The sequence below is a fragment of the Acinonyx jubatus genome, chromosome B1 (genome assembly GCF_027475565.1).
Source record: "Acinonyx jubatus isolate Ajub_Pintada_27869175 chromosome B1, VMU_Ajub_asm_v1.0, whole genome shotgun sequence".
Taxonomy (NCBI): Eukaryota; Metazoa; Chordata; class Mammalia; order Carnivora; family Felidae; genus Acinonyx; species Acinonyx jubatus.
The window spans coordinates 126420790-126564968 of NC_069382.1; the positions used below are offsets into that span (position 1 = coordinate 126420790).

Below are 144179 nucleotides of genomic sequence, written 5' to 3' on the forward strand. Positions count from 1 at the left end.
CAATTTCATCGAGGAATTTCTTAGTATAACAGAATACTCAAAAGACAAATTAAGATTCTAAATTCAGAGTAGTTATGTCAATAAAAATTATACAATTTAAATGTACTGGTTCATTTCTCCAAGTGAAAGATACAAAACAATGTTCTAAGATCGGGCCTAGGATGAAAGTTATACTGTTTCATGCGCTGGAAGAAAGAATAAAAAATAATAGTTAAGGAACAATACCTCCCAATATGTATTTCACAGAGTTAATAACTGAAGTATATCATAAAAACACTCTATGGTCAAATAAATTTGCACAATGTTGAGTTAAATTGAATAGTTGGTTTTGCAATATGACCTCTCAAAGCTGTTAATATGTTAATACATATTTCAGTATAAAAGAGTGTTATAAATAGTAAGCAGAACTTTAGAAATACATCTGGTCAAGAAATTATTGTTTTAGATGCAAATCTATAATACTAGTGAATTAAATAAAAAGGGCCTTTAATTTCCTTCTTCTGAAACTTAAACCTTGATCACTAGTTAGATGTCATTATGCTGTCTAGTTGATGTAGGATAAGTCTATGCGTCCATAACAGAGATTTAACATGACATTTCAGTCATTTCTGGGACTTTGCACTAGGATTTCCTGACTGTGAACACTATCCTGAGAGTGTAAATGTATAATTCCCTCCATTTATTCATGACTAAGCTACTCTACAAGTCACACTTTGAAATTAAAAGGTTTGACTCTGCTCACACTAATTATATTAGGAATATATTTTTATTTTTAATTCACATCTGTAAGCTATTGAAAATATTCCATTCATCTTGATAATTTTAGAAAAATACATCTGAAAAATATTTACTGAAAATCTTAAATGGAAAAAAAAAGAACTTGTCTCTAAAGAACTTTACCCTATGATATCCACTAGACTTGTGCTAAATAATTTATCTATTTTTGGAACATGTTCAATAGTTCCTATTAGATGGCTACCAATCAGAAGACAAATCATACTGTTTTTCTAGTTTCTTTATGAAGTTGTACCTATATGTGACAGGAGTTTGAAATCTTATTAAAGGCAGGTACATGTGAATCTCAAAAATTATCCTCGTCCAATAAAAAAGAAAAATTCTTCTGACAAAATCCATTCCTCTAAAAGCTATGTTACACTATAGTTTCCTCACTTTTTGATTTCCAAGGTCCTGTTAAGTTTCCATGTAGGAAAGCGAGACAATTAGGAAATGAATATACTTTTCCACTTTATAAAAGATACTATAGGACACCTCCAGTTTCTGGTTCAACATGTTAAAAACTTAGAAGTCATCTCTCCTGTTCTCACAACAAGCAACAACTGAACAAACTGAAAATCAACAACTCTTCCTAGATCCATCAGAAAATTGAAGACACAGGAAAGACCACAACCCTGAATAGTGAAGAGAAAGACAAACACAGAGAATCACAGCTTGTTGGGAGCAGAAGACACTGCTAGAGCCTTATAGGAACAAATAAAGGGTAATTGACCAATTGCTGGATACTGAGGTGGGACCAGTGTGAGAGATTAAAATTACTGGAGTCCCCTCTCTTTCATGAGTTTCACTTTTGGAAGTCCCATCCCATTCTCAGAGGAAAGATAGAATAAAGATTCCCTCATGCTTCCAACAAAGGATAGGGAAAAATATCCATTTCAAATACATCAAAAGTATTTTGTTTACTTAGCAAATGCTTCCTCTGAAGTGAATCTTTTTTTTTTTATTTTGTGTGTGTGTGTGTGTGTGTGTGTGTGTGTGTGAGAGAGAGAAAGAGAGTGAGAGAGAGAGAGAGAAAGATTGAGAGAGAGAGATTGAGAGGTAGTGCTAGTGGGGGAGGGGCAGAGAGAGAGAGAGAGAGAGAGAGAGAGAGAGAGAGAGAGAGAATCCCACAGAGGCTCCACTCTGTCAGCACAGAGCCCAATGTGAGGCTTGATCCCATGAACTGTGAGATCATGACCTGAGCTAAAATCAAGAGTTGGACACTAAATGGACTGAGTCACCCAGGTGCCCCAGATTAATCTATTTTAAAAGAGCCTACCAAACTGGGGAAAGGAAAATACCCAATTCCAGCCCCCAACTCCCTTGCCCCAGGCTTCCAGTCTCACCTAAAGAAGGGGGAAAAGGAAGCTGACAAGAACTTGTGAAGGCCACAGCACAGGGATAGGACACAGGCTTACAAAAATTTGAGATCATCATTATATAATGTTTCTCCTTTCTTCAAACCTTATCACCAAGATTAATAGAGCTCTTATAGATTAATAGGGGGCACTGGCTGAAAGAACTACAAACCTCAGACCTTATTTGAAAGGGCTCTAGAAAATCTCAAAGACACACAGAGGAGACAAAAACAGGTCACTAGAGGACATTTTAGCTTCTGAGACTACCGATAGAGCACAGAGTAAACAACCTAATACCAACCAGATAAACATAAAACCTCACACTAAAGGCTTATTCAGTTCCTTTTATCCAATACGTCATGTCTGGCTTTGAACAAAAAGCAAAGTGTACCAAAAGGCCAAAACACAGTCTGAAAAGGCAAAGTAAGCATCAGAACCAGTCTTATATGATAGGCAATTTGAAAATTTCAGATCAGGTATTTAAAATAGCTATAACTAAAAAAATTAAAAAAAAAAAAACTATTTTGCTGAGGGCCTTAATGGAAAACAGTGGACAGCATGCTAGAACAGATGGGTAATGTAAGCAGAATATGGAAACTCTAAAAAAAGCAAAAGGAAATGCTAGAATAAAAAAATACTGTAACAAACATAAAGAATGTTTTCAATGGATTCTATAGTAGAGAGGCACGGCCAAGTTAAAAATCAGTGAACTTGAAGATAGGTCATTAGAGACTTCACAATCTGAAAAGCAAATTGGAAAAATAATGGGGAAAAAAAAGCCCTCAAAAGAGTATTTGAGAACCATGAGTCACTTACAATAGGTATAACATAAGTGTGATAGGAATGCTGTTAAAATAGAGGAAGGAACAGAAGAAATCACTGAAGTATATTTCATTGTTTTCTTGTTCCTTTGTTTGTTTTCTTTGTTTCTGTTTTTGCTTATGTTGTTTTCTTTTTTCTTTCTTTTATTTCTCTTTCTCGGATACAGAAAGAGCAAATTTTATTTATTTTTCTTTTTAAGTTCTATTTTATTTTCTTTATTTTATCTAGTTTATTATTTAAAAATATTTTTTAATGTTTAAATTTTAATTAAAATTTTTTTTCTCCTTTTTTCCCTTTGTCTTTTTCTATTTTTCTATCAAGCTTCTCTCAACAAGCAGATTGAAACACATGTAGGATCTAGCTTCCTTTATTTGATTTTGTTTTGTTTTAATTTTTATTTTATTATATTTTTTCTTTCTGCAAAATGACAAGATGGAGGAATTAACCCCAAAAGAAAGAATAGGAAGAAATGACAGCCAGGGATTTAATCCCCACAGATATAAGTAAGATGTTGGCTAAGACTTTTAATGATAGACATCAAACCAAAGGTATGGGAAGCAAGATAAATACCAAAAGATCAAAACCTAGGCATATCATATCCAAACTGCAGAAAAACAAAGACTAAGACAAAAATCTTAAAAAATGCTAGAAAATGGAGGAAACCTTACCTTAGAGAGGCAAAGATAAGAATTTTATCCAATTTCTCTTTAGAAACTATGCAAGCAAGAAGAGAATAGAATGAAATAATTAAAATGTTAAAAGGAAAAACCACCAGCCTAGAATTCTGTATAAAGTGAAATTATACATCCAAAGTGAGGAAGAAAAAAAATGACTTTCAGAAAATGGAGGGAATTTGTTGCCAGTAAGCATGCCTTCCAAAAAATGTTGAAAGAAGTTCTTCAAACAGAAAGAAAATGACATAGTTCAGAAACTCAAATTGAAGTGAAGAAAGAAAGAACATTAGAGAAGGAACAAATGAAAGTAAAAATGCTTTAAGATACTTCAAGTCTAAAATAGAATTCTACATACATTTATGTCTCCCATATTTCAAGTCCTTACTTAAAATGTAAGAGAAAGACAGAAATGAAAGCTAGATATAGAGCAAAGGGGAACATGGGCCCTGTCAGAAAAAGATTTTAATAAATATTTGGAGAACAGAGAGCAGATGGAAGGTTTTCTGTTATTGTGTAAATTCTGTAGTCAGATGAACAATTTCCTGCAGCAAGTTAGAAGAGGCTAGAATCTGGGATGTTCAGGGAAGAAGCTATAGCTGAGAAGTTGCAATTTTCCCTCACTAGACTCTCAGAGAAGCCAGGCTCTAGGAAAATCCAAAGGAGGACAGGATGAGCTGATTGGTTTATTCAGAGTCTATATGAGAAGAAATGATTTCTCAAACACTATTTTCACATCAGCATGAGCAGTACAGCTGGGAGATAGCATCTAAACCCCAGGCTAAAAAATGTCTCTAAAGAAATTGGATGAATACCTTGAGAAAATAGGCCACTTTGTGCACTTTTTAACCCCTTAATGCAAAGCCTCCACATTTACACATCAGAGATCTCCCTACAGAGTGATCACCTAGGCTTATCATCCATGACCCACCATAGTTGTGAGGACTACTAATTGATAAAACTCTTTTCAAGTTACAGCTCCTAGAGAGAGAAAAATAACACCTATATACAACATGAATGGGGTGCTGTGAAAATGGATCTTTTGGAGAACAAGTGCTTTCAGAGAATATACATACATGTGGATATGCATATAAATGTGTGTGTACATACATATGCATGAAATACACATACTGTGTATATATGTGTTTGTGTGTGTATACACACAGGAAATAAAGTTAAGGGACTCTGAAAAAGTAAAATAAAAAACAAAAAAATAAGAAATAGAATGAGAGGAAATCAGTCTAAAAGTGTAGATATCCTATTAATAGTAGTTTAATTAAAAAGTGGCAGAACAAGGACTCCTGGATGACTCAGTTGGTTGAATGTCTGACTCTTGATTTTGGCTCAGGTCATGATCCCAGGGTTGTGGGATTGAGCACCACATCAGGCTCTGTGCTGAGTGTGGAGCCTGCCTGAGATTCTCTCTCTCAGCTCCTCCCTCTTCCCTGCTTGCATGTGCTCTCTCCTTCTTTCTCTAAAATAAAAAAAAAAATAACAAATAAATAAATAAAATAAAAAATAAAAAAAACAGAAAAAAAATGGGGAGGACATTACAAAACATGTAATAAAAGATTATTTAACAGGAAAGAGTTGCACAAATATTAAAGACAAAATGATCATTGATATACAACTTAGCTAATAAAAATAATACATGTAAGATACAGAACTGTGACAACTTACAATACCAAAAATATAAAGATGACCCTAATCCTTCTCAAGATTTTCAACAAGATCACTTATGAAAGCCTGAGAACTACCCAGCATCAGAATTTTCATCAGCAAACTAGAGGATAGACATCATTGGACAAACAAATCCTTATGCAATTCTGAGGAATAATATTGACTTTTTGTGATGAGAAGCAAAAGTCTAAACCCTAGTTGTTTAAGGCTGTGCTCCACAAAAATAAATTACTTGATCAAGAAATGGTTACAACCAACAGTTATGGTTGGATAGTTGCTGGGACTGGGTTCCTTTAAAGGTTTTTACACTCAGGTCAGAGACCTGAGCTGGGTTGTCTAGAACAGCAAGGAAATGGTCAGGAATTTCTATTTCTTCATCTTAACATGACTGGTTTGGGCTTCCTTGAAGTATGGTGTTCTCAGGATAGTACAACATTTTCAGAGGCCCATAGAAAAGCAGCTCAGACTTCTTATGGCTCAGACTTGGAGGTCTTTTAAGTCACAGATGCCTGTTTTATTGGTCAAGGAAGTCAGTAAGACCTTCCCAGAAAGGGGGATAAGTCAGACTTTCCTACACAATGACAGAGTGCGTGTCATAGCCTAGCGTGCTACCCATATCTTTTTGTTCTCATCCTATTCCCTCTGCATAAGTAATCCAAGATTAAAATTTTAGTAAGTAAAATTGTTCACCAAGGCCAATATTTAATTGGAATATAGGATTGTTGCTAAAATTTGAAATGTTTCATAGTGATTGGTAAAATAGATGACATCATGAGACCCAGTCCTCCTATTGCCTTAGTCACCCAAATCTGACATCACCCTGAATAGTCCCAGGATCGAGCAACTCAGGTATTAATGTTTGGCTCATTACAGAGTACCTGAACATGTCCAGTTATGGGCAACTTTTACTATATTTCATGGCCCATACCAATAGTCTCGAAAGGCATATACCAAGGGCATTGTGGTTGTCTTTCTATAGAGACCTCAGAAGTTTGGACCATGCCCCACTTAGATTTTAGTCTGGCTGTAAGTCCCAGGAAAGCACCAAGAATTTGGCCTGGTGAAACTCAGGCCCCAGGCTTTCCAACCAGTTCATGTCCATGACAGCTCCCATATCCAGGCCAATAAAACTCAGCCCTTAACAGGATAGTTTAAATCTACTTTTCTTGTCTCAAGTTTTTATTTAAATTAGTTAACATGGAGTGTAATATTGATTTTAGGAAGAGTTTAGTGATTCATCACTTAACAATAACACTCTGCTCATCATAACAAATGTTCTCCTTAATACCCGTCATTCATTTAGCCCATCCACTACCCACCTCTTCTCCATCAACCCACAGTTTGTTGTGTACAGTTAGGAGTCTCTTATGGTTTGTCTCCCTCTTTTTTTCTCCCAATTTCTGTATGCTCATCTGTTTTGTTTCTTAAATTCCACACATGAATGAAATCATATGGTATTTGTCTTTCTCTGACTTATTTTGCTTGGCATTCTACACTCTAGCTCCATCTATATCATTGCAATTGGCAAGATTTCATCCTTTTTGAAAGGCTGAGTAATATTCCATTTGTGTGTGTGTGTGTGTATGTGTGTGTATACATACCACATCTTCTTTATACATTAATTAGTCAATAGATATTTGGGCTTTTCCATAATTTAGCAAATATTGATAATGCTGCCATAAACATTAAGGTGCATGCATGTATCTCTTCAAGTTAGTATTGTTGTATACTTGGTAAGACCTTGGGGTGCAATTTGCTGGATCATAGGGTATTTCTATTTTTGCTTTTTGAGGAACCTCATACTGTTTTCTAGAGTGCACCAGTTTGCATTCCCAGCAACAGTGTAAGCCGGTTCCCCTTTCTCTGCATCCTCACCAACATCTCTAGTTTTTCTGTGTTGTTAATTTTAGCCATTCTGAAAAGTATAAGGTGGTATCTCATTATGGTTTTGATTTATATTTCCCTGATGATGAGTAATATTGGGCATCTTTCCATGTGTCTGTTACACATCTGTGTCTTTGGGGAAATGTATATTCCTGTATTCTGCCAATTTCTTAACTGGTTATGTGATTTTTGGGTGTTGAATTTGATAAGTTCTTTATATGGTTTGGATACTAACCCTTTATCCAACGTCATTTGCAAATATCTTCTCCCATTCCTTAGGTTGCTTTTTAGTATTGTTTATTGTTGCCTTATCTGTGCAGAAGATTTTTACCTTGATGAAGTCACAGTAGTTTACTTTTGCTTTTGTTTCCCTTGTTCCAGAGACATGTGTAGTAAGAATTTTCTATGGCCAAGGTCAAAGAGGTTGCTGCCTGTGTTCTCCTCTAGGATTTTGGTGGTTTCCTGTCTCACATTTAGGCTTTTCATCCATTTTGAATTTACTTCTGTGTGTGGTGTAAGAAAGTGGGGCAGTTTCATTCTTTTGCATATTGCTGTAGTTTTCCCAATACCATTTGTTGAAGAGACTGTCTTTTTTCCACCGTATATTCTTTCCTGTATTGTCGAAGATTGGTTGGTTGACCATATAGTTGTGGGGCCATTTCTGGGTTTTCTATTCTGTTCCATTGATTTTGTGTCTGTTTTTGTGCCAGTATCATACTATCTTGATGACTAGCTTTGTAATATAGCTCGAAGTCTGGAAATGTGATGCTTCCAATTTCGCTTTTCTTTTTCAAGTTTGTTTTGGCTCTTTGGGATCTTTTGTGGTTCCATACAAATTTTAGGATGGTTTGTTCTAGCCCCTGTGAAAAATGCTGTTGGTATTTTGATAAGGATTGTATTAAATGTGTAGCTTGCTTTAGGTAGTATAGATAGTTTAAAAATATTTTTTCTTCCAATCAATGAACATGGAATGTTTTTCCACTTCTTTGTGTTATTTTCATTTATCTTTCATAAATGTTCTATAGTTTTCAAAGTGCAGATATTTTACCTCTTTGGTTTGGTTTATTCCTAGGTATTTTATGGTTTTTGTTGCAATTGTAAATGTGATCTACTCTTTTATTTCTCTTTGTGATGTTTCATTATTGGTGTCTAGACATGCAACAGATTTCTGTATGTTGATTTTACATCCTGTAACTTTGCTTAATTTATGTATCAGTTCCTGCAATATTTTTTTTTTTGGTGGAGTGTTTCAGGTTTTCTACATAGAGTATCATGTCATCTGCAAATAGTGTAAATTTGACTTCTTCGTTGTCAGTTTGGATGCCTTTAATTTCTTTTTGTTTTCTGATTGTTGAGGCTAAGACTTTGGTGAGTGTGGATATCCTTTTCTTGTTTCTGACTGTATTGGAAAAGCTCTCAGTTTTTCCCCATTGAGGATGATACTTGCTGTGGGTCTTTTTTATATGGCCTTTATGATGTTGAGGTATGTTCCCTCTATCCCTACTTTGTTGAGGGTTTTTATCAAGAACGATTCTGTATTTTGTAAAAACCTTTTTCTTTTATTTATTGAAAGGATCATATGGTTCTAATCCTTTCTTTCATTAATGTGTTGTATCACATTGATTTGCAAATATTGAACCAACCATGCAATCCAGAAATAAATCCCACTTGATGATGGTGAATAATCCTTTAGTGTACTGTTGGATTTGATTTGCTGTTATCTTGTTGAGAATATTTGCATCCATGTTCATCAGGAATAGTGACTTGTAAGTGGGGGTCTTTGTTGGTTTTAAAGTCAAGGTAATACTGGTCTCGCAGATTGAATTTAGGAGTTTTCCTTCCATTTCTATTTTTTGGAACAGTTTGAGAAGAATAGGTATTAACTCTTCTTTAAGTCTTTGGTAGAATTCCCCTGGGAGGTAATCTGGTCCTGAACTTTTGTTTGTGGGAGACTTTTGATTACTGATTTAATTTATTTGGTGGTTATGGGTCTGTTCAAATTTCCTATTTCTTCCTGTTTCAGGTTTGCTAGGTTGTATATTTCTAGGAATTTATCTATTTCTTCCAGATTGCCCACTTTGTTGGCATATAATATTTCATAATAATTTCTTATAATTGTTTGTATATCTGTGGTGTTCGTTTTAATCTCTCCTCTTTCATTTGTCATTTTATTTATTTGAGGCCTTTCTCTCTCTCTCTCTCTCTTTCTCTCTCTCTGGTAAATATGGCTAGGGGTTTATCAATTTTATTAATTCTTTAAAAGAAACAGCTCCTGGTTTCACTGATCTCTTCTACTGTTTTTTTTTTTTTGCTTATTTATTTGTTTGTTTGCTTCTGTATTATTTATTTCTGCTCTAATATTTATTATTTCACATTTTCTGCTGGCTTCAGGCTTTATTTGCTGTTCTTTTTCTAGCCCCTTTATGTGTAAGGTTAGTTTCTAGTTTTGATATTTGTCTTGCTTGTTGAGGTAGGTCTTTTTTGCCATATACTTCCCCCCTTATGACCGCTTTTGCTACATCCCAAAGGTTTTGGACTGTAGTGATTTCATTTTCATTTGCTTCCATGGATTTTTAAAAATGTCTTCTTTAATTTTCTGGTTAGCGCCCTTCATTCTTTAGTAGGATGTTCTTTAACCTCAATGTATTTGTGGTCTTTCCACAATTTTTAGTTGTCTTTGGCTTCAAGTTTATTAGCATTATGGTGTGAAAATATGCATGGGATAATTTCAGTCTTTTGTACTAGGTAAGGCCCAATTTGTGACCCAGTATGTGATCTGTTTTGGAGAATGTTTCATGTGCACTTGAAAAGAATGTGTATTCTGCTGCTTTAGGGTGAAGTGTTCTGAAAATATCTGTTAAGTCCATCTGGTCCAGTGTATCATTAAAAGCCATTGTTTCCTCATTTGTTTTCAGCTTAGATGATTATCTGTCCATTGTTATAGGTTGAGTGTTAAATTACCCTACTATTATTGTATTTTTATCAATGAGTATTTTAATGTTTGTGATTAATCGATTTAATATATTTGGGTGTTTTCATGTTGGGGGCATAAATATTTACAATTGTTAGATCTTGTTGGATAGAACCTTTTATTATGATATAGTGCCTTTCTTCATCTCTTGTTACAGTCTTTGGTTGGTTAATTAATTAATTACTTAATTAAAGTAGGCCCTATGCCCAGAGTGGAGTCCAATGTGAGGCTTGAACTCATCACATTGAGATCAAGACCTGACCTGAGATCAAGAGTTAGATGATTAACCGACTGAGCCACCCAGGTACCTTACAGTCTTTGGTTTAAAATGTAGTTTGTCTGGGTTTACCTGGGGACTCAGTTGGTCAATCATCCCACTATTTTTTAGCTTAGGTCATGATCTCATGGTTCATGGGTTCAAGCCCTGAGTCAGGCTCTGTGCCGTCAGTACAGAACCTGCTTGGGATTTTTTCTCTCTTCCTCTTTATGCCCCTCCCCTGCTCATGTTCTATCTCTCCAAAATAAATAAATAATCTTAAAAAATTATAATCTATTTCATCTGATATAAGAATTGCTAGCCCAGCTTTCTTTTGATGTCCATTGGCGTGATAAATGTTTCTCCATTCCCTCACTTTCAATATGCAGGTGTCTTTAGGTCTAAAGTGAGTCTCTTGTAGGCAGTGCATAGATGATTCTTGTTTTTTTAAATCCATTCTGATACCCTATGTGTTTGGATTGGAGCATATGGTCCATTTACATTCAGAATGATTATTGACAGATATGAGTTTAGTGCCATTGTATTACTTGTAGAGTTGGTGTTTCTGGAGATTTTCTCTCTTCCTTTCTAGTCATTGTTGCTTTTGGTCTTTCTTTCCCCTCACAGTTCCTTTCATATTTCTTGCAGTGCTGGTTTAGTGGTCATAAACTCCTTCAGTTTTTGTTTGTCTGGAAAACTCTATCTCTCCTATTCTAAATGACAGCCTTGATGGATTAAGTATTCTGAGCTGTTTATTTTTCCCATTCAACATGTTGATTATATCATTCCACTCCCTTCTGGCCTGCCAAGTTTCTGTGGAGAGATCTGCTGTTATCCTTATTTGTCTTCCCTTGTTGGTTAGGGGTTTCTTTTCCCTTGCTGCTCTCAGGATTCTTACTTATCTTTGTATTTTACAAATTTTACTATAATATATGTTGGTGTTGACCTGTATTTATTGATTTTAATGTGAGTTCTCTCTGCCTCTTGTATTTTGATATCTGTTTCTCTCCCCAGATTATGGAAGTTTTCAGCTATAATTTACTTAAATAAACCATCTTCCCCTTTTTCTTTCTCTTCATTTTCTCAGACACCTATGATACAAATGTTATAATGCTTTATGGAGTCGAGGAGTCCTCTCAGTCTACATTCGTGATCTAATATTTTCCTTTCCTTCTTCTTTTCAGATTCATTATATTCTATAATTTTATCTTCTATATAATTTATTCATTCCTCTGCTTTTTCCATCCTTTTGGTCATTACATCCAGTTGGCTTTGCATCTCAGTTATAGTACTTTTTTTTTTCAACCTGACTAGTTTCATGTCTTTTATCTCTGTGAAAAGGGACTCCCTGGTGTCCTCTATGCTTTTCTCCAGCCCAGCTATATCCTTATGGTTGTTGTTTTAAATTCTGGTTCAGACATATTACTTATATCTACTTTGATTAGTCCCTGACTATGACCTCTTCTTATTCCATTTTGTCTAGATCCCTGTCTTCTGTGTGTTAGGAAAGCCTGTTGTGCAAATAATGGCTATATTAAGAAGAGATCATATACTGTCCAGGGTCTGGCACTTCAGGAAGTGTTTCTGGTGTATGCTGTGTGCACTCTGCTATTGCATTTTGGCTGCTCTTTTTCTTAGGTTTGTCCTCTGAAGAATTTCTCCTTCCTGTTGTGGGAATTGTTTGTAGCTTGTCCACTGTGAAGCACAATTCAACAAGGTGTGTTTTGGTCTGCTTGTAAAAGAGGCTAGATCCTATTTCCCCTAGAGGTGAAGCTTTTCAGCACTCTATGGTCAGTAGAATTTGGACCACTGCTGCTCTTCCTCTCAGGCACAGTTGCCCTAGTGTGAAAAAGCACCTGCAGAATGCAGTGGGTAGGGCTTGGTGTAAGAACTTCAAGTCTCAACTATGGGGACTGTATTGTTAACTCTAGTCCATTGTGATGCTGGGCAGAGGACAATGGCATCAGCCAGCCCTCTCATCCCCAGACAGGAGAGTTTGTGCCTGCTGCTGTCCAGGAATCTCACAAAGAAGAGTGAACAATCTCTCCTTGTGTGTTCCAGTCATCCCTCAGATTCCTATCTTCACCCTGTCTGTCATTCTTACCTTCAATCTGTCTGCCCACCCACCAGTGCATTGCTCCTGTGTTTTATCTCAGATGCACAGGGTGGGGTCCAAACCTCCAAATTTTAGGGACCTGGTGTGGCACAGACCCACACTGATCCACTGGGAGATGACCTCACTGTGCTTTGGCTGGTACTAGTTTGTCCCAGAAGCGAAGTTGCACAAATGTGCAGGTGCTTGGAGTTTAAGGTAAAGCACAGCAAAAAGTTGGTGTTTACATTAGCTAACCTTAGGAGCTTCCTCTGCTGCTATGCTAATGAACTAATTAACTGGGGGGGGGGGGGCGCTGCGGGGAGCTCAATGGCTCCCACCATGTCTTTTGTCCCTGGACAAGCAGTGCCAAGTCTCCTAACTGCACTCCAAGAAGGGGACCTGTCTTTCCCCATGTGACCCATGGGATCCTGAGACAACACTGTTCACTTCCTGACTTCTGCCCTCCTTCTCTATAGGATCACCTCTTTGCCCACCAGGCTCCAACCTGGTGATGGTGCAGACTTCTAAAACTTTAGACTTTGAGCTCTGCTGCTTATAAAAACTTGCAATTATCTGCCCCTTTGTTTTCCCTGTCAATGGTTGGGGAGGTGTTTTTCTTGTGGTATGCCTTGCACCCTGCCTTCTCTCTCTCTCTCTCTCTCTCTCTCTCTCTCTCTCTCTCTCTCTCTTTCTCTCCACTCCCCCTAATCAGGGTTCTCTCCCCTCTGAAGCACTGTTGATTCTTTCTTTTCTCTCTCAAATCATCTTAACCCCACCTACCTTCCACAATGTGGGCTCTTTTCTCCCTCTAGTTGTGCAGTTTGTTTTCTCAGTCCTCAGATTAATTTCCTGGGTGTTCAGAATGATTTGACATTTATCTAGCTGTGTTCATGGGGTGAAACAAGCATAAGGTCCTCCTACTATGCCACTATCTTAACTCAGGAATGAGAATAGTTTACATCTTTATAGAAGTTCTGACATCTAGGAAACAGATGGTTCGTATGCCTCAAGCCCTCATACAGTATGACTGCCACTGGTAACTATTGCTCCCCTGGGGTTAGTCCTACATAACTCATTGACAAAATTGAGAGATCCTATGAGAGGTAGGGAGAAGAAGTGAAAAGGCAGCACCAAGGACCACTGCAGGCCCTTCTTCCTATGGATCCTCCAGAAGAGTGGCATTTCTGTTGCAAAAGAGAGGACTTAAGGGAAAAGCCTGTTCCCAACTGTGCATCTGGGTTTCAGAAGAATCTCAGAATGTAGTTTCTCCTTTTCATCATTCCTATAGGATTTTGTTCCTCTTCAATATATTTGGTAAAACCATCAAAATTCCCATCCTTAATAGACATTACCAAAGTTTAATTTTACCAGTAAAAGGAATAACTAATTTTTCCAAAGCATTTACTCTATGCAGGACACTGTTATAAATTTACATTAAATGATAAGAATACTATAATTTTATCTTATCATTTACAGTTGAGGTAATTGAGGCACAAAGATATGACTTAAAAGATAAATGTCAGAGTTGGGATTCAATATAAGCAGCCTGATAACAAAGTCTAGCCTCTTAAATGCCATGTTATGCTGCTTTTTCAGGGTTATATTTTATTAAATTAAATATGGCACTGTAATAAACTACCTTTATGACTTTTTCAATAATAGAGATATTGAACACTGAAAAAAATCGCAGACTGGGTTGAACATTTTGAATATAATTGCTGTGAAATTAAGTAGAGGGGAAAGATGATTCAGCACCATGCACACTATCATTGATGTTAAGAAAAATTCTGTACCTTTTGAGACCATGAGTAATCTAATAATTTTCAATTTAATGAGGAAGTTATTGGGAGAGTTTCATATGGTGCTTTATGTCAAATAATTGCACAAGGCACCATTAGTAGCTACTCTTAGGTCTGTCTCATATATACGTACATAGAATTCAAATAAACTTACAACATCAATGTATACAATATCAGTTTTACTAAAAACTTGTTCTATATTTTTGTTATTTAGAAAATACCCACAATTCATTATGTAAGTAAATAAGTTGATTATATAAAATATATATTTATCACATATAATTTAAAATTTAAAATTCTTATTTGTAAATTTTGATGTATATTGGTTTGTATGCTTATTAATATTACCATAGTGTTTATTAAATACTCTCTTACCCTTTTTATTAAGAAAAATATTAATGGGTGGGAGTTGATATCTGATACTGAGCACTTTATTACTTCATCTGAAAATGTGGAGACAGAACTAAAAGTGATGAAACATTTAAGAAAAAAAAATAGAATCGCCAATCTGATAAAACAGGACAAAATTAAACTCCAAGAGATTCAGGAAATATAATAGAGTTATTACAGGAACCGTTTATGAATACATTAGATTCATAAAGGAAGAACATATTATAATTTAGCAATGAAAAAGAAACAGAGTTATCTACAATTATAAATAAGACAGCTATAATAAACAAATGAATAAACAAAATTTTAGTATTGTTAAATAATAAATTACTGAGCTAGAGTATCAAAGATCCTCTTCCGATGCTGTGTGGACAAGCAAAAAAGCTAAAAGTTAATGAGTAAAAAGTTAGGTGCATTGAAAATAGAATGTGGTGACAATATTCCTGTTATAGAATTTCTAAAAACTAATAACAGATCACAGAGGGAAGAAATAATAAAAGCAATGAGAGAAAAAAATTATATTCAAGTTTTTAGATTGAAATACTGTTCAACAGAAGTAAATATGTAAAAACTATATCCAGAAACATCTGTTAAAATGTTAGAATTCCTGGAGCAAAAGAAAAAAAAGAAAGGTTTCAGAGGAAAACAAAAAGACTACCAACAATGAAAAAAAGTGTTAGTTTCTTTTCAAATACTGGGTCAGGAATGTCCTAAAAGTTCCAAAAAAATGTTCTTTTTGCACCTGTAATTTTATGTCTAACAAAATGAACATCAAAGAGTGAAAAGACAAAATAAAATTATTTAAGAAATTCAAGAACTGAGGATGTTTAGCATTCAAGAACAAATTCTATATTTTAAAAGAATAATTTATAGATATAGTTATAATCACACACACACACACACACACACACACACACACACACACACACACACACACCCAGTATGAGAAAAGACATCAGCAAAGCATATAATCGGTCCTGATTATTGAAATAGTTGTGAAGCTTAATATAATTAAGGATTTATTTCTAGGAAAAAGGTATAATAGCAAATAAAATTGATGAAAACTAGGAATTTAAACTGTAGATAAAAGGAACAAGATATTCTGATGTGCTATAAGTCCTGTCTCATTTAGGATGAAGATGATATTGATACTGTAATAAACAAGCAGTCTTAATATAGCTACTGCACATTTCAGGTTGTCTACTAAATAAAAGTAATAGGAATAGCTTTCAAAATGCTAAAATTAAAAAAAAAGTAAAGATGAGAGAAGAAAGATACAAGAAAAAGGTAATACAGAATAAATGACAACAACAAAAACCCAACATGATAGTGTTATTAGAAAAAAAATAGTATTTATTAAATTAAAATGGGATACATTTCCCTTATAAGGTAGTTATTTTGGGTAAACAAAGTTAAATGTAAAATATACCAAATGGGGAGTAATGTCAGTAAGGTGGCCAGAGAAGACATGTCTCACATTTATCCCCGTTCAGGAAAAATCTGATATATATCCATGGACAAAGTGCCTTTGTGGCCACTTTGGGATCTAGGTAGGAGCTTATAAAACTCCAGTGGAGTCTAAGACCAAGGAGAGTCATTTTGAGAAAGCAGGTTCACACCCTGGCAGCTGACTCACCTACCCTGGTCTTGCTACATACCTTAAAATAGCTCTATACCCCTAAAAACATGTCTTTGGCATTGGGTGCTTCACCAGCATCATACATCAATGGACTTGGGAGGAGTCATTGACGAACAGGCATATAGAATTTGATCTTGGCTGTGGACCCTGAAGTTCCCTATGAATTCGCTCCAGCCCACTTTGCTGAGGAACCCCTGGAGGTAAGCCTACCAAACTTAGTTAGACTATAAATTTTGAAAGGCCTCTATAACTGAGCTCCAGCTCATGCTACCACTGCCAGTGAAGAGTCCTACTGGAACAGAGACCCAGCAGGAGACAGTTTTGTCTTTGCCTACCAGTGATCCTGAAAAGGCTCTATATTTGGCTCTGGTTCCTCCAGCCATAGTCAGGGAGCAGTCTAGCCCACCAGGGACCTGGTGGGAGACACGCCCATTTGTATTTCCAGAGTCAGATCGGCAGACCTCAGTCTTGGCTATGGAGCCTGAAACAGCCCTGGAATTCAGTTCTACCATCTCTCAGCCACAATCTAGGATCAATCTTGCCCACCTAGGAAATAAGCGACAAGGCAGGAGACTTCTCAGGGACCTGACGGGAGCTAAACCTGTCCATGAATGTGGAACTAGGCAGGCTGACTAAAAATCCAACTATGGACTGTGCTTCTCTACTGAACAAGGTACTAGAGCTATTCCTATTCACCAGGGATCAGAGAGGATGCACATCTACCAGTGCCTATGGTTAGCAAGCGTACCAGCTGTGGACCCACTGCAGACCCAGTGATAGCTTCAATGAATGTGTAAGAAAGATGTGCTATGTATGTACAACAGTATATTACTCAGGAATAAAAAAGAATGAAGTCTTGCCCTTTGTAACAACATGGGTGGAGCTAGAGAGTATTTTGATAAGTGAAATAAGGTAGTAAGTGAAAGACAAATACCATATGATTTCACTTATGTGTGGAATTTAAGAAACAAAACAAATGAGCAAAGGGGAAAAAAGAGAGGGATGAAAATCAGGAAACAGATTCTTGACTATATAGAATAAACTGATGGTGACCATAGAGGAGGTGAGTGGGGGGTAGGAGTAAAATAGGTGCTGGGGATTGAGGAGTGCACTTGCTGTGACAAGCACTGGATGTTGTATGGAAATGCTGAATCACTACATTACATACATGACTCTTATATTGTACTTTATGTTAACTAACTGGAATTTAAATGAAAACTTAAAAAGAAATGGAAAGATAAAAGACATTTCCAGAAAACAAAACTTACGGGAGTTTTATCACCAGTAGACATGCCTTACAAAAATGCTAAAAGGAGATCTTTAATGTGAAATGAAAACAAACAACCAAAAAAACCTAACAATATGAAACCTAACAATATGAAAACTCAGTGCCAAAAGTGAATATATAGTTAAATTAAGAATATACTGATACTGTAATTATGATGTATAAATGACTTTAATCTCAAGTATAAAAGTTAATATTAAAAGCAACAACTATAGCTACAATAACTTGTTAATTGATGCACAGTTTAAAATTATAAAGAATGACATCGACCACAAAAAGTGTGAGGAGAGAAGTAGAACTGTACAATGATAAAGGAGTCAATTCATCAAGAGGCTATAATGATTGCAAATATACACACATCTAATATTGGAGCACCTAGATATTTAAAGCATATATTAACAGAACTGAAGAGAGACATAGTATATGATAATAAAAGGTGACTTCAATATCCCATTTTCAACATTACCTAAGTTGCTCACATAGAAAATCAATAAGGAAACATTGGGCTTAAACTAGACTTCAGACTAAATGGACTTAACAGGCATATGCAGAATATTCCATCCAACAGTATCAGAAATACACATTCTTCTCAGGCATATGCAGACTATTTTCTAGGATAGATCATATGTGAACCACAAAGGAAGTCTTAATAAATATAAAGGGATTGAAATCATTCCAAATATCTTTCACAATCATTATAGTATGAAATTAGAAATAAATAGAAGAAGAAAGATAGAAAAAATTCACAAATGCATGAAATTAAACAACACTTTAATGAACACAATAGGTTAAAGAAAAAATGAAAAGAGAAATCAGCCACAATCCTGAGACAAATGAGAACAAAACACAACATACTAAAACCTATGGGATGCAATAAAAGTATTTCTAAGAGGGAAATATGTAGAATTAAATGGCTACATTAAGAGAAAGATCTCAAACAACTAACTTTACACTTGAAGGAATTAGAAAAGAACGATTAAAAAACCAAAGTTAGCAGGAGAGGAATAATAAAGATTAGAAGAGAAATAAATAAAACTAGAAAAAACAATAGAAAAAATAAATGAAGCAGAGTTGCTTTTTTGAAAAGATAACAACATTGATAAACTTTTAGAAAGAGATTACACAATCAACATTACAAAGGAAAGGGGAAACACTGTAATTGACAACACAGAAAACAAAGGGTCCTAAGAGGCTACTCTGAACAATTATACACCAACAAATTGGACAACCTAGAAAAAATTGATAAATTTTAGAAATATATAATCATGGCAAGTGATAAAATCTGAATGAGCCAATAATGAGTATGGAGATGGAATCATTAATCAAAAACCTCCCAAAGAAGAAATGCTTAGGCCCAGATGGTTTCATTGGTGAATTCTACCAAATAGTTAAAGAATGAACTATTAAGCCATTCCTCCACAAAAATTTATTAAAATCCATAAAAATCCATAAAAAATTATTTATTATTTAATTTATTAAGCTTATTAAGTTCATCCACGAAAATATGTGGATGAACTATAAATGTACATTAAGTGAAAGAAGGCAGCTTAAAAGGCCCACACATTATCATTTCAAGTGTTTGACAATATGCTAAAAACAAAATTATAAAGGTTATATAACTATCAGTGTTTAGAGAGAGTGGTGAAAGCACAAAGAAAATTATATGGTAAGGAAACTAATGTGTATGATGTTGTAATGGTGAATACATGACATCATGTATTAGTCAAAATCCACAGAACTTGAGAGTTTGAAAACAAACCTAAGCGTATGTAAATTAAAAGAATATGCTTATGTCTAGAAGATCGAGGGATTCCAAAATAGAATGCAGTATATTACAAAATGACTTAACTGTGTTATAAATGTATGAAACAACCTCACTCAAAGGAGAATGGGGGAAAATGATGCTAACCTAAGTAATTTTGGAGATGAATGTAGTCTGTAAAGAGTAAAGGCAAAAAAACCTGTGCACAAAAATTGTAATCTTTTTGATAGCTCCCATGGGGAGTGGCTTACAACTTTGATAGTACTATATTTATATATTAGATCTAACAATTAAGTATATGGAATGACAGATGATGGAAACCAGATTTCCCACTGTTGAAGTAGAGGATAACAGATAAGCAAGCAGAACAGCCTAGAATGATTCATGTAGTAATAATGTATAGTAGTTATAGACATTAGTATGAATTCTACATCAGCTTAATAGAGCCACAATATATATATACAAATATTTCTAGATGTGTGTATATATATGCCTGGCTTAGTATGCATGCATATATTTATTTCCTCTGTTAATCAAGAGGGCCTAGAAACAATGAAATCCTAGTAGTTACAAGCACACCTAGCACTCAGATCTTGCTTTTCTTGGGGTGAGGGTGGGGGAGGGGAAACTTCCTTAATTTATGGGACTATAAATTACTCCAGGCATACATTTATAATTCCTTTCTGAATACTAGAATTGTCTCTTTTGCCCAGGTTCTTTTTAATGGAGAAGGATTTTAGAAACCAAGAAAACCACAATGATGGTGGTATGACAAAGATATACATGAGCCAATTCAAAGAGCCCTCAATTATCAAAACTGGAATATCTGAGCAACAATGTCAATAAAATATCACATTTTAACCCAAAATATAAATTATCTATCAGTTCATGCTAATAAAAATAAATAGGGAAGAAGAGACAGATCTTCCATTTCCAAATAATTTGTATTGAAAATTCTGTTCTCAAGTTGGTGGCAGGTAACTAAACACTCCTTAAGTGTGGACTGTACATACTGCCTTCCTCCAAAGGGGTAAAATTGGTACTTTTACATTGAAGAAAATTAAACGCTACATCAGCATGATAATCAAGGTTTACATGAACAATAAGTCACATTGACACACATGATATGTAATGATGGAGATAGCACTTTCTTCAGTCATCCTCTTAATAATGTATAACCTCATTCTAATCATGAGAGAAACATCAGACAAATCTCAATTAAGAGACCTACAAAATATGTGATCAATATTTCTTAAAACTGTCAAAGTCGTTAAAATCTCACAAAGTCTAAAAAACTGGCAGAGTCAAGAGGAGCTTAAGAAAACATGACTACCATACGTCCAGTGGTATCCTAGATGGGATCCTGAAGAAAACAAACAAAAAGACGTTTGATAAACTAAGGACATTTGAATAAAGTTTGGACTTTAATAATAATTTATCAATATTTTCATTAATTGTAAGAAATATACTATTGAGGCTAATAATGGGGGAAGTTGGGTGTGGTACATAGGAACACTGTGCTGTCTTCAGAATTTTTCTGTAAATCTAAAATTGTTTCTATAAATCTAAAATTTTCTGTAAATCTAATAATCTATAAAATAAAAAGAAAATAAAATAAAAGCACTTCTTTTGATATACCTGTGGGAACAATCATCAAAAAAAAATCCTTAAATAAGTTGATGTGAAACAGAAAATATTGGATATATATAATCTAAACATTTAATTGGAGAAGCTAGTATAATAACAACTAGTATAATTTCTACTGTAGGAAGTAGAAATTAATAAAGATGAAAGCTTAAATTAATTTACAATTAAACCAAGAAAAATAGATTTTGTAAGTAGGTCTAAAAGTTTTTTTTTGTTTTGTTTTGTTTTGTTTTCTTTCAGGGCTGCCTCGGTGGCTTAGTTGTTAAGCATCTGACTTTTGATTTTGGCTCAGATCATGATCTCACAATTGTGAGATTGAGCCCAGTGTCAGGCTCTGCCCTGGGATTCTCTCCCTCCTCTCTCTACCTATCCCCTTCTCACACTCTCTTGATCTCTCTCAAAATAAATAAACATTAAAAAAATAGAAGTTTTATTTAAATAAATAGTGAAAGAGTAAGAAAAAATGGCAATTCTTCATAAAGGAAAAATGAACATAAACATAATTAAAAGTATATATGGAAATAAGAATGCAACAATATATGGAAAAAAATTCTACATGTTTTAAGAAAGCTTGAGATCATATAGAAAATTTGTATCAACCTATATAACAAAACCATAAAAACATAAAGATGGGCAAGATCACCCTCCCCCAAAATGCCAACTATAATTTTTCTGTATTAACTCCACATAATATTTAATAGCTCAATATAATATTATTCTGTTTAAAATATGAGTGATCAATTAATAAAATGAAATATTTTGTGATTCATCATAGCAAAAAAAACCCAGCAGCCTAACATGTATAAGCTAACTTTATACATGAACATAGATACTATTTTAGTTTCCTGTGGCTACTGTAACCAATTAAACAAATTTGTTCTTGCCGCATTCAGCCCCTGGGGGCTACAGGCATGGTGCATGTCCCCCTTCCATCTTCAAAGCCAAACATGACCAGTCATGTCTCACATTGCATCACTCTGACTCTAACTCTTCTGTCTTCCTCTTGCACATTTCAAGGATTACATCGCCCTTCCACCATAAAAGACAATCTCCTTATATTAACTAATATCAACTGATAGCAACCTTAACTCCATCTGTAACCTTCATTCCCTCTTGCTATGTAACCTAACATTCTCATAGGGTCTGGGAATAGAATGTGGACACTTTGGTGGGGAGGGGGAATATATGCCTACCACGTATAGCAATAGCAATGGAGACATATTAAATTTGGTGACTGTTCTAAATCCTTTACACAGTGCATTGAATCAGAGTGGGAATTCTGAAGTGAGAGTTTGTGGAAGCCCAGCCACCTACTGTGGCCATAGCTCTGAAACCTCAGGTGAATTTGGGATTTGCGATTCAGTTTGTGAAACAAGAATAACGAGTGTCTAATGCGTACAAATGTTGAAGAGATTAAATGACTAATGTATGGAAATAAACAAAAGCCTGTCAAATTGTACTCCTAAAGCATTCCTCAGAAATGTCAGATCCTTAATTTTTCTCAGTGTTATTTTGTTCATAGATACCCAGATAGCTCACATATCATTAAGTTATATATCTTCTCCTGATCACCATATTAAAATTCCAAACCTCATGTTCCCAGCATTCTAGTCATATGCTGGAGCCAACTTATTACAGGCTTATGATAGTTGATCGTTAATATTTTCGAAATTTTCCGGGTTGGTTGATATCACACTGGTAGCTTAAAATTGGTGGGAACATTTACTCCATGGAAATTAGAAAGTACTACAAAGTAGGATTTTTTTTTCCAGTGGTGGTTTTTAAACATTTGCCAGCACACGACTACCAATTCCTTTTATTTCTCTATTTTTTCACGGTATTTATGAGCTTCTAAAATACATGTTGATATTCTTATTTTTGTGTTTATTATTTATTGTCTGTCTTCCCTATTATAATCTAAACAATCTAAATCTAAATCTAGACATTTTTACTTTGTTCACTAGTGTTATCTCTCTTCTGCATCTGTACTTAGAAAACTGCTGATACCTAGAAGTCACTCAATAATACAGGTGGAATAAATGAGTCGTAAACAATATAAACTGTTTCATTGCAGAAACAAACAAGTGTCCCCAAAACAAAGACTGTATTTCTCAGATTCCTTTGAAGTTAATCATGATCCATCTTCTCATTATTTAATCATCTTCTGGCCAATAGGAGGTAACCAGAAGGTGTTCCACTCGTTCACTATGACCTTGATAGTGAAGGGATGAACCTACAAACAACTTAGAATACAACAATAATCTTGTGGCATCAGACCATTCGTTTGGGGCAGCACTGTACAAATGTCAGTGTGAAACATATAATGGGGACCAGATCCCTGATACAGAGATACTTCAATAAGAGTCCTGGACTGATCCTGAGTTGATTGTTTAAGATGTAAATAAAACTCCCTCTTGTTTAAGCCAGTGCTTCATACTATTTTTGACATATGGCAGAGTTAGAAAATACTATCTGTACAATTTTTCTGGTTAAATAGATGAAGTAATAGGCCCGGTGGTTCCTACTACCAGTGGCATACAAGTGCCCCATGGCACAACTATTACAATGCTCCGCTTTCTGTCAGTGTTACTTGATCTTTGTTACAGTAGCTAGTCTGTATTTTAATTAATATAGAAAATCATCTACTTTGTTGGTTAGTTTATTTGATCAAATTAAATGAATTGCAACTACTCCCTTTGTTATTTTATAATAATATTGGATTATAAATTAGAGGATTTAGATGCCTGTCCGTACTAGCTTTCTTCTATGTTAGGCTATTTGTACTTGCTGATTCTTCTTTCTGTAATATGATCATAGTACTCTCTTTCCCGGTAAATTTCTTCAAAGAGGTTTAAGTTCAAATATAATTTACTTAAGAAAGCCTTCCCCAAACTCTCAGGCGAGATAATTTTCTCCCAATTTTATACATGTGCGCTTGTGCTCTTGTGTGCTTGTGTGTGTGTGCGCGCGCGTGCGCGCACACACACACACACACACACACACACACACACACACACTTTAGTGCTATTTTTTGCCAGCTTATTTAAAATAACTTTGTGTCATTGATTAGTGTGTTTCTATTTAAAGGCTAAAAATTAGCATGTCTGTTTTTCTATTTCCTGGTACCTGATAAGCATTCAAATAATATTATTTAAAAAATGAATCAGCAAAATATTATGTCTGAAACTATTTTTTAAATTACAAAATGGGACAATAAGATAATATCTGCCATGGTAAGTTTGAAGTGTTTTTATGAGCATGAACTCAGTTGAAAGATTTTATGGAACTTTGATAATAATATAGTACTAATAAATATGTATAATTAAATGAATTATGAACTTTGTTTCATGTGATACATTACTAGGTAACATAAGCCTTGTATGTTTTAATTTCATTAAATGATTTAATTTTGCTTACTCGTATGCCCATTGGAAATGTTTAACAATAAAGTAGATAATTTTGTTTTTCTTTATTTCTAATTTTTTAAAAATATGCGGTTATATTTTTCATTTATATATAATTTTGTTATTTGTAGTCAAAACAAGGTTTTGAGTGTGACACAATACTAAATGAAGATAAGGTGGAGCTATTGGCCTTTTATAAGTTTCCAATGACAACTTTTAATTTTTGGTAAACAAGATAAACAATTTTAAGAATTAGTGAAAAGCTTTGGAATGTAATAATTCCCCATAAACCAGCATTTTGGAGCTAAGTATGTGTAGATCTCATTCCAGATGGTGACCTTTAATTTAAAACTTTCTGGGTTTATGCAATTTGAGCTCCTGAGAATTGCTGTCTACCAGCTGGTAGCAAGGCACCATTACAGAGTTAAAGGCAATCTAACTTCATGTATTACAGTTCCTAGAACTCATTTACACACACTTTTATTCATCTTGCCAGTTGCCAGGTATTTCATTAATGTTTACTTTGTTCTAAATACTGGATACATAGCAGTGAATTACACAGTGTCTGGGTTGTCAGAGTGCTTAAACTCTAGTGTGGAAGACTCACAATAAACACATGAAATGAATATATAACATAAACATAATAACTCAAGAAGTAGTTCTATGAACAAAATTAAATAGGAAAGAGAGGGATATTGGAGTAATATTTCTGCAAATATTCAAATGCAGCAGCTGCATGAAGTTCTAGGTAAATGCATTTTAGTATATATTAAATAGCCATTAAATAATTGCTAAAGGAGAGTATGCACATAAACTTCATAGAGCAATGATTGTGCAAAGATATGGATAGATAGGAAGGAGCAAGTTATGTTCACTAGGGGATATTGTGATTTTTGGAGTCCAATAGAAGTGATTCAAATAACACTGTAATCTCAATTTCTTCTGTAAAATAAGAATAAGAGCAATATTCATACTATTATTGTGAGCCTTTAAGCGTTTTATGTATATAAACAGAATAACTTGCATATGCTAGGAACTGTTTATGAATATTATCTCTCTTGCCTTTTCTTTGGGGCTTACTGTAGTAAAATATCTCACATGGTACAAATATTGAATTTTTTCTCAAGGGAAAATATGAAAAACATAAATTAATTTCTGATGCCTGATTTTTAATACCTTAAACATGATAAATTACAAGGAATTTTTTTCTCAAACTGTATAAAAAGTATTTTTTGAGGTGGTGCTTGTTTTTTGGTTTTTCAATCCTCCTATGTTTTCCCTCTGGGTTCCAAATTTTTGAGTAGTACACTTAAACTTAAAATAAGGAAATCATACACTGCTTTATTCAATCCATGAGAACAGGGCTGTATGGTTTTAAATTGGTCCCACTGGAACTAATAATACAGTCATTGGGGAGTGTGCTACCAAAAACAAGAAAAGTTATTCTTTGGTCATAGCTATGATTCTAGGCAACCTGTTTATGTCTAGCGTGCTTAGTAAGAATATTGCAGCTATATATGGATAGATAGATATAGATATAGATATATAGATATAGATATACCTGTAAAATAATGGTTGTTAAATAATGATTAATAATACCTATGGATAAACTTAGAATATAATTAAATGTCTCCTAGTTTATATTTAGTAATTTAATTACATACATAGAAAGGAATACTGGAAGTGTGTGTGTGTGTGTGTGTGTGTGTGTGTGTATACATAAAAATATGGAGATAGAGATGTAGGGTAAAGATAAGTATATGTAAGACCATACATTTGCACACAAATGTAACATAAACACACCAATGCTAGTAGTTTAGACATATGAATGCATTTGCTGTTTTAGCAGAATGTTAGTCAATATTCTGTTAGTTTTCAGTGTAGGTAAAATATGAGAATTTTAGCCTTGTACAATGATTCTCTGGATGGTATAACCTACAAATAAACTGGTACATATGAAGACATTTTAGAAAAAGCTGGAAGAGCAAAACCAAATATAACTATTCTAATAGTGTAGGCATCTACATTCATATTGAGATTTGTGGTCAATACTTTAAAAATTCACAATGTGTAATCATGCTTTTCTAATAGTAATAGCTTTTTCTTTCCTCTTCAGAGAAAGTAATGATTTTTCAAAATTAGAATGGAAGGAAACCTAAAAAACAAAAACTTTCAGATTTAGTACTGCAACAATGGCTTACTTTGCTAGATGTTTCCTGGATAAGGGCTAAAGCAATCAAATACGCAGTTTAGGAGACTGATGCCTCCCTGTAGAAATGCCATTGTATCCCACATAGAAAAATGTCTTGTCTGTTTCTATGATCAAAGCTCCTGATCATGGTTGATATCTGATTATAGAGAGATATGTATCACACAAACTAAACTATAATGAGAATTAAGTATAGTAAAGAAATTGACATATTATTTATAAAGGAAAGTAATCTACGATGAAGGTGCAATCAGTACTTTTTCAACTGTGATATGACATATGCTTATCACAGCTCAGGGTTAAAAAGGCACACTTTATTAGAAACTGACAGGCATGAAAGGATGCACTATTAGTACACCAGAGTCATGCAGAGTTGATGTCCTTGTTGTGAAGAAACTTTGTCCATCAGACATTTGATATCTGATATCTACAGTGAATTAAGGATAAATTTAATTTTTTCAAAATTAGTGCTACTTAAATTTTTAAATGGAAAATTTGTAAATTGACACACAATTTTTTTAGGCTTAATTTTTGCCACATGTGAATTCATGAAAGAGCATCAGTTTTAATGCCCACACACAAAGATATAGAAACATATTTTTTGCTTTTTTTAAGGAACAAAACTCAAATCCTCATTAGAAATGAAAGAGATTTTTTAATAAAATCCAAGAGAGGCGCTTCATCTACCATAGTATTGTGTACTCGTGTTGAATTTAAATCAGCTGTTCAAATATAAATTGAATGATTTAATAAAAACCATTAAGAATATGAGATAAAAATGAATTATAAGAAAACTGGAAAAAATAATGTGTTAATGATAAAATTTCCATATTCACATTATGTTGTTAATGTCAGTAGTGATTGCCTTCACTGTTCTTTTTACATCACTCTTTGCTATTCTCCTTCATATCATAGTTGCAACACTGTACATTATAACTTTTAACCAAAGTAACTAACTTGTCTTTCAAAAAATAACCTGTCAGCTAGTTATTTGAGAGCTAGCTGTCATACATAAACATTTTAGCAGAACTGCAAAGATCATAAGCCCACAAAATAAAGCCCTCCACAGCCACATACTTCCTTTTACACTTTCTCAAATGGTAAAAATGAATAATTACAATACTAATCGTTTTTAACATAACCCAGATGTATAATTACAATTTTAAATAGAAGCAAACATATAGTATGACTATCTTGATGCCTGTGTTTCGCTGCGCTGTGCTAAAGATTTGTGAACTACAACCCCCTCCTTCTAATACTCACACACACACACACACTCAAAAAAAATAATGAGGTATTAAAAATAATGAGGGACATCCACAAAAACAAACTTGTGGATATTCCTATGACTATTATTGTGCTTCACTCCATGTCCTAAAAGGCACATTCATAATCTTTTCTGAGCAGACTTCTCTCTACTTAGGTGTGTCAAGCTATTATCATTGAACAATTTGGTTATAATTGACAGGTCTTTTTGTCTAGTTGAGAATGTCTATGTTGAAAGTGTCTTAGATCTTTCAGACATTTTAATAAAAGTTAAGTGTCTGAATTTCTGTTTCATTTATTTATTTCTGCATGACAAATCACCCAAAACTTAATGCTTTAACATAAAAATCATTTATCATTTCTCACAATTCTCTGCTTTGGTTGGGCTTGTGTGCTTGTTCTTCTGCATCATTTGGCTTATCTGGGGTCACTCATTGGGCTATAACTAGCTTGGGCCTGAATACACAAAATGGGTTTACTTGCATGTTTCATGTCTAAGATGGGATGGCTGCAACAGTTGTGGCTTAGTATCTCTCTAACAGAATAATTTGACTCCTTAGATGTTGACCTACAGTATCAAGACAGCAAAAGTAGAAGTTGTCAAACACCACATGGTCTTGGCCTGGAACTGGTGCATTATTACTTTCCTACATGCTATTGCTGAAATTAAGTCATAAGGCCAGCCCAGATTCAAGAGGAAAAAGGATACACCTCTTAAAGGAATGATATGAGAATATAGGAATGGGAGAATTGTTGGTGACCATCTCTGGATGTAATCTGTTACACTGATAAGCAGACCACACACACACACACACAATTAACAAAACAAGGGTGCCTGGGTGGCTCAGTCGGTTAAGTGTCTGACTTTGGCTCAGGTCATGATCTCGTGGTTTATGAGTTTGAGCCCGACATTGGGCTCTGTGCTGACAGCTTGGAGCCTGGAGCCTGCTTCGGATTCTGTGTCTGCTTCTCCTCCTCTCCCCAACTTGTGCTCTGTCTCTCTGTCTCTCAAAAAATAAATAAACATAAAAAAAATTAAAAAAATTAAAAAAACAGACTTTCAGTAGTATATCGTGTGACAACAAATAGGTCCCTGAAACTCAGTAGAAATCACTAAATGTTCAGAATATACAATACAATTCCCAAAACTACTACCACCAATGGGGAAGCCATGTTAAAACTAGAATCCAAACTAAACTTGGCCAAAATAATAAAAAATAAATAAAAACAGAGAAACAGAAACAAAACAAAAACAAAAACAAACAAAACAGAATCAGAGAGGCAGCAGAGGTAAAATTCTCTTTCTGTTTGTGATTTACTCTAGAAATCAAGCAAAGACATGCCTGGACTTAAGAAGTCCATGAGGTATACATTTTTGGGCTACACAGTTTAATTGACTCTACAAGATGAGTCCACTTGGACATCTTACTGCCAAAGCACAATTTTTTAAAAGTTAAAAACTCTTACACAAATAGAATTATCATGTGTCAAAGATTTATTTAATTCATAAATGAGGATAACAATAAAATGGAAAGACTTCTTTTGTTCTTATAGTTTTTTCTTTATATAAATGAAGACACTATCTTAGGAAAGTTATTTGCTGAAAATCACATGGGCAGTAAGTGTTAGACGAGGGAATAAGATCTAGGACAAAGTCTCATTTTACTACACAGTCCCCCAAGTGAGATAATTCCATTCTTTAAAAACTTATTAAATAGTCTGCATGGTATTTAGCTGAGATCATCAGGTCTATAACTTTTAATTTTTGATCCTAAATAGCTTGGTAATATTATTATGCCTTCCTTGTGTATCATGTTTTATTAACATATGTTATGTGTTCACTAAACTTTCTGTAAGATACATCATATTTTTTATTTGCATTAATTTTTGTATCAGCTATAATCATTAGATCTTATTATTTATAAGGTACTATGTTAAAGTTACACTGACTTTTTTATGGCAGCAAAGTTTATGTATATGAATAGTGTTATTATTTTTCAAATAATGTGTGTCAGTCAGAATTTTTGATTGCAAACAAAAATTGGCTCTGTATAATTCAAGAATAAAAGAGAATTATTGAAGGATTATTTGATAATTCAAATAATTCATGGAAAGCCATATGGGAGCAGGAGCAACACGTAAGACCCGGCCACAGAAATACCTTGGTCAGAATGGGAATTAGCTGTTGTTGTTAACAGTAAATATTCTGGTACTGTATACACTGATGCTAGGGAATATATTAAAATTTTAAATGAATATCCATTTGTTCATATAGGATTTCATAACTTGTTCAAGATTCACAATGCTGAGTTGAAGCAACTACTGTCAAGCTCTATCAGATGTTTACTCCCTAAGTGCCAGGAGATATATAACACATTCAACTTTTGTAATGGGAGGCAGAAGTCTCAATAGATCTTTTCCCCCTCTATAGAAAGGGAGAGTAAATGACTTTTAGACAAAAAAATGTCCACCTTTCTGGGGGGCTAACATTTATTCATATATATTCTCTTTCACAATTACATCTTAAACTAACAACAAAAATACAACAAAACACAAAGTTCCCGTAAAACACAATGCAAACATCCCTTCCAAAGAGAACTAAAGAAGTGAATTCCCCTGTCCAGCTACAAGTCTAGGTGTAGCTGGACATCTCCTCTAGTTAAAGTTGAAATCATTTCTACATGCTATATAATTTACGGACTAACTTGTAAAGGAAACTACCATTAAATATTATTTTTGTGTAATATTGACAGAAAAATTTGTAAAAATATAGACATAATTATGACACAGTAACATGGAATACTGATGAAAGAGTTTTCTTGTTTTTGCTTCTAGTCACAAGGCAAAAGCTCTAATTTATTTCCCTTCATCATTGCCCATTGTATGTACTCTTTACTGGTTAGTAGTATCTTGTTGGCCAACATTCTTTTTCTGGTAACACGAGCCCAACCTTAATTCTGAGGGATGAGAACCATAAAAGTTTATAGTAAACTATGTAAATTTATAGTGCACTTCAAATAAAACTTACCACTCTATATAGAAATAAAACATTGTCTCCTGGGTAGATCTAAATATATGTTCACCGGATAGGATATCACATAGTTTTCTATCCAAACCACTATTTTTACAAGTCAGAAGACATTTTTGATGATTATATTCAAACAACATCTGTAGACGGAGAGTCTCCTGAGCAATCTAGAATGCATTTGTATCCAGTAAATAAGTCACTCCACTATTATATACTGCCTATCTGTAAGATACACGGTGTATTAGAAGACCTGAAACTCCTAAGGTATCAGACTCTGATCTACTGTTTTCTAGAAAATGAGAAATGTTTTGTCAGTCCTAACTTGGGGATGAAAATCAAGAGCAAAACTCATTTAGGAAATACAGTCTCATATTTCTTTCTAAACCTTGTCACTAAATGGCCAATCTTGTTCTTTCCATATCCCTGATTATCTGGGTCTTCTTGTCAAAATTTAGGCAACAAGTATAAACCAGAATGTATCCTTACACTAAGCTATCAATCTTTCTGGTATAAGTGGATAAATTGGCCCAGTGGAAGATTGGCTGTCTCTACTGCTCTTAAGAGACATTCCTAAACAGGAAAGGCATATACCCTACATGATGATGGAGGCCTGTTTGGCAAGCCCAACCTTCTGGCAGACAAGGTGTATTAGATACTTCTTATTCAAGGGAAGAAGCACACATATGGCCATCTGTTGTGCCACTCTTTATTGGGACCCTGTAAGCCAGTCAAAAATTATTTCTCAAACACAGACTTCTAAACCTATCCTTTTCTTTATCTCACCAGCCAATCTAGTGAAAAAATATTTTGCTATAGGAATGACCATTTTTGCATCTTTCAATGCTTGTATAGTGATAGTAATCTTATATTTTCCTACGATTGTGGTATTGCTTTTAGTTTACTATTTTTTAATATGAAATTTATTGTAAAATTGTTTACTTTTTTTGTACAGATAGGGAGTTCTAAATGCCTTCATGTGTCTTTTTCTCTCATAATTCATAGATTAATTAACTAAATATATATTGAGTTCCCACTAGATGACAGGCATTGATTTGATATTGGGTGAGCATTATAGAAAAAGACCAAAAAAAGAGCCTCTCTTCTCATAGAGCTTCCATTCTAGGGAGGGTAACATGTAATAAACTCACACACACGCATGCACACACACACACACACACACGTGCACACATATACACAGAAAATTTTCAAATAACCTTCAGTAAAATTATTAAAAATAAAATGGCTTGGTACAATAGGGGAGGTAGGAAGAGAAAGACACACATCAGGAAAGGCCTTTGGTGGTGTGGCCTTTATTTTCCAAACCTGCAAGTTTGCATTTTTGCTGAAGTCTTAGAAGAGTCTACATGTGGGAAAATTAACCAGTTGTGCTGGTTGTTTTTGCATTCTAGCTACTGAGAAGGCCCTGAAGTTTCCATAGGGGTAGGTAGGACTCGATGGAGGTCAGCAGATTGTAGGGTTCCAGAAAATGAGCAGGGTGTAGACTCTTGCTTTGAAGAAAATAGCAAATATAGATATTTAGCTTTCCTCATTTGTGATTTCTGGATAACAGTTTGAAATGAAAATTAAGTCAGATGACACAATTAAGATCTTGGCCTAATTCAGGGTAAGTGGTAATATTAAATAAATGTAGGCTGTAAATAATATAAGAATAATGGATGATTCTCTTGAGAAGTGCTCTATTACTAGTCACGAAAGATAAATTTCAATTGTTTTATTCATGTTTATTTTCATCTTGGTTGAACATTATCCATCCCAGATGGAACACTATATTTTCTCTGGCATATAGTTTGTGCACAATAAAAAATACAATACATAAATATAAATGTAAATGAATAGAATAAATGATAATTCATAAAACAGCAGAAAGATATGAGTGACCTAATTCTTTCTATGTCCTCATACACATTTTACCACTGACTCCAAATAAGCAGACTAACTTGTTCTTTATGCTTTTCCTTTTAATCGTTTCCTATTTTTCTGTATTTGTGTTTTGTTTTACCTTTAGTCTTCTGACATTATTAGATACTGTTTAATATTTTAAAATTTGCCCTTTCTTGTGCTTCCCTCCTCCTACACTTTGCCCAAGCCATTTTTATAACCGAACTCTGCAAAGAACTTACTGTATCATCACGTTCATTTCTTTAGATGACTCACTGTTTTGGCTCTCATAGGTATTTTGTGATAATACTATCAAAATTTTGTATGACGTTTCCCCTGAGTCAATTTCTAGCCTCATGTTTCTGCCCATGGAGTTATATTTATTTTTCTATGGATTTAATGAAACTTACAAAATTCAAAGGGGATTTTCTTGACAAAGCTTAGGAATTCCTTTCTTTGCAGGAAGGACATCATTCTGGTACATGGGTTGGGGATTCTCACCATTGTAGCAAACTACCCATGTCACACATCTTTTTCAGAATAATTAATTTTTAGTGGGAGAGGAGACAAAAACACTCCTGTGCTTTTAATTTCCTAAAACTGAATTTTAAATTCACTATTTCATTCCAGGGTCTTTCTGGTAGAGTTGGAGAGTACATTTACTGTCAATCAATAAATTTTGCATGAAAAGTATTTTGGATCTTTACATAAGTATAGCATACATACTGAATCACCTCAAATGTGAAGAACCGCAGAGTTTAGCACTTGTACTTTCTGCTCAAGAGACCACAGGGGGGTTGGTGATATAAAAAGAAAAAGTAGAATTATTCAACAGGATACAGAGCTCAATATTACCTATTTTTAAGGCACATATTGTGTAGTAAAACTGCTGGTTTCCCTATTGTGTGAAATGACAAACAAAACCTGTTTACAATTTGCTTGCCTTGGCTAATGCTGTAGAGTGTAAAAGTGTCTATATTATTGAAAGGAGGAATTTGGAAATTTGGTAAGGTTTGTAGCATCTTTTCTGCTACAAAGAGTCTTCCCCATTGATGTTCAATGTGGTGAAATATTTTGAACCCCTTGGAGACTCATTGATGTTCCTGAAGTCTGAGGCATCAGCAGTAACCATGAATGTCTCTGTTCATTTGTAAAGTGCTCTAGCCAGAAAATTAAGCTGCAAGATGAAGATCTTGCTTCAGTGATCCATACTCTTGACATATTCAGCCTTTCAACCTGGTATATTTCAAACCTCTTTATTTGAATCTCTCCAGGGAAGCCAGTCAAAGAATAAAAATGGCCCATAAAATAGCAGACTGCTTTTTGAATTGAACAAACAGCATTCTGCAGTGATTTTCTTTAGCCTTTGCTCATTGCCAGGACACTTCCAAGTATAAGAAAGTCTTTTCTTCTCATTTTCAAAGCATTACACAAGATGAACCCCAGCTTCTTCAAACAGCATCAAACTTCACACCACTCTATCTGAATCCAGAATAGCATTGAACCAAAATGATACAAAATTCCTAGAGTCCCAGGTATTGGGACTTTCTATTAAAAGGACATGGAAAAAAAGAGATAGCCTATAATTCCTCACACACTAAAACAAGTACCGCAAAATATAGTTAGTTTAGACTACTGAGGTACTAAATATAAATTACATATTTTAGAAATAATTTTAAGGTTAGAAATTTCTATATTTATAAAATTTTAACCACAGTAAATATGTGCACGTCACAAGTTTTATATCAGGGTACAAAGCATCACTCAATTTGAAGATACTGCTGCAAATTACACGGCAAATTAGAAAATGTTTTATTACATTATATATATTTCATATGATAGGTTAAATTGTATCATATCTGTGCATATTTGGTTGCCTATTATCTGTGAAATGATGAAGAAATGGATGCTCTTCTTTTATCTCGGAATATCAGCAGCCAATATTGGAGCATTTCTGAAAATATTCTATATGTCAAAACTATGCTTGGCACAGTGAAGTTGTATTAATACAAAGGGTTGAGTTGTCAAGATGATTTATGCAACTCATGCATTTTACTAAACATCAAACTTTACTAATGATTTCAAGTATCCAAGATAGAATCATGTACAGTTGTAGCATTTTCTTCTGGAAGAGTCCCATCAAGCACAGCTTCCAAAAATGTACATTTCTCCCATATTAAAGACTGTTTTTGAATTCATATAGACAAGTTTTGAATAGTGTATATAGGAACATTGTTTGCAAAGTAAGTCATTTTGTCTTGGTTACTCCTAGGTCGCTAATTTATTAGTTATACATATTGAAGAATATATTGTATTTCCTATTTTCCCGTCGTCCATGTGACATAAATCCATAATATAGGTTTCTTTATAATATATCTTATAGACACACCAGATGTATTATGCTGAAAAGCATTTTTAGATAGGGGCTTCCATATCCTTTTGCTCACAAATGATATCGGCATGTTTACAAGGGAGTCTGGTCAATATCATCCAGATGTCTGTCATGTACAAAAGGAGTGGGTAGTGGGTCACAAGGTGAAGTTAAGCCTTTTATTTCTGGAGGTAAAAAAATCATATAAGAGGTAACATAGATAAAGGTATTGAAAGTTACAATACTCATGTTTTAAAATTATGTACATCTAAGTGTGTAGACATTAGATATCTATAAAAATTCCAATTAAATGGCTAATATAGGTTTTATGTATCATTTTTATCCTATAAGAATGAAGTACTAAATGTTGTATATATGCAATTAGAGAACAAAATAGTAAATGTTAAAATGCTCCGTATAAGAAAGACAATTTTTAAAAATTGGAAGAGAGAAATTTAATTTCTCCACTAACAAATTCATTGTTGATTGAAAAACCAGTATGACCAAGCAATATCAGTTAATGGCTTATTCACAAACTGCGTGAAGGTTGAATATGATGTAGGCTTTGAAGGACACAAGTGACTCAGGCAGAGCATAAACACACAGATGCAAAAAAATATCTACACTGTGAATGCATAGTGATAATGTATGGTAGAGAAAGTATAATGAGGATCTCCACTTATTGGGTTAAGGTAATTGTTATTAGAAGTAGAATATTATTATCTAAAATAACTTGGCATTAGATCATGAAAGACCTTGAAGAGGAACCTGAAGAATTTAGTTTTTATATATTCAAAGTTGGAGAGCAGTGTGTACATTCTTCACCAGGACTTAACATGACAGCTTGGTGTTTTATCCATGTTAATAGGCAATATTTGTAATAGGAATTGATAAGATGGCCCTGTAGACAGAAAAAAAAAGCTGCTGATTGTAATAGGTGTTAGGTAAGAAGAGTAATTTAGGGAGTAAATGCAGAGATATTGAGAAGGAAAATAAATTTTAGGTTTTGGCTTAACACAGAGCAGAAGGAAAGCTAGAAACAATGATGGCTTCAAGTTTTTAGACTATAGTGCTGTGAATAAAAAGGTAGAGGTTAAGCAAGATCTCTGGATTCACTAGTGAAGCTAAGATGTATAAATTAAAGAATTGTCCATTTGTGACAATATATGGAAAATAGGGTACCAGATAAATTAGAAGAGATACTTTTCAAAGCTGTGCATGAGAATATTGAGGCAAAATTACATCATGAGGTACCAGAACACATGTAGAGTTCTCCAATGAAAGGAAGAGTTAAGGTTGCAACGAACAGTTAGGACAGTAAACAAAAAGCAGCCAAAAGGGTGGTATAAGTCATGAGATGTAAAAAGATGGTGATTCAGGAAATTAGGTTTAAATAGAGAGGCCAAATTGGGGGCAACCTTTTAATGAAGGAGCCTAGACTGAGCCAGTGAAGTGGAGATGACTCCTGGGAATGTCATCATGAAATTAGTATTTAGGATTCTAGATGTGCTAGTTAATGACAAAGAAGTGGCAGCTGAAGTCATATTAGAGGACATATTTTTCAAAGCAACAAGAATGAAGTTTAATGAGTGGAGAATAAAGCCCATACCTGAGAAGTTTCCATAGTTGCAGATTCTAAAAAAGGAGGAGCCAGGAAAACATAAAAGAAACTGTTAAGTCCAGTTCTCTACACAATGTGAATATATTTTTGTTAACGTTTATCATAAAACTGTATCTTATAAGAAATACTTGCTCATTCTCATTCCCTGTTAACATGTCTTGGGGAGGGATGGAAGGTACAAGAAAAACCATCATTGATGCTTTATGTTTATATTAACCTACTGAATGAGGATATACAGCATAGAAGTAACCAGAACAAGAACCATGGCTTTTAAATGTAGGCAACTATTCCGATGATATGTTTTGTTTTTGTAGATCCATTTTTTGTATGAGTCATTTTCCTTTTGCCCAAAGAAATTCATGTACTGTGTGTAGCAATGATTTTTTTCAGCTTTTGTATGTCTTTTAAAAATCTGTATTTTGACATTATTTCAAAAAACTATTGCTGGGCATAGAATTCTAGGCTGATAGCTTCTATTAATACATTAAAGATGTGGCATTACTTTCTTCTCATTTGTATTGTTTCCAACAAGTGTGCAGCCATCCTTAACTTCATCCGTTTGTTCATAATGGCTTTTTGTTCTATACACTCCTTATAAGATTTTTGTCTTTAGTATTGGTTTAGAGGAATTTGAATACTATGCATCTTTAGCACAGTTTCCCTCATGCTTTTTGTGCTTGGAGTACATTGAGTTTGTTGCATCTGGAGGCTTACAGGTTTCTTCATGTATATAACATGTTTGGTCATAATTGCTTCAAATCCTTTCCTGATTCTTTTGTCTCTCCTTTGGGAATTCCAAATTCAAATATATTAGAATGCTTAAAGTTTTCCCACTGATTCACACTGAATGATTCACTGTTTATTATTTTTTATCTTTATTTTTACCCTCATTTTCTGATAGGTAATGACTATTTTAAAGTACCATCTTTTTTCTTTTTTTTTATTTTTAAGTAATCTCCACACCCAACATGGGGCTCAGATTTATTACCCAGAGATTAAGTTGCATGCTCTACTGACTGAGCCAGTCAAGCATTCCTCATTTTTGTTTTCTAATTATGACACTTGTATGACTTCTGGCTTGGTTTCAATTGATTGATTTTTCTGCTAATTCTATATCATATTTCTTGCACTTTTACATGGCTGGTATTTTTTGTTAGATGTCGGACATTCTATATTTTACTTTGTTGGGTGTTGGGTATATTTGTATTCCTGTAAATACTCTTGAGTTTTGTTTTGAGATGCAGTTAAGTTGCTTAGAAATAGTCTGATCGTTTCCAGTTTTGTTTCTCAGGTATATGAAGTGGGACAGGAGCAGTGTTCAATCTAGGACTAATTATCTCCATTGTAGAGATAGGAAACTTCTGTATCATCTCCCCAATTATGAAGCTTTTCAGCACTGTGTGAGCACCAGACGCTACTCATTTTTGCTTGTTTGTTTTCATTCCTGGTTTTGATTACTTTCCTCAAATCCACATTCTGAGCGCCACTCAGGAAAATATGTAACAGGGAGGCTCTGCAAATCTCGAGTTTGTAGTTCTCTCCTCTCTAGTTATCTCTTCTGAACTCTAGTTGCTTTGTTCACTCCGGACCATCATCTCTCTCTCCAAAATTTATGGAGTCTCTTTTCAGTCTCCACCTGGTTTTCCTTTTCTGAAATGTGGTCTGGAAACTCTCATGGCAATAATCTGGGATGAAGATAGGGTTTATCACATTTATTTTACAACTTGAAATGCTATTCAAGGCACTTACTAGGGTCTGGTTGAAACTGCTGCTCCATTACTTCTTTTTCTTTTCTTTTTTTATTCTTTATTTTTTTATTACTGTCTCATATAAGAGGATAAGCCTGGTTCCTATTACTTCGAAGAGGGGCATCCACTTGGAGAAAAGAAAATTTGTTTTAATGTTCACATGTATTTTGATCTTATTTAAAATTCACAGCTTAGAATGAAAACACTTATAGATCACATATCCAACAAATAACTGATATCCAAAACATATTTAAACAACTCTCTATATGCAACAGTAAGCAATTAAATTAAAAAGTGGACAAAAGGCTTAAACAGGTAATTCATTAGAGAAGATGTACTAATGGAAAATAAGCACAGGGAAAGATACTCAACATTATTAACAATTAGAAAAATGCTAGTTAACACAATAGATACTACTACCCACCTGCAAGAATATCTAAAATTAAGAGTTTGAATATATCAAATATTGGAAAAGATATGGGAGGACTGAAATTCTTATACATTGTTAGTGGAAATACAAAATGGCATAGCTGCTTTGGAAAACAGTTTGACAGTTTCTTAAAAAGTTAAACATATGCCTACACATGACTCTGACATTTCCCTCAAGTTAGTTATCCAAGAGAAAGAAAGCACGTGTCTACACCAACACTTGCATATGAATGTACATAGAAGCTGCATTTGTAATAAGTCAGGAAACAGCCTAAATCCATCATGGGAGAATGGATAAACAATTGTGGCATATTTAGAAATAGAATCATATTCTATTATTAAAAGGAATGAACTAGCTCAAAATAATTATGCTAAATATAGTAAAGTAGACATAAAGTGCCTATGCTATGCGATTGTATTTATTAAAATTCTAGAAAATTCAAGTTAATCTGCATTGAAAGAACATTAGATCTGTGGCTGCTGGGAATTGAGATGGTCTGGGTGAGGCTGAGAAGGAAAGATTACAAAGAAAACTTTTCGAGTGATAGATATGTTCATTATCTTAATTGCAATGATTTCATGAGATTATACACACATCAAAATTTGTCAAATTTAAAATTTTAAATATGCACAGCTTGGAGTGCCTGGGTGGCTCACGTGGTTGAGTGTCTGACTCAACCCTTGATTTCAGCTTGGGTCATGATATCAGGGTTGTGAGATTGGACCCCATATTGGGCTCCACATTGGTAATGGAGCCTCCTTAGGATTCTCTGTCTCCACTCTACCACTCATGTTCTCTGTCTCTTAAATACTTTTTTAAATTAAACAGTAAATATATACAGCTTATTTTATGTCAATTATATCCCAACAAAACTTTTTTAAATTTCATATTTAAGTCATTAAAAACAGGAACCACATCTTACCTTTACTTCTTCACATCTCATCCATTCTATGTTATACAGTAGCCACTCAACAAATACTTTGTGATTTAATTCGTTAGTGTTCCATGAATGAGAAAAGGTAGCATTCTGGTTCCCAGAAAAGTTCCTTAATGATATTGAAGACATATACAGATAAAAATTCCAATGGAATATGATAAATTATGACTTATATGTATCTAAGATGAAGTGGGAAAGCATCTTGACTAATTTATATTTGTAGATCAGGAAATAATTGTTTTATTTAAATGTTTATGTATTTTTGAGAGAGGGAGAGAGAGGAAGGCAGAGAATCTCAAGCAGGTTCCACACTGTCAGCACAGAGCCTGATGGGGGGCTTGAACTCATGAACAGTGAGATCATGACCTGAGCTGAAACCAAGAGTCAGATGCTTAGCCAACTGAGCCACCCAGGTGCCCCAGGAAGTGATTGTTGAAGGGGCATTAAGCTGAGCCTTAAATGACAGGCAACATTAGAGAAAAATGATAGGAAGAGAATTTTTATAAAGAGTGACTAATATGTTCAGAATCATATGGGTGAAAAATACAAGTGGCATTATAAAATCTGATATGGTTGGAGTTTGAACTTCATTTGGTAAAATGGCAAGTTAAGAAGGCCTAGAAGTAGCAATAGCAAGATAAAAAACTGTGTGCTAACTTATTGGTCTATACTTTATGCTAAAAGCTATAGGGAGACAGGAACAACTTGAATTAGAAGGGTACTATAATGAAATTTGTATTTCATAAAATTATTCTGGCATTGAAGAGACTTAAGACCCCCATTTGGGGACTGAGTAGACTTTTGCAATAATGTAGCCATGAGGTTCGAACCTATAGCAGAAGCATTGAAAGTAAAAAGAAGGGAATGGATTTCAGATGTATTAACAATTGAAATAGATAGAACTTGGTGACCAACTGAATTTGGGTACTACAGCAGAGGAAGAAATGACTCAGGAAACTGAAGAGAGGAGGATATCCTTCAAGGGAAACAGTCGATAAAGGAAAGGAGTAGGTGTGGTATAGAAGAAAGGTAATTCTGACCTGGTCAGTGGATTTGGAGATACTTGTATAGAACTCCTAAGTCCTTCTCACTTTCTTTCCTGGAGAAATGCAGTAGCTTTCCAAATGTTTCCCTGCGTGCCCTGGCATTTCACTCCCCTCTAGCAAATGGGAGTTGCAGGGTTTCACAGGCAAAGAGATGAAGCTGACCCCAACTTCTGCCTTTGCAACAAGCCCTGTCAACATGCATCTTAGATCTTTAACTTATGAGAGGTAAGCCTGACGTGCTGAATGCTTTGAGATGGCAGAACGTAAAGAAGGAAGAGCTCAGGTTTCTGATAACATGTTTTAGGTACTTCGTCAACATCGACTTTGTTCTGGCTTTGAGCTTCTTTATCTGTGAGGTAATACTTATCTACTCTTATTTAAGTCACTTTTAATGTGGTATTTTGTTTCTTTGCAACACTCTAATACAGAGAAACCCACTGAATGTAGAGGCAAAGATGAGGAGCTTGAGAAAACAAAGTAGATGAGAAAACACGTTTGAGACATATCAGAATCTAAGTGATAAAGTCATTATTATGTATAATTCATTTTTAGTAACACTGATTGTATGTCTTATGTTATCCACTCACCTTCCGTTCCACCCGTTTCTAGTTCGCCTTTGTGTAATGGAGAGGCTGGAGAAATAAAAACTACATTTTCCAAACTTATTTGGATTCAGGTTTCTAGATGTGATTTAGATTTGGCCGATCACATGCATACATAAGACATTGGAAGACAGAAGTGAAATGGAGGCCATATGGCAGCTTCTTCTGCTATTTCACCTGGCAAACATGTATATTAAGGCAATTTGCTGTTTTACACAACACATCAACAGTTGTACCATAGTTCAGTAACAGGCTATGTGAAAGCAGAAAGGCAGGGACAAACACCAATTTTGCTGGTGCAGGTTGCAGGAGGTATGGTTCTGGGAACAAGAGCAAAAACTATATACATATATATATAGTAATATATATCTATATAGTACTATATATATATAGTACTATATATATATATCTATATAGTACTATATATATATAGTAATATATATATCTATATAAAGTACTATATATATATATAGTAATATATATAGTATATATATATCGATATATATATATCGATATATATATAGTAGGTGTATGAGTGTGTGATTTCCTAATCATGGTGGATTTCGATTTTGGTAGTTCCTGGTTGCGACAGTGTAAATGTGGTTCTGGGTTTATAAGTTTATGATCTTAAAAGAAATTTCCTTGGCATTGTGTTTCCTGGAGTGATTTGAATAGTTGTTCTTGAAATTCAACCTGCATTTCCTTCTTCAGCCCTCACTCCGATTTCTTAAGCCTTTTAGTATGTTATAATAATATCTAATTAATATCTTTTAATATCCTTCAATAAATTCCCTCTTTCTTAAACTACCTAGATTAGAATTTTGTTTTACTTAATCCTGAAAAATACCAAAACTATAATTAATTTATCATTATTACGTACATTTATGCATTAATTATATGTTTTATTGCAACAGTCTTTTTTTCTCTAGTATCTAACAAAGTGCTAGCCATATGGCAATTCATAGTTTATACAGATATATAAATAAAGATAAAATTGTATATAATCTAGTATCATATTTGTGTCAATAATTTTATTTCAAAATATTCCCTTCTGTTAGAGTATAAAAGTAGTGACAAAGAAGTATGTTAAACATTCATTGTGAAAGTTTTATCGGGAAATATGAAAGGTGAACTCCTGGCATTTAAAGTGCCAAATGTATTCAGACATTCCTTTGAAGAAGGTAAGTGCTACACAGGATATACATTGTTTAATGACAGGTTTACATGATGTCACAATACCCTTCTGGTGGTGAATAAATTGATGAATACAGGCATAAGTGCCTGAGCTGATCTCACTCTGTTTATCTACTGTTTCTAAATAATTTTCTTATAAGCTTGCAAAGAATTTCTAGCCCTAAGCTTTTTTATTGACCATTTCTGGTTTAGTTTGAAAGGTATCCTTCAACTTAATGTGGACAATTGTTGGAAGGAAAAGAAGAACCCATAAAGACAAAATTTGAAATGTTATCCACAGATAGTCATTATTAAACTTCTGCTTAACATCTATCAGTCCATTAGCTGTCAGGAAGCAGGACTGTCCTTATACTTAAGCAGAGTAAGTAGCATTCATCCTAATTTTATTTGAGGAATTATGCATGGTGTTTAAGCCCTTTATCTTTGTGTTCTGACTACATTGGTTCAAATCCTAAATCTATTACTTACTAGCCAAATGACCCTGAGTAACTTAAGTAACTTCTTGGAGGCTGAATTTCTGTACCTATTAATTACCTATCCATTATTCTTCATCTATTTATATTTTTAAAATAGTTTTAGGATGATATGCCCCATAGGAGTTACATAAAGATTAATTTTTGTTTCTCCTAAAGCATGTGGTTTAGTGCTTATCACAAATTAAAGGCCAGCTTTTAAAATTACTGAGGCATCTCTTATTTCAAACATATTCCCACAGTCTTGTTAGTTGTTCTAATCAACAATTTTAACATTCATCTATAAAGGTTATCTCAAGGAGATGTGCACTTAAATTTCATTTAGGCATTAAGTTATAACAAATGCATCCGTTAAACTTCTATAAGTGTCAAAGGATGTGATATCCACTTTATAGAAAACTACAACCATGCAGGCATGTATATTTTGAATGGAACAAAAAAGAGTGAGAACATATAATGAGAGAGAGGATTACAGAAAAGGCAGAAATGTTAGGTCACTGTAAAAGAATTCCACTTAATTCAAACTTTTTAACAACAACAGTGATATTAATAGAATTTTTGAGTGCCTAAACAAAGTTAACTGAGGAATATATCAAGGAATATGATTTCAGGTACTCAGAAAACTAGATTAGGCATAACAACTAGCAGTGATGTCTTATTTGATATTTCAAATATAAACGTTAGGAATCATTGATCTGATAATTAATCAAATTTACAAGATGTTCTTCTTATCCAATAATATATATATATTTACATAAAAAGGTTACAGTGATTTCTTTTAGTCCTCTGGTTGACTTTTTTTGAGTTACTTTGGCAAGACTTAATTAGTTTTCAATGAACTTCCCAGGAGCACTTGTTAAAGTATTATAGGTATTACAGAGGCACTGAATATATTAATTTCTTATGACTTGAGCTGTTAATATACTGTTCTAGCAAGGTTTTTAGACAGTTAATTAAAAATGCTTAACAAGGCAACATAGTGCAAAATACTTAAGGTAATCACTAAAGTAAGACACATTAACAAAAAACACAAAAGAAGAAAGAAAACATACCTTGATCATGGCAACAAAACAAATACCTTTGTTACGCCAAATAAATGTTCAGTAAAAAATCATTTCTGTTTCTAATATTGTTGGGCACTATCAGTCACAGTGTGGATTTCATCATAAACAGTGCAATGGTATTGCTGTAAATGTGTTATGTTCTGATAATACAGTTGGTAACTAATGTTGCCCCATGAACGGAATGTGTTAGAGATATGACTTAATTGCTTTGCTCCTCTATTTACACTTTCACAATATGTTTAATCATAATTTTCAAATATCAGTCTCAATATCATATTAATTTATATCTTGAAACAAAATATTTGTAATCTTTCTGTCTTCTGAGAGTCCATATCATTAATATACTTGGAAGCTGGGACTATGTTCTGAAGAGAGAAATTGCTATAAATAAATGCTTACAGAAATTTATATTATTTTAGGTTGATTTAGAGCATATTTATTATGGCTAATATCAAAGAGTGTGATTTAGTTCTTTATAGAAAGTTATAATTTAGAGTTAGAAAACATCTTGAAAATTTGTACTTATAAATATTTATTGTGTGGGCAAAAAGGCTTTCATTTTTACAGAGGGAATATACAGTGGCTTTTCGGTTTCTTGTGAGTGTGTGTGTGTGTGTGTGTGTGTGTGTGTGTGTGTGTGTGTGTGTTTCGAGTTTTTTGGTATACCAATTTACCCCAATAAAGATTAAAATAAATTTTGTTTCATGTTTATTTATTTTTGAGAGAGAGGGCAGGGGAGAGAGAGAGAGACAGAGAGAAGGAGAGAGAGAGAGTGAGCAAGAGAGAGAATGACACAGAATCTCAATCAGGCTGCAGGTTCTGAGCTGTCAGCACAGAGCCCAACCCAGGGCTTGAATCCACGAACTGTGAGAACATGACCTGAGCCAAAGTCAGATGCTTAACTGATTGAGCCATCCAAGCGTCCCAAGATTTTTTTAAAGAGTTAGTCCAAGGTAAAAGAAAAAAAACAGACTAATTTAGGGACATGGTAACATTAATACAAAGGTCTTCTCATTCATTACACATATCTTTTTAGTAAAATTTGTAATGTTTTTAAAATTTTTTAAAGTTTTTATTTAAATTCTGGTTGAGTTACATACAATGGAATATTAGTTTCAGGTGTACAATATAGTGATTCAACACTTCCATACAGTACCCAGTGCTCTTCACAAGTGCACTCCTTAATCCTATCACCTGTTTAACCCATCCCCACATCCATTTCCCCTCTGGTATCCATGAGTTCATTCTCTATAGTTAAGAGTCTCTTTCTTGGTTTGTCTCTCTCTCTTTTTTAGCCCCCTTTGCTTGATTGTTTTGTTTCTTAAACTCCACATATGAGTTAAGTCATATGTATTTGTCTTTCTCTGACTTATTTCACTTAGCATAATACTCTCTAGCTCCATCCATGTAGTTGCAAATGACAATATTTCATTCTTTTCTATGGCTGAGTAACAGTCCATAGTTTGTATATGTATACGTGTGTGTGTGTGTGTGTGTGTGTGTGTGTGTGGTGTGTAGGACATCTTCCTTATCCGCTCACCAATCAATGGACACACTTGGGCTATTTGGACAATTTGGCTATTATAGATACTGCTGCTATAAACATTGGAGTGCATGTAACCCTTCAAATTAGTATTTTTTTATTCTTTGGGTAAATACCCAGTGTTCAATTGCTGGATCATAGAGTAGTTCTATTTTGAAAAAATTTTTAAATATGTTTTATTTTTGAGGGAGAGTGAGAGAGAAAGCACTGAGCAGGGAAGGGGCAGAGGAGTTCTGAAGCGGGCTCTGTGCTGACAGCAGAGAGCCCAATGCAGGGCTCAAACTCATGCAAACCGTGAGATCATGACCTGGGCTGAAGCTGGAGGCTTAACCCACTGAGCCACCCAGGCTCCCTGAGTAGTTCTGTTTTTAACTTTTTTAGGAATGTCAATACTGTTTTCCAAAGTAGCTGCACCAGCAACAGTGCAAGAGGGTTTCTCTTTCTCCACATCCCTACCAACAAGTGTTATTTCTTGTGTTGTTAATTTAAGCCATTCTGACAGGTGTGAAGTGATATCTCATTGTGGTTTTGATTTGCATTTCCCTGATGATGAGTGATGTTGAGCATCTTTTCATGTGTTTGTTTGCCATCTGTATGTCTTCTTTGGAAAAATGCCTGTTCATGTCTTTTGCCCATGTTTTAATTGGATTATTCATTTTTTGGATGTAGAGTTTTATAAGCTATTTATGTATTTTGGATACTAACACTTTATCAGATATGTCATTTTCAAATATCTTTTCATATTCTGTAGGTTGCCTTTTAGTATTGTTTCCTTGCCTGTGCAGATTTTATTTTGATGAAGCCTCAACAGTTTATATTTGCCTAGTGTCCCTTGCCTCAGAAGACATATCTAGAAAGAAGATGCTATGACCATTGTCAAAGAGGTTACAGCCCGTGTTCTCCTCTAGGATTTTTATGCTTTAAGGTTTCACATTTAGATGTTTAATCCATTTGAATTTATTTTTTATGAAACATCAGGAAGAAAAATTAAGGAATTGATCCCATTTACAACTGCACCAAAAACGATAAGATACTTAGGAATAAACTTAACCAAAGAGGTAAAAGACCTGTACTCTGAAAACTATAAAACACTGATAAAAGAAATTGAAGTTGACACAAAGAATGGAAAGACAAACCATGCTCATGGATTGGAAGAACTAATATTATAAAATGTCTATACTACCCAAAGCAATCTACACATTTAATGCAACCCCTATCAAAATGCCAATGGCATTTTTCACAGAACTAGAAAAAATAATCCTAAAATTTGTATGGAACCACAAAAGACCCTGAATAGCCAAAGCAACCTTGAAAAAGAAAAGCAAAGCTGGAAGTATCACAATTCTAGACTTCAAGTTATATTACAAAGCTGTAATGGTCAAAATAGTATGGTATTGGCACAAAAATAGACATATAGATCAATGGAACAGAATAGAAAACCCAGAAATGTATGTATGGGGTCAATTAATCTTTCACAAATCACAGTAAAATATCCAATGGGGGAAAAGACAGTCTTTTCAACAAATAGTGTCTGGAAATCTGGACAGCACCATGCAAGAAATAAAACTGGACCACTTTCTTACATCACACACACAAATTAAAAATGGATTAATTATAGTTTTAAATTAGATAGTTCACATTATTAGTAACAGAAGATGATAAAGCTTATATATGTTCAAAATACAAGTTTGAATTCCTTTATAAGAGAAATTAAGGAGATAATATTACTATCTGTCCATTAAAAATAATTTGATAAGCTTCTAGATTCCTGGAATTATTCAATGATTCAAGGAGCAATTACAAAGATGTTTGTAGAAGCAAATTGGATTCTATTAAAAATTGCACTAATAATGGTATTCTCTCTAAATATAGATATGTAGAATAACATATGTGCAAAAATAATTAATTTGATCATTGTAATAGAAAAATTCATGTTGTATAAAAACTAAAAGCCTTTTATAAAGGAGATTTAAGTGAGTCATGGAGCATTGATACTATGGAAAGCTGTAATCCTCAAAACTAAATGAGGCAGTTCTATTTGCATTAATAGGAACTAATTTACCAGATATGTAAATAAGTGTGATGCAGAAAAATTGTAATACAGAATAGAAAATAAATATGTATTTATTTTTTTATTTGAGTTTAGTTGACACACAATGTTACACTGATTTCAGATGTACCATATAGTGATTCAGCAAGTTTATACATTATGCAGTGCTCACCACAGGTGGAGCTGCCATCTGTCACCACCCAACCCTATTGCAACGTGATTGACTAAATTCCTTAGGCTGTGTATTTTATTCTCATGACTTATCCATTCCACAACTGTAAGCCTGTATCACCCACTCCCCTTCACCTATTTTCCCCATCCCCCATTCCCCTCCTCTCTGATTACCATCAGTTTGGTCTTTGTACTTATAGATCTGATTCTGCTTTTGTTTGTTTATTCATTTGTTTTTTTCCACATGTAAGTGAAATCATATTGTGTTTTTCTTTCTCTGTCTCATTTAGGTCACTTAGTATAATTCCCTGTAGGTCCATCCATGCTGTCACAAATGGCATGATTTCATCCTTTTTCATGGCTGCATATTATTCTAGGTGTGTGTGTGTGTGTGTGTGTGTGTGTGTGTGTGTGTGTGTGTACCACATTTTCCTTATCCATTTATCTATGGATGGACACTTGGGTTGCTTCCATATCTTGACTATTTATTATTACAAATAATGTTGCAATAAACATAGGATTGCATATATATTTTTGAATTCGTATTTTCATTTTCTTGGATCTAAAATATGGTCATTTAAGTGTAGTTTTAAAATAGAGGTAATTATTTTTAAAAATGCCTATACACACAAAACCTATTCCAACTTAGAATATTTCTAGAAACATGTATAAGAAACCGGTTGCAGTGGCTGTAGGAGGGCAGGGGGTAGAGCTGTAAGCAAGGCACAGGGGATATTTGTAGATCCATGGCCTGTCCTCAAGTTCCTGTAACCCTTTATTGGAGTATGACTATTATGGGCCATTGACCTGATTATTTTGTACTGGTGTCCACTTATCTACAAGTTATTTTGGAATAATAGTTACACCTGATACTGATATTCATAGGCCCTGATTAGCCTCTAGCATCTTTAGCCTCCGTTTTCTTTTCCCAAGCCTCTTCCATACCTATTCTTTCTATTGGGGAAGCATCTCCCCCTCCCCACCAGACATTGCTAATATATTTCCCAACATCATATTGGACAGAGCACCATGCATACAGTTTCTTCTCCTATGACCTAGAAAGCAGATTTCCCCAAATACAATAAGATAATTCTACAACTCTTATTTTCTGGAGTTTGAATCAGCTGTGGGGGAATACATGCTATCAGGATCTCATCTTTTTGGAAGACTGAAAAGCAGGTGATTCCTGTTAGATATTGAAACTTGGATATGGCAGAGACATTTATTTTGTGATCCTTATAAGCAGAACTGTCTAGGAACTGATAGCCCAGAGCCAAGCTTCAGTCTTCTCTGAAAAGTAAACAATGAATCTTTTTGAAGCATTTTGACAGGAAAACAATTGGTTCCAGCTGAAAGGACATAAGTATAAGATGTGTACATTATAGTGTACATGTCAAAATTCAGAAACTATAGAGGCTTTCTCTCTAACCTAGGTGGTCCTGCACTGATAGTCGAGGGCATTTTAACTGACATTGACATCAGAGTACACTGTCTCCTTTACTTTTGAGGGAAGACTTGTTGCCATTACAAGTCTTTTGGCTCAGCGTCTTCTGAAGGAAGAAGCACTCTGAAAGATTTATTGAGATACAACTCATTATGTAATATTTAGACTTTCAACTTCACATTTCCCACTAAATGTAAATTATTTTTCCAATAAGCAGTTGACTTTCAAAAACATCATAGAATGTTTGTATAATCAGAACCTGATGTAGTGCTTTACCCACAGTAGGTCCTTTATAAATGCTCACTGAACTGAACTGATTTACCTGTTTTATTAACAGTAAATTAGATTATCCTGATTATAAATTTCAAAAGGGATATTAAATTTATGTGATCAAATATAAGCTAGGAACAAAGATTAGAGATGTGATATTTTGCATGGTCTTTATTCATGCTAGTATGTAAAACTGGGAAAGGAAATGTAAAGAGGTTCTAAATGTTTTTCCTAGGACAGGAATAAATCACAAAGTAAAGGGAAGCACTATGTATAGATTTGGGGAAGTAATTACCAATTAAGGGTCATCACCAACTACATAAATAAAAACAAATAGTAAACAACAAAAAAACCTAGGTCACAAAATTTTCTTGGCCCAACTATGTCTCATTTGTTTTTTATTTTTTAGCATTGAAGATGTCCTTTCCATTAATAGTACCTTAAATCTTTTGGCTTAGTGCATATAAACTGAGTAATTCTATAGACAGCCATTGACCATTTTTTTTTCATTAAATTGCATATTACTTGGCACAAATAAAGCGTCATCCAAATTATTCACAAAGATTCAGGAACGTAGCATAGCAAGAATGTGTTTATTTTGGATGGCTAAGGCATTAATTTTCATAAAAAATAACTTACCAATAAGGTACATGAACTCACGTGTACCTGAAATGTGGCCTTATATGTTTTCAGATTTGATAGCTTGTCCATAAGCACACATCTGTGAATTTTAATTAATGCTTATAAACTCAGGTCAATGACTATTTCATGAAAATTCACTAATGATTTATGAGAATTTCACTTGGGTTAGTATCAACTTTTGAGAACTTTATGTTGGAAATATTTTAGAATCAATGTAGTGATATTACAGTTATTTAGATGAAGTCTCCATTCTAATTGCATTCTATTAGCCTGTCTAAAATATTGTTTTCTTTCATCAACTGTTTTTATAATTTTAGTTAACAGAGTCAAACACTATGAAAGCCTGTTTATCTTACTGTATGGACCATGCAGTTGATAGATTCATAAAATCCAAAACTTTAGATTTTCTCCCCCTACATATTATATGGTGATATCCTGGTGCTATTACATAATTCTGTCTTTGGATTGTCTTTCTATTTCTTTTATTGTCATCTACTTCTTTGTTTTTTAATCTCTTTCTGGTCTTTCTTATTAGATTCCTACCTTCCTCCTTAAACAGAGTAGTTTAAGTGGAGACTCTCAGATAGAGATGGGAAATGTGTTATGGAATTAAGATGGAAATATAGTGGAATATTTCTTTAAAAAATGCGAACGTTGACAAGGGGATGTTAGTTCACTGAGCAGTCATTTTTAAAGCATCAACTGATTATGAGTTCCTAGGCCAGATACTAGGGATAAGAAGATAAACCAGAAACAAGTATGATCTTCAAAAGGTCACAGTCAGAGAAAAGGTAAATATTAAATTATTGCATTATTATGCCAAAGTATATAATAGATATAATTACCAGACACTGTGAGAGTTTAAAAGGAGGAATTAATCACAAGAAATTTTAAGACAAGTAATAGAATATTGGATTACATGGATTATGACATTTCTAAATATTAATTTTCCATACACATTATATACTTTGCTCATATATATTTGTATCTGTACCATCAGTGACAAACTTAAATGTTAGATCTATTTCATTTCTTATCTCAACACTTTTGTAAACGATACGCATTTCTGACTTTAAGTGAGATATTCTAACAATTTAAAACTAGTCTTAAGTTTATTATAAATTATTGGATGATTGATTATTACATGAATTTGTTGAAAAATATTTGCCTTCCAAAGGCTCACATAATTGTCTTGTAGGCATATGTACATGATATAAAAAGACTTGGTTTCTAAATTCATTATTTTTCCCCTAGAACCACTTTCCAAGTCGTCACAGTGGGGTAATTGGGAAAGTTTTCAGTTAGCAATAATCACGCTTCAGATAAACCTCATTGTCTATGATACTGCCATTGCATAAAGCTAGAGCCACTTTCAGACCTGCTTTGGATTCTGTGTCTCCCCCTCTCTCTCTGCCCCTACCCTACTCACACTCTGTCTCTCTCTCTCTCTCTATCTCAAAAATGAATAAACTTAAAAAAATTTTTAAAAAGAACATAATCTCAAAAATATATGAAGGAAGAGTTGGGAAAATGTGCACGTTTGTCTATAGAGTTTTTTCTTTAAAAAAAGTAAACAGCTTTGTTGAGATACACTTGAGTCACAAAAACTGCACATATTTAATGTACACATTTTGATGAGTTTGGACTTATATAAACAGGATTTCTCCTTGAAATCCTCCTGATTTCAATTATTTTGGACATTTATCCAGAGGTGGTATTCATTTGTGGGTCATATGGTAGCTGTATTTTTAATTTTTTGAGAAACCTCCATGCTGTTTTCCATAGTGGCTGTACCATTTTACCTTCCCACCAGCAGTATAGACCTGTTCCAATTTCTCCATATCCTTGGCAACACTTTTTCTTTCTTTTCTTTCTTTTCTTTTCTTTTCTTGTCTTGTCTTGTCTTGTCTTGTCTTGTCTTGTCTTTTTTTGTATCAAACTGTAGGATTTTCTTATATATTTTGGATATTAACCCCTTATCAAATATATAATTTGCAAATACTTTCATTCTGAGAGTTGTCTTTTTAAAATATATGGAAAGTGGAGAAAAATGGAGATGGCAATTTGATGGTGGTCAAAATACCCTGATTATAGTTTCAACTTTAATATAATTCACAGATTAAAATTGTTTTAGCCAAGTCAGTTTATCACTTTTTTTTTGGTCTTCTGGCATAAGTTCCTATGTTTATTACCTACTTGCCTACAAAGTGAACGACAAGTTGAAGTTTACATGAACACATCATAATAATTATATAAAAAACTTTACCCTTGTGAGGTCTTACGAGGGCTTAATAACTTTATGTGTATATTTGATACATGTTCTTAGGATGTATGCTTGGCCGAAAAGCCTATTTACATTACAACTTTCATCCCTTCCATTAGCGTATTTGACTTATTAAATCTTCCAATAGACTTTTTATTTTTTAAATTCGGGAAATTTCCTATTAATATATAATAACATTGTTTGTGTTTACCAGTAGTGTTTTATATTTATAAACTATCTTATATCATCACATAATACCTATACTTGTCATAAAATATCATTGAAATCTACAAATGTTCAGTAAAATCTTCAAATGTAATTATGTACTCATCATTAAGTATAGCTTGGTCTTTTTCTTGCTATTAGAAAATAAACTGATAAATTTATCACAAAAAGTAAATAAAACTATAAAGCAAATTCCAAACAATACACCACATGGAACTTTTCCGGTGAATATCTTTCCCCTCTCCCCTCAGACCCAGGGAAATTTGTAATGGAAAACTGTAATGGAAAATTTACTAATAGCTACCTATGATCCACCTAATAAAGGGAAATATGCTGTTTCTTTTTTTACCTAATGTAACTTTTAGTAGCATTGTATATTAAATGAAATGGTCAGATGTAGAAGTGGAAGAAAGATTTTAAATCGCTGAAAAATTTCAGCAAAACTAAAAATTACTTAATATCTAAAGAAATACAAAAATGCATCTAAACAAACACATATGATGTGAATATAAGCATCATTAGTGTATTGCAAGTATTTAACGATACTGGCCATTGATATCCATTAAAAGCAAGATTTCAGAATGATCTCCTGGCTACCATAATTCTGAGCAAAAGACTCTACATAGAGTTCCAATGTATTTCCTTGTAAAAAGAAAAAAAAAAGCCTGGATGTCACTATTTAAAACATTTTTTAATGAATATTTGCTTTGGGACTTTGGAAACAGGCCCAATGAGTGAAACTTTTTCATGACTGACCATACAAACTATATTGTAACAATTAACTTTAGCTGCAAAATCAATCACTCCAAAATCTAGTTTCTTAAACAACCATCATTATATTATTTCCTATGAATCTCTGTGTTGATTGGACAGCCTTCTGCCTCAACATTCATGTCAGCTGGCAGATCATCTAGAACTGGTTGATCTAGGATAGCCTCAAACTTATCCATTAGCCAAAGTAATTTGCATGGCAATGCTCAGAATCATTATGAGAGGCAACTATCTGAGGGCAGAGATATTGGGACACATGAATAAATGTAACAATCTATGAGAAATTTTACACCTTTCAGTAGTTTTGATTTTTCCCACAAAGATACATTACGTGAAAGTTTATTTTGCCAAAGACTGGGCTGGGATGGAAAGGGAGTCCTTATGAGGATTTGGCTTCAACAACGGAGAGAGTGAAACTAATAATAAAAAATGAAGCCAACATTACTGGGTATTGTCCATGGCTGGTATACAAACTGATATTTTCCTTCAAAAATTGTTTGCTTCTCTATTTTGGTCCCAGTATAAACATTTATAAGCTATTAAGTGCCTGAGTGGTTTGAAATATAAACTGATCCAAATTATCAGTGCCAACAGGCTAGAAAATAATAGCCAGCTGACCAAATAGGGTATGCAGATAGAAATAAATTATGATTTCTGAAACTCCTGCAAACTTTCTGGAAATTAATTTCAGAATGAAATGCATCTGTCCAGATGGCATTTAGACAATTAATAATGTCATAAATCATTACCTTTTTTTTTTTTTTTTGTGAGGAAAGTTTTAGTCTACTCCACCATCATTACCCAGGAAACAGTGAAACTTTAGAAGGGTAAACCATCCACCACACACTACAGTCATTCATTTTTGTTTTATTATTCATACTTTTTTCCATTTATTTATATGATTTAATTTACATGATTCAATGCATCATTTGCATAATGGAAATATTAATGCTGACTTAATGGGATAATTGCAGGAACTACTTAATGAATAATTTTGACATTTTAAAACTGAAAAACACTATATACCTTCTGTTCCATTGCAATCAGGTGCATTCTTAAGAAACCATCCGTTATCAAATCAATATTACAAAATAAATTGTTTTAGTAGAAAAAAGGTATTTAAGCATTATAGAATTTTTAACCCATTCCTTTGTTAAAGAATATGGCAAGCCACTCCAAGTTAGTATGTTTATGTTTATGTGCACAGCGTTTTCTCCAAAATAGAGCAGGATATCCAAAAGATTCTAGCCTCAAATTGAATAACAACAATGGTGTTTAGTATGATCAAGTCATATCCCATAATTAATTGATGACTTTATAGTTAAATTTGCATTATAAAAACTATATATTCAAATATACAAATTAATAAGCAACCACTTGAAAAATTTTTTTAATGACATGCCACTAAGTAAAATTTCTGAAATAACTACTTTAGAGAATATACTGTTTCCGTACATATAGCAGAGAACATTATGAGAGTATCTTCATCTTGTACTTTCAGCCAAGAATGGATATTGATAAAGTTTTGTGGGTTAACCTCAAATGTCATTTGAGAGAATCACTTTTTGAATATAATCAGTTTAAATAAACTAGTGTCTTCTGGAAAACGTGTGTGTCTGTGTAAATTGTACTTCTTACTTCAGATCTGTAACAAAATCTTAGTGTTTAATGTGTATTGGACAGTCTTTCAAGAGCACAGTAAATGTTAATATAGCCTCACAATACACTTAAAAGGTAGTACAGTAAAACCTAGGTTTGTGAACATAATTTGTTCCGGAAACATGCTTGTAATCCAAAGCACTTGTATGTCAAAGCGAATTTCCCGGTAAGAAATAATGGAAGCTCAGATGATTTGTTCCACAACCCAAAAATATTCATATAAAAATGATTATAATACTGTAATATAATACAAAATAATCAAACAATGTAATATATATATATATATATATATAAAATATAAAGAAAAAGAAATTAACCTGCACTTACCTTTGAAAACCTTTGTGGCTGGTGTGAGGGAGATAAGAGAGAGGAGGGTTGTTGTGTAGAATGCCTTTTACTATGACTAATGAAATTACTGCTATCTATTGGCTCAATGGAATTTTTTTCTGCTTGGGGGCCACTGTATATTCTCACATAGATGCTGACTACAGTATAGTATTAATAAACTCTTTGTCATATACTGTATTTAATGTAACTGGCAATAAGGCAGCAGAGGAAAGGGTCTATATCTGCAGGTAGCCTGACCTAGAAGCAATCAAAGCATTCCTAAGCTTACTCTTTTATGGAAAAGCAAAGGTGTTCATAGGTGCTTTGAAGTGACAAAATATACACTAGTGCCAGTTTAGGAACCTTTCAATGTTCTGAAAAATTACTGACTGCTGCCAAACACCACGGTCTGAGACCGAGCATCTGCACGTGGGAGAAAATCACCCACAATCCCACAGTGAGAGAGAACCATTGGCTCAGTTGTGATCATGTGGTGTTCTGGGTCACGTACTACTCATATTGCAAGACACTGCTTGCTTATCAAATTAAAATTTATTAGAAATGTGGAACACTTCCAGAACAAAGTTACTTGCAATCCAAGGTTTTACTGTGTTACAACTATTTTAAAGTGAGGAAAATGTGACAGGTTAAGTAGCTTGCCCAAATTCACACAAAATTGTTACACATTGAAATACAAAATCTCATCTTTGCTCTCTTGATAATAAGTAGTATTTATCTAGAAATTGAATAGCTTTTTTGTGGGATTATATCCCCACCTTTGGTCCATTTTTTCCTTTCTCAAATGCTTCTATTGTAAAATTACTCAGCATGTTGGGCTTATCTCATTTTCCATTTCTTTCTAGATCTGGTCTTAAAGTTGTTGATATTTTGCTAGTGTTCTGATTTCTTCAAATATTTTTTTCTTTAAATTTTGTCTAATTTTTCTAGATGTTCCCTGTACTTTGGTTAGCCTGCAAAATGTTTCTTTACCATTCCTAGAAGCAGAAATCCTTATCAAGAACTCTAATCACATAACAAGAAAAGCATTGAATATTACAGCCAATTTCTCAATTACCACAGGTCCTACCAATGTTAGCTTATATCTACTATCCATGAAGATTTAGCCATTGTATCATCTGAGGTTCTCCATGTAGCAGACATCAGCACAGGATTGGATTTGCAAAGGAATTACTTGGGGCAATTCCTGTGTAGGATGGAGTGGAGGAAGAGCAGGGAGTAGGGAGTGGGCAGGAAGAGCCTGAAGACTACAATGCAAGTTTGACAGCTGTTAAAGAAGAAAATAAAGGAACATTGAGTGGAAAGAGCCTCAGACAGCGGTGCAGTTCTGAGAAAGTCTCAGCCAGGCCAACAGGGAGTCCCAGGACAAAGATTACCTTGAGAATAGTCCCATATTGGGCAGGGATGGCTTAGCTCTAGGAATCCTACTGCGCTTGGTCACTGGCTGGGAACATTCAGGGAGAGAATGGCTTTGGCCTAGCCAAGAAGATAGAGTGAATCCAGAAGGTACAGCAGGCGGAGGCTATGAGCTCACTTATGCTTCTTACAGGAGGTCTCTCCTGAAATGAAATCTGAGCAGTGCACTTTTGTGGCTGCCATGATTGAAATGTTACCAATGTTCTTCTGTTTTACTTTGCCTTTCTATTATGTCAGTTTTCTTCTCTAAATAATGAGATAACTTAAGTCCAGATTTTTAAGGTTAATGAAAATATCAAGTGAGAAAATATAAAATAACTGTTCTGAAACAGAGGTGCTAAACAAATTTTAATTATTATGTCACTCTTCAGAGATAGTTCCTTACAACAAATATTTCTTTCATAAGCTTAACAAACTTTAAAAAAGTAGATAATAAATATGAGTTTTAGAAATCTAATCATCTTGATGCATTAGTGACATATACTTTAAGACATTTCTAATAGGAAAAAAAAAAAGATATTTCTAACAGAAGTAGACTACTAAAAGGCATATTGTACCTGAGTCTATGTTTAGAATTTAGCATGGATTTCTATATGATTGGTTCTTTTTTTTTTAATTATTTTTATTTTTATTATTTAAAAAATTTTTTATTTTTTATTTTTATTTTTTAATGTTTATTTTTGAGACAGAGAGAGACAGAGCATGAACGGGGGAGGGTCAGAGAGAGGGAGACACGGAATCTGAAGCAGGCTCCAGGCTCTGAGCTGTCAGCACAGAGCCCGATGCGGGGCTCAAACTCATGGACCGTGAGATCATGACCTGAGCCGAAGTCAGACGCTTAACCGACTGGGCCACCCAGGCGCCCCCAAAAATGTTCATTTTTGAGAGAGAGAGAGAGATAGCACGAGCAGGGTAGAAGAGGGAGACACAGAATCTGAAGAAGGCTTCAGGCTCTGAGATGTCAGCACAGAACCTGACAGGGGCTCGAAGTCACCAATGGTGAGATTATGACTTGAAATGAAATCGGAGGCTCAACCTAATGAGCCACCCAGGCACCCCACCTATGTGATTGGTTCTAAATAACATGTGATTTTTGATGTCCTGCACTTAATATAGCAACTTTAAAGGATTTTAAAATGGTAATTAGCTTTGGATTTCCAAGAGGAAATTCAAATAAATTCAACATAAATTCAAATTCATATAAAAAGCATATAAAAAGTTACTAATACCAATAATATTTCCTGTGAAAGTAAACATGATCATCAACAGAATGTGTAAAATACCAAATTTCATGAGATAAATTATTTACAATAAAAACAGACAAAATATGTAGGCAAAAGCTCTTCTTTTCAAAGTCATATGTAATTTTTGTGGCTGGCTAAAATTGTTTAATTTTGAAGTCACTTAGGTTTTAAGAAACTTAAGAAATGATCTATACTATTTATAAATGATAGAAATAATCTGCATTTTTTCCATTATTATAAATGTATATCCCAGTAAAAAACTAATATCACAATTAATTTCTCCCTGCCTCAGTGGTTCGTGACACCATATTCTTTATTAATACATGTGTATAAGTATCTGAAATGTTAAGATAGACTTATATGCAGTTGGACAAAAATTACTTCTTTATTAAAATAATTATAAAGTTTATTTGTTGAGAAATAGAGAAAGAGTGAGAGAGTGAGAGAGAGAGAGAGAGAGAGAGAGAATGAGTGGGAAGGGGCAGAGAGAAAGGGGGACAGATGATCCCAACTGGGCTCTGTGCTGACATCAGAGAGCCTGTTGTGGGGCTTGAACTCACAAATCATGAGATAATGACCTGAGCTGAAGTTGGACACTTAACCAACTGAGCCACCCAAGCGCCCCTTTATTAAAATCACCTTAATTGTAACTGCCAAGGGGTGAATTTGGGGAATAGGTTAGAAGAGTGAAAATTACAAAAGTATGACTAATCTGTAAAATAATGTAAAGGTACATTGTTTCAAAGTATTGATTGCTTTTCTTAATTTTTAAAAAGTTTATTGTGAGGGAGAAAGAGAAAGAGAGAGGGATAGGAGTAGAGAGAGAGGACAGAGTGAATCCCAAGCAGGCTCCACACTGTCATTGTGGAGCATGATGTGGGGCTTGACCCCATGAACCACAAGATCGTAACCTGAGCTGAAATAAAGAGCCGGACACTTAACCGACTGAGCCATCCCAGTGCCCCAAAGTACTGATTTTTATAACAAGAACAAACCTGGTACATGTATTTGAAATATTTTCTGATTTTATAGCATAGGAATAAGCAAGTAAAATTAACAACTCCAAAACTGTTTTTTTTTTAGGTTTTTTTTAAAATTAATTTTGAGAGAGATAGAGACAGTGTGAGCAGGGGATGGGAAAAGAGAGAAGGAGAGAGAATCCCAAGCAGGCTCTGTGCTGTCAGCAAAGAGCCCGATGCAGGGCTAGAACTATGAGATCATGACCTGAGCCGAAACAAAGAGTTGGAAGCTGAACCGATCGAGCCACCCCAGTGCCCTTCCAATCCCACTTTTTAGTGTTCTTACACTAAATTATTACTATCACACAACCTTCAAATTACACTTAGGGATATACATTTATTATTATTTCTAAAGCTTTATAGAAGTCAATAAATACATGTGAAATATCCTCACTTGTAGCTCTAGGATAACAGTTTTCAACCTTTTGTATGTTTCTGCTACACTTCTGATTACCAAAATTTTGATAATATACTTGACAAATATTTTAAACCCACTAAACGAAAGAAGAATAATGAAAATCTAACAATAATACAATGATCTAATGTTGTGCATTACTTATAAAAGCCATTGTATTAATTGCCTTCTTCTTTTTGTCTACCTAAGCATTCCCTTACCATTTGAATAGAACTCTTGCCCTGGATGCTTATGTGTGCCGGCAATCACAAGATCATTTTTTGAGTGCCAACTTGATACTGAACCAATTTTCTCACTGTGAGCCACAAGTAGTATACTACCTACCTTATGTTCTAGTGGATAGATATCATTATAACTATGCATATTCACTGTAGAAAAAAAATTTGTTTTTAATTTAACTAGATGTCATACTGATTGAGAACTAATGTCTAGATATGGACTCTCAGCTGTGCTTTTCTCATTTTCAATATTGTATCTGGCATCATGGAGTCTTTATAGAAAGAGTTGAGTAAAATGCCCAAAATTATACAATAAAAGAGTCTCCATTTATTCATTATCCTTCTTTTAAGGGGTGATCCTATGGGTTCATTTACAAATAGATGAAAGCTTTCAAGAAATGAAGAATAAATTTAGAATTTTAGATGCTATTGTACTCTTGATAGATTATTTTCAGAAAATTGGCCAACCACAAAACCCCAGGTAGCCTTATTAGCAAATTGATTAGCAAGAAAAGTGTACTTCTTTTGAAGGTTTTCTACAGGATGAAATATTTTGTAAGTAAGCTAGAATACAGATATTCTGTTTCTACAACTTAGTGATATGTGGGGAAGTATAAAATTTATGTTAAATGAATAACCTGTTAGTAATTTATGAACTAAGTTATCAATCTACATTAATGAAATAAATGTAAATCTTTTAAGTATATATGTATAAAAATGATGTGCCTTTTTTTTTCCATTTTGCAAGAGCTGTTACTAACAGTGATGAAAAAGAAATGATGCAGACTACAAAACATGGAGACATGCCAATGAAGGAATGGGCATGTCCAGTGTTAAGAAACAGAGGCTTTTGCATAACAATGACATCAGAACAAGAGTAGATTAAAAGTACTAGAGAGGACGAAATTGAATTTGCTATATGTTACCTGGTAACTGTCTTTAGAATTTGTAACATAAAATCTATTTAAAACTCTCAAATACTTGCTTATAATGAGCTACAAACCTGTAAAATGGTTTCTCCTACTGGTAAAATACCTAGCTAGGCTCCTAGTCTCTGCAGTGAGTTTAACAGTAGGAAAGAAGTCTTCCAAGTTTTCAGCACTTTGAATAGCAGATGCTGTGTGTGTAACCATGTGACCCCAGACAATGTTGAAGTTGGTGTTAGAACTGGGAACATACAGGGTTCCTGTTCAAGATCATGAGCTAACCTCCTTCTATAGACATAAAAAATCGAAAGCTGTATGTAGGACAATTTCCTCTGACAAAATGTGGAAATTGGTGAACGAACCGTTTCGTATCCTACAAATGAGAGGGAAATGGTCTGAAAGTGGGTAGGAAAGGCTAAGACACAGTCCTGTCATAAATCCTACCCCCAGCACAGGAACCCACATTCTGAAGGGAGCTCAAAACCTGGAGCTTCTGCCTGAGGAGTAAAAGTTCCATAACTTACATTAGACACCCAACTTTTTTTTTTTAACGTTTATTTATTTTTTGAGACAGAGAGAAACAGAGCATGAACAGGGGAGGGTCAGAGAGAGAGACACAGAATCCGAAACAGGCTCCAGGCTCTGAGCTGTCAGCACAGAGCCTGACGCGGGGCTTGAACCCAGGAACCGCAAGATCATGACCTGAGCTGAAGTTGGACACTCAACTGACTGAACCACCCAGGCGCCCCTAGGCACCTGACTTTTAAAACTGGCACTTGAGAGAACTAGGAACAAATATAATACCAAACTAGTCAAAATAAAATAATAAAAAAAAGATATCCTACCATTAGTTCCAAGAAAATGTGTTAAAATTTCATAGCACTGAAGTATAGTCAGTCTGAACTGCTTTATTCCCAAATATAATTTGTCTAAAGCTTTATGGTCTTGTTTGATCTAAGCAAAATAATTTTATAACCTACTATTGATAGTGCTTTCCTTTATCTAGATGTTATAAAGCCGAAGCTATAAATGTTCTTAAGAGTTTGAGTAGGTTAAACCAAAAAAAAAAAAATTGACATTGAACTACATATTTTTTTTTGGTGTACAACTCAGTTTATTCACAGTTAAAAATATAAGTGATGACAATAGCCTTTCAGAGTAATAGGAATTAAGCTTTTATCACCATAGCTTTTAGTAGTTGACCCAGAACCTTGAAGAGAGTGTTACAACTGACATAGAAAAGTGTTATTTAGGTGCTTACACCAAAGATATATATTGCTGAGGAACAATTTTTGAGTGAGAAGTTTATATAGTATCCCTTTATAACCCATACTAAAATTCATGATTGTGGCTGTCATACTTCTGGGGAGCTAAAATATTGTGGCCTAGAATCTAATCAATAGTATGCTTCAGGTAGAATAAAGTGTGGTATATCAATATTTTCGCAACCATTATTTCCTCAGAACACATTACCTAGTATGTGTGGTAGTCATAGAAGAAAAATATAACAATATAGAGATTGCAAAATGGTATATAAATGTCTATAAAATGTAATATAATGATGCTAAGGTTTTTCAAATCAAGTTTTTGCTCTTCTCTAGATTTTGTTCTTATGATATTAACCACAAAATTACAAACTAGAAGTAAAGCACACAACATAAATAATCCAAGTTATCTCTCATTTTCTTCAGATACCTTCTTTCAATCTGATTTCCACTAGCCTAAAGTGAAAATAAAGAGAGCAATTATAGGGGGGCCTGCCTGGGTGGCTCAGTCAGTTAAGCATCTGAAATTTAGGCTCAAGTCATGATCTCACAGCTGGTGAGCGCTCTCTCTCTCTCTCTCTCTCTCTCTCTCTCTCTCTCTCTTTCTTCCCCTCCCCTGCTTGCATTCACACTGTCTCTCAAAATAAATAAATAAGCTTAAAAAAAGTGCAATTATAAGGAATGGGAGTTTCACTTAGAATTACTTTTAATGTGTAAACATCTAGGAGGTTTTTATTTACTATGAGGATCCCTTACTAGCAGGGGCAGAAGTACAAATTTCAGAAAGGACTTGTCCCCTTTGTGTTAGTTATAAGTAGTTTCTGTTAGAAGGAGTTTCTTTTTGTGGATTACTGCTGAATAGGAGAAACACTTTGTAACTTTGTCATGTAACTCATGTAACTTTTCTTAGAAAGTTACTGGGAAAGATCAGGTTAGCTCACAAGGGATTAGTCAAAAGTCAAAGATCTAAGTATATGATTTCTGCATTATAAAAAGACTAACATGAATAATGATGAGGTTGAAAATAACATTTTACATTAGATGTTACATATATCTATATATAACTCATATATGATGTATTATAAGCATATTATATAATTAACATGGTTTAATGCATCCGATGTGGCAGGATCTATACAAATAATTAATAAGCATTTTCATTTACAATCTCAAAAACTCTTTATGAGTTTTTTTTATTGATACCTCAATTTTAAAAGAGAGATGATAAAACTTAGAAGCATTAAATAATGTAGCCAAAGTTACATAAAATGGCAGAATCAAGATTTCTTCTATATAATCAGATTTAGAAGCAGCTGTATATCTATGTAGCTACACCATCAAAAAAATATGTTCTTTTGGGAAGGAAAATGTGTGGTGTTAAAAGTGCTATAATAATGAATGATATCATAAAGCCATTGTTAACAATGGACAGGAAATAGCAGCAGAAGCTACAGCAACAGTTACATTTTCAGGATAGCAGTCAACACTTGAACAAAATAATCACAATGAAAGTTTCCCTTAATAACCACAAAACAGGGATTTCCCCAAATGTGCTCCAGGACAAACTGATTTGGTGACTAAAGTTTTAGAGGAAGTACTTATTCTTTGCTATCACGTTGTAGTTTGTAGTCTTTCAAGTGGATTGAGAATGATTGAAAATACTGCTGCAAAGAATAATATAAATAATAAAACTATTGTGGTCCACTGCTTTTTTTCTCCTTTCCCACAATCTCAAAGTTTTTCTTTGGAATATAGTAGAAATGTATTCAGCTAAAAACAAGAAGAAACAAAGTGTCCAGGACATAAAGTAGTAGAGGTTTGAAATATGGAGATATATTACTTTCCATATTAATAAGATTATATATTTATGCATTTATGTGAAGTGTAGAAAGTAGTAGAAATAATAACAAGGACTCCTACAAAGTCTCGAAACTGGAACAATTAACAAAAAACTCAATATACCTATTGGTGAAGTTAAAAGAGCTAAGTCTTTTGAAATTATAAACACCAAAAATCATTAGGGATCTTCTTTTTTAAGGCATATAATTGTACTCACCCATTAAATACAATGTAATGAACTTTAATTTCCTGTGTTTATATAAATTTCAGTATAAAATTAGCACATAAAATGTTAATTTAAGAGTTTTAAAATTTGTGGAAAAATATGTTCCAAGTCAAATTAAACTCACTAAAACGTCCCTTACATTTCAATTTTTCTTCAAGCTATTATTTTTTTTTCATTTTCAGAAATTACTTTCAGCTAATTCCTTAGTCCTTTTGGGTCTCAAATTATTCAAAGATCACACAAGATTTTAAACACAATTAAGCACACATTAAATAAAATGATTTAATAACTATAATTCTCAACTATTATTACTGATATTGACCATTTCCTCAGGAAGTACCACTTTCCACAATAAGTGTTACATCTTTTATACTAGTTCAAATACTTTATTTGTAAAGCAGCAACTACAGTAGGATTAGAAATAATGGTCAAGATATAAAAAGTTAATATAATGTTTGTAGAACAATATCTTTGTGAATCCTGCATGTTCATACATAATATGTAGTGTTTAATACAAAAAGCAACAGCTGCTATTGAAGAATTTCTTTCTCAGAAGACATTGATTATGAAAAAAGGAAGCACCACCACAAAGTGCTCTTTTAGTTATTGGAAAATAATACAATTAGTTATATAGAGTTAGTAAAACTTTCAATATGATACTGAATTAAAATATAATCTTACTAAAAAATTGAAATGACAGGAAACATTATTTCTATATCTATCTATCTATTATCTATCTATCTATCTATCTATCTATCTATCTATCTATCTATCTATCTATCTATATTGTTCAGAAACTTTGAGGCTGGAGAAATCTTCCATAGACTTTTGTAGCCAATCAATGAAACACACACCCCCCACACCCCCCCCACACACATTAGTGTGGGTTATGAATACATAAGGATATAAACAGTGTTGAGATATATGAAATCATCTATAAATAAAACAATGTTAGATGTAAAGAATATAATATTAGAGATAAGAGGAGGAAAAGAAACAATATTGAGACATACTTGGTTTCATATTTTCAGATAATCATTTTAGATTTATAATCCCAATCTTCATAACTAGTCAATGAGTTTGACACTAGATTATATTTTATAGAAAAGCAATGTGAGTATGATTTATAAGATGACAGATAAGTAACATTATTTGGTCCCATATTTCTCTGCCATCACTACCAACATTTTTATTTTACAATGTTGTTTCTTTCCATGTTCCAGAAGAAAAAGCTAACAGCAGACACTTAGGAGATATTGTTTATATAGAAGATAATATATCTTAGTGTATATTATATATATAATAGATTTATATATAAAATATATAATATATATAAAATATAACATATATATATAATATATTTCAGACTATAATATAATATAATATATATCCATAAGCATGTATAGGTATATGACACATTTACGTGCACATAGATTTCTATACTGGCAGTAAATATAAATTAACAAATATATATTGAACTTATGGAAAAGAGTAACACTAATAGAACTTTCAACAACTAACATTTATATATCAGGAAGTCATCTAATTGCTTTCATATTGGTTACTTAATCCTAAAGGGAACTTTATACTATTAGTATCCCTGTTATAAAGATAATAATATTAAGGTTAGACATGCGTGACCACATAGCTAGAAAATAAAGAACTTAGTTGTAGAACAAATCATTCTTATTCTAGACCCTGGACCTAGCTATTCTCTTGTGTTGCCTGTTCCTTGCCTTCAGTTGCTGGTGTCAGAGTGGTCATTAACAGAGTCCATTCCTTTAGGGAACAAGGCTTTAGTCAAGCTCAGAACATCTTAAAATTATATTGATAGTTTCCTGTTAAAATTAGACACAAACCTTTGAGATAATATAAACATTCTAAACCTGTGTGGTGACTTAGTTGCTGAAGGGGTCATTGAGAAGACATGGCCTACAGCTGACCTGAAAGCTGGAGCCTGGCAATCAGAGATTCATCACCCCTATCTCTTCCTTGGAAGGCACTCTCCACCCAACCTTCCCATAGTGGGAACCATTTTGAAGATCACAACCTGGAGAAAGCAGTGTGTTGCTGAGACCATCTGGATGGTATACTGATACTGAATCCAGTTAAAGCCTCTGTATAAACTTTTAGGTTCTGTCAGGCAGGTGTGGAGATTTACTTGTCTTGTGCCTTCCCAAGACAAGCCTCATATGTAAGTTTCCTTGCTTGCTAAACCTGCCATCTGGAGTGGCTTGCCTCATTCTTCAGTCTCTCCTTGCCCTCCATGTATGGGGGCCAGTTTTGGATTTACCTGGGAATCTCCTGAGGTTTTGAATCAACATTGGTGCAGTGCAGGATTTCCAATTTCCTGTCTTTCTCCCCCAAATGGGAAAATTCAACCTCTCTGTGAAGAATTAACATGTACTTTATTCCTTCCACATCATATTTGCTCCTCCCTTTTCAGAATAAGATACAGCAGTAGCACAGACATATGCATCTCTGTGACTGAGTGCACATGTTAAATACAGGCAGAAGTAGAAGAAAGTCCAAATTCTGTGTAAGTCCTAAGCTGTGTTTCAAATACTATTTTACCAATTGATCCTGATGGTTAAGCATTTTGATTAAGTAAAATTCAATAACTAAAGTAAGCATTGTTATTTGTAATTATCGCATCATAGCATGAACCATTCAATTATTTCACTTTTTAAAAAAAATTTTCCTTTTTTTCCTCCTTAATAGAATTATGCATGTATTGAATAATCAAGAAAGATTAAAAGGATAAACGTGCAGGCTTTTAAGAATGACTTTAATGCACCTATACAAATATATAAATATAAATATATCATTGCACCTATACAAATATATAAAATATAATAATATAAATATAATTAATATATAATTATAATTAATATAATTAATATAAATATAATTAATATAAATATATCATTGCACCTATACAAATATATAAAACATTTTAATTTGAAGAACTGATCACATATAGATCAGTTGATGCTTGGAATGCAGCTATGGCAATCCTATCATCTATCTATCTATCTATCTATCTATCCATCCATCCATCCATTTATCATCTATCTATCTACCCCCAGAAAAGATAATACATTTATTTGACTCCAAGAAAAAGCTTTTTGGTAGCATTGGTATTTAGCTTAAGAAAAACATGCCAGCCCTGGTGGAGGAATGAATTATTAGGTTAATACCTATAACCTTACTACAAATACTTTTTACTTAAATGATAAAATTAAAATATATTCCCATTTTATTCTTTTCCACTTACTATCCTTTCTCTATGTTCTAGTATAAATATATTACATACTATATAAGTCTTTTTTAATGTTTGGGACAATTGAATAAATAGGACAATTAAGATAATTTGAAGAAATTATAAACCTCAGAAAGTCTGGACTGGGCAATTTATTGTGTTTTATTTTCTAACTTGGTATAGTTTAAACCTACATTTGCACAAGAAAACCAAATTCAGGCTTCATAGCTAAAAATTGGTTATCAGAGTGGGCTTTCTAAAAATCACTTTTTAAATATCTAATAATTATTAAGTATATTCAAAAACTCCAAAGTAAGTTTATAGTGATGAAATGAATGCTGGCAATGTAAACTCCCTGAACAAATATGTTTCCTTATCAAAGCTGTGTGAGACTTTCAAAGGAGTAAAACTACATAGATTTGTAATTCATTCATAATAATTTCACTTAGTTGTCTAATTATGGTCCACATAACATTTAAAATTAGATAATATTAATAAGGGATTAGATTTTAGATTTCATGAAGCAATTTACTCATTTTTAGGCAAGCCATTTATTTTTAAGTGATATCTTTCTAAGGACAAGGTAGGGCTCATTTCTGTTCTTCATTCGATTGATGGGGAATGAAAGACAGAAATGTTGTGTGTCATACTCCTTATTTATTTCTGAAAGTAAGTTGACTGAAACTCAAATTTTTATATAGTTCGAATGTTAGAATTGTATTGTTCCTAAATTTCAATAAAAAGAAATTTAAAAAGTGATCTTAGTTTTTTCTCTACTAAAGGAATTTGCATTATCACTGTATTCATTAAGCCAAAACCCAAATGTTCTAAAAATTGATTTTTTTTTACTTAACTATTTTGGGATTTGAACTCGCACTGGGGTGACTTGAACTCAGGTAATGGTAAAACCAAACCAAACAGGAGTAAATCCATTTATAGTTTTTATAGAGCTCAATAGTGTGGATGTGCTTTTATTTTGCTGGAGTATTTTGAATGTGTTTCACTAAGAGATACTGCTGAACTAAGCTGAAAGTGTTACTCTATACAAGATGTATATTTTTAAAAACCTGAAAACATTTGAAATTTAGAGTACATCTGCCCCCATGAGTTTCTGATAAGGGATAGTACGTCTGTAATAGCGCCTCCCACTCCTAGCTTTTGAAGACGACACGGTGAAGACCGTAAGACAAATATTTCAGTCCTACTTAAAAAGTATGCCTTCCAAATTTGTGTGGTCTCTGTATTCATCTACATGCCCTCTACCTGGATTTCTTCTTTTCACTCTACTTTCTATTTTCATCACATTTTTTATTCCTGCCTCACTAACAACCTTTGCTAATGATGCAGCTCTCTCATAGTGCATATTATATTCCACCAGTTAATCTTCTTATTTCTCCCTAACTGAGCTTTCAGACTAGATTGTCTTCATGGCTTAGTCATACTTCTATAATCATCTGAAATCTTACTCCTATGTGACACTAAAAAATGCAGAAAGTTTGAGCTAATAAATCGAGTGTGCTGTGAGTTAAAGAGAGTAAAATTTCTATAGAAGTTGAAATAAAATAAGTTTAAAGAGAGAAAAATTCACAGTTCTTCTGTGGTATTAGACCACAGTTATTCTGTGGTCTTCTAATTGACCAATATCTGTCCTCCATTCTGTCTTCTTTTGGAAAACAGAACCCTGATATATTTTAACCCTTTTGCAAGAGTCCATGTACTTTTGTGCTAACTTCTGTAAAAGTCGAATAGGTCATAGTGACCACATTCCTTGTTATTATGTTTGTTTTATGGAAACTATAGGACACATGAGGAGAGATTTTCAGTGGACTTCTATAAAAGATTTACATACTATTAAAAAAGAGATGTTAGACAAGGCCCAGATGCCTTCTGAGGGGCCATTCTCCCAGGTCTATAATGTCAGATGTCTATAACATTACCTAAAGTATTCTGCAGTATAGAGAAAGGACAACTTCTAAATCATTTGTATGAAGTGAATATACCATTGTTCTGCCTCTTCCCTTATAAGAAAGATAAGAATTCAAACAAATAAACCCTACACGCAGATAAACATTTTATTAATGTTAATGCAAAGATCTTAAATTAAAAAAAGCTGGGAAATATTAGAATATTAAAAAATAATCTATGTCCCCAACTTGGGTTAATTTCAGGAATGCAAAGATCATTCAGATTTAGAAGAGCTATTATGAAGTTTATCATATTGATAGTTTTAAGAAATAAAGGTTATGATAATCTCTACAGATTCTGATAGGATATTTGTCAAAATTTATCCATTCCTATTTATTGATATTTGGACTTTTTCTTTTTTTAGTAGGTTCTAGTAAATAATTCAGAAAAGCTAAACAAAACACTTTTTAGGTTTCTTGTGATAGCTTCATTAATTTCTCTAATGTTTGTTACCTCTGATTTTTCTATGTTTTGAATCATAACACCTTTTTCCATATTCCTTTTTATTCTTGATCAGTGTTTCAAATGGATTGTTTGGTTAACACTTCAAAAAAAACACAAATTTTTGACATTGTTCATCTTATTTATCCTTGTTTTATTGATTTGCACATTGATTTTTATTGTCCCAACTTTCTAATATCTGTTATTTCAACTGACTTCTTACATTGACCACTATTTTTATTAATATTTCAGCTTCTCTCTTTCTCTTTTGGTTTATATCAGTGTTTTTATTTTTTAAGACTTCATTTTTATTAACGATAATTAATAAACAGTGTTACATTAGTTTCTCGTGTACAATATAATGGTTCAACAATTATATACATTACTTGGTGCGTATCACAGTAAGTGTACTCTTAATCCCTTCTATCTATTTTACTACCCCCACCACCTCTGGCAAACACCAGTTTGTTCTTTGTACTTAAGAGTCTATGTTGTTTGTCTCTTGTTTGTTTGGTTGGTTCGTTTCTTAAGTTCCACAAATGAGTGAAATTGTATGGTATTTGTCTTTCTTTATCTGACTTATTTCACTTAGCATTATAAACTAAGGTCCATCCATCCAGTAATTCCACTACAGGTATTTACCCAAAGAAAAAAATCTACTAATTTGAAAACATATATGCACTCCTATGTTTATTACAACATTATTTACAATTATTTACAATAGACAGAGCCCATCCATAGATGAAGAGCAAAGAAAATGTAGTATGTGTACACACACACACACACACACACACACACACACAATGAAATATTACTCAGCCATTCAAAAGAATGGGATTTTGCCATTTGCAATCACTTTGTTTTTAGAGCAGTTTTAGGTTTACAACAAATAGAGATTAAAGTATAGACATTTCCCATATATTCCCTGTCCCCATACATGCATAGTCTCCTTTATTTTCAAAATTACTCACCAGAATGTCACATTTTTTTTTAAAAAATCAAAGATAAACCTACATCACAATTACCTAGCATCCATAGTTTGGGGTTCAGTCTTACAAGGGCTTGTATATTCTATGAGTTTAGACAATAGTATAAGGATGTGTATCCATCATTATAGTGCCTAGTATTTTCACTGCCCTAAAAATCCTCTAACTTTCTCCATCCCTGACAACCATTGATCTTTTTATTCTTACCATAGTTTTGCCTTTTACAGAATGCCAAATAGTTGGAATAATATAATATATACCCTTTTTCAATTGTCTTCTTTCACTTAGAGGTATGCATTTAAATTTCTTTCATGTTTTTCCTGGCTTGATAGATTATTACTTTTATTGCTGAATAATATTCTATTGTCTGGACGTACCAGTTTATTTATCCATCCACCTGCTGAAGGACATTTTGGTTGTTTCCAAGTTTTGGAAATCATTAATAAAGATGCTATAAACATCTGTGTTCAGATTTTGTGTGGATATCAGTTTTAAGTTCTCTTAGGTAAATACCAAGGAGGATGGTTACTGGATCATATGGTAAGAGCATGTTTAGAACCGCAAAACTGTCTTTCAAATTGGCTGTACCATTTTACATTACCAGCAGCAGTGTTTGAGATTTCCTGCTGTTCCATATCCTCACCAGCATTTGGTGATGTCAGTGTTCCAGATTTTGACCATTCTGATAGCTGTGTAGTGTTATCTCATCATTTTGGTTTATATTTCCCGATGATATATGGTATGGAGCATCTTTTAATATACTTATTTTCTATCTACATGCCTTCTTTGGTGAGGTGCCTAATAAGTCTTTCAGCCATTTTTTAATTTGGCTATTTATTATTTTTGCTGTTGAGTTTTAAGAGTTCTTTGTATATTTCACACACCAGTACCTTATCAAATGTGTCTTTTGCAAATATCTTTTTCTAATCTATGGCTTGGCCTCTAATTCCCTTGGTGTTGTCTTTCAAAGAGAAGTTTTTAATTTTAATGAAGTCAAGATTATCAATAATTTCTTTCACAGACCATGTCTTTGGTGTTTTATCTAAAAAGGCATCACTATACCCCACATCATCTAGGTTTTCTCCTTCACTATCTTCTAGGGAGTTTATGGTGTTATTTTTTACAGTTAAGTCTGTGATCCATCAACGTAATTTTCATGACAGGTATGAAGTCTATGGATGTCCCCGACCTTTTCTTTTACATGTGGATATCCTATTGTTCCAGCACCATTTGTTTAAATGAGTGTCTTTGCTCCATTGCATTGTCTTTGCTCCTTAGTCAAAGATCAGTTGACTATATCTATGTAAATCTGTTTCTGGGCTAACTGTTTCATTTATCTATTTGCCATGCAGTCATCATATAGACCTTGCTTATGATATTTAAATATTGCCACAAGGCCTCTGCTATTTTGGAATCCCATCATCCACAATTGTCACTGGAGAGCCCAATATGATAGCAGCAACTCAATGTCAACCTTGGCTTTTAAAGGACTGTCATCACTGAATATATCAATGATGCTAGAACCCCACACTAGAATATTTCTTATCATTTTAGTGAAGGGAATGTTTCTTTGATCCTCCTAGAGATGATTATCAGCTGGTAAATTCTTTGATCTTATATAATAAATCCATTTTGATGTCCTACCTTCAGAACTATTTGACCTCTTCTTCAATATGCTGCCTAGTTACATTAATTTAATGTAAATCACTGTTCCCAGTTTTCATGGATTATTCTTACAGTATACTAGGACAGTTCCAGGAACCTTCACTGGAATGTTACACACTAGGTCACAAGAGTAACTCCACATCATTACACCTTCGCATATCCAATCATATGTCCTGCCACTGCATTCCAGTCCCTTCAATATCTGTTCTCCTGTGGTTACATATCAGTTAGGTTTTGGTTCTTCTTGGGGAATAGCCTGTTTCTTCCCTTCATAAGACTATGTTGATAATTGACCCTAACTATTGGTCTAGAAGCAATGAGTGGAGGAGGTAGCAGATCTTAAGAAGAACAAGCATTATTATATGAGGAAGTCACCTCTGATGAAAACTATTCCAATTTTAAGCAATGAGAATGAGCTGCTCAATTGCATGGGTTAGGAGACCTCCTTCTCTAGCCCAAATTCCCTATAACAGAATCTAGATGCTTAAGATGATCATTTGTTTGTGCCCTATTGTCCATTCCTGGTCTCAGGATACTATTCCTTTCTTACTGGGGGTCTGAACTTTAGCATAGTAGACTTTCCGGGGCTGTGAATTTAGTTTCTTTTTACTATACCGCTATTACAGCAAGATCTTGGGTCTGATTTTCATCACACTCTGCCCTTGCACTGCAGGAAAAAATATTATTTTAAAATGTTGTAATGGAGGCCTTTTGACTTTAACACTATGCTTTGAGTACATGAACCTATTATTTTCTTCCTACAGAGGAACCATAGTCAGCCCATACTTGATCCTTCTAAATGCTACTGCCTCCAGAGCACCTGGATGGCTCAGTAAGTTAAGCCTCTGTCTCTTGATTTTGGCTCAGATCATGATCTCACTGTTTATGAGTTCAAGCCCCAGGCCTGCTCTGCACTAACAGTATGGAGCTTCCTTGGGATACTCTCTTTCCCTCTCTCTCTGCCCCTCCCCTGTTAATGTTCTCTCTTTCTCAAATAAATAAACAAATTTAAATAGATAAATAGTATTGCCTCCATATTTTCTCAAGTGCTACAGGTTTTTTTTGCATAATTTTTTTTGCATAATTTAGGAAATTCCCTTCCACCACTATCCTTAGTCCCAACACACTTGAAAGTCTTAATAATGGTGAAGATACAGCACATTGGAGGTTATTATCACTTCAGTCATCCCCAGTAAAAGTATGCTTGTTGAATATGGCTAAGAAATGATACAATTCTATAATTCTATCCTAGGGGTCTACTTCCTGGAACCCTATTTCCAGTACCAACTCTGTTAGTTGTATGCTCTTCCTGCAGCTAGGAAAAGCCATCATGCAGAGAGTAAACTGGTGCTTCGGAGAGAGGTCATTAATAAGAACTGGAATGGTAATTGTTAAGAGCATAAGATTGAAGTCCAAAGGAACAATAATCTGGAAAATAGCATTCAGATAATTTGTGACAACAGTTTTGATGTCCCTTAAAATATGACTAGGGACCAGGGCCACGTAAAGGATAAGCTTTCTTCTAATCATTTGGAAAAGATACCAATATTAATTTTAAAAAGCTGCTCCTTCTGCAATGCAAATGCCAGGGTCTATTCAAATTGAATTAATATCCACTCTGAAATTTCTGTTTTTTGGAGTTTTATGTATTCTATTTAGGCATTTAAAAAGATTCATAGCAACATCAAATAGCTTTATAAGATATCTCTCTCTTCGTGTATTAAGATAGCTTAAATGAATCAAGGCTTCACTTTAAAAGTAACTCAAATCCAAGTAAACTTTACTTTCCCAGATTGTTGCATACTCAATGCTGCAATTCTTTCAGCATCTTCGGACTTCTGGTGCTTACAGACTCTCTGCCATGGCCCGGCCAATAAGAATCTATTTAGTCACAGCAAACAGGAAAACGTTTTTCTGTCATCTTCGATGACAGAAAAGTCATCAAAGAATCCATAATGACTTTCAACAAGGCAAATATGCTGTTAACAGCAATTTCACATAGTAATCAAAGCAACATTGTTTCCAAATTGTAAGGAGGATCAGGTGGAAATTTAAATAATCATTTTCCAAGTGCTTTTGGGAAGGGAAAGGAGGAAAAGAAAGGTCAGTATGGCTCATGTATTTAGAAATCCTTCTGATCACTGATCCTATGTGTTGGTCCCCTTTTTCTGGCCTCAGTTTTCATGTTTGGTTCCCACTTTTCCAGTTATCTCAGTTACCATCATGGTATTACATAGTGTTATTTTTCCCCCAAAAGTAATCTATTATATTTTCTTGGTGATTTCACTATTATTATGGCTGCCAACATTTTTATTTAGGCCAGATCATAGTAGTAGCAGTAGCCCTGAGCTTTCACTGCTGTTAGCTTTTACCCATTTCTTTCATTACCTAGAGCACATTGCTTACCAAAAGTATAATCACAGAATAAAATATTAAATGTTCAAATTTTTAGATGTTTTTGGCAGTAAATTTTCAATGAACAGAAATGTAAATTAATTTTAGAGTTAAATAATATCTAGTTGGTAGACTTACTAGGTGCTAGTTCTTTCTAAAATAGATTTCAAGGAAAAGAGTTGAAATTATTTTAGAAGAAATAATTATTAAAAAGAAACTTAGGACCTTAGACATGTATAAGAAGATGAAAGACAACATTGTTTTGGATCACTCTAATAATCAACAAAGACTAGTAAAAATAGATTTAAAATTACAGTAAAACCTTGGTTTGTGAGCAAAATTCATTCTGGAAACATACTTGTAATCCAAAGCACTTGTGTATCAAAGTGCATTTCAAGAACCATTGTGATCATGTGACATTTGGCATCACATACTACTCGTATTGCAAAACATCCCTCACTTATCAAGTTAAAATTTATTAGAAATGTGTGCTCATCTTGTGGAACACTCGCAGAACAAGTCACTCGAGATCCAAGGTTTTACTGTAGTTACTGAATCTAATTATCACTCCCTTGAGGAATTGCAATTTAGGAATTCAGTTGTAACTCTTCTAGGAACGAAATATTGTATTTATATTTTATTTTATTTAAATTGTAGAGAATTCATCTAGCAAATTTTACCAGTTTTTTTGTTATGAGTAGGAAATCACTTCCTTTGTACTATGTTAGCCTGCATAACAATAAAGTAAAATTTTTGATTTTGCCTATTTTCAAAATGAATTTTACTTTCCTTTATAACTATGTTGGTAAGGAATTTGAAGGCTCCTGTACTGACAAACAAATATATAAAACATTAAACTCTACTGATGCATCATTTTGCCTACAATTAATACACTTGCATATTTTCAATGAACTAGAAATGCTAGAACATATTTTGGTACAGTAGATCAAATAGAGAGCTGGGTTAGCATATATTTCCTGAAGAAGTTAAACATCCCTTTAAACTATAATATTAAACTATAGTAGAGGATTAGAATTCCAATATCACTATGAGTCTGGATTATAAGACTAAATATGAGGCAATATCTTTCATCTATTAAAAGAATTATTTCTAGACTGCACTATTAGTTGCTGACCATGCGGTATAAAACTAGACATGATCTATTGCCTTAGGCCATGTCCTTCATATAAGATGTTAAGTGTCTCTTAAAGATCTGTCCAGAAATTAGAAAATAGTGAAAGATATCATTAGTTATTTTTCTTTTCTCTTTTCTCTAAGGTCATAGAGAAAAAATGTCCACAAACTCAAGTTTTCTGCATGGTAAAATAATTATTTACCAAATTTTCAGTGAAAAAAAAAAAGATCATATTTTTCATGACCAGGCAGCTAGCACTGAAAATAAATTGTGCCAAATATATGTGTGTATATGTAGATGAGTGCACAAACATGTATATCACCCATGTCAACTGTGCTAGCATAACCACTATTTACAGAAGCAAATCATGGAGATGCTGTCTTCCCTCCCTCCCCAAAGCATATGGCCCTTGATAACTTCTTTTTAGGTAGATTCTGTTTATATCTATCCAAGAATACAAAATAGTGTTATTTGGTAGGAATTGGAATTTTATGAGGAGGTTCTAGGTTATATGCCCTCTTAGGCATGATCTTGGGTAGCATTCTGGGATTTTGGTTACATTCTTAAATGTTAGCACCAGGTGGCAAATTTAACTGAGTAGTTTCAGCAGGAATCTCTTAAGTAGATTAGATGGAGAATAATATAATTTGCAAGATCTTAAAATGAATTGGTTATTTAAAAACAAACAGTGTAATTGTCTATAGACAATACAATAGGAGAACATTAAAAAATACTGCTTTTAACTTGCTTTCTTTCAGATAATCACAATGTGATTCCTCTTGTTAAAGTAATGATACTTTTGGTTTTATCTGTAAGTTACTTAGACGGGGTTTCCACACATCTGGTAATAGTAACATGAAGTGCTGAATAAAAATGTGGTTTCCTGAGATTTTTCTAACACATTGAATTGAAATTCCAGGAGACAATTTAACAACCTCTGTTTTTGAAAGGGGCACTTGATATACCTCCTCATAAGGTATACTAGCAGGATACTACATTAGACTCTAGGATTCAAGTGGCCTGGAACCATTGACTACCTACAGTAAGTGCTTAATATATATGTTAGAATGAATGACATTAAGACACATAATTCGTTTTCCAGGATAGTACTGCTTCTAATAAAGATTACCAGCTTAAGCAGTGATTGACATCTACAAGCTGTAGTAAATAAAAGCCTGAGTTTTAGGGTATGTTTTAAGAATTCCATTCTGTTTATTGTATGGTACTTAATTTTTTTTTAACATTTTACTCATTTTTGAGAGCGAGAGAGACAGAGCATGAGTGGGGGAGGGCCAGAGAGAGAGAGAGGGAGACACAGAATCAGAAGCAGGCTCCAGGCTCCAATCTGTCAGCACAGGGCCCAACGTGGGGCTCTAACTCCCGGACTGCCAGATCATGACCTGAGCCGAAGTCGGACGCTCAACCAACTGAGCCACCCAGGCGCCCCTATTGGATGGTAGTTATACTCTCTTCATCTACATATAATTCAGGTTGTTTCCAAACCTCTTGCAAGGTATTTTTCCTGTGTGATCCTCTAATTCTGAATTCACGATGACAAGTAAGTCATACCAAAAACACATTTATATGACATTTCATTCCTAGTTGTTTTTCTTTTCTCAGTCCAGTGAAAGATAGAAAAAAAGAGGGATCACTTTCTGAATTTTAAAATCTTTTATTTATGTATGTGTGTATGTATGTATTTTTATTTTAGATAGAGAAAAGGCATGAGAGGGACTGAAAGGGAGAGAAAATCCCAAGCAGGCTCCGTGCTGAGTGTGGTACCTGACATGGGGCTTGATCTCACAACACTAGGATCATGACCTGAGCTGAAATCAAGAGTCAGATGCTCAACCAACTGAAACATCCAGGAGCCCCTGAACTTTGAAGTCTTTTAAATGGGAGCATTTACGTGTACACCAATCTCTAGTCTTTAGCATGGCTCCTCCAGTACGTCCTTATTCCTCTGTTGTCTATTTAGTGTACAGAATTCCCCCAATGATTTTTTAAAATCACTTTTTCCTATCTTCGCTTTCCTCAGTTCAAGTGGGAAATATCTGCACCTAACTTGAACATTGAGGGTAAGGTTAAATAAGAGCACACATAGCATTGAGAAAAGCAGTTGTGCAGTCTTTTGACCCCCATTTGACTGTGTCTGAATATGTCTTGGGCCTGAGTCACTTCCTTACCAAGAGATAAAGAGCTCTTACAGTCATTGCCAGGCTTCTTACCTTGTGTGCAAAGATCTTTCCCTGTTGCAAGCTCATAAAATATTCCTTTATTCTGCATGTAAATCACTGGCCCACAGGCACACCCTTAGATTCCAGACTCCATATGGGGGCTAATCATGAGAGATTGACTCACACCCTTGGAGATGATCTTACTCTTTTTCTTTCTTATGTGAGTGAAACTTTGTTCCATCCAGTTCTTGACTGCATTGTGTTTTCCTTGGCCACTCCGATACCTGTGCAGTGGTCAGAAGGGTTTGTAATCTTCCCTGGGACTGGTAACCAGTGCACAGTGCTCTGGTTGACAAATAGTGGCTGAGTTTCAAAGAGTATTCATTCACAAACTTCTTTATCAATGGAAATTGTTTATCAATTCTGTAATTGATTAAGTGGCATAACCCTCAACAAATTGGGTCTGAGCCATTATTTTGCACTATTCTTCACAAAATAACACTTTTTAAAACACAAAAAGCATAACAAAATGATTGGGAACAGTTAAACAGTGTAATTTTATCTAGAGGATGTTAACTTGAAAAAATTACAACCCATTCTAAAATAATTTTCATGAGAGAACGATACTGGTTTGGTCTCAGAAAGTTGCATAGCCTGCCTCTTAAATCTTCTATATAAACATAGATTACTACAATAAACCTAGTCTTAGTACAGCAGAGCATTTGCTTAGCCATCTGTTATATTTACATAACCAGAGTCCAGGCTGCTCCCTGGGGCTCTACAACTTAATCAAGTACTCTATTTACACAGTCGCATATTCCCCGAGAGCTGCCTCTAGCAATGAAATTTACACTGCTAAATCTATCAATTAGTTCTAGCTCCTAGCCAATCAGTTCATAAAAGTGGAAAGCTATGTGAAAGAGGAAAAAAATCTTAGTTGAAATTCCTTTGACTTTCTTAAGAGATTATTTAAAAGTGCTGAAATTGATGTTTTCCTTTATTTACTTTTTTGGTCAGTCTAAGAACAATTTGCAGCTATTAGAGAGATTCAACTAAAGTAGTGGAAAACAAAGAGAAGGGGTTGTAGTATTGTCTGTAGAGAATTTGAAAACAATAAAAACCCAATTAAAAGTATGTCTGCTTTTTATTACCACCAGCCATTCTAAACATTTTCAGTAATAAAATACTCATTCACAAAAAAACCAAAATCATTTGTGTTCTAAGGTCTAATTAAAACAAATGCTGTACTTATCTCTGAGTTTTATGTATGCATATATATATATATCTTTTATACATATATAAATATTATATATATACATGTCTATTATATATATATTGGTTTGTGCATGTATATTTCAAACAAATACAGCTGTATTACTTATCTTTTGATAAACATTGTATTCTACGTAAAGAATTACTCTGAGGAATCAGTTATGTAATCCTCCCTGACCCCTATTCCCAGACCTAGATTTGTGTGTGTGTGTGTGTGTGTGTGTGTAAGTGGGAAATTCAAAATAAAGTGATTATAAAAACAAGGGATAGAAACTGAGTCACTATAATTCTGTCATTCTATGTAAGCACTTAGAGATTTTTTAAAATTAATAAATATTTTACATTTTAGTTTAGTTTAGTTTTTATTTTAATTCCAGTTAGAGATCATAAAGTATTATATTACTTTCAGTTGTACAACATAGTGATTCAGTACTTCGATATATCACCCTGTTCTCATCAGGACAAATGTACTGTTTAATTGCCATTACCTATTTAACCCCTCCCCTTATCCCCCTCCTCTCTGGTGACTATCAGATTGTTCTCTATAATTAAGAATCTATTTCTTGATTTGTCTCTCTCCTTCTTATTTTTCCATTTGTTAATTTGTTTTGTTTCTTAAATTCCATATATGAGTGAAACTGTATGCCATTTGTCTTTCTCAGACTGACTTATTTTGCTTAGCATAATACTCTCTAGCTCCATCCATGTCATTGTAAATGACAGGATTTCATTCTTTTTTATGGCTTAATAATATTCCTTTGTAGATATATATATATATATATATATATATATATATATATATATAGATATATATATATATACACATACATACACACACACACATCTTTATCCATTCATCAGTTGATGGACACTTGGGCTGCTCCATATCTTGGCTATTGTAAATAATGCTGCTATAAAACATAGCAGTCCATGTATCTCTTTGATTAGTGTTTTTGTATTCGTTGGGTAAATACCCAGTAGTAGGATTGCTGGGTCATAAGGTACTTACATTTACAACTTTTTTTTGAGGAACCTCCATAATGTTTTCCAGAGTGGCTACATCTGCCACTACATCATAGTGGCTACTATTCCCACAAACAGTACAAGAGGATTCCTTTTTCTCCACATCCTTGCCAAGACGTGTTGTTTCTTGTGTTTTTTATTTTAACCATTCTGATAGGTGTGAGGTGATATCTCATTGTAGTTTTGATTTGTATTTCCCTGATGATAAGTGATAGTGACTACATTTTCATGTGTCTGTTGGCCATCTGCATGTCTTTGGAAAAATGTCTTTTTCTGTCCTCTGCCCATTTTTTAATTGGATTATTTGTTTTAGGGTGTTGAGTTTGATAAGTTCTTTATATAGGTTGGACACTAACCCTTTATTAGACATGTCATTTGCAAATATCTTCTCCCATTCTGTAGGTTGCCTTTTAGTTTTGTGGATTGTTTCCTTCACTCTACAGATTTTATTTTGATGGAATCCCAATAGCTAATTTTTGCTTCCATTTCCCTTGTCTCGGGAGACATATCTAGAAACAAGTTGCTACAGCTGATATCAGAGACACTATTGCCTGTTCTCTCTTCTAGAATTTTTATGGTACAGGTCTCACATTTAGGTCTTTCATCCATTCTTACTTTATTTTTGTGTATGGTGTAAATGTGGTCCAGTTTCATTTTTTGCATGTTGTTGTCTAGTTTTCCCAACATCATTTGTCAAAAAAACTGTCTCTCTCCCATTGGATCTTTTTTCCTGCTTTGTTGAAGATTAATTCACCATATAGTTGTGGGCTTATTTCTGGGTTTTCCATCCTATTTCACTGATCTATGTCTATTTTTTTTTTCAGTATTATACTTTTTTTGATTACTATAGCTTTGTAATGTAACTGTCTCCAACTTTTATTTTTCAAAATTGATTTGGGTACTTGGGGTCTCTTGTGGATTTCTAGGATTATTTGTTTTAGTTCTGTAAAAAATTCTGGTGATACTTTGATAGGGACTGCAATAAACGTATAGATTGCTTTGGGTAATATAGACATTTTAACAATATTTGTTCTTCCAACCCATGAGCATGGAATGTCTTTCCATTTCTTTGTGTAGTCTTCAATTTCTTTCAGTAGTGCTTTATGGTTTCCAGAGTATAGTTCTTTCACCTCTTTGGTTGGGCTTATTCCTAGGTATCTTACTCTTTTGTGTGCGGTTGTGCAGGGTATTGTTTATTTTTTTCTACTTATTTATTATTGGTGCATAGAAATGCAGTAGATTTCTGTAGATTGATTTTGTATCCTGTGACTTTACTGAAGTTATCAGTTCTGGCTGTTTTGGTGGAGTCTTTCAGGTTTTCTATATATAGTGCCATGTCACCTGCAAATAGTGAAAGTTATACTTCTTCCTTATTGATTTGGATTCCTTCTATTTCTTTTTGCCGTCATGCTGTGGCTAGGACTTCAAAGGCCATGTTGAAAAAAAGGGTTCAGAGTGGACATCCTTGTCTTATTCCTGACCTTAGGGGAAATACTCTGTTTTTCCCCACTATGAATGTTAGCTGTGTTTTATTTATTTACTTTTCATATACTGCCTTTATTATGTTCAGGTATATTCCCTCTAAAACTACTTTGCTTTGCGTTTGCATCATGGATGGATGTTGTAGTTTTTCAAATACTTTTTCTGTGTCTGTTGAAATGATCATATGGTTCTTATTCTTTCTTATTAGTATGATGTATCATGTTGATTGATTTGTGAATGTTGACCTTCCTTGCTACATAGGAATAAATCCCACTTGATCATGGTGAATGATTCTTTAAATGTATTGTTGGATTTGGTTTGCTAGTAGTTTGTTGAGAATTTTTGCATCCATATCCTTCAGGGATCTTGGCCTTTTGTTCTCTCCTTATCTGGTTTTGGTATCAGGGTAATGCTGGCCTCAGAATGAATTTGGAAGTTTTCCTTACATTTATATTTTTGTAACAGTTTGAGAAGAATAGGTACTAACTCTTCTTTACATCTTTGGTAGAGTTTCCCTGTCAAACCATCTGCTCCTGGACTTTTTGATTACTGATTTAATTTCTGTGCTGGCTATCAGTGTGTTCAAATTTTCTATTTCTTCCTGTTTCAGTTTTGTTAATTTATACGTTTCTAGGAATTTATCCATTTCTTCCAAGTTGTAAAATTTATTGGCATACAGTTTTTCATAATATTCTTTTATGATTATTTGTATTTCTGTGAGGTTGGTTGTTATTTCTGCTCTCTCACTGTGATTTTATTTGAGTCCTTTCTCTTTTTTTCTTGAGGCTTATCAGTTTAATTGATATTTGTCAGAGAAGCCATTCCTGGTTTCATTGATCTGTTTTATTCTTTTTTGAAATTTTCTATATCTTTTATTTTTGCTCTAATCTTTATTATTTCCTTCTTTATACTAGTTTTTAAGGTTTTGTTTGTTGTTCTTATTCTAGCTCCTGTAGGTGTAAGGTTAGGTGGTTTATTTGAGATTTTTCTTGCTTTTTGAGGTAGACTTGTGTTGATATAAACCTACCTCTTAGAACCACTTTTGCTGCATCCCAGAGGTTTTGACCATTGTGTTTTCATTTGTTTCCATGTATGCTTTTGTTCCTTCTTTTATTTCCTGAATGACTGACCCACTGTTTGTTAACATGTTATTTAGCCCCTGTGTATGTGTGGTATTTCCAGGTGTGTGTGTGTGTGTATGTGTGTGTGTGTGTGTGTGTGTGACTTCTACTTTCAAGATTTGTTGTTGTTGTTGCCATTGTTGTTGATGACTTCTAGTTTCTTAGTATTGTGGTAAAAAAAATACACATGGTATGATTTTGACCATCTTGAATTTGTTGAGACCTGTTTTGTGGCCTAATACATGATCTATTCTGGAGAATGTTCCATGTGCACTTGAAATAAATGTGCATTCTGCTCTTTTAGGGTGGAATATTCTGCATATACCTGTTAAATCAATCTGTTCCAGTGTGTCATTCAAAGCCATTGTTTCCTTGTTTATTTTCTGTTTAGATAATGTATCCATTGATGTGAGTGGGCGTTAAGTCCCCTACTATTATTGTATTACTTTCAGTTAGTTCATTTATGTTTGTTATGAACAATTTTATTAGTTTGAGTGCTTCTATGTTGGGTTCATAAATATTACAATTATTATTATTATTTTAATTTTATTTTTCATTTTTAAAAATTTACATGCAAATGAGTTAGCATATAGTGAAACAATGATTTCAGGAGTAGATTCCTTAATGCTCCTTACCAATTTAGCCCATCCCCCCCCACAACCCCTCCCATAACCCTCAGTTTGTTCTCCATATTTATGAGTCTCTTCTGTTTTGTCCCCCTCCCTGTTTTTATATTATTTTTGTTTCCCTTCCCTTATGTTCATCTGTTTTGTCTCTTAAAGTACTCATATGAGTGAAGTCATGTGATTTTTGTCTTTCTCTGACTAATTTCACTTAGCATAATACCCTCCAGTTCCATGCACGTAGTTGCAAATGGCAAGATTTCATTCTTTTTGATTGCCAAGTAATACTCCATTGTATATATGTATACCACATCTTCTTTATCCATTTATCCATCGATGGACATTTGGGCTCTTTCCATACTTTGGCTATTGTTGACAGTTCTGCTATAAACATGGGGGTGCATGTGTCCCTTCGAAACAGCACACCTGTATCCCATGGGTAAATGCCTAGTAGTGCAACTGCTGGGTCATAGGGTGGTTCTATTTTTAATTTTTTGAAGAACCTCCATACTGTTTTCCAGAGTGGCTGCACCAGCTTGCATTGCCACCAACAATGCAAACGAGATCCTCTTTCTCCACATCCTAGCCAACATCTGTTGTTGCCTGAGTTGTTAATGTTAGCCATTCTGACAGGTGTAAGGTGATATCTCATTGTGGTTTTGATTTGTATTTCCCTGATGATGAGTGATGTTGAGCATTTTTTCATGTGTCAGTTGGCTATCTGAATATCTTCCTTGGAGAAGTGTCTATTCGTGTCTTTTGCCCATTTCTTCACTGGATTATTTGTTTTTTGGATGTTGAGTTTGATAAGTTCTTTGTAGATTTTAGATACTAACCCTTTATCTAATATGTCATTTGCAAATATCTTCTCCCATTCTGTCAGTTGCCTTTTAGTTTTGCTGATTGTTTCCTTTGCTGTGCAGAAGCTTTTTAGTTTGATAAGTTCCCAGTACATTTTTGCTTTGGTTTCCCTTGTCTCTGGAAACATGTTGAGTAAGAAGTTGCTGCGGGCAAGATCAAAGAGGTTTTTGCCTGCTTTCTCCTTGAGGATTTTGATGGCTTTCTGTCTTATATTTAGGTCTTTCATCCATTTTGAGTTTATTTTTGTGTATGGTGTTAGAAAGTGGTCCAGGTTCATTTTTCTGCATGTCACTGTCCAGTTTTCCCAGCACCACTTGCCGAAGAGACTGTCTTTAATCCATTGGATATTCTTTCCTGCTTTGTCAAAGATTAGTTGGCCATACATTTGTGGGTCCATTTCTGGGTTCTCTACTCTGTTCCATTGATCTGAGTGTCTGTTTTTGTGCCAATAAATATTTACAATTATTATATCTTCCTGTTGGATTATCTCCTTATTACTATATAGTGTCTTTCTTTGTCTCTTGTTACAGTTTTTGTTTTAAAGTGTATTTTTCCAATATAAGTATTGCTCCTCTGGTTTTCTTTTACGTCCATTTACCTGAAAGATGTTTCTCCATCCTCTCATTTTCAATCTGCAGGTGTTTCTAGGTCTAAAAAGAGGATTTTATAGGCAGCATATAGATTTTTTTGAATATATTCTGTCACCTATGTCTATTGATCAGAGCATTTAGTCCATTTACATTCAAAGTAATTATTAATAGATAGGTTTTTATTGCCATTGTATTACTTGTTTTGTGGTTGTTACTGAAGATTTCCTCTGATATCATTCTTCTCTTTCTCCCTTTTATGTTTTTTTGCTTTTTTAGTGATATATTTGGAATTATTTGTTTTTATTCTTTGCCTATTTACAGTGGTTTCTGATATATGGTTACCATCATGTTGGTATATAACCTCTTCTGCAAATAGGAGTCTATATATATTGATTGTCTTTTAAGTGTGAACCCATTGTTTTCTCCTCTTCTCCCCATGTTTTAGGTATATGTTATCATATTTTATATCCTTTTTTTTTGTAATTTCCTTAGCTGATTTTTTTACAGGAATACTCATTTGACTACTTTCGTTTTTCCTACTTCTAAACTGTCACCTTTGGTCTCTCCTTTCCATTCAAAGAGTCCTCTTTAGTATATCATACTAGGCTGATTCAGTGGTCATGAACTCCTAGTTTTTGTTTGTCTGGAAACTCTTTATCTTTCTTATTCTGAATGATAGCCTTGGTGTATAGAGTATTCTTGGCTGCAGAATTTTCCCATTCAGCACTTAGAGTATATCATGCCACTCCCTTCCGGCTTGCAAAGTGTATGTTGAAAAATCTGCTAGCCTTATAGATTTTCCCTTGTAAGTTACTGACTTTTGTCTTTCTGCTTTTAAGACTTTTTTATCACTATATTTTTCCAGTATTATAATATATCCTGGTGTGGATCTGCTTTTGTTGATTTTGATGGGAGTTCTCTATGCCTCCTGTATTTGAAATCTGTGTCTTTCCCCACATTAGGGAAGTTTTCAGCTGTTATTTCTTCAGATAAATTTTCTGCCCTCTTTTCTCTCTCTCCTTCTTCTGGGATTCCTGTAATAGAAATGTTATTATGTTTGATGGAGTCACTGAGTTCCCTAAGTCTATTCTCATTTTGTATAACTCTTTTCTCTCTCTCTCTCTCTCTCTCTCTCTCTCTCTCTCTCTCTCTCTCTCTGTCTTGTTCAGCTTGACTACTCTCCATTACTCTGTCTTCTATGTCACTAATGTATCCCTGTACTTCTTCCACCCTGCTGTTCATTTTATCAAGCATGTTTCATTTATTGAGCCCTTTATCTCTCCTGTTATTCCTTATATCTGTGTTGTGTCTCATTCATGTCTTCTATTCTTTTCTCAAGTGCAATGAGTATCCTTAGGATCATTGCTTTAAATTCTCAACCAGGCGTGTTACTTATAACATTTTGCTTAGATCTCTGGCTGTGGTCCTATCCTGTTCTTTCATTTGGGACAGATTTGTCTGACTCCTCATTTTCTCTGCCTCTCTGTGTCTGTTTCTGTGACAGCTGTGTTTGTTACTCTTGAATGTAGTGGCTTTATGACAAAGTCCTGGAGTGCACTACAGTGCGGTGTCCCCTGTTCACCAGAACCTGACACTTCTACTCTATATTTAGTGGTAGAGTTTGTTCTATCACTCATTGAATCATTCTCCAGTTTATTGACTTAGATATGCATGATATATAAGTGAGCTCGGGGTCCTCCTACTCCACCATCTTCCCAAGCTCCAACCCTAAAGTAATCAATATTTTAGATGAATTTTAGATTTATAGAAAAATTGAGTGTATAGTTCCCATAGGCTCTCCCCTCTCTCCTGCAATTTCCCCTACTATTAACATGTGGCATTATTCGTTATAATTAATGGACCAGTATTAATTCATTAGTGTTAACTAAAATTCATAATTTTTGTTAAGGTTCATTCTTTGTGTTATAAAGTTCTGAGCTCTAACATATGTGTAATGTTATGTATTCATATTATAGTATCAAACAGTATTTTCACTGCTCTAAAACCTCCAGTACTCCATCTATTTACCCCATCTCCTGTCCCCTGATATCCCTGGAAAATACTGGTTTTTATACTTTCTACATAGCATTTGCCTTTTCTAATGTAGTTTGAATCATTTAGAAATAGTCTTTTCAGACTGACTTCTTTCATTTAATGTTTGCATATAACTTTTCTCCATGCGTTTTGTGGCTTGAGACTCACTTATTTTTAGTGCTGAGAAGTATTCTATTGTTGAGATGTACCCAAATTTTTGTCTCCCATTAATCTATGGAAGGAAAACTTGGCTGCTTTCAGTTTGTGGCAACTATGAAATAATGTCTGGGTGTGTGTGTGTGTGTGTGTGTGTGTGTGTGCATTTTCATTAATTTAGGGAAATACCTTTGAGCACAGTTGCTGAATCATATATAAGGCTATGCTTAGCTTTGTAAGAAACTACTGAACTGCCCTTTAACGTGGCTAAACAATTTAGCATTCTCAACAGCTATTAATGAAAGTTCCCTGTTGCTTTACATCCCCACCAACATTTAGTAGAGTTTGTACATATAAAAAAAACTTTTAGCCATTCTAACTTGTGTATTGATACCTCATTGTTTGATTTGCAATTGCCAAATAACATATGTTGAGGTGTTTCAGATATTTATTTGCCACCTGCATATATTCTTCAGTTAGGTGTCAGGATCTCTTGCTTATTTATTAATTGACGTATTTATTTTCTTACTATTGAGTTTAAAAGTCCTCTGTATATTTTGGACACAAGTTCTTTATCAGATATGTGTTTAGCAAGTACAGTATTTTTCTCCAAGTATGTGACTTGTCGATATTTTTAACAGTGTACTTTTACAGAGCAGAAGTTGTTCATTTTAATAAAGTCTAATTTATCATTTTTTTTCTTTCAATGGACTATACCCATGCTCTACTCTATGTCGTCTCTCCCTTCTAACTCTTCCTTTAAGATTCATGATTTACAAGGAGACTATCTCTAAAACTTACTATATGGACCATGTATTAACTTCCTAGGGCTGTTGTAACAAATTACCACAAAAGGGGAATGGTAATTTACTCTTTCAATTTTGGATGCTATAAATCCAAAATCATGACGTTGTTGGGGTTGCTATTTCCTTCTGGAAGCCCTAAGGAGCCTCAAAGACAAACCAGGTGGCACTTTTCACACTTTACTTGGAAATCTCCTAAGGTAAATGTTCAATTTTATTGAACAGTAGAACACAATTCTGCCAGCTTCTGCAACTTTATCAAAAGGATCCCTATTCCTTCAGTGCCCATTACCTGTCCTTTGTTTTCATCTGAGACTCACAATAAACATCTTCAATATTCTTAGCACCATTCTGTTCTTTATTTTATATATAATATAAATATACACACATACATACATATATATTCTTTAAGATAAAAGCTTCTCTATAGCTCTCCTCACTTTCTGATTCTTCACCAGAATCTACTTTAATGTCTATATTTTTACCAGCAATCCTTTTAAGGCAAGCTATACTTTTTCTGTAATGTGCCTCAAAACTCTACCAGCTTCTACCAATTACCCAATTCCAAATCCAATTACACATTTTGAAGTATCTGTTCGAGTAGTATTCCACTTCCCAGTGGCAAAATATGTATTAAGCTTCTCCAGAGAAACAGAACCAATAGGAGATTATATCTGTATCAATATATCTGTATCTATATATCTATCTATATTTGTCCCTGTGTCTATAGCTATATCTTTACTTATGTCTATATATAGTTCTGTATCATTTATCTCCATCCATCCATCCATCCATTCATTTGTCCATCCATCCATGAAGAGACTTTAAGCAACAGGCCTTTGTGATTGTAGCAATTGGTAAGTGCTAGATTTTTAGGGCATGTTGACAGACCAGAAACTCATGTAGGAGTTCATACGTCAGTCTTGAGGCAGAATATCTTCTCATGCGGATACCAGTTATTAGATGAGAGCCCATTCTGTTGCAGTGTAATTTTATCTTAACTTTATTATATCTACAAAGTTCCTATTTATAAGTGAGGTCACATTCACAGGTACCAATGATTAGGATTTGGACATATCTTTGGTGGGGACATAACTCAACCTACAACAGGACACAAAATTGTATCATGAACATCAAAAAAACTATTTCCAGTGAAAGTGTGTAATCTTCTGTTCAAACTGTCATAAAGTATTTTACATTGTTTCCATATCTAAAAATCAGAGTGATTACTAGATGAATGTGTGGTATGTAAATGTCACCTGTCAACACCTTACATGGCCATGAGAAAAACCTGGTAAAGGTGGCACCTGGGTGGCTCAGTTGGTTAAGCCACTGACTTTGGTTCAGGTCATGAATTTGTGGTCCATGGGTTTGAGCCCCGTGTCAGGCTCTTTGCTGAAAGCTCGGAGCCTGGAGCCTGCTTCAGATTCTGTGTCTCCCCGCTCTCTCTCTGTCCATCTCCTGCTCACATTCTGTCTCTCTCTCAAAAAAAAAATAAATGTTAATTTTTTTTAATAATAAAAAAAGAAAAACCTGGTAATCAAGCAAAACTAAGTGTAGTGGACTTACTGTATTAATGAAAAATATTGTTTTGATGATCTTAAAAGAGTCTCAGAAAGAAGAGATCGGAGGGGCATCTGGGTGGCTCAGTCGGCTTACCATCCAACTTTGGCTCAAGTCATGATCTTGCATTTGGTGAGTTCCAGCCCTGCATTGGCTGTCTGCTGTTAGCATGGAGCCCACTTGGGATCCTGTCTCCCTCTCTCTCCGCCCTTTTACCGCTGTGCTTTCTCTCTCTCCCACAAATATATTTTAAATGTCATGATTTATAAAAGCTAACTAAATAAATATGTAACAAGAAATTAGAGAAAAGTGTTTATAGAATGAGGACCTGTGCTGGGAGATTTGAAAGTGGGTCTTAAAAGGCAGGGAACAGATCAAAATTTTGTAGAATTTCTGACACTATAGTTTAGATTGCTTTATACCATGTGGAAAGAAACTTGAAGTGAAACTTGATGAGCAAGATAGTTTAGATAAAGTCTACTATGCCAGGGACAAATAATGTATGCTAGGAAATATATGTATGTTGGTTTCAGCACACATAGTATATTTTTAAGCTTTCATATTTGGGAAATTTTCAAAAGAGTTTACAGTCCACTGAAACTTTTTAAAAAAAGTTTTTATCTAAATTCAAGCTAGTTAGCAAGCAGTATAATATTAGCTTCAGGTGTACAAGATAGTGATTCAACCCTTCCATACAACACCCAGTGCTCATTACAAGTGCACTCCTTAATCCCCATCACCGATTTAACCCATCCCCTGACCTACTTCCCCTGTGGTAAACATTAGTTTGTTCTCAATAGTTAAGATCCATTTCTTGATTTGCCTCTCTCTCTCTCTTTTTTTTCCCCTTTGCTCGTTTATTTTGTTTCTTAAATTCTACTTCCCAAGCCAAAATATTTTCCAGTGGGTCATTATTTTAAATCATATGGACTTGAATTTACTAAGATCTACAAAAAACAAAACAAAACAAAACAAAAGGAATCCTTTGAAAAATCAAAAATAAGATCTATAGAGAAGTTGCCACAAAATGGTAATATTTAGTTATTTACAATAAAATTCATTCTGACATCCCTCAACCTCTCTTCTTTTTTTAATCATCATTTAGAAAGAAGCGGTACTACCTATGGGCATAGTTCAAAGGGAAAATAGATATCATAAAAGCCATAATTAAAAATTGTTTAATTAAAAATTAAAAATTATCTGTTTGGTAAATGAAGAGTAGCTTCAGGGATCTATGCATATAAAATTTAGTGGCCTTGCCTCAAGTCAGCACACCAGGGATATTTTTTTCCTTCACCAGTGCTCTCTGCATGCCCTAGAGTACTGCTTTCACTAGAATAGAGTTGTCTCAATTTTCACAAACTGTCATCCAATGAGATATGGCTTTTTCTTTTTATTATATTTATGGGTAGCTAAAATTCCCGAGGGGATGAATTACTCAAGATAGTTAAAGATGGTAAGACAAGAAGTAATGGTCCGAAACATGAAGAGAGAATACTTAAACTAGATAAGATGAAGAAATTCTTAGTCATGAGGTCAATGAAGCAGTCTAATAGGGTACCCAGGGAGGTAGTCAAGATAGCATCACTAAACACTATTCAGACTCAAGGGAAAATTAATGAGACAAGCTCTGGTTGGGAGAATGAGAAATCTTATGTTTTTAGACAAGGAAGAAATAATCTATTATAGGTAACTCAAGATGCATCTTTTAAATAGTTCACCTATGTAAAAATGTTACTTCTAATTGGTATTAAAGTATTCCATTTTAAGAATTAATACATTTCAAGGTGATTTTTAAAGGCTTCAAGCAGTACTTCTGCAACAAATATTTACTGAGTGTCTATATTGTGCCAGGCACTTTTCTAGGCTTATTAATATATACTCAGAATATTACACAGGTGCATGAAATATTGATTTTTAATAAAAGCCATTGGTGACCTCATTGGTGACCTCCAACACCATATGTAGTTAAAATACACTAATGCTTCATTCATGTATCAGCACACAGTAATATATATTAGTGCTTGATATGCGTGTTTCTCTGCAAATGACATGCTATTTCAAGTGCTTTAACTCCTATCTATCACTATTGTCTTAATTTTTTCCTACTGGTTCATTATGCTATTAAAGAGAGATAATTAATGGTTTATTCTGTATTTGTACAGATTAATTTCTTTATTCTATAATAATATAAAACCTATATATTTTAAATAACTATAGTATATAAGTAATATAGGTAACATTTAATTCATGGATTGTATTACGCAAAGTTAAAGCAAAATTTGAAGTATAATTGCTATAAAATCACTGTAAATGTTTAAATTACACAATTTGATTAGTTCTTATATACATGTGTGCCTTGAAGCCATCACCACGATTAAGATCATGAACATAACTATTACATCCAAAAGTCCTCTTTTCTAATCTCTTCCTCTCATCCTTCTATAACCCATACCCTTCACCAGACAACCATTGACCTGCTTTCTCTTAATATTGATTAGTTTGAATATTATTGAATATTTGAATACTGAATATTAGTTTGAATAAAATATACAACATTTTATATACATGGAACAAAATACCTACTCCTTATTGTCTGGCTACTTTTACTCAGCATAATTATTTGGAGAGTCATTTATGCTGCTGAATATATTAATAGGCCACTCCATTTTATTGCTGAGCAGTAGTCCATTGTACGAATATACCATCACTTGCTTGTCTATTCGCCTGTTCATGGATATTTTGGCTGTTGTTAGCAATTTGAAATTATTAAAAATAAAGCTGCTTCATGTAAAAAATCTTTCTATGGACATATGCTTTCACTTATTTTGTAAAATGCCTTGAAGTAAAATGATTAGTACCTATAAAGTTTGGGGAACTCCCAAACTGTTTGCAAAATATTGTGCCATTTTACATTCTTCCTAGCAGTGGAGTGGTTCTATTATAGAATCATTCCACTAGGTACGTAGTGGTATTTCATTGTCATTTTAAATGGTATTTTTCTTTCTATTTTAAGTTTATTTATTTATTTTGAAAGACAGACAGCATGAGTGGGGGAGGGGAAGAGAGAGAGGGAGAGAGAGAATCACAAGCAGGCTCCACACTGTCAGAGCAGGTGCTCAAACCCATGAACCCGTGAAGTCATGAGATCCTGACCTGAACTAAAACCAAGAGTTGGACATTTAACTGACTGAGCCACCCAGGAACCCCTTAAATGGTATTTTTCTAATGACTAATGGTGTTGAACATATTTTATTTGCTTGTTTGTAATCCATGTATCTTCTTTCATTGTGTGTGCCTTCAGATCTTTTGTACATATTTAAATGGCTTATAGCTTGTCCAGTGTGTGACTTGAACTTGTTTTCATTTTCTTAGTGTTTTTCCTGCAGCTTAATTTTGATGAAATCTAATTATTTATTTATTTATTTATTTATTTCATGGATCATACTTTTGGTGTCTAAAAAATATTGTCCAACTCAAGAGATTTTTCTCCCATGTATTTTTCTCAAAATTTTACATTTTTAGTTTTACACATAGATCTATGATCCAATTTGAGTTAAGACTTCTATACAGGGAGAAGTATGATCAAAATTTGTTTGTATATATTTGCTGAAATTGTTACTTTTCTGCAAAGAATTGCCTTTGAGCTTTGTCAAAAATAATGTAGGGATCTGTTGGTTGATTTAATGTTGTGTTCCACTGCTCTATTTGTCCATTTTTAACACAGTATTCACTCTCTTGATGACTTTACCTTTGTAATAAGTCAGCTTGTCAGTATCTACAAAGCCTACTGGGATTCTGACTGGGATTACACTAAACCTATAAGTCAATTTAGGCAGAACTGACCTTTTATCTATGTTGTTGCTTTAAAGCTGCCTATGTCTCAATGTGTTCAGGTCCCTGTCTTCAATTTCTTTAGATTTGATTTATAGATTTTACTGTATACATTTTTTACAACTTTGGTCATTTTTTACCTTTAATTATTCCAAAATGTTAACGCTCTTTTAAAATGTATTATTTTTCATTTTTGACTTTTTTGTTAGTACATAGAAATGCAATTGTTACTGTATATTACATTGTATGCGAAATTAGTAACAGTATTTCTAAGAGTTTTTAACATGTTCCATAGAATTCTTTCCATAGATGATCATTCCATTTTCAAACAAGTAAAATTTACTTCTTTGTTTCCAAAATCGATGTGCTTAATGTTTTCTTATTTACCGCACTGCCCAGAAGTATAAATACAATGTTAGTAAAGTGTTGAGAGCAGTTATTCCTTCTTTGTTCCTGAATTTAGGAGGGAAACCATTCACTTTTTCACAATGAAGGATATTAAAGAAAAAACCCTGTAGCTTTTCCCTAGCTTCCCTTTATGAGATGAGGATGTGCCCATGTATTGGAGAGTTTTCATTAGAATGAATATTGTATTTTGTTAAATGCAATGCCAATTAATATTGCAGCAAGGTATTTTCTCCAAATATCCAACATGCTTTTTAATGTCACAGTCATGTTCTCAGTAGGGGAATCTACTGAATCACGTGGGCTATATTTATAGGACATTGAATGAGGTAATGAGTTGAACTTTTTATGCAGCTCAGTCGTTACTAGAGTTTTATACAAGGGAAAGAAATAGTGACAATATAAATGATAAAGAAAACTCTGGAAATAAAATGTATTCCTTTTTGGGTACACCTACCAAAACATGCATATTAAAAATGTAATAAAAATAATAAATATTATTTTCTTGCCAAGATTGTAAATATTTTTATTGATAATGCACAGTGTTAATGTTGATAAAGTAAATGAAGTATTTTCAGAAACAGCTCGTAGGAGTTCAAATTAATTAAAGTTCGAGGAGATAATCACAATATGTTAAATAAAAATGCAGGTTACAAAACAAAATATATAGTACCATCATATTTTTGTGGTATAGGTAACTATAAAAGCACCTCAGAAAAATTATTAAAGGTACATGTAATGTATACTTAATAACTGAATGGTCAATTATATGGATTATTTTTACTTTCTTCTCTACAACTTTATGTTTTTGAAAATTTTATACAACAGACAAATATTTGCAGGTTGTGTTTCTCAGGAACAGACTTTGAGCAGAGATTGGTCTGCAAGATATTTATTAGAAGATGCTCTGAGGATTAATGCTTTCAAAGGAAGGGAAGGACACAGAATTGGGCAGAAGAAGAAATCAGCCTGTACTTCAGATTCAAAGAAAGTTTCAACCATTGTGCAAATGTTGAAAGGAAGTATCTTAACTACTGAAGAAAATTGCTGTGAGATATTTTCTGGATGTAACATGATTTTTAATGTCACAAATCAGGCTTTCCATATAAGCAGGCTGGAGATGTTATGGAATCGCATGTAATATTGATAGGTGTACCTAGATCAGGTGAAGGAAAATCACTTCAAAACAACCACCTTAACCATGGGTTAGAAACTAAAGAAGCTGTGCTGAAAGAATCAAATACAGGATATCAATAAAGAGATGGGAATTATTTAAAAAAAGGTGCCAAATGGAAATTCTAGAGGTTAATACAAAATTATTGAAATGAAACATATACTAGAGGAACTGAATGGTAGATTTGAAGTGGCGGAAGAAAAAATCAGCAAAATTGAAGAGAAGTAATTAGAGATTATGTAGTCAAAAGAACAGGAAAAAAAAGAATAAGGAAAACTGAACAGAGCCTCAGAGAATTATAAGACACCATTAAACACACCATTATAAGCATAAGTAGAATACTCATAATTAGAAGGGAGAGAAAATGGACCAGAAAAATATTTGAAGAAATAATGGCTAAAAACTTCCCAAATAGGATGAATAATACTAATCTATACATTCAAAAAGCTAATTAACTCCAAGTAGACTAAATTAAACAGATTCACAACTATAGACATCACGGTGAAAATATTGAAAGTCAAAAACAAAATCTTAAAAGTATAAAGGGAATAAAGACTTTATGAGAACTATTAAAGGATCCCAGCAATGCTGAAGAATACAAGATTAATAGCCAAAAATCATTTATATTTCTCTAGAGATGTAATGAAAAATCTGAGAATTAAATTAAAAAATCCCATTTATAACAGATCTAAAGGAACAAAATACCAGAAATTAATTTGCAAAAATAATTGCAAGTGTATTGAAATCTACAAAGCATTGTTAAAAAGATAAATAATAAATAAGTGGGGAAAACATCCATGTTCTTGGATTGGGAGTTTTAATATTGTTAAGATGGTAATACCCCCCAAATCTGTCTACAGACTTTCTTCAATTCTATAAAAAATTAAAACTACCCTTTCTCAGAAATTGACATGCTGATTCTAAAGTTCAGATGGAAATGCAGAGAAATCATCCTAAAATAATCTTGATAAAGAAGAACAGAGTTGGAAGAGCCACACTTCCCAATAAATAATAAAAATAGCCATATAGATCAATGGTATGGAATTGAGAGTCCAGAAATAAGCTTATATATTATGGTCAATTGATAACCGACAAGGGTTGGAAGTCATTTCATAAGGGAAATGGTGTTGGGAGGATTGGATAGCGACATCAACAAAAATGAATTTGGATACCTACCTCCTACCACATAAAAACAAAACAAAACAAAACAAAACAAAAAAAAACTTTAAATGGTTAAATGTCCTAAATGTAAGTGCTAAAACTTTAAAATTCTTTGAAGGAACATAGTGTACCTATGTCCCAAAATGTATGACAAATAATAGCATAAATACCATGGGGAGAAAAATTTAAGTACATTCTTGGAAAGTTCATGTAGTATACATGAAGTGATATAAAAAAAAACAATTGTGATAAGTATGGATTTTATAAACTATAAACCACGAAAAGGAAAAAAAAAACAATTATAGCTTGAGTGAACAGCACTGATTAAAATGGGAAACAAAAAAAGAAGAAAAAAGATGAAAGAGGAAAAATAAAAGAAAAAAAACATAAGAAACAAATTGGAAACACATGGGAAATTGATGCATTTTAGTCCAGATGTATCAATAACCACTTAACTGTACAATTTTTAACACCAGCTATTAAAAGGTAGAGACTGTCAGATTGGATTTGAAAGCAAAACCCTGTTACATTCTATGTAAACATAGATTCAAGGAATAAATGCATTGTAAGGAGGGGAGACGGTAAAAAACTTAGAAGTATGCCATAGTAACAGCAGTAAAAGAAACGCTAAAGTAACCATATATGTCCTGCCTCTAGCAGCTGGTATTAGTCCAGAAATGGTCATGTGACTGAACTTAGTCTCATAAACTTGAAAGGAAGAATTTAGAGTTTACTTTAGAGAACATGTTTTCTCTTATTTCTCTTCATCATTCCCATTAGACACAAAAAGAAAAACAACACAGCAAAACAAAAACACTTTCACAGGTAGTCCTCTCTCTACTATGTGGGTTACCAGCCTTGGGATAACAGGGAAAATAGAACAGCACAGATGAAAGAAACAGGTGTTCGATTGCTCTGTTGGTTGATTGCCTAGGTTTCCAGTCACTTCAGATAAGAAACATTTTTATTAAGGCATTTGAAATGTTTTTTTTCTGCTACATAATTCACCTATTATCAATCTCAGTATTAATTTTCTATTAGCAATGATTTATTTTTTCTCTCCTAAAAGAAAATTGAAAAATATTTTGATGAAAGTGATATCTAGTTGTTGTACTGTGTTATCTCAAAACACAGCTAAATTACACATAAGAATGCTTCTAATTATAGTTTCAACCAGTGGTTAATAAATGACTGATTTAATAGTTAAGATTGTTTACTCCTATACAATTTAGTTTGCAATTTTAAATCTATATGTTTAACAAATTAAATATTAAATATTTTAAAGACCTATATATTTATCATTTTAATAATTTTGATACCATTGTTTATATTTGAATATATAGATTTATAAATAATATTTTATACATCAGATTTATTTTTCTACCATCTGGAAAATATAAGTTATTTCTGTTAAGGTAAATATCTCACCAAAACAAATCCATATTTTTTGTTCTTCTTTCAGTGCTTAGTAAATAAACACTGTATTTAAATGTATTAAAATATATCACTTCCTTAATGAAAATTTAACTTAAGGAAAATCTCAGTTATAAATAAATCATTAAGTATTATCTCAGGGCCCAATGCTCTACCAAACACACAATGATACTCACTTAATGAAATTTATTCATGGTAGGTTGACAAAAAGACTTTGGAGATATCAATTCCTGTTAGATTATAATTCATACTTTCAATATTGCTTATGCATAATAAAACAAAATTGTGTACTCCTCTCTCCTAAGTATTAATTTATAAAGACATATTTTGTTACACAAAGAGTATCAGTGAATTTGGAGTTAATTGTTTAAATTCTAAGATCCTTCTTAACAAGAATTCTAACAATTCTTGTTAGAACAATCTAACATTGGATACATTAAAATGTTTTTTTTAACGTTTATTTATTTTTGAGAGAGAGAGAGAAAAAAGGATCTGAACCAGTCTCCAGGCTTTACACTGTCAACACAGAGGCCTACTCAGGGCTCAGACTCATGAACTGTCAGATCATGACCTGAGCTGAAGTCCGACACTTAATGACTGAGCCACCCAAACGCCCTATAACGTTAGATATATTTTAATTCCACTTTTTTGAGATTGCTTATTGAATATTTATGTGCTTTTTAATAAAAAGATAAAGGCATTTGAGTATTTAAATATCCCCAGAAACATTTCTAGATTTTTCCTCTATTTTTATGTGCCATAGAATTCAGGAAAAGCCCAGATTGGTATTTTAAAGACTTGATTATGCTGGAACAGAGATTGTACCAGCTTTGATAAGAAAAGAGTTCTTGAAACCAGGAAAAAACATATTTACTTGAAAATGAAAATATCACCAATTGATTTAGATGTATCCATTAAAACTATATATCTATCCTTAAAAAAACACTTTGGCATCTAAAGAAAAAAGTAATTTATTAGCAAAAAACTATAGGTTTAAAATTAGGATGTTTAGGGATGCCTGGGTGGCTCAGTAGGTACAGCATGTGCCTCTTGATCTTGGGGTTGTGAATTTGAGCACCACAGTGAGTACAGAGATAACTTAAAAAAATAAAAGCTTTAAGAATAAATAAAAATAGAGTAATCAGAGCTTCTTCCAGAACGGCGTCTGCCCGGGTTTTGTGGACTTCCCTCATGGCATGTACCCAAACGCCAGTCTTCGCATCCACCTCAAACGAAGAAGCCGAGACCGCCTGCTGCCCCCAAGCCAGAAGAGACATCCACCTCTCAGCACTTGACAAAAGGAGAAAAAGAACAGAAGGAAGCAATTGAACATACTGATGAAGTACAAAATGAAATAGACAGACTTAATGAACAAGCCAGTGGGGAGATTTTGAAGGTAGAACAGAAATATAACCAACTCTGCCAACCATTTTTTCAGAAGAGGTCAAAATTGATCGCCCAAATCCCAAATTTTGGGGTAACGACATTTGTCAACCATTCACAAGTACTTTCACTGCTTGGGAGGAGGATGAAGAGGCACTGCATTATTTGACAAGAGTTGAAGTGACAGAATTTGAAGATGTTAAATCAGGTTACAGAATAGATTTTTATTTTGATGAAAACCCTCACTTCGAAAATAAAGTTCTCTCCAAAGAATATCGTAGGGATGAGAGTGATGATCTATCTTCAAAGTCCACTGAAATCAAATGGAAATCTGGAAAGGATCTGACAAACGTTCAAGTCAAACATAGAATAAGGCCAGCAGGAAGAGACAGCGTGAGGAACCAGAGAGCTTCTTCACCTGGTTTACTGACCATTCTGATGTGGGTGCAGATGAGTTAGGAGAGGTCATCAAAGGTGATATTTGGCCAAATCCGTTACAGTACTACCTGGTTCCCTATATGGATGATGAAGGGGAACGAGAAGAAGAAGATGATGATGATGAAGAAGAAGAGGCATTGGAAGATATTGATGAAGAAGGAGATGAGGATGAAGCTGAAGATGAAGATGATGATGAGGGGGAGGAAGGAGAAGAGGATGAAGGAGAAGATGACTAATGGAACAGTGATGGATTCCAAGCTTCCTTTTTAAATTTTCTCCAGTTCCTGGGAGCAACTTGCGGTCTTTTTTTTTCCCCTCCTCCTCTTGTGCTCATTCACCCTGTTTTTGAAGTCTCTTTTCTCTCCCTTTATACCATGGTTCTCAACTTATTTTGGGGGGAAATAATCTTGAGCAGGATATAGTGGGAAAAGAATCTCTACCACTTTCTGTTCCAAATTCATTTTAATCCCTTCCTGTCTCAACAAAAACTTTATGGAATCAACACCACTGTGCTCTGTGGGAAAAAAGAAAAACCTTCTGCTTCCCTAGCTCTGCTGGAAGCTGGAGGGTGCTAGGCCCCTGTGTAGTAGGGCATAGAATTCTAGCTTTTTCCTCCCCTTCTTTGTATATTGGGCTCAGAAATTACACTGTGTCTCTATGTGAATATGGACAGTTAACATTTACCAACATGTATCTATCTGTCTGCTTTCTCTTGCTGAAAAAAAAAAAAGAAAAAAAACGAAAAAAAAAATGGGTTTATAGAAGGTCAGCAAAGGGTTGGGTTTGAGGGTGGGTTAAGTGGGCATTTTGACAACATGGCTTCTCCTTTGGCATGTTTAATTGTGATGTTTAATGGACATCCTTGCAGCTGAAGATGGCACTTTTAAAATAACATTCTCTCCTAATGATGACTTGAGCCCTGCCACTCGATGGGAGGATCAGCAGAACCTGTAGGATCTTATTTGGAATTGACATTCTCTTGTAATTTTGTTCCTGTTTATTTTTAAATTTAGTTTCACTGGAAAGGAAGGAGGCTCAGTTTTAAACATTAAAAGTGTACACATTGCTTTGTTACAATAAAACTAAACGTGCACACACTAAATAAATAAATAATTAATAATTAAATAAATAAATAGAATTAGGATGTTTATAATCAACTTTAATGAGGATTTCCTTAATAAATGATGAACAAAACACTAAATTTTAGACTTGCTTATTTAAGGAATAAGGAGCTATCTTACTAAAATAGTCATTCTTTCATTAAGTTAATATTTATTGAGCTCAATATGGGCTAGTGATACTCCAAATACCAGGAATGTAGTAGTAAACAGGATAGGCTTAACCTGTTCTAGTAACTCCTGGAGTTTATATTTCAGTAATACACCCTAATCTCAATATCACTAAGGGTAAAATATTAACAACTATATAGAGGTACTTGTTAATGTGAGATTAGGAATGAGGTAGGAATTTCTTCAATAACATGGTGGGCATATAATAGCAGCTCATTTAAAAACTCTTGTAATATATGCAAACTCTTTCTATCTCAGTGTTTGCTACAGGCAATGCCAAAATCTGGACATGAATATTTGTGTACCTCAGAAAACAAGCAGATTTTTAGAAAGACAGTGAATATACATAGTTTCAAATGTTATTTTCTAAACATGTGAGACTATAAGTCAGAGACTATATCCCTCATAAGTGAAAACAGTACAAGTTGGCTTATAAATACATTAAATGTTTTTAGAAAACAAATAACTTATTGAATTATATTATTCATCTCATAGGAAACTAATAGTTCATTTTATGAATCAACTATTTTATGCTTAAATTATGGTTATACCTTCCTTTAAATTCTATCTGTGTACTAGGTTGAGTAGTACCTCCCCCCCCCCCAAAAAAAAAAGTTCATGTTTAAAGGAACTTTGGAATGTGACCTTGTTTGGAAATAGAGTCTTGTACATGTAAATAGTTAAAATGAGGTCATACTGGATTAGGATGGGCCCTAAATCAAATGACTGGTGTCCTTAAAAGGAGGCCACATGAATAATTAGAGAACACACAGGGAGAACACCATATGATAATGGTGGCAGATTAGCGTGAAGCACTGACAAGCCATGGAGTGCTTAGAATTCCCAGCAACAATCAGAAAAGAGGAAAGAGGTATGGAACAGATTCTCCTCCATAAGCTCCAGAATGTATCAATCCTGCCAACCCTTGATTTCAGACTTCCCGCCTCACAACTGTGAGAGAATAAATTTCTATTGTTTAAGCTGCCCATTATGCTTATTTGTTATGGCAACCTTAGAAAACTAATATAAATCTAATATTAAAAATCCCAAGCATTTTTCCTATTAATCTCACATTAGGAAATACTTCTAAAAAAATTAAGACAAGGATAATGCTGTTCCATATAAAAGATTTTGTTTGTTTAAGTGACATATTTTAAACAACCTAATATTCTCATTTCATTGTTATTGAGACATTGTTCTCAATGACATATACTTATTATTCTTTTAAGTACATATTTAACTAATATTAAACTTAGTCATCATGTGGTACATTACATCCCTGGTACTTATTTATCTTATAAGTAGAAATTTGTGCCTTTTGATTGTCTTCCCCTAATTCCCCTCCTTCCTGCCCTCCACTGCTAGTAACAAGTGTGATCTATTTTTCTATAAGGTTTTGTTTTTGTTTTTAGATTCCATGTGCAAGTGGTATTATACTGTATTTGTCTTTCTCTGTCCTATTTCACTTAGTTAACTGCCTTCAATATCCATCCATGTTGTAGCAAAGAGTAGGAGTTCCTTATTTTTGCCCATATATGCATATATGTGTGTGTGTGTGTGTGTGTGTGTGTGTGTATATGTATGTATGTATATATATATATATATATATATATATATATATATATATGTATCAATCACAACTTTTTCATTCATTCATCTGTTGACGGACACTTATGTTGTGTCTGTCTTGGCTACTGTAAATAATGCTACTATAAACATGAGGGTGCAGATATCTTTTTGAGTTAGTGTTTTCATTTCTTTTGGATTTATTCCCAGAAGTAGAATTGCTGGATCATATGGTAGTTCTATTTTTAATATTTTGAGAATCCTCTTTACTGTTCTCCATGGTGGCTGTATCAATTTGCAATCTCACCAGCGATGCTCAAGGGTTCCCATTTCTCCACATCCACACCAGGATTTGTTATCTTTTGTCTTTCGGATAATGGCCATTGTAACAGGTATGTGATTATATCTCGTGGTTTTGATTTGCATTTCCCTAGTGACTAGTGATGTTGCACATCTTTTCATATACCTGTTTGTCTTTTGTATATCTTCTTTGGAGGTCTATTCAGGTCCTTTGTCCATTTTTAAAATTGTTTTTTTGTTCCTGTTTGTTTGTTTTATTTTTTGTTTTGTTTTGTTTTTTTACCATTGAGTTATAGGAGTTCTTTAAAATTTTGGATATTAACCCCTTATCAGATATATGGTTTGTAAATATTTTTCCTATTCTGCAAGCTATCTTTTTTCCTTGTTGATGTTTTCTGTGTTGTGCAGAAGGCTTTTAGTTTGGTATAGTCCCACTTATTTGTTTTTTATTTTGTTATTTGTGTGTTAGGTGTTATATCCAAAAAACCATTATCAAGACCCATGTCAAGGAGCTTTATTCCCATGTTTTCTTCTATGTTTTCAGGTCATACATTAATCCATGACAAGTTAATTTTTGTGAGTGATACAAATAGGGATCCAATTTCATTCTTTTTTCATGTGAATATCGTAACATCCTAGCACCATTTATTGAAGAGATTTTCTTTTCTCCATTGAGTATTCTTGGCTTCCTTGTCAAATATTTGTTATGGCAGTTGATGATATAGGCCTGGGTTTTTTCTTGGTTCTCAGTTTTGTTCCATTGATCTATTGGCCTGTTTTTATGCCAGTACCATACTGTTTTGATTACTGTCATTTTATAGTATAGCTTGAAATTAGGAAGTGTGATGCCTCTTGCTTTGTTCTTCTTTCTCAGGGTTCTTTGGCTCTTTGTGGTTCTTGTGGTTCCATGTAAATTCTGGAACCCATGTAAATGCATGTTTTCTCTAGTTCTAGAATAAATGCCATTGGACTCTTGAAAATGATTGGATTGAATCCATAGAAGGCTTTTGGTAGTAGTATTGAAGTTGTAACAATATTAATTCTTCCAAACCGTAAATGGGATAACTTTCCATTAATTTGTGTCTTCCTTGATCTCTTTCATCAATGTCTTGTAGCTTTCTGAGTAGAGATCTTTATTTATTCTTAAGTATTTTATTGTTTTTGATGCTATAGTAAATGACACTGATTTCTTTATATTATATTTCATTAAATATTTTTATATTAAATTCGTTGTTAGTATAAAGAAATGCTGTTGATTTTTATGTTAGTATTGTATCCTGCAACTTACTCTTAAAGTCATTGATTAGATCTAATGGTTTTTGGCTGCCTTTTAAGGATTTTTTATATATGAAATCATATCATCTACAAATATAGACAATTTTACTTCTTTCTTTCTAATTCTGATACTTTTATTTTTCTTGCTTTGTTGAACTAGCCCAGACTTCCAGTACTATGTTGAAATAGAAGTGTTGAGAGTGGGAACCCTTGTTCCTAGTCTTAGCAAAAAAGCTTTCAGTCTTTCACCATATGATTTTAGCTGTGGACTTGTCATAAATGACTTTTATTACATTGAGATATGTTCCTTCTATGCCTAATTTTTAAAGAGTTTTTCTCATGAATGGATGTTGTATTTTTCCAAATTTTTTTCCTGTGTCTGTTGAAATGATTACATGATTCTTTTTCTTTCATTTTATCAATGTGATTTTGAACATTAATTTGCATATGTTGAACCATCCTTGCATTCAAGGGACAACTTACACGTGATCAGGGCGAATGATCCCTTTAATGTGTCAGTGAAATTGGTTGGAATTTTATTGAGAGTATTTACATACATATTTATCCAAATAATTGGTTTATAGTTTCTTTTTCTAATAGTGTCCTTTACTAGTTTTGGTATCAGGATAGTGCTGGCCTCGTGAAGTGAGTTAGGGAGTGTTCGGGTCTCTTCGATTTTGTGGAAGAATTTTAATAAGATTGGTGTTAATTCTTCTTGACTGTTTTTTGTAATTCACTAGTGACAAAAAAAAAATCACCAGTGATACCATCTAGTCCTGGGCTTTCCTTTGTTGGGAGACTTTGTTGTTATTGTTGGGAATTTTTTTATTACTGATTCAACTTGTTAGTAGTAATTGACCTATTCAGATTTTCTATTTCTTTCTGATTTAGTCTTGGTAAGTTGTATGTTTCTAAGAATTTTTCCATTTCATCTAGGTTGTCCAGTTTCTTGTTGTACAGTTGTTTAGAGTAGCCTCTTATGATCCTTTGAATTTCTGTGGTATCAGTTATGTCTCCTTCTTTGTTTATAATTTTGTTAATTTGGGTACTTTCTCTTTTTAATCTTAGTCAAGGTTGTGTTAATTTTTAAAAATCTTTTCAAAGAACTGACTCTTAGTTTAGCTATTTGTTTTTTGGTTCTTTATTTCTATTGTTTTCTGTTATTTATTTTATTTCTGCTCTAATATTTATCCTTTCCTTTCTTGTACTAACTCTAGGCTCAATTTGTTCTATTTCTAGTTCCATAAGGTGTAGAGTTATGCAGCTTATTTGGGATCTTTCTTGCTTTGTAACCTATGAGTTTATTGTGAACTTCCCTCTTAGAATTGTGTTTAGTGCATCCCATAAGTTCTGGTATGTTATGAAGAGACATTTTTATTTTCCCTTAATTTATTTATTGATCTATTGATTTTCAGGAGAATGTTATTTAGTTTCCATGTGTTCATAAATTTTCCATTCTTCCTCTCATTGTTGATTTCTAGTTTCATGTTATTATTGTCAGAGAAGATAGTTGGTGTAATTTTAATCTTCTTTAATTTGGCAAAGACTTGTTTTGTGGCCTATTATATGGTTTATCCTAGAAAATGCTCCATATGCACTTAAGAAGAATGTGTATTCTGCTGTTGTTGGATAGAATGTTCTCTATATCTCTGTTAGGCCCATTTTGGTCTATAGTATTGTTCAAATCCACTGTTTCCTTATCAATTCTATGTCCAGATGATCTATCTACTGTTGAGAGTGGGATATTAAAGTCTTCAACTATTATTGTATTATTGGTTTCTTTTCTCCTTTTAGCTCTGTTAGTATTTGCTTTATATTTAGGTGATCTGAAACATAATGCTGATGTCTATCTATTATGAATTATTTGTTTGACAGTTCAAAGATCTTCATTTATTTGGGGTCAGTTATTGGAGGTTTATTAGTTTCCTCTGGCACGTAATATTTACCTGATTTTTCATGATCCTTTATTCCTAATGTTGGTATCTGTGCATTTGAATAATCAGGCTCCTCTTCTAGACTTTACAGATTGCTTTGGCCTAGGTCATTCTTCATTAGAGCTCAGTTTAGGTTTGTAGGTGTGTCTGCTCATAATGTCCTTGGGCAGGTATGACCTGCTATTAGGGTCTATTTGGGGGTAAAACAACTGTTTGAGTTCTAAGGATGAGGTTCAAGGGCTGTTTCTCTGGCTGAGAACCGTTGGATAGAGCTTCTCCTTAGTTCCCTACCCAAGTAGGGCTATAGGATGAGTGCTGAGGTTGTCTGGATTCTCTGGCAAGGTTTACCAGATAGTTAGGCCTGAGTACTATATTTAATAATAAATGGGCCTATGAATTAGTTTCCATGCCCTGGCAGGGAAGCAGGAAGGGACATGGGGCCCCCACATTTCATTGTTTTGGAACCCAAATCATGTCAGAGTGTGCACTGAATTGCCTGGTCCAGTGAGGTCACTAATTTTTATCTGCATATGGGAAAGCCATAGGCTGTGCTCTCTGTTCAAGTGCCACTGTATGCAGTGCTCTTGAATGGGCTATGTGCCTTTCCACGTGCTCTTGTTAGGTTTACTGGTCAGACATACTAAAGGCTACATTCAGAGATGAGCAGTGCTACAAATTAGATTACCTGCCTGGGTGTAGAGGGAGACACCGCTGTAAAACAAGTAAAGCTCTTTGTTTATATTCTTAAGTCAAGCCTTTTTGGTTGGATGGGACCTGAGGACACTTTTTACAGCAGGTGGGACTGTGTTTTATCTCCCTTGACTGGGTGGGAGGGGAAGGGTCCACTCCAGGCTACTCTCAATTTCTCAAACAGGTTGTCTTGTTGAGATGGGCCAGGAATTACCCTCAGCCTTAGCTATTAATTAATCCCTCTGGTTGTATACAGTACAGGAACTTTCCAGTCTCAGAACTGACTTTGCTCAGGGGATGATCAGCTCTTCCCAATGCCTCTCAGCTGGGACAGTAACTCTGTTCCTTGCCTCGGCATGGGCACACTAAACTCCAGGGCCAGTAAATCTTCTTATTTAAGGATCTGAATTAGGCACGTCTCTCCCCCATTAAGTTCCCTGGTCAGAGTGCATCTTGACTTAGTTCTGCAAATGAGCAAAACTGCTGGTTGGGGTTACAACTTGGGCACTACAGGTATGAACTGGGACTACTAAGATCTATGTGCTGGTTGTTGCAAATACCTCTCCCTTCTCTTCACATTCAGACTTCCTCATGGTTGAGTCCCACAAATTCCAGTGCAATTCCCATGGTACGGGATTAGATCAGGGGATCTGATGAAGTGACCCAATGCTAGGGGTTGCTCACTTGTCCCCCTGGATTCTCCTCTTCCACTGGAGGATCCAAAGGCTCAGGAGAGACCTTTCATCATGCTGCACTGGCCTGGGAGAGGGGCAATGCAGTCAGTGCGAAGGCACTTCTCTTACCCTTCTACTACAGTCTGTCTTGGTCTCTGAAGTGCAGAGGTATGTGCTTCAGCCTCATCTCGTGTTCTAGGATTCACTTGGTGGTAGAGAGAGAGGTATTCTTGAATAGTTGTTAATTGTTCTTGTGAAGGGAGTGAAGTCAGAAACAACCTATGTCACCATCTTGGTGATATCACTCCCCTTATACTATTTTTTAAAGCATGATAATGATTATCATCACACATGCCATAATAGTAGCAATATTTCTACCAAAAAAAGGAGACTTTAAATGCAGAGAATGTCTGTAGAATAGATTAGGTTAAAAACAACTTAGTAATACAAACTTCTTTTTTAAATTTATGGTGAAATTTGATAACAAAAATTATTAGTCTAACATTGACATGACAAAACATGGATAATATTAGGTCTTACATTAAATATTTCACATTAATTTATCCTGCTTTATTCCAAAAGTTGAATTAAACTCTGAAGTGCTTTGAAGTTGTTAAATATTATGAAGTCTTACAATGTTTTGACTGGATTGCTTAGCTCAAATCCTTTCATTTTATAAATGAGGAAAGATTTCAGAATAATCAAAGATTTTCCTATTGTCATCAGACTAGAGCTTATATTTGGCACTCTACATTATATTAGTAAAGATTAACCAAGGATATTGGCAACAAGAATATTTTCATTATACCAAATATATGTGTTAATGCAGTTAGATTCAATACATGGAATACATAAGAATATTGATGGCATGAAGGAGCTGGCAAAACTTTCTGATTACAATGGTCCAAATTGAGTTTTCTTATTTCCATTATTTCCATTATTGTTGTGTGCCTTGTGATATTTAACATTTTTAAAATATAGGGACACCTTGGGTCTCAGTTAATTGAGCGTCCAACTCTTGATTGCAGCTAATGTAATTATTCCAGGGTCATGGGATCAAGCCCCACATCCAGCTCTGTGCTGAGCATGGAGCCTGCTTAACATTCTCATTCCCTCTCTCTCTCTCTCTCTCTCTCTCTCTCTCTCTCTCTCTCCCTCTGTTCCCTTCCCTGCTTGTGACCTCTATCCCTAAAATTATATATATATATATATATATATATATATATATATATATATATATATACATATATATATATAATTTTATCATCAATATAACAACTATAAATGAAGTTGGCATTTCCATGTTACAAATGATGAAAATGAAGTTCAGATCATTTAATTTTCCCAATATCTCAAGTCAGAAAATACTACAGTTACAACCAAACCTTGTATGAAAGCTCCATAGTGCACCAGTTTCTTTCTGCATTTTTTATTTTCCTCCATGACCCATGCAGCCAGTTGAAGACTATTTTTATGTTATAATCTCCATCAGTTTAATACATTATGCTCTGAATGCATAATCATTCATGTTTTCTCTGCTTCACTTTTTAAAAAAATATTTGCCCTTTCTTTGAGGCTATTTTATTGACTCATCTACCCTTAGTCACTTAGTGTATCCACAGTTTTCTGTCTGGATCAAAAATATCGGAGAAGGAGGAGGACGATCTCTGCTGGCAAAGTTAGATATCTTGAATTTCCAACACTATGCTTACTCCTTAGCTCCAGTGACAGAGATGATAAAAACTTTTTTCCTTCCCAAAGCACCTCTGTTTATAACTCCAATGTTTTGCATATAATTTTTCATAAAAAGCCAGATTTTTTTTACTCATGGAATGGTTCTCTCCCCATAGATTTCCATTCCTTCTATCTACTACAGGCAGCCATGTAACCAAATATGGGCACACTAACTCCACTCACAAATAAACACAAATCATACACACACATACACATCTTTTTTGAAATTTAATTTCTGCCTTCAGTCAGTGGAGCACTGAGAATACTGACAGTATGCAGATATAGTCACTCAAATCCAAATAAACTTGGAATTGATGTAGTCCCACTTGTCTGTTTTTGCTTTTATAGCATGTACATTTGGTATCATATCCAAAAAAATAATTATTGCCTACATTGACTGCATCAAAATAGAAAGCTTCTGCACAGTAAAGGAAACAATTAATAGAGTGGAAGACAACCTAGGAGATGAGGAAAATAGTTGCAAAATATTCTTCAAATGAGAAGTTAATAGCCAAAACATATAAGAAACTTGTACAATGGTATAAAAATGGGCTAAGAATCTGAATAAACATTTCTCCAAAGAAGATATTACAAATAGCCAACAGGTATATGAAAAGATGCTCAACATCAGTGATCATCAAAGAAATGTAAGTCATGGTGAAATATAACCTCCTATCTGTTAGAATGGCCATCAAATAAATAAATAAATAAACAAATAAACAAATAAATAACATCTCCTAAAACTAGGAAATAAGTGCTGATGAATATAGGAAGAAATTGGAACCCCTGTGATACTTTGACAGGAAGGTAAAACGGTGCTATTAACTATGGAAAACCATATGGAAGTCCATCAAAAAGATAATAAAAATAGAGCTACTATAAGATCCACCAATCCCACTTGTGAATATTTATCCAAAATAATTGAAATCAGAACCTGGAAGAGATACTCACACTGTCATGTACATTTCTGCATTACTCAATAGCTAATAGGTGGAAACAACCCAAATTTCTATCAACTGATGACTGGATGAAAGAAATGTGTTATATACATACAATACAATATCATTCAACCTTTAAAAAAAGGGAATTTTACATGTATGACAGCACTGATGAATCTTGAGGTTGTTTTGCTAAGTGAAACAGGGCATTCACAGAAGGACAAATATTGCAAGATACAGTTTATATGAGCTATCTAAAATAACCAAACTCCTAGAAACAGAAAATAAAACGGTTGTTTCCAGAGTCTGTGAGAGAGGGAAATGAAGAGTTACTGTTCAATAGGTATAGAACTTCAGTCGTGTGAGGGAAGGATGTCTAGGGATCTGTTCTACAACACTGTGCATATGGTTAACATATGCACAGTTAACAGTACTGTACTACATACTTCAAATTTTATTAAGAGGTAGATTTCACATTACTTTTTTTTCTACAATAAAAAAGAGATCGGGGTGCCTGGGTGGTTCAGTCAGTTAAATGTCCGACTTGGGCTCAGGTCATGATCTCACTTTCACAGGTTTGAGCCTTGTGTCGGGCTCTGTGCTGACAGTTCAGAGCCTGAAGCCTGTTTCAGATTCTGTGCCTCCCTCTCTCTCTGCCCCTCCCCTGACTGCGGTCTGTCTGTCTCTTTCAAAAATAAATAAACATTAAAAAAAATATCAGACACAATAATACCTAAAACAGAGTATAAGAAATATATCAGCCACAAAATAATACATAATGTATAATTCACTGATTTGAAGTTAAAATAGTGAAATCTAATCTGAGGAGATAAAAGGAGAAACAGTGTTTATCTTTAGGAGGATATGCCTGGGAGTACAAGTAATGGAGATTTGTGGAGTGAGGATAATGTCCATTATCTTGAGCTAAGTGGTGGTTAGATAGATGTGTTCACTTTGTAAGTGAAATATATGCACTATGATTTATGTACTTTTCTATAGTATATTACACTCTATAATAAATAAAAATAAAACCAATGTAGAGATGAAAGGTTAGACTATATTATGAACAACAGCCAAAAAATCAGATTAGAGGGCCCCTGGCTGGCTCAGTTGACAGAGCATGCGACTCTTGATCTCAGGGTTGTGAGTTCAAGTCCCACACTGAGTGTAAAGATTACTAAAATAAATAAATAAATAAATAAATAAATAAATAAATAAATAAATAAATAAATAAGTCTTAAAGAAAAATAAGTTGTGTGCTCAGATACAAACAAAATAGGGTGCTACATTACAAAAGTGGCAAAGATTTGAGTCAAATATCCTGGTGGTAATTACTCCACAGAGAGTGGAAATTGCCACAGCTCTAAGGTAGGTTTTTGGATGAATGACAATACCATCACTGTGTCTGGAATGTAATGAGAGGGAGAATGTACCAAGATGAGTTGGAGAAAAAAAATAAGTGCAATATTTAGGTAGGGCCAATTAGGTGGATGTAGGTAGGTCTTTGTATTTTTATGTTAAGCTTGATGGAGAAGTATTCAAAGAGTGTAAAGCATAGGAGTGACAAGATGTGAGTTATGTTTGAAAAATATGTCTGTCTGAACAATGAAATGTGAGTGGGGGAAAAGGGTAAAATTGGGTGAGAGATATTATTTAGACCTGAAGAGAGATGATAGAGGCTTGGACTTCGGTGTTACCAGTGTAGGTGTTAATTAAACCGAGTCTATTTAATCAGGTGGCCACTTTGTATTTAGTAAGAAAGCACATATTTTAAATTATTTCTGTATATATGTATATATAATATATGCATACATATACACATAAACATAAATATAAGCATATTTGCCACAAAATAAACTAATTTCTAATTATTTGGTCAAATAATTGCTTGAAGCATTTAGAACATATAAAATAAACAGGGTTTATTCATTTTGAAACATTCAAAATGAATACATGCAATATTTATTCATCCAAACTTCAAATGTTTTAAAGAAAAATAGAAGCATAACATTTACATTTATACAATCATCAAACAAAATATTTATATCACAGCACTTAAGTAGCAAAAATTTGCTGACAATTGACACTTCTGGGGAGTCATACAGAATATCTGCAACTGAGTATTTCAAATTATTCTGGATTTGTTGAGCCTAACTCATTAAAACCTCATGTGTAGAAATAGGTGACACATACACTAACACAATTTCACTCACCAACTAGTGTATTCGTTATTAAACATGTTCATGAAATGTCTAATGAGAAATAATTCCCACTCACTGCATATAGAATTAAAGTGCCCCTTAAAATGTTACCCTTGTCTTCTTTGGAGTAGAGTGGGTGAGATCAGATAGCCAGACCCTGAGAAATGAGTCAGAGTCTAAGACTGAAGGCATTTACTATTGTCTCCTCTTTCAAGTTATTCGATGAAGAAGAGAATATAATCTTCAAACTCCCAGAAATCAACATAAACTTTAACAACATATGTAACATTTGCATAAAATATATACAATAATACTTCTATTTAGTGAGATAGCTATATGGTTTATTTTAGTTATCATCTATATGGCAACAACATAGATTGTTCTTCAGGCTACAATGGGGCTTTGGTGTCTGGCAACCTGGACTTGAAGGAAGAGTCAAGTAGCATCTGGAAATATGGGGAATAGTAACTACTTCTCAGGATTTTTTAATACTTGAGAAAATAGAGGGTCTAAAAAAGACCATAAAATAGGATCATGCCCTCTGGATACTTGTTGCAGACATATTCAACTGACATAGTGCTAACAAAAATATAGGAGAATAATATGCTAACATTGAGAAATTAGGAAATCTTATATAAAAATTCTGATGGTGGATGTATTCTTAAAAATCACAAAATCTTCATTCCTGCATAGATCTAAAAAAGTAGCTATCCATTGGAAGAGGAATTAATTTTTAAGTCACCATAGCCTATTCCTGGATCACTACTTTATTAATACTTTTACCTTCAAGGAAGTATTAAGAATTGTAGATAACTAGTTAGCAGAATCTTTTTTAGCTACTGGCCATAGTACATAGGTTTATCTACAGCGCACCCCACCCCCAACAAAATCCATGTAATTGGCAGTAAAAAATAGCAAGAAATATTTATGAAAAAGAAATGAAACCACACAAACATGAAATGAATGAGAAAATTGAGCAAGCAACAGAATAAAACATCTTTCTAGAAATTTCTGGAAAACTGAACAAGATTAGGTAAATAGTGACTGTTCATGAAAAACAGAACACAAGGAATTTAAGAGTATACATGAAGGAGCTACAGCTGGGGAAGACCTGGCATGCTTTGTAGAATCTTTGAAGATTGGGTTTTTAAAATTACATGCCAGGAGCCACCTGGGTGGTTCAGTTGGTTAAGCATCTGACTCCTGATTTTGGCTCAGGTCATGATCTCACAGTTTATTAGATTGAGCCCTGTGTTGGGCTCTGTGCAGAAGCATGCAGCCTGCTTGAGATTCTCTCTCTCTGTGTCTCTCTCTCTGTCTCTCTCTCTCTCTGTCTCTCTCTCTCTCTGTCTGTCTCTCTCTCTCTCTATATATATATATAAACATTAAAAAAATAAAATGATAAAAGCCATGTAAGATGAAACCTGATCATGACAAAGGAACATTATGTGCAGATGTTTATTTGCAACTGTAAGTAATCTGCTTTTATTCCATGTATGGAACACTCAGAGGCCAGTTTTTTTATATCCCAGTCAAAAGTGGGAAGGTTTTTCTTAATATTGACTAAACAAAATGTCTGGAAGACACCTAAGGTAGACACTCTGGGTGTTAAAGCCAGAATAAAGACTTTCTCATTCTGTGCGTGCTTTACCTTAGGTACCACCCATTTAGCTCTAATTAGCTTTTATATTTTATTTTTCTTCATGGTTTTCTTTTTTCTCTTTTTCCTGTTATTTTTTTTCAGGGGGGAGGGGGGTATTCCTTAAATGAGCAGACATATTAATAAACTGCCACTGAAGTTAAAAGGACATGCAGGCGTTTGCCAAATTCTGTGACAGATTATTGCTTTCGCTTCCATGTGAGGAAAAGAAGATAAGTTCTTGGGGCACACAAATTGTATAGCTGGAACTTTGATGCCTGGCAGCAAGCTGGGACTGTCAAAGTTTAGGGTGAACAAAGACAAATCAACCTGCCAGGAAGCAGAGATGACAAAAATGCTTACGTGTCTCAGGTTCCATTCCATAATTTACCTAGTCTTTTTTCTTTTAGAGAAATAAAGAGACTTCCCTAAAAAATTATAAACGTATGTCTTAATACACATTGGTATGAGGTTCAAATTTTTGCTAACAGCATGATCCAGGACACCTCAAATTTAGAAACTAAAATAGATTATTCCTTGATTGGGACAAGTGTTCTGACAAGCAAATAAGCAAAACCAACTGAGTAAAAATGCCAATTCATGGAAGAAGAAATACAGATAAATAATACATACAAAGAGACTCAACTTTTCTAACATTCAAGAGAATGTAAATTAAAGCCACATTGTATTTCAGATCTCTTAGATTATCAAGTAATTGAAAGTGTGAAAATAAGTATGTAGAGAAAGGGAATTTTTACATGCTGCTGGAGGTGAAGGGGAAATGCAGCCACTCTGGAGAATAATGTCTAAATTGAGAATATGCATGATCCATAATTCCTCATTTCTACCTCTTAATACTTAGAACCTTGAGATTTTCTTCCTCATCATCACATGGGGACATGTGCCAGAATGTCCATGTTAATAGAAGCATTATTTTTTTTAAAGTGTCATAGCCTATTAAAACAAAAATGGATAATTGAATGTTCACTTGTTCTAGCTAATTAGTGCCATTCACAATGAAAGAACAATTTAAGAATAGATAATCGAGCAAATGAAAAACGCAACTGCAGAAATTACTAAGCAAGAAATAAAAATATTAGAATATTAGAAATAGTGCAGAACAAAAAAAAAACAGAGATGAAAAATAACATAGAAAAAGAAGAATCATAGAGGTTCTTTTCAGCGGTCTCACCATCCATCTACTGAAATTTCAAAAAGAAATAATGGAGGGGTGCCTAGGTGACTCAGTCAGTTGAGTGTCAGACTCTTAGTTTTGGCTCAAATCGTGATTTCACAGTTCATGAATTCGAGCCCTGTTGTCAGGCTCTGGGCTGATATCATGGAGCCTGCTTGGGATTCTCTCTCCCTCTCTCTCTGCCCCTGCCCTGCTCATTCTCTCTCTCATCCCCCCGCCCCCACTCTCTCTCTCTCAAAATAAAAAATGAACATTAAAAAATAATGAGAAAATAGAAAAAAGTAATTAATGATACAAGGGAATTTCTCAGAGCTGAATGATTTGGAAATCCTATCAAGATCTCATAAACACAAATGGACACAACATACCAGGTTAAAATTTCAGAACAGTGAGGATAATGAAAATTCCCCACAAGCTTGAAGAATGGGGCAGCAAAGAGAGAATAAGGTCATCCACAAAAGGACTACACTTAGACTAGAAGGATATTTGTCATCAGCAATAGGGTATGTGGAAGACAATGGAATATTAATCAGCCTTTAAAAAAAGGAAATCCTGTCATTTGAGACAACATGGATGAATCTGGAGGGCATTATCCTAAGTGAAATAAGCCAAACAGAAAAAGACAAACACCGAAATATTGTGTTATATGACTTATATGTGAAATCTTAAAAAAAAAGTTGAACTCATAGAAACAGAATGTAGAATAATTGTTGCCAAGGCCTGGTGTTGGGGGTGGTGGTGGCAGAAATGGGGAATGTTGGTAAAACAGTGCAAACTTTCAGTTATGATGAGTAAGTTCTGAGGATCTAATGTACAGGATGGTGTCTATACGTAATAGTACTATAGTGTATACTTTACATTTGCTAAGAGAGTATATCTTAAGCATTTTTAGTGCACATGTACACAAAAATATAACTGGAAGGTGATGGATGTATTACTTAGCATGATTGTCATAAATATTTCACTATATATGTATATCGAACTGTCATATTTTACAATTTGAATTTACACAATTTTGTTTGTCACTTATCTTTCAATACAGCTGGAAAAAAGAAAAAGGAACAATATCTTTAGTATGGTAAAGGAAAACTCAAATGAGAATTTGATTCCAAAACTATCAGTCAGGCGTGAAAGCCCAAAAAAGATATGTTCAGACTAGCAAAGACTTGGAAAATTAAGAAGTTCTTTGAAGATCTATCCAACAAAAAATATGAGGGTAAATAATGTATAAGAAAAATGTAAGATGCAGGAAAGACTCCACTGAACCTGGGAGACATGTATTGTTTCATTTGAGAATGATAACTGTACAGCAAGCCTAAATTCCAAGCAATCCAGATAGCAGGAACAAAGAACTCCACAAATCAGGTAGAAAACGTATCAGTCTAAATAGAACAAGTAAGTACTTACAAAATCTTGAGAAGGTGATAAAGGGATTTGCTTTAAAAAATAGGCCAGCATAGTGATTAAGATATTAGGCTTTCAGTGCAGTTTATCAAGCTGAGAGACTGTATTTTTTTTGTTTTAAAAATAATAACATAAATCAAAACAATACAATCAAAACCCTGTGTAACTATAAGAGATCCCTCCCACAAATACTTTATTAAGGCTTGAGAAGATGCTTGAATTATAGATACTCAGTGTTATTGATTATATCTCAGGCTCTGTCTCTCTCTCTGTCTCTCTCTGTCTCTCTCTGTCTCTCTGTCTCTGTCTCTCTCTCTCTCTCTCTCTCTCTCTCTCTATATATATATATATATATATACAAACACACACACACATACTGTTTTCCCCTTACTGTTCTACTTGAATTCTAAATACTCTAGTTTTGCAAGTTTTTACAATATGGTTTCCATTTACTTTTTTCTTTCCTTTGTTTTAATTCCTCTTACAATTTATTTCTCTCTTGCCTTTCATTACCTTTAAAATTTTCCTATTATTATTGGCTTTCATTTCACACTATTATTTAAATTTATTTCCAAATATATGTATCATGTTCTTTCATTTTTATTAATACCAGATGAAGAGTAACTGTTCATTCCCACTGATTTCCCTAAGATACATATTCTTTAAGATAAAGCTAAAAATGAATATTTATAGGAAAAGAGGAAACTCCCTCTTGTTTTTTAGGAAGGACAATAAAGATATGGAAATAACTAATTGAAATATGACTATAGAGTCACTATAAGTTTCCTTGTTCTTATATTGGCATATTTCTTTGCACTGCTGATGGCAATTCCTTATACGAAAGAATTTCATTTATGCACAAAATTCTTTCTTGGAGGACTTCTTTTTTTAATTTATTTTTTAACGTTTATTTATTTTTTGAGACAGAGACAGACAGAGCATTAATGGGGGAGGGTCAGAGAGAGAGGGAGACACAGAATCTGAAACAGGCTCCAGGCTCTGAGCTGTCAGCACAGAGCCCGACGCGGGGCTCGAATTCACGGACCGCGAGACCATGACATGAGCCGAAGTCGGAGGCTTAACCGACTGAGCCACCCAGGAGCCCCTTGGAGGACTTCTTAAAGTGAGGTCATAGATGTTTATGAATCGTTCTCAAAGTGTTTAGTTAGTTACAAGTACAATCACTTTCTACAGAATGAAAAATTAGATCATATATGCGCTTGAACTCTCTTATTGGGCAATTACATTTTAAAAAGCTGATTTATTGAGCAAATGGTTGGGTTAGTAATATTTATATAGTTATATGCAGTAGATTGTATTTCACCTTGCTGTTATGTTCTCTTTAATGGTTTCACTTCTACTTGAAATAAGCTTAAGGTCATGAAACTTTTAGTAAGGGACCAAGAAACACTTAAAGATGTAGACGCTCCCCTTTAGATTAGCTAGACCTGTATTAAGCTTCCTTAGATTTCAAGTTATTTAGATTAGAAAAGGGGAGTTGGTTGAAAAAACAAGGAAATAGACAAGGAAATGAATAAGGAAATAAAGAGAGAGTAAAATTCCTTGCTTTAGACAGGCCTCACAGGAATCCAAAAATAGTAGATAGACCAGGCCATGCAAATAGAATTCAATACTGTAATACCATCAGGCTTCTTTTAAACTAGATGACAGGAACCAGGAGGTAATTCAGGATCCAGAGTTGCTCTAGGAACCAGAATACCCTGTGGTAATAGTATCTTGCTTTGGAATCGGCAGTAAGAATTCCTTCCTCATTTTAGTACTATGTCATTTATATGATTTTTTTTTGTGGGTAAATATTCTATTTTTATTTAAAAAATCAAAAGCTGTAATATGTATTCAAATCTGAAATACGTGTTTAATATATCTAAAATATCTTCCATCATTCCAATAATGTCACTATCATAAATTGTAGTAGATTGCAAAATCCTTCCCTACTATATATATATATATATATATATATATATATATATATATATATATATATATTTGATTTATACATTCCGTCAACCTTTCTATTGCTGCTCTCCAGTTATCTCTATACAGTAGGAGTAGTAGCGGCAGTAGTAGTAATTTTTTTTTCTCTCTTTCTCCATGTATCTCTGATAACCTTTTCTCCTGTGTCTTTCATGTTCAGCAGCTGCTAGTAAAGACTTGCTTTGCATACCATAACACTTTCAAGTTCCTCACCAAAAGAATCTTATAGGTTTAATTTGGTCACCTCTCCTGCCAACTACAACATTCCTTACTAAGAAATTTTATAAAGTCCACTGCCCAATATGTGGCTGATCTTCCTTTGGCTGAATTGGCTGTGGTCCCAGGAGCAAAGTCATGTGTTAGGCAGAATGGGCCATCAATGTATTAAGAAATTACTAGAGCCATAGGAAACTATGGAACAATGTCCTTGAAAGGGTTTTAGAAATGGGGGACATTCCTCCAGTCCAGATTTTATAATATAGACACCATGGTATATATCTTTTTGCTTGACATTTAATAGTTCTGAAAATACTAATGAAAATCCTCAAATATTAAATTATGCTTATAGAGAATTCTGATATATTGCAACCAAAACTGAAAAAATTTTACACGATGGAAATTCAAAAATACATTTTTGACAGATAAAGTATAGTTAAAATACAGTTAAAATTTTATGCTTATTTTTTAAAGCCAGTCTTTAAAGGATAAATTTGGAGTAGACTTTTAAAATTATTCTTAATATTGTTATCTAGATGTTATATATTCCTACTTGGGTTTCTACCATACTGAAACTCAATAATCCAATATGATTTTATTAAAATTGTATGTTAAGCTATTAAGTGGTGGGTACAATTTATATATTGAAGTGATAACATGATTACAAAAATGTAAGCCAACAAACCTGCATGTTTATTAATATCTGAAAAGATATAAATAGCATGCAATATTACTTTCTGTTGAAGTTTTTGGACCAGTATCAGAAAAACTCTTTGATTAACTTAAAATGCAGTGTATAAAGTAACCTGGAAATTTCAAAGAAAATACATGTGCAAAAAAGATTATGTTTCAGTGTCTTTAATAGAGAAGAAATACTAAGGATGAGAAATAGTATAAAAATATGTTCAAGTTAAATTTTGTAAAGATTGGGTATTTGCTGCAAAAATATATTAGGAGATGTAGGTTTATATTAAAGAAGTATATTTTGACAATACAAATGTTTTTTATAGATTTTGTATACTCAAAACCACAATGAAATACCACCTCACAATGGTCAGCATGGCTAAAATTAACAACTCAGGAAACAACAGATGTTGGCGAGAATGTGGAGAGAGGGGAACAATTTTGCACTGTTGGTGGGAATGCACACTGGTACAGCCACTCTGGAAAACAGTGTGGAGGTTCCTCAAAAAGTTAAAAATAGGACTACCTATGACCCAGCAATTGCACTACTAGGCATTTATCCAAGGGATACAGGTATGCTGTTTTGAAGGGGCACATGTACCCCAATGTTTATAGCAGCACTATCAACAATAGCCAAAGTATGGAAAGAGCCCAAATGTCCATCAACTGATGAATGGATTAAGAAGGTGTGTGTGTACACACACACACACACACACACACACACACACACACACTAGAATACTATGTGGTGATGAAAAAGAATGAAATCTTGCCATTTGTAACAACATGGATAGAACTGGAGGGTATTATGCTAAGCTAAATAAGTTATCAGAGAATACAGGTATCTATGATTTCACTCATATGTGGAATTTGAGAAAATCAACAGATGAACATAGGGGAAAAGAAGGAAGAAAAAATAAGATAAAAACAGGAGGCGAACCATAAGAGATTCTTAAATAAAGAGAACAAACTGAGGGTTTCTGGATGGATAGGTTGGTGGGGGTGGGGTGTTAAACTGCTCATGGGCACTAAGGAGGGCACTTTTTCAGATGAGCACTGGGTGTCATATGTAAGAGATTAATCATTGTGTCTACTCCTGAAGCCAAGACTATACTGTAGTTAACTAACTTAAAAAAATACAGTAAAATACAATAGAATAAAATAAAATAAAATAAAATAAAATAAAATAAAATAAAATAAAATAAAATAAAAATGTTTTTAAATCTCCTAAAAAATAAATAAAAACGAATTCTGGAGCATAAGAAACGCTTTTTAAAAATCATTTTTCAGGGTGCCTGGGTGGCTCAGTCAGTTGAGCGTCTGACTTCAGCTCAGGTCATGATCTCACGGTTTGTGGGTTCGAGCCCTGCATCGGGCTCAGAGCCTGGAACCCGCTTTGGATTCTGTGTCTCCCTCTCTCTCTGCCCCTCCCCTGCTCATGCTCTGTCTCTCTCTGTCTCAAAAATAAATAGAAACATTTAAAAAAATCATTTTTCAATGCTAATCTACTAACATTTTTTTCCAAATACAGATGGGACTATAGATAATGTAAGAGTTATAAATCCTTTTCCTCTTGAAGAAACTTCAGAATTACAACAGTTATGATCATCATTTTCACTCCAGAAAAATAGTGTAACCTGTTGTCAAACCAGAGAGAAAAAGGAAGACAAAATCACAGAGAGAAAAATAATAGCAAATGTTCTTTGCAGAGCTCAACAATATATTGCAGCTGGTATGGAGATTTCATACTATTCTTCATAAATAATCTGTAAACAAAATCTAGCATTGTTGATTCGAAAAGTATACAAAATTGTCAAAATAACAGTAATTTTAATCAGTTAAAGTAAAAATAGTGTTAGGAATTTTTTCACACCTGTTAGAAGTAACAAAACAAATAGATTTACCAATAATGTACAAAACGTTTTGTTAACCTGTGTATGATATGGGAAAGATGACAAAACTGATTTGAAGGCTATGAGTAGTTGAAATGCAGTAGATAATCTGAAGATAAAAGCATCATTTATAATAAAAACAAAAGAGAAAATATTGGAGAATGGGATTTGGACATATATATGATGGTTAAAATTTTAAGTATTTTGGGGGCACCTGTGTGGCTCAGTCGGTTGAACATCGAACATCGGCTCAGGTCATGATCTCAGGGTTCACGGGTTTGAGCCCCATGTCAGGCTCTGTGCTGACAACTCAAAGCCTGGAGCCTGCTGTGGATTCTGTGTCTTCCTCTCTCTCTCTGCCCGTCCCCCACTGGCACTCTGTCTCTCTCTTTCACTCAAAAATAAATAAACCTTAAAAATTTTTTTTAATTTTAAATATTTTTATGGTCAAGGAGAAATACATGCCAGAGCTAGTCTTTTCTATATATTCAAGGGTACATATACACCCCTTGATTAACCAGTAACGTATTAACTATCTAAATTTAAAACACTTCCTTAGTACTGTTAAATATTGTTACTGATATATTATAAAAATAAAACTATCAAAAATATCACTAGTAAACTGAGCACTTTAATACATCATGTTTGCCTTTTCTATTCCTCATTCTTGTTTTTGGCCACATGAATACTTTTTAAATATTATCAATCATTGAAAAGATAGAGTATTAAGTTTTTAGATGTTCTTTATTAAATGTATTTTTAAGATTATGCAGAGAGTTTTATAACTATTAATTTTAGTGGCTATATAATAGTTCATTAAGTTGATGCAGCATAATATAATTACTCTTTCCCTACTGCTTCATATTTAGTTTATTTCTATTATATCTCATAAATAACAGTGCAATGAAATTCATGTGCGCCTGTTTTTATACTTCTCTTGTATTATCTCCTCAGGATACAAAACATTCTGAAAATATAATTTTGACTTTGGTACTGGAAATATAGAAGAAGAATAAATGAAGCAATGCATTAAAAAAATATGATCCTCCATTTTGAATCAAACCCATTATCCCACTCCATGCTTTAATTAGTATTGACGGGTTTTTATCTGAACCATAACTTGATGGTAGACAACACTTAAATTAAACATCAAACAAATGCTCAAAAGACAGGTGTCTTAATTTGATTCTAAAAGTTATTTACCAAATACTCAATCTATACCTAACTCTCCTTAAATTATTGTGGAGGGGCACCTGGCTAACTCAACAGGTAGAGCAGGTGACATTTGATTTCTAGATCATGAGTTCCAGTCCCACACTCAGCACAGAGATTACCATAAATAAATAAATAAATAAATAAATAAATAAATAAATAAGGAATTGGAATTGGTGATAAAATAGGAAAGTCAAACTAAGTGAGACATGGACTTTACCATAAAGAAGGCCTTAGAGGAGAAAAAAAAATCAATACCCAGAAATGTAAGGAAAGAACGTGATGGAAAATAAGATAATTCACTGAATGTAAGCACAAGCCTGATGTATCATTAACATATTGCTGATTAACACCAGATAGAGATGCCCTGTCCATCTCCGACCTCATTTATCTAAATAAGTCCAATTCATTTGTCCATCTCACATCATTTGTCAGCTTCTTGCTTCCTTGGTTATCTCAAATTCTTTGATTATATGTTTTTATTTTATTATTGTCATTTTTCCTTATGAGCCCTTAGTTTGTAATCACAAATTCATTAGTGATTAGTGACTCCTCAAATTTTGGTACAGTGCCAGAAACCTAGCTGGTAAATATATGTTGCTCAACTAATTTTTGATGGGAGAAGATAAGATCTATGCTGGCTGGAAGTTTGAGAGGAATCTTCATGAAGCAGGTAAAACATGTAATAGGCCTTGAGGAAATGAGAGGTCAAATATAATGGAAAGGATTTGAAGCACGGAAATGACATTAATAAATTGACAAGGATCCAGTACTAAGAGTGTGTTTGTTAGAGATGACTCTGAAATTTATATTAAGATATAATTTCTTGCTGCTGGGGAATATCAACAATCTTGGTGAAATTAGGTAACATATATCAAGGTCTGTTCTGATAACTTAATCCAAAAGTTGTAATGATTTTGGAAGATGAGATATGAACTTTTAAGGGGAAAAGTTTGGAACAAATTCACTCTCTCAGAGGTGGGATATGTTTTGTGTTTCCAGGATTTACGATCTGGGCAGGGTGCAAAGTGATTTAAATATCAATGGAGTAAAATGAGTAAGGGACCTTTGATGTTCAGCTATTTAATAGATGATAGAAATGGATGTTGTAGTTACTGATACTGACAACAGGAAATGCAGTAAAAGAAAAATATGACTAAGACTTACCTAGAAAGTAGAAAAAGTGAACTTTATAATAAATAGATTATACATTGATGATGTGGACATCAAATGGGAATAAATGAAATAGAAGCTTTGGTCCTTTTTCATCTTTCCAATCCCACCCCATCCTCAGTATTTTCTGTTCTCACCAAAGTAAACAAAGTAAATATCCAAAATGTAATACAGATCTTAACACTGTTCTCCTGAAAACCCTCCAATACCTCTCTTTTCATCTTTGTAGGAACAACATGGGATATGGCCTCATGGCCTTGTCCACTATATAAGATCTGACCCCTGTTTATGTTCCTGAATTCCCTTCCAACTAACTACTCTACCTTCTACTCACTCTATTCTCTATTCGAGATACAATTCCCTCTTCGATTCTCATAAACACCTAGCTTTTAAATTAGCTCTCTCCTTTACATGAAACACCCTTCCCCCAAATATCCATGAGGCTAAAGCCTTTATCTTCTCCACCTCCCTTTGTTCAATAAGCCTTGCTCTGACCATTCCATTTCAAATTGAAATTCACCCTCTTGTCTTTGTTAAGGCTGCTATACCAAAGTATCATAGAGAATGGCTTATGCAGAACAGCCTTATTTTTCTCATAGTTCGGGAGGCTGGAAGTCTGAGATGAAGGTGCCAGCATGGTTGGTTTCTGGCAAGAGCCCTATTCCAAACTACAGACTTCTTACTGCATCCTCACATGGTGGAAAGAGGATGAGAGTTCCCAGGGGTACCTTTTAGAAGGAGGGCACTAATCCCATTCATGAGGGTTCCTCTCTCATGACCTGCTTACCTCCTAAAACCCCCACATAATTTTGGGGGGTTAGATTTCAGCATAAGAATATGAAGGGGACACAACCAGTCAATTCATTGTGTTCTGCCCCTACCCTCCCACCCCAATTCATATCCTCCTCACATGCAGAATATATCCTAACAGTCCCAAAAGTCTGAACTCATTCCAGCATCAACCTTGAAGTCGAAAGTCCAAAGTTTCATCTAAATATCATCTAAATCAGAAATGAGTGAGACTCAACGTGCAATTCATCCCCAGGTAAAATTCCTCTCCAGCTATGAACCTACTTGCTCATGCATATCCCCTTTATTCTGTTCTTTTTAAATTTATTATAAATCATAAAATTTTAACTTTTATTTTATAATTTATAATAATTTATAATAACATTATAATTTTATTGTTTGTATATTTATTGTTTGTGGTCTATATCGCCCCCCAACTAGAATGAAAGCTACCCCTGTGCGAAGTTTTTCTCTATTATGTTTACTGATGTATATCTCAAGGGCCTAGAATACTACGTGGTACACAGAAAGCACTTAATAAATTATATTCATAAATCAAATAAATGAATTCACTTTGAGGAGTTTAGAGGAAAGTAGTTAAATTGGTGATTAAGCTGACTTTGCAAAGTATAGAATAACAGAAATAGAAGGAAAAGGCAGCATTGACTGTGATATAATTGGGGAAGAGCCAAATTTGGTCATGGCAAAAAATTGAAGATAAGATAAAAATTGAGCAAGATTAAGAAGAAATTCCTGGTAATAAAGCATAGTGCACATGGGGGAGCATTAAGAAGCAAAGAGAAAATGAGATTAGTTTGAATTGATGAGCTAGGGTGGATTGTGGAGATATGAATGTTCAGGTAAAGAAATAGGACAATGTATGTGTGCCCAATGTTTCAGCAGCCAACTCAAAAAATTACTAAAGATAAGATGAGAAGATCTTGGATTATATATTTTCCTCACAGATATGATTATATGTGTTAAAATGGCATATTATTATTGAATAATATTTGGTGTATGGTAATATTTTTCTTACTAAGCCCCTACTATGTGCCAGCTACACTATCAAGCACTTTTTATACTTTATCTCATTTAATCTTCACAATAGCCAGGCATAAATTTAAGAGATAATTTACTTTATTTCAGCATTTGATTAACTTGATATGTACTTTGACAAACTGAAATCCCTGCTGTGCTCATTGAGTGTACAAAATGCAGTCTGGATTTGGTCTCAAGTGATCAGTATTTGAAAGGTCTTGCTTGTATTATTAAACAATTTCAAAATCCAATTAAAAGGGAAAGTAAGCAATTAAGGGAAAAAAAAGTTTTTGGCACATGCCAGTCTCATTATTTGGACAACACATTTATCTCTAATTAAATTGGTATCTAGAGTACTCCATAAATTGCCATTTATTATTTATTTCCTGAACTCATATTTCTTGTTCTCTTTTAAGGAAATCTACAACTTAAAATATCTCTTTGTTCACATCCTATTTTCCACCTATTTGCATATCTACAGGACCACTGGAAAAAATGATCTGAAATGCACATGAGACACTGTATGTTTTCACTTTGTTTATAAAAAATAAGATTCATTTATAGAAAATATGTAAAATATTCCCTAAGTAAAACTTCATTCTTGAATGAACTAAAGATCATACAGTAAATGTTAACTATTTTGAAACTTTTAGAAATCTCCCATCAGAAAAAATTTAAAAATAAAAATAGAACTACCATATGGTCCAGTAATCACACTTCTAGATATTTATCTAAAAGAACTGATATCAGTATCTCAAAGAGGTATTAACACTTCCATAATTATTTCAGCACTATTCACAACAGCCAAGATACGGAAGCAAACTAAATGTCCACTGACAGATAAATGGATAAAGACAACTTGGCATATATATGATGGAATATTATTTAGTATTAAAAAGAAAGAAAGAAACTTTGCAATATGTGGCAATCTGGATGAATCTGAAAGACATACTAAGTGAAATAAGCCACTCACAGAAGGACGACTACTATATGATTCCATTTTCTGATGTACCTAAAATAGTAAAATTCTCAGACTCAGGAGTAGAATGATGGTGGCCAGAAGCTGGAGTTGGAGTGAAATGGAATTTGCTAATCAATAGGAATAAGGTTTCCGTTAAAGCAAGACAAAGAAGTTCTAGAGACCTATTGTGGATCATTGTGGTTCTTTATAGTTAACAATACTGTATTTTTCACATAAAACCCTATTAAGAGGATGTCTCATGCTAAGTGTTCTTACCACAATAAATACAAATCTTTAAACATAATAAAATAATAAAATAACATAAAAATAAAAAATAAAGATCACACAGTACAGAATATCAAGATACTGTATTTTTTAATAAGGTAATTTAGTATTCATCAATGATAATGACTGAAGGCTGAGGTATTTCATATTGCAGCAAAGGATGCCTTATAACACTCAAGCTGATCAGATACCATTGTAAATATATGCTTTATAGCCAATAAATACATTTCAATATTTTGAGCTATGAAAACATATAAATTGATAAAAACATTATTGAAGTTATTTTTACATTGTATAAAGGAAAATATGGATATTTCTAAAAATAAGTTTTGACAACCTAAAAATAATATTTTTTTAAATTTCATTTTTATTTAATGTTTATTTTTGAGAGAGAGAAACAGAACACGGGTGGCATAGGGGCAGGGTAGCTGTCAGCACAGAGCCCGATGTGGGGCTTGAACTCAGGAATCTCGAGATCATGACCTGAGATGAAGTCCGACGCTTAACCAACTGACCCACCCATGTGCATATTTTATTTCATTTTTATTGAACTATAGGTGACACACAATGTCACATTAATTTTAGGTGTACAACATAGTGATTCAACAACTCTATATGTTATGCATTACTCATCGCAGTTGTAGCTACCATCTGTTACCATACAGTGCTACTATAATACCATTGACTATATTCCCTATGCTATACATTTCATCCCCGTGACTCATTCATTCCATAATTGGAAGCCTGTATCTCCCAATCCTCTTTGCCCATTTTGCCCAACCCCTCCCTCCCCTCTGGAAACTACCAGTTTGTCTCTGTTTTTATGAGTTTGTTCCTATTTTCTTGTTTGTTTGTAAATGTGTTTTGTTTTGTGAAATAATATACTATTTGTCTTTCTTTATCTGACTAATTTTGCTTAGCATTATACCCTCTAGGTCCATCCGTGTTGTCACAAATAGCAAAATCTCATTCTCTTTTAATGGATGAATAATATCCCATTGTATGTATATATTGTATGTATGTATACATGTATTTTATTTATATATATATTATACATATATAATATATATATTATATATATAATCAGTGAACACTAAGGTTGTTTCCATACCTTGGTGATTATAAATGTGCAGTAGTGGAATGACTAGTTTGTATGGTATTTCTATTTTTAATTTCTTCAGGAAACTCCATACCATTTTCTACAGTGGTTGCACCAAATTAGATTCAAACTGAAAGACTAAAAGGGTTACCTTTTCTCCACATCATTGCAAACACTTGTTCCTTCTATTATTGATACTAGCCACTCAGACATGTATAAAGTGATACCTCATTATTGTTTTGATTTGCATTTCCCTGATGATTAATGTTGTTAAACATCATGTCATGTGCATGTTGGCTACTTGTGTGTTTTCTTTAGAAAGTGTATAGTCAGGTCCTCTGCACATTTTTAGTTGGATTATTGTGTGTTTTGTGTTTTTTGTTTTTTTTTTTTTTGATGTTGAGTTGTATAAGTTCTCTGTATGTTTTTATGTTAACCACTTATTGGGCATAAAATTTTCAAATATCTTCTCCAATTCAGTAGATTGCCTTTTTATTTTGGTGATTATTTCTTTCACTGTGCAAAAGTTTTTTTATTTTGTCATGGTCCCAAAATACTTTATTTTGTTTTGGTTTCCCTTGCCTGAGGAAATATATCCATAAACACATTACTAAAAGTTGATATCCACGAAATTACTGCTTATGTTTTATTTTAGGAGGTTTATGGCTTCAGATTTAATATTTAGGTCTTTAATCCATCTTAAATTTGTGTGTGTGTGTGTGTGTGTGTGTGTGTGTGTGTGTGTGTGTGTGAGTGTGCTGTAAGAGGGTGGCTTGGGCTGCCCAGTTTTCCCAGCAGCATTTTTTGAAGACTGTCCTTTCCCTATTGTATATTCTTGCATTCTTTGTAGTAGGTTAATTGATCATATAAGCATGGGTTTATTTCTAGCCTTTCTATCCTATTCAATTCATCTATATCTGCACTTTTGTGCGGTACCATACTGTTTTGATTACTGTATCTGTGTAGTGTATCTGGAAATCTGGGATTGTGATACCTCCAACTTTTTTCCTTGTCAAGATTGCTTTGGCTACATAAGGTCTTTGTGTTTCCATACAAATTGTAAGATTATTTGTTGTAGTTCTGTGAAAAATATTATTGACATTTTGATAGGGATTACATTGAATCTGTAGATTTTTTTGGGTAGTAAATAAATTTAAAAATATTAATTATTGTAATCCATTAACATAGTATATCTTTCCATTGTTTGTGTCATCTTCAATTTTTTTATCAATGTTATATAGTTTTCAGAGTATAGGTCTTTCACTCCTATATTTATTCTTTTTAGTGAAGTTGTAAATGAGATTATTTTCTTAATTTCTCTTTCCACTACTTTGCTATTTGTGTATGGAAGTTGCAACAGATTACTAGACATTCATTTTGTATCCTACAAATTTAACAAATTAATTTATGATTTGTAGCACTTTTTTGGTGGAATCTTTAGGGCTTTCTATATATTTCATCATGTCAGCTAAAAATAGAAACAATTTTACATATTCCTTACCATTTTCGATGCCTTTTATTTCTTTTTCTTGTCTCATTGCCATGTCTAGTACATGCTGTGCCATGTTAAATAAAAGTGGTGAAAGTGGACATCCTTATCTAGTTCGTGAAGGCTCCCAGTTTTTCATCATTGAGTATGATGTTAGCTGAGGAATTTTTATATGTAGCCTTTATTGTGTTGAGATTTGTTCCCTCTATACCCAGTTTGTTTAGGGTTATCATGAACAGATGTTAAACTTTGTGAAATGCTTTTTCTTTATTTTTATTGCAATATAAAAATAATGATAGTTTATTTCATTTCTTCTAAAACCATTTAAAGCCTTCATATAACAGTATGATATAAAACTTTATTTGATACAACCAAACTGTTTACAAAATTCAGATCTATATCTATTTGATTTTTTTTAATTCACTGTCAAGTTAGCTAACATACAGTGTAGTCTTGTCTTCAGGAGTAGATTCTAGTGATTCCTCACTTACATACAACACCCAGTGCTCATTCCAAGTGCCTTCCTTAATGTACATCACCCACTTTCCCCACCTTCCCTAACTCCCAACCCCCATTAAACCTCATTGTGTTCTCTGTATTTAAGAGTCTCTTATGGTTTGACTCTCTCTCTGTTTGCAACATATATTTCCTTCCCTTCCCCTATGGTTTTCTGTTAAGTTTCTCAAATTCATCATATGAGTGAAAACATATGTATTCTGTATTTCTCTGACTTATTTCACTTAGCATAATACCCTCCAATTGCTTCCACATTGTTGCAAATGGCAAGATCTCATTCTTTTTCATTGCCAAGTAGTATTCCATTATATATATGTGTGTATATATATACATATATATGTGTATATATATATATATGTATGTATGTATGTATGTATACACACACGCATGCACACACCCCACATCTTCATCCATCCATCCATTATTCAGTTAATGGACATTTAGATTCTTTCCATAATTTGGCTATTGTTGATAGCACTGCTATAAACATTGAGGTACATGTGCCCCTATGAATCAGCACTTCTGTATCCTTGGGTAAATTCCTAGTAGTGTTATTGATGTGTCACAGGGTAGTTCTACTTTTAATTTTTTTTAGGACCCTCCATATTCTTTTCCAGAGTGGCTGCACCAGTTTGCATTCCCACCAACAGGGAATAAGGGGTTATTTTTCTCCATATCCTCACTAATACCTGATGTTTCCTGAGTTGTTAATTTTAGCCACTCTGACCAGTGTGAGGTGGTATCTTAATGTGGTTTTGATTTGTATTTATCTGATGATGAGTGATGTTGAGCATCTTTTCATGTGTCTGTTTGCCATCTGGATGTCTTCTTTGGCGAAGTGTCTATTCATGTCTTCTGCTCATTTCTTCACTGGATTATTTGTTTTTTTGGGTGTTGATTTGGTAAATTATTTATAGATTTTGGATACTAACCCTCTATCCAATATGACATTTGGAAATATTTTTCACATTCTATCAGTTGTCTTTTAGTTTTGTCAATTGTTTCCTTTGCTGTGCAGAAACTTTTTATCTTGAAGAGTTCCCAATAATTCATTTTTGCTTTTATTTCCCTTGCCTTTGGAGACATATCAATTAAAAGCTGTTGTCACCGAAGTCAAGGGGTTTTTTCCTGCTTTCTCCTCGAGGATTTGATGGTTTCCTGTCTCACATGTAGGTCTTTCATCCATTTTGAATTTATGTTTGTGTATGGTGTAAGAAAATGGTCCAGGTTCATTCTTCTATATGTTGCTGTCCAGTTTTCCCAGCACCATTTGCTAAAGAGACTGTCTTTTTTCCATTGGATATTTGTTCCTGCTTTGTTGAAGATTAGTTGGCCATATATTTGTGGGTCCATTTCTGGGTTCTCTATTTTATTCCATTGGTCTATGTGTCTGTTTCTGTGCCAATATCATACTGTCTTGATGATTACAGCTTTGTAATACAGGCTAAAGTCCAGTACAATGAAGACTCCAGCTTTGGTTTTCTTTTCCAACATTACTTTGGTTATTCAGTGTCTTTTGTGATTCCATACAAATATTAAGGTTGTTTGTTCCAGCTCTGTGAAGAATGCTAGTGCTATTTTGATTGGGATTGCATTAAATGTGTAGATTGCTTTGGGTAGTATTGACATTTTAACAATATTTTTTCTTCCAATCTATGAGCATGGGATGTTTCCATTTCTTTTTGTCTTCAATTTCTTTCATAAACTTTCTATAGTTTTCAGTATACAGATCTTTTACCTTTTTAGTTAGGTTTATTCCTAGGTATTTCATGGAGCTTGCTGCAATTGTAAATAGGATCAGTTCCTTGATTTCTCTTTCTGTTGTTTCATTATTTGTGTGTAGAAATGCAACCAATTTCTGTACATTGATTTTATATTCTGCTTTTCTGAATTCATGTATCTGTTTTAGCAGTTCTTTGGTGGAGTCATTCGGGTTTTCCATGTATAATATCATGTCATCTGAGAGAAGTGATTGCTTGACTTCTTCTTTGCCAATTTGGATGCCTTTTATTTCATTTTGTTGTCTGAATTCAACACTATGTTAAACAACAGTGATGAGAGTGGACATCCCTGTCATGTTCCTGATCTCAGGGGAAAAGGTCTTAGTTTTTCCCCATTGAGGATGATATAGCAGTGGGCCTTTCATATATAGCTTTTATAATATTAATGTATGTTCCTTCTAATTTTTTTTAATGTTTATTTATTTTTGAGGGAGAGAGAGAGAGTGATCATAGGAGGGGCAGAGAGAGATACACACACAGAATCCAAAGCAGACTCCAGGCTCTGAGCTGTCAGCACAGAATCCGATGCAGGGCTTGAACCCAAAAGCCGAGAGATCATGACCTGAGCTGAAGTTAGATGCTCAACTGACTGAGCTACTCAGGTTCCCCAAGGTATGTTCCTTCTATCCATTTTCTTGAGGGTTTTCAAAGAAAGGATGCTATTTTATCAAATGCTTTTTCTGCATCTATTGACAGGATCATACGATTCTTATCCTTTCTTCTATTAATGTGATGTATCACATTGATTGATTCGCAAATATTGAACCAGCCCTACAGCCCAGGAATGAATCCCTCTTGATCATGGTGAATAACTCTTTTAATATACATTTGATTTGCTAGTATCTTATTGGGAATTTTTGCATCCATGTTCATCAGGGATATTGTCCTGTAATTCTCCTTTTTTAGTGGGGTCTTTATCTGGTTTGGGAATCAAGGTAATGCTGGCTTCATAAAATGAGTCTGGAAGTTTTCCTTCTATTTTTTGGAACAGCTTGAGAAGACTAGGTATTAACCCTACTTTAAATATCTGATAGAATTCCTCTGGGTAATAATCTGACCCAGGACTCTTATTTTTTGGGGAGATTTTAGATAACCGGTTTAATTTCTTTGCTGGTTATGGGTCTGTTCAAATTTTCTATTTCTTCCCTTTTGAGTTTTAGGAGTATGTGGGTATCTAGGAATTGGTTCATTTATTCCAAATTGTCAAGTTTGCTGCCATATACTTTTCATATCTTTCTCTAATAATTGTTTGTAATGCTCGGGTGTTGGTTGTGATCTCTCCTCTCATTTGTGACTTCATCTATTTGGGTCCTCTCTTCATTTTGATAAGTCTGGCTAGGCAGTCTTGTTTATTCTTTAAAAAAAGCACCTCTTAGATTCACTGATGTGTTCTAGTTTTTTTTTAATTATATATTATTTATTTCTGCTCTAATCTTTATTATTTTTCTTTTTCTACTGGCTTTGGGCTTTCTCTGCTACTGTCTCTCTAGTTCCTTTAAGTGTGAGGTTAGGTTCTGTATTTGGGACCTTTCTTGCTTCTTGATATAGGCCTGAATTGCAATATATTTTCCTCTTAGGGACTGCCTTTGCTGCATCCCAAAGGGTTTAATGGTCATGGATTCCTTAAGGTTTTTTGTCCGAGTAAGTCCTTATCTCTCCTATTCTGAATGACAGCCTTGCTGGATAAAGAATTCTTGGCTGCATATTTTCCTGTTCAGCACATTGAATATTCCTGCCACTCCCTCTGGACTGTCAACTTTCAGTGGGCAGGTCAGCTACTACCCTTATGTGTCTACCCTTGGAGGTTAAGTCCCATTTGTCCCTAGCTGCTTTCAGAATTCTCTCTTTATCTTTGTGTTTTGCCAGTTTCACTATGGTATGTCATGGTGTTGACCTGTTTTTGTTCACTTTGAAAGGAGTTCTCTGCACCTTCTGAACTTGGATGTCTGTTTCCTTCCCCAATTTAGAGAAGTTCTCAGCTATAAGTTGTTCAGATAAACTTGCTGCCCCTTTCTTTCTCTCTTCTTCTTCTGAAGAAAGAAAGTTGTGCACCCTTGAAAACTCTGATCTTTATCACTTAGGTCTCTAGTTCTCCCTGGTGGTCTAGTAATTTCTTTTCCCTTTTTTCAGCTTCATTGCTTTCCATAATTTTATCTTTTATTTCACCTCTTCTCTCCTCTGCATCTCCCATCTTTGCCGTCAGTGGTTTTTTTTGCATCTCATGACGGCATTTCTTAATTCATTGAGACTATTTCTTAGGTCTTTGATCTCTGTAGCAGTAGATTCTCTGCTGTCTTCTATACTTTTTTCAATCCCTGCCATTAGTCTTAAGACTAATATTTGAAATTCTTGTTCAGATATATTGTTTCTGTCTGTTTTGAACTATTCTCTGGATATCATTTTTTCCTGGAATTTCTTTTGAGGAGAATTCTTCCATTGTGTCTTTTTGGTTAGGTTTCTGTCTTTTACATGTTTTAATAGATGTGTCCTGCACCTGTGAGTACTACTGTAGTAAAAAAGGGTCATACACTTCCAGGGCCTGGCACTTCAGGAAGTGTTTTTGGAGTATGTTGCATGCACTCTGTTGTTGTGTCTTTGGCTGTTCTATCCCACTGCTCGTAGTGGTGGACTATTTAGACCTTTCACCAGGTGTCCTTTGATTTGTTCATTGAAGTAACCCTGGAATAAAGGAAAAAAGGGGGGGTACCTTATCCCTTATGAAGAGGGAAATGAAAGGGACACACACACACAAAGACCACACACACACACAGACACATCAAAGAAATTAATAGGCTTGATCTAGAGACAGAGACAGAGACAGAGAGAGAGAGAGAGAGAGAGAGGAAAATAAAGAATAAGGAAATACCAAAAAGGTGTAAAAGGAATAGAGTAAAAATGCCTGAGTAAACAAACAATAAATGAGAACAGAAAAAAAATATATATGTGTATATCTATATATGTGTGTGTGTAAATATATACATATATTTACACACACACTAAGAATTGACCAAAAATCAAATCAGAAACTATGAGCCTGATTCCTAAGGAAAGAAAAGAAAGAGGAGGGTAAAAGAAAAAGAAGGGAAACAACAAAGGGAAAGAAAGGAGAAGAGGAAAAAAAAAAAGCAGGCTAACATACAAAACAGCAGGACAGTTGTCTGTTGGTACCTGGGACGGGTGGTGGCTGTGCTGGTCTGGAGGGGAGGCCCTCTGGTTGGATCAGTGTCAATTTTACTCCAGTGGATAAGCAGTTGCCAGGCATTGAGGGGTGGGGTTTGGTGTAAGCAGGTCCTGCCTCCACTGAGGGCTGCTGTCCTGCTCCCTGAAGTCCCACCCTGTTTGTGTTAGGGAGAAAAATGGTGACACCGCAATCTTTCCTCCCTGGGACCAGGTGTCTCAAACCATGCTGTTCAGGTAGACCTCACCGAGTAGTGCAGGAGGTCAGCCTGTCATGCTCCACAGTCTCTCATGCCTCCTACCTGCTTGACTGGGATTCAAAACCTGATGTTTTAAAGGATCCTGCACCACAAGGACCTTTTGTTGGGTGGCACCACTCCTCCTCACTGACCTGGCTCTGGCTGGTGCCTTTTGTCCTTGGGGTGGGGAAGTAATAAACCTTTTCCCCACAGTATTAGAAGGAAGGAACTATTGTCTCTCACTGTGTCCCTGAGATCCCTACCGGTCCCCAGAGCTGGCTCCCCTCTCCACCCCAGGCATGTGCACATTGAAGCATCTCTGGTCAGGAGAAAGTTGTGCACCCCTGAAAACTCTGATCTTTATCTCCTAAAGTCGTTTGCAAAGTAGAAACTGGTGCTCATATTTTCATTCCCCAATCCATGGTCTAGAAAGGTTTTTCTCTTGTCCAAATATAATACCACACTTCCATAGCCTCTCTTTCTCTCCCTTTTGTTTCTCCACAAACATGTGCCTATGCCACATGTTTTATCTCTCCCATTTCCGAAACACGCACCTCTGTCCCACCAAGCTGTATCTGTCTACCTGTGGAGATTGTTTTGTTGCTCTGCAGACTGTATTCCTGGGTGTTCCAAGTGTTCTGACCTCAATACAGCTGTGTGTGAGGGATGAGGGGAATCCCAGTCCCCCTATTTCTCTGCCAACTTAACTCCTCCATCAAATGCTGTTTCTACATTTTTTGACATTATCATATATTTTTTATCCTTCCTTTTATAAATGCAATGTATCATGTTGATAGATTTGTGGATATTTAACCTTCCTTGAACCCTGGAATAAATCCCACTTGGTTGTGGTGAATGATTCTTTTAAAGTATTGTTGAGGGGCACCTGAGTGGCTCAGTCGGTTAAGCATCCGACTTCAGCTCAGGTCATGATCTCATAGTTCGTGAGTTCGAGCCTCGCATCGGGCTCTGTGCTGACAGCTTAGAGCCTGGAGCCTGCTTCAAATTCTGTCTCCCTCTCTCTCTGTTCCTCCCCCGCTCATGCTCTGTCTCCCTTTCTCCTTCAAAAACAAATAAAAACATTAAAAAAAATAAAAAATAAATAAAGTATTGTTGATTTTGTTTGTTAATATTTTGTTGAGGATTTTTGCATCTATGTATTAGGCCTATTGACCTTTGGCATTTTTTCTCTCTCTCTTTCTTTCTTCCTTCCTTCCTTCCTTCCTTCCTTCCTTCCTTCCTTCCTTCCTTCCTTCTTGTGTGTCTTTGGTTTTTGCATCAGGGTAATGCTGACCTCATAGAATGACTTTGGAAATTTTCCTTCCTCTTCTATTTTCTGGAGTTGTTTGAGAAGAATAGGTATTAATTCTTCTTTAAATATTTGGTAGAATTGGGGTGCCTGGGGGGTTCAGTTGGTTAAGCGTCTGACTTCGGCTCAGGTCATAATCTCATGATTCGTGGATTCAAGCCCCGCGTCCGGCTCTGTCCTGACAGCTTGGAACCTGGAGCCTCCTTTGGGTTCTGTGTCTCCTTCTCTCTCTCTGCTCCTCCCCCACTTATGCTCTGTCTCTCAAAAATAAATAAATGAAAAAAATTTAAATTAAAAAAATATTTAGTAGAATTCACCTGTGAATCCATCTGTTCCCAGACTTGTTTATTGGCACGTTTTTGATTACCAATTCCATTTTATTATGAGCAGTTGGTCTGTTTAGCTTTTCTAATTCATCCTGATTCAGTTTTGGAAGGTTGTATATTTGTAGGAATTTATTCATTTCTTCTAAGTTGTCTAATTTTTGGCATGTAACTTTTCGTAGTAATCTCATAAACATTTGTATTTCTGTGGTGTCAGTAGTCAGTTCTCTTTTATTTCTGATTTTATTTGAAGTTCTTTTTTTTTTTTTGACTAGTCTAGCTAAACTTTTATGAATTTTATTTATTTTTTGAAAGAACCAGATCTTGGTTTCGCTGATCTTTTAAGTCTTTATTTCATTTATTCCTGTTTGTATCTTTATTATTTCTTTCCTTCTATTAGCTTTGGGATTTCTTTTAGTTTGTTTTTTTTCTTTTTCTAGTTTCTTTAAGTGTAAGATTGTTTACTTGATATTCTTTTGGTTTCTTGATGTAGGCCCATATCACTATAAACTTCCCTCTTAGAGCTGCTTTTGTTGCATTCCAATGATTTTGAATCATTGGGTTCTCACTTTCATTTGTCTCCAAGTATTTTTTTTTATTTCCTCCTTGATGTCTTCATTGACCCATTAGTTGTTTAGTAGTATATTGTTTCACGTCCTCTTTTTGTGTTATTTCCACCTTTTTTGTGATTAATTTCTATTTTCATGCTGTTGTGGTCAGAAACGATGCTTAATATGACTTCAAACTTCTTAAATTCATGGAGATTTGTTTCTGGCCTAACATGTGATCTCTCCTGGAGAATGTTCCATGTGCTCTTAAAAAGAACGTGTGTTCTACTGGCTTTGGATGGGATGTTCCGTACATCTGTTTAGTCCATCTGTTCTAATGTTTTGTTCACAGCCACTCTTGTTGGTTTTCTGTGTGGATCATCTATCCATTGATGTAAGCGGTTGGCTAAAGTTCCCTACTATGATTGTATTACTGTCCATTTCTCCCTTTATGTCTGTTAATATTTCCTTTATGTATTTAGATGCTCCAATATTGAGTACATAGATATTTACAATTGTTATATTCTCTCATTCTCTGGTTAGATTGATCCTTTTATCATTATGTAATGGCTTTATTCCCCCCATAGTTTTTGTTTTACTCATGTATGTATGTATATTTTGTTTTTTTTTCATTTTAAAGTATTTCTTTAAGTTTATTAATTTATTTTGAGAGAGAGAGAGAGAGAGAGAGAGAGAGAGGTAGGAGGGGCAAAGAGAGAGAGAGGCAGAGACAGAGAGGGAATCCCAAGCAGGCTCTCCACTGTCTGCACAGAGCCCGATGTAGGGCTCAAACTCACGAACTGTGAGATCATGACCCGAGCCCAAATCAAGAGTCTAACACTTAACCAACTGAGCTACCCAGGAGCCCCTAGTCTTTGTTTTAAATATCAATTTTGTCTGATATAAGTATTACTTTCTTGCCTTTTTTTTTTTTTTTTTGGTTCCCTTGCATGAAATATCTTTTTCCATCCCTTAATTTTCAGTCTGTATGTGTCTTTAGGTCTGAAGTGAGTCTCTCGTAAGTAGCATAAGTATGAATCTTAGGTTTTTGTTTTGTTTTCTTTAAATCTATTTCTCAACACTATCTTTTGATTGCTGCATTTAGGCCACTTAAATTTGAAGTAATTATTGGTAGGTATTTACTATTTGACATTTTGTTAAGTGTTTTCTGGTTCGATTCATGGTTTTTTCTCTTCCTTTAATCTCTTTTGCTCTCTTTTAATCTTCCTTTTGCTCTCTTTCTTTGTTATTTATTTTCTCTAGTGTTATGCTTGGCTTCCTGTCTATGATTTTTTTGTGTATCTATTATTGGATTTGTGGTTACCGTAGGGTTCGTATATAACATCCTAAGTATATAGCAGTCTATATTAAGTTGATGGTCACTTAAGTTCGAACACATTCTACAGAACTTTATTATTATGCTCCTCCCCCCATGTTTTATGGATATGTTGTCATATTTTTACATTTTTAAAAATTGTGTGAGTCCCCTTAACTAATTTTTGATATAATTGATTTTACAACTTTTGTCTTCTAACCTTCATACTAGTTTTATAAGTGATTGCTCTACTACTTTTACTATATGCTTGCTTTTAGTCATGAAATTTATTCCTTTGTTAATTTTCTTATTTCTAATTATAGCTTTTTTTTCCACTTAAAGAAGTTTCTTTAATATTTCTTGTAAGACAGTGATTATGAGTTCCTTTAACTTCTATTTGTCTGGGAAACTACCTCTCCTTCAATTCTGAATGATAACCTTGCTGGGTAGAATATTTTTTGTTACAGGTTATTTATTTATTTATTTATTTATTTTTTTCTTTCAGCACTTTGAATATATCATGCCACTTTCTCTGGTCTGTAAAGTTTCTGCTGAAAAGTCAGCTGACAGTTTTATGAGATTTTCATGTATGTAACTATTTTCTTTTCTCTGGCTGCTTTTAAGATTCTTTATCACTACTTTTGCATTTTAATTATGTGGCTTGATGTGGACCTCCTTGGGGTTATCTTGTTTGAGGCTTTTTATACTATTTGAATCTGGATATTTATTTCCTTCCCAGGATTAACAATTTACTCAACTATTATTTCTTCATATAAGTTTTCTGCCCCCTTCTCTCTTCTCCTTCTGTAATGTGAATGTTACTATACTTGATGTTCTCCCAGAGATCCTTTAACCTATCATCATTATTTATTTGTTTGTTTGCTTATTTGGTATTTAGCTTGGGTGTTTTTCATTACCCTGTCTTCCTGATCTCTATGTAGAAAATAAATAAGCCTTTTTTGCTTGTTTCTTTTCATATGCCATTTACTTTTCCCTGTGAATTTTTTTTTTTTTTGAGAGAGAGAGAGAGAGAGAGAGAGGAATGGATAGAGGGAGAGGGAGAGAGAATATTAAGTAGGCTCCCTGCCCAACACAGAGCCAAAGTTGGGCTCCATCTCATGACTGTGAGATCATGACCTGAGCTGAAATCAAGTCAGATACTTAACACACTGAGCTACCCACATGCCTCTCCCTGTGACATTATGTTTTCAAGATAGTATATCTTGATTGTTCTGATGTCAGAATGGATTATATGTTGTATTCTAAAGACTGATCTCAGTTTCAAACTTGTTTATGCCAGTTCTTAACTGTGTTACTAACCAATTAATAATTTATTCCACTGAGCCTCATATCTTGTTTATAAAATGATTATAATAATATATAAAACACAGTTGGTAATTAGTGGTTATTTAATAAAGAGTAGGTATTCGTTTTCTAAGGAGACCCTGCAGGCAAGAGGAAATCTGAAAGCACATATACTTTCCTTACATTATGTTATTTAATGATCCCATAGTTCTCACGTGCAGAATCCAGATAGTATCTTAAGTAGAATTATTGTAAAAAAATAAATAATATCAGGTACACTTAATATCTGAAATACTTGTGTTATTTAGGTTCTGAGTGTGTCATAGACTTTTTTTCATTCCCATTAATTATCACCATCATCATCCAAGGAATATGCAAAACAAAATTGCATGACTTGCCTGGGTGGCTCAGTTGGTTAAACATCTGACTCTTGGTTTCAGCTTAGGTCATGATCTCACTGTTTGTGGGATTGAGCCCTGCATTGAGCTCTGTGCTGACAGTGTGGAACTTGCTTGGGATTCTGTCTCCTTCTCTCTCTGCCCGTCCCCCACTGTCTCTTATGTGCTCTCTCTCTCAACATACATAAACTAAAAAAAATTAAAAACAGAGATTAACACAATAGTTTAATCTTGCAGTTGCCAATTTGCCATTGATAAGTGATTCCTATAGCTGTGAGTACATTTCAGCCAATAGAGAAGACTTTGGGCTAGTTTGTGTAATAATCAAACAGTATTGAACTCGGTTCATTTATGCAAGGTTGCAAGATGTTTTCCACAAGAGACAGATATATGTGTATGTTAAATATTCGTATCAGCTAAGGTCAATTTTAGAAATGGAAAAATTAATCCTTGTAATACTATTAAGTACTCTAGAAAATCCTAACCAAAATAATAAAACAATTCAAACAAAGATGTTCTTAGCTGTTTTTATTTCTTTCCAGTATCACATAAGTTATTTCACATCTAGAATAAACCATCCTCCATAGAAATTGTTCCTTTGTAGTCATCTTAAAACCATTTATTATCATGTATTTATACTTTTAATGACAAATTAAAGGCTCCAAACTACTAGCACAAAGCTGGATGTGGGGCTTGAACCCATGAACTGTGAGATCATGACCTCAGTCAAAGTCAGATGCTCAACCAACAGAGCCACCCAGGTGCCCCTGAAGTCTAACATTTTGATTAGAGTAAAATAATAATTGAAAATTAACTGAAACATGATATTTTCTCTTTAGCAGTTTTACTTCTCAGAACAAGTATATTTTCCTGGTAAAGTTAGAAAAAAAGTCTATAAAATAATTGAGGTTACAAAAGCATTCTTCTTCTTGGAATTGTAGGCACTCTTAACACTTCATCCAAAATTATAAACGTATAATTTATAAAGTAGCATTTTATTAAAAAACAGGCATTTAATTTTATATAATCATACACTTAGAAATTCTCTACATTCATTTGTATTACAATAAAATTGTAGCAAATTATTATTTTATTTTTGAAACTCTTTATTTACTTCCACATTGAGGTAAAAGTCAAATAAATATCACAACAAATTTGACTTTTGCTTTCAACATAAATCAGAGAGTTTGAGCCATTTCCTGAAGCTCCTATTTATTTAGATTACCAGAGGAGTCTACTATTGTGCAATATATTAGTAAAGCATTTAATTACAAACCTGAAGATTACAGGATATGGGAAAATAATCTAAGAGTTATGAGCTTCAGATTTTAATGTTTAAGAACTAAGAGAGAATACTTTATCTTACTCAAAGCAATCTGGACTAGTTAGAAAGACCTACCCATGAAGAATGATGAAAGTGTGAAAGATGGCAGTGATCAGGACATAAATTATGACATAAATTTTTTACTCATTTCTGTCATAATATCATCCAAACATGTCAGGAGTGGAAAGAGGGCCCCATGCAATTGTTTTACCAAGTAGTAATGGTTACAATTTAGTTTATAGAAATATATAGTTGAGAATTAAAAGCATGGCTAGTTACAACAACCAAACAGCTTTTTCACACTAAGTTTTCAACTCTTTATAATGATTCAAAAAATGCCAAATAAGTACCAAAATTAATCTCAAAGAATAAACCACATGAAATTTTTAAGAGTTATGAAGAAGAGAACCTTATTTCAGAGTTTCCTCAAGGGGCATGTATTTTGAAAATTAGGCATCATGATTAATAATCAACATATAAGAAAAGAGCCTCTGAGGAGGTTTAAAATATTTAAGGTTTAGTATCTTTCATTACTGGTTTATTATTATTTCATTGTGATAAACACCACCTATTACTGTTCAAATCTAATTTTGCCACCCTTACCATTTGCAGTCAGCTCTTAATTTCTGAGCCAGTTGACCCAGTGTATACTGGGTCTCCCCACCTGCCTCCTTCAATCACTGCTGCCATGCCTTCCTACTCAGAGAGTTCTTTCTATCCTCACATTTCTGCAGGTGCTTAACTAAGAAAAAAAATTGAACATTGGGTAGAGTCTTGTTCTATCACGTAAAACTGTAGAAAAGAAATTGGTGTTGATGTCTATTTAGACAAATAGATCCAAGAAATCCACACATTTATGAAAATATAATATATGACACAACAGGCAACAATGATCCATAGCGCTGTTGAAAAAACTGTTATCCATATGGGAACAAAACAAAGAAATTTAATGGTCTTCTCTTACCAAAATTAAAAACTTAATTCTAGAAGGATTAAAGACTCAAATATGAGTATAGTTTGGGGAAAGACTTCTTAAATGAGATTTAAAGAAAGGGCAATATTGGAAAGTTACTAAATTGCATTATCATAAATCTATGAAATGAAAATGCGTGAAAACTGAAAGGTGTTTTTGCAACACATATAACAAGAACATATATACTTATAATGTGAAATATGACATGTATATAAAACATAAAATGTAACAGATGAAACAAAAATATATGGTTTTATGTTATTTAAAATTATTTTTAAAGTTTTTAAAAATCAGTAAAATGAAAACAAGTGGAAAAATATCTAGGGGCCAAGTAAGAATTTTACTTACACAAAATTGATGAATAAAATTAAAATATGCTCAATCTCATTTGTAATCTGGAAATGCAAATTGAGCCAAAAACTAATTTGGCAAAAATCTTAAAATGCGTGACTACAGAGTAGGTTGTTAAAGATATGGGATAAGAAACATTTTTATTTGGTTTTGGTTGAAATACAGACATATTTGAGAACATGTATAGTTTGTGACTCTTGGAATATACTTTATCTTACTTGTCTGAATGAGGATACCTGTTACAAGAATGTTCACAAAGTTATTGTTTGTAATTGGAGAAAAAAAATTGTGAAAAGCACCCAAACATCCAATGATAACATAATGGATATATCTATCACATATTTATACAGTAAAATGTGATGTCTTATTTTAGTGACTAAGAATGAGCCCTCTGGAGTCAGAATTCATAGATTTGAAACCCAGGTATCCTACCAATTTTTCTATAATTATTTCACTTCTCTATATTTCAGTTTGCTCATACATAAAATATTGATAATGAGAATTTCCAGCACTTACAGTTCTTGTAGAAATGAATTAATTTGTATATGCAAAGAATTTAGAACAGTTTCTGGAAGATAATAAGTCTTATAGTAGCACTAGTTATTTTCATATTGCTTTTGTGCACTGATGATAATAAATAAACATGTTTCATGGGTGGTCACATGGTAAAATGAATGACATTCTTTAATATAATGTTAAATAATAAAAACGTGTGCCAGAAAAAATATACACATTATGACACCATTAATATAAAGTTGCAAAAACAGTGATAATTCAAATAAGATAGTGTTTGAGTATACTAAAATTTACGGTAAAACTAAAAATAAAGCAGAAAGGCAATTATGTGTTTCATCAAAGCAATAACCTCAGAGCAAGGCTGGAAGATGGGAAAGTGGCAGGAAACATACAGGAGACTTTAAAGGGAGCATTTATTTCAAATATTTTAATTGGTGGGGGTCCCAGTGTCATTCATTCACTATATACTACTGATAGGTTACGTATTATTTTGTAACGCACACTATTTGAACAAAATTGAAAAAGATGATTCATAGCCATGTATAGAACATACACTTTAGTATTACTAGAAATGGGGTGATCAACCATTCCTGTTTGCCCTGAAGTGTTTCCCAGAACGTTATATTTCAGTGATAAAATCAGGACAGTCACAGGCAAGCTAAGAGGGTTAGTCACCCTAGAATTACATGAGCAAATTTGCTAGTAATTTCGAATATACTAAAAAAAACCCCAATTCATTAAGTTATCCATTAGTTTCACATATATAGTAACAAG

General features: G+C 33.9%; 1 non-coding gene and 1 pseudogene across 1 annotated transcript; one reads left to right on the forward strand and one right to left on the reverse strand.

The window, feature by feature from the left end:
- The first annotated feature begins 42714 nt into the window (after positions 1-42714).
- LOC106978125 (protein SET-like) lies at positions 42715-99909 on the forward strand (annotated as a pseudogene).
- Positions 51660-51807, reverse strand: LOC113601004 (U4 spliceosomal RNA). Its single transcript, XR_003422126.1, has one exon. It is a non-coding gene; the product is annotated as a U4 spliceosomal RNA (small nuclear RNA).
- Positions 99910-144179: the final 44270 nt, after the last annotated feature.